The sequence below is a fragment of the Macaca nemestrina genome, chromosome 1 (genome assembly GCF_043159975.1).
Source record: "Macaca nemestrina isolate mMacNem1 chromosome 1, mMacNem.hap1, whole genome shotgun sequence".
NCBI lineage: Eukaryota > Metazoa > Chordata > Mammalia > Primates > Cercopithecidae > Macaca > Macaca nemestrina.
The window spans coordinates 2,179,715-2,293,557 of NC_092125.1; the positions used below are offsets into that span (position 1 = coordinate 2,179,715).

Genomic DNA, 113,843 nt, shown 5'->3' on the forward strand with positions numbered 1-113,843 from the left:
TTTCTCCCCACCAGCTCCTCGGAGCGGGAGAGACCCGAATTTTTGTAAATGATCCGCCCTTCCAGGCCCTGCTTCTCTTTCCTCCCTTTCCCTCCCACCTCCTTCTTTCACCGAGAGTTTGAAAATTCCCGCGGAGCCAGCGCTCGAGCGCGGAACCATCGCGAGAACTCTGGTCCCTGCAGCCGCGATCTCCGCCGGTTCTCCCCTCCCTCTCCGCCCTTTTCCTCCGCTCCCTCCCTTCCGGGGCGTGTGGAAGTCGGTCTGTCGGCCCGAGGTAATGCGCAGAGCGGCGCCGGCGCTGTTCGAGGCGACCAGGCAGCGTTGCAAGGGGAAGGACCCAGAACCGCGGCGGGAGCAGCGACTGCGTGTTAGCGGCTGAGCGGTCTGCAGAGGCCCACAGCCCGCGAAGGCACCCTCGGGGGCGTGTGGCTCTCAGGTGGCCGGGGCGGTCGCAGGCGGAGGCCGGCGCGCGGAGGAGCGGCTTCAGCCGGGCGGAGGGGTGTGAGCCCGGCCCGTGGCGGCCACGTCTCCCGGGAGATGCTGTGACGGACCCGCACGGGAGGAGCTCGCGCCTGGCCTGGCGACCCGGTGGACTCGGCCCGCGGCGGCGCGCTCACCCGCCCTGCTCAGGTAGGGGGAAGGGAGGGAGGGGGTTGGGCCCGCGCGGCGGAGGGCGGGTCGCTTGGCCTGGGCCCGCGGCGGCGGCGGCGGTGGGGCTTCTGCTCCGCGAGCGCCGGGCCTAGGCCGGGCGTGCGCGGGGCCAACGGATGGGGCTCGAGGGGGCGAGGGCTGGCGGTGGCGGGTACGGAAGGCTCGCGGGCGCCGGGCTTCGTTACATAACCTCGAACCGGAGGAGCGGCGGCACATGGCGGCGGAGCGGCGCTGGTGGGTTCGCGTCCTGCGCCGGCAGCCGGGTCCTTTCCCGACCCGGGAGGGCCGGGGCCGCGACCCTTTCCCACTGTCCTCCCACGCGATGCACTCGTTGGCGGGCCTTTCCCCGAGGGAAGTGGCCGGCGTGCTGAGCCTGTCCTGTGTTGGCGCGTGTTCCACATGCGCCTGGGCCTGGCCGCAGTGAGTAGTCCGGGCGGGGAGAAGTTGGACTCGGGGCCCAGACGTGAGGCTGCAGCTCACCCGATTGGTCAGATCAAGGAGAGTTAAAATAAAAGCACATCTTGGGGTCCTTATTAATTTGCCTTCCTTGTTCCCACCTGGGAAGCTGAGGGCGATTACTTTTGCCACTGGTTGCCTGTTTTGGTTTGGGTGTTTTGTTTGGAGAGATGGGTAGATTTTGTTCTCAAAGCTTACGAGGTTCACACTATCTGAGCAGAGTTTTGTGAGATGAGCGTTTATTTCCAAATGGTCAGTTGTAGAAATTTTTGGAAGAACTGGGTTCTTTGTAGAACAAAACGTAGATCCTTTGGGGAAATCCTAAACGATAGATTATTCTCAGATTACCCTAAAGAGCCTGTAGATTTTCACAACTGTCTTTACCTGGGCGCAGTGGCTCGTGTCTGTAATCCCAGCACCTTGGGAGGCCGAGACGGGAGGATCGCTTGAGCCCCGGAGTTTGAAACCAGCCTGAGCAACATGGCGAGACCCCCTTTTTTTTTTTTTTTTTAACTGTTTGTGTGTGTGTGTGTGTGAGCTTTCACTGAGAGAGTCCCTTCGGAGAGAAGAAATTAAGAGTGGTTTACTGATTTCGGAGGATTTGACCAGGGATGACAAGCCCAGTTAAGGTTAATACTTGAAGGGATGTTTTAAGTGTGCTAAGCGCTATGGGAAGTCTACATTGTCGCTTTCTCATCTTTCAGTAACATACTACCAAACTGTCACGAGTTTGCAAACAACAATAATTATCTTTAAAAAAATTTTAAAACACCATGTCAACCGGGCGTGGGTGGCGCCTTTAGTCGCGCGGCTACTCGGGAGGCTAAGGTAGGGGAACATTTGAGCTTCAGCCTCAAACCGAGATTTCCAGGATTACAGTGAGCTGGGGTCGCGCCGCTGCACTCCAGCCTGTGTGACACAGCGAGACCCTGTTGCTAAAAAAATAAAGAATAAAAATAAAAAAGATCGTTATACGTCAGTTTTGAGACTTTTTTTTTTATGCCTCTCCTTTTTCATAGGTACAGATACGTCTTAAGAGGACAGAACATTGTCTTTCACGCCTACCTTTAATATTTTCAGGGACTTCTCTTTCTTCCCAGAATGAAGTCTGACTTCCCTAAGTAAGCTCAAAGCCCTCTACAATAAGTGTATGCTACTATCTATCCTCATATATTCACAAATTTTATGCTTTTGCTATTCCGGAATCATCACCAATCCTGGGCCCATTCTGTGGAATGTTTCTTTGCTCATGTTTTTCATCCTGGAGTGCCATCTTTCCTTTTTTAAATTCTCAAATTTCAGGACCTCCTTCGAAATCCCATGTTTTCACTGTATTCTTTTTTTTTTTTGAGACGGAGTCTCACTCTGTAGCCCAAGCTGGAGTGCAGTGGCGCGAATTTGGCTCACTGCAACCTTCGCCTCCAGGGCTCAAGCAATTCTCGTGCCTCAGCCTGGTGAGTAGCTGGGACTACAGGAACTAGCCGCCACACCTGGCTAATTTTTTTGTATTTTAGTAGAGAGGAGGTTTCACCATGTTGCCCAGAGTGATCTCGAACTCCTGAGCTCAGGCGATCTGCCCACCTCGGCCAACCAAAGTGCTGGGATTACAGGCGTGAGCCACCGCACCCAGCCCACTGTACTCTTTTATTTCCCTTTATCCCACTTTTTTTACTGGGATCTCACAGCATATGCACCTCTATTGTGGCATTTATTCGTTGTGTCTGATATTCTGATAATTGACTATGTATCTCCTTTTCTAGATTGTAAACTCCTTAAAGTCAGGAAGTAGGTTATCTTCTTGCTCTTGCATTCCTTTACTAACACGGTGTTTTAAAAGTAGTTCGTGATTTAAAAATGTTTGAATTAAATTGGAAAGAAATTTCTGAAAGGCTTGAAGTTTCTGGGTCCACTGGTAGTTTACATTTAAATGACAATTCGTCTTTTTATTAGTCAAAAAGAAAAAAAGTAAAATTGCATACAAAGTGGTTTATGGAAATGCTTGCTTGGTACAGGTTGCAATATAATTGTTGAACTAGATTAGAGTTCCATTTTCTGTGGTGGAATTCAGTTACTGCAGGAATTTGTGTATTTCACACAGAAAACTGATTTATAGTATTCTGTTTTTAATATCTGGCCTAGTAATTTTAATAATTTTGTTTTGCTTAATACTGAACCAGTGTATACTTAAAAATAATTGGGCTCAATCTTGAGTTTTAAAAAATTGATTTTATTGTTTAACATGGCTATTCCTTGTCCCTGCTAATGTCCTAATATCCTGCTACACAGTATCCTGTTATCCTAATTTATTACATTTAGGACCTATTAGTCCAAAGGCACTGTGACCTTGTCGAATGCCCAGGAATAAGATTTGGTGATTTTTGCCTTTTAGGAATTCGTAGTGTAGTGGAGAAGACAGGCAAGCAGAAGTAATGAATTTTTTTTCTTTTTTTTTTTTTTGAGAGTGAGTCTCGCTCTGTCACCCAGGCTGGAGTGCAGTGGCGCGATGTCAGCTCACTGCCAGCTCTGCCTCCCTGGTTCACGCCATTCTCCTGCCTCAGCCTCCTGAGTAGCTGAGACTACAGGCGCCCGCCCGGCTAAATTATTTTCATATGTTTAGTAGTGACGGGGTTTCACCATGTTAGCCAGAATGGTCTCGATCTCCTGACCTCGTGATCTGCCAGCCTGGCCTCCCAAAGTGCTGGGATTACAGGCCTGAGCCACCGCGCCCTGCCGAACATTATTTTATTTAATTAATTAATTAATTTATTTTTCTGAGGCAGAGTCTTGCTCTGTGCCAGGCTGGAGTGCAGTGGCGCGATCTTGTCTTTTTGCAACCTCTGCCTCCCCGGTTCAGCGAATCTCCTGCCTCAGCCTCCCAAGTAGCTGGGACTATAGCCCGCGCTACCGCGCCCAGCTAATGTTTGTATGTTTAGTAGAGACGGGTTTCACCATGTTAGCCAGGATGGTCTTGGTCTCTTGACCTTGTGATCAGCCTGCCTCAGCCTTCCAAAGTACTGGGATTACAGGCTTGAGCTACCACACCTGGCCATGAAAAGCCGTGTTTTCATTCAAAGCCGGTAGAACATTCCTGCTCTGTCTATCTAGACTTTGGAAAGGAGTTGAAACTTTGTAAATTACTTTCTTTTTTTTTTTTTTTTTTTTGAGACGGAGTCTTGCTCTGTCACCCAGGCTGGAGTGCAGTGGCCGGATCTCAGCTCACTGCAAGCTCCGCCTCCCGGGTTCACAGCATTCTCCTGCCTCAGCCTCCCGAGTAGCTGGGACTACAGGCGCCCGCCACCTCACCGGGCTAGTTTTTTGTATTTTTTAGTAGAGACGGGGTTTCACCGTGTTAGCCAGGATGGTCTCGATCTCCTGACCTTGTGATCCGCCCGCCTCGGCCTCCCAAAGTGCTGGGATTACAGGCTTGAGCCACCGCGCCCGGCCGTAAATTACTTTCTATAGGTTGCGAATGCTGGCATGTCATAAAAGGCTGGGACTCTATTTAATTTTGTACAGTACTGAACGTAGATGTTTCATGTGTGTTTGTGTTTTCATATACCTTTGAGATATTCTTTCTACTATAGTTTTTTTTTTTTTAAGACAGTCTGGCTCTGTCGCTGAGGCTGGAGTGCAATGGCACCATCTCAGCTCACAGCAACCTCCACCTCCCGGGTTCAAGTGAATCCCATGCCTCAGCCTCCCAAGTAACCGGGGTTGCAAGCGTCTGCCACCATGACTGGCTGCTAAGTTTCATATGTTTAGTGGAGGCGGGGTTTCACCATGTTGGCCAGACTGGTCTCCAACGAACTCCTGACCTTAACCGATTCTCCCACCTTAGCCTCCCAAAGTGATGGGATGACAGGCGTGAGCCACAGTGCCTGGCCTATTTCTTTCTTTTTTTGAGACGGGAGTCTCGCTCTGTTGCCCAGGCTGGAGTGCAGTGGCAAGATCTCGGATCACTGCGAGCTCTGCCTCCTGGGTTCACGCCATTCTCCTGCCTCAGCCTCCCGAGTAGCTGGGACTACAGGTTCCCGCCACCACGCCCTGCTAATTTTGTTTCTGTATTTTTAGTAGAGACAGGGTTTCACCTTGTTATCTGGGATGATCTCAATCTCCTGACCTAGTGATCCGCCTGCCTCGGCCTCCCAGAGTGCTGGGATTACAGGCGTGAGCCACCGTGGCCCAGCCATGCAGTTGTTTTTGTTTGTTTTGAGACTTGTTTGTTTTGAGACGGGGTTTCACTCTTGTTGCCCAGGCTGGAGTGCAATGGTGCAGTCTCAGCTGACTGCAACCTCTGCCTCCCGGATTCAAGTGATTCCCCTGCCTCAGCCCTCTTAGTAGCTGGGATTACAGGCATGCGCCACCACACCTGGCCAATTTTTTGTATTTAGTAAAGACGGGATTTCACCCTGTTAGTGAGGCTGGTCTCGAACTCCTGACCTCAGGTGATCCACCCACCTCAGCCTCCCAAAGTGTTGGAGTGACAGATGTGAGCCACTGCGCCAGGCCCCTATTTCTAATAATACACTGTTTTGATGTTCTCTGTAGTGTGCTTAAATTGTAAAAGTCTTAAAACCAATTTTGCCCCATAGATTCAAAGGCTGTTAAATTTGGAAAACTTTGATTTATTAAACTTTTTTTGAACTCCTTTGTGCTGGGCACCATGATGAAGTCTGGAGAAATAAGTACTCCTCTTTTCTAGAAGCTTGGATATGAAAGGGAGGAAGACAGAATATAGTAAAGCACATTACATGTATTGTTAAGTGCTAGAACTTGGATTCAAAGTTTGAATTAGAAATATGTTAGGCTGTGTTGCTATAAAGGAATATGCGGGCCGGGCGTGGTGGCTCAAGCCTGTAATCCCAGCACTTTGGGAGGCCGAGGCGGGCGGATCACAAGGTCAGGAGATCGAGACCACAGTGAAACCCCGTCTCTACTAAAAATACAAAAAATTAGCCGGGCGCGGTGGCGGGCGCCTGTAGTCCTAGCTACTCAGGAGGCTGAGGCAGGAGAATGGCGTGAACCGAGGAGGCGGAGCTTGCAGTGAGCCGAGATCGCGCCACTGCACTCCAGCCTGGGCAACAGCGTGAGACTCCGTCTCAAAAAAAAAAAAAAGGAATATGCGAAACTGGATAATTTATGCAGAAAAGAGGTTTATTTTGCCTCATGGTTCTGCAGGCTGTGCAGGCATGACACCAACAGCTGCCTGCCTTCTGGTGAGGGTCTCAGGAAGCTTCCAATCATGTCGGAAGGCAAAAGGGAGAGCGGGATACTCACACGATGAGAGTGGGGAGTGAGGAGGTACCAGGCTTCTTGTTGTTGTTTTTTTTAAATACAGGGTCTCACTCTGTCGCCTAGGCTGGAATTCAGTGGTGCAGTTATGGCTTACTGCAACCTTGACCTCCCAGGCTCAAGCAATCCCAGTAGCTGGGACTGCAGGCATGCGCCACCACACCTGGCTAATTATTTTTTGTAGATACGAGATTTTGCCATGTGGTCCAGGCTGATGTCGAACTCCTGGGCTCAGTCAATCTGCCTGCCTCAACCTCCCAAAGTGCTGGGAGCCACCACGCGTGGCTTTAAACAGCCAGATCTCACGTGAATTCATTACTCTGGAGAGGGCACCAACCCATTCATGAGAGGTCTTCTCCCATGACTCAGACACCTCCTACCAGGCCCCACCTCCAACTTTCAGTATGAGATTGGGAGGGTACAAATATACAAACCACATTAGGTTTATTTTTTATATTTTTAGAAACAGAATCTTGCCCAGGCTGGAGTGCAGTGGCCTGATCATAGCTTACCGCAACCTCCAACTCCTGGTCTTAAGTGATCCTTCCACCTAAGCTTCGCAGAGTGCTGGGCGTACAGGCATGAGCCATCATGTCTGGCCACAGTTTAAATACTGTGGCTTTATTCTCTTTGAGCTAGTACTTCTATATCATCTTTGCATTCAAACAAAGTAACAAAACTCACCCAGCCTAAGAAATAGAACATTTACTGTATTTCATTTTCCAGAAAAATGCTTATTGTGTGTTATCCTTTGGACTTTGGATTTTGTGAAAATCTTTCCAAAATTCTATTGGGATGATTTTGATTGAAGTATAGGGATCATGGAACTTTTTTGCTTATTATTCATTAGCACTCCTTTGAATACACTTTAGAAAAAGCTACCGCGTGGAATTCTGAAGGTTTTGGTTCTGGTTGAATTACTTTGGTTTTAAGTTTAGTAGAAAAAATGTGTTAACTTCAGTTCATCATTAAACTGGTTTTATCAAGCTTTGTAAAAGGCTGTCAGAGGGGAAAACAACATAGTAACAATGTGATTCTGGCCTTTTTCTTTTGTTTGTCTAAAAATTTTTTGGTACCTACTTAGTAGGAGATGAATAGGATCAATTTGTATAAATATAACAGCAACTAAGGCTTGAGTATAGGACCCTCGTGAGGGTTTTGTATTGGAGGCTAATGGTCATAGCTTCCTGTTGATGCACACACCCTTTATATTAGGTTAGACTTTTGGATCTGTTTTGGATAATAAAAAGCAGACTTCTGCTTTTAATGACTTGGAAATCTCAAACATAACTTCCTAGGGTTTGTGACTTAATGGTGACATATGTGGTTAAGTTTTTTGAGGCAGTCTATCAAGTTTTTGTCTAGGAGATAGCATTTATAGCCTGAACAGAAAATGATAACTCATGTATTTTAATTTTTTGAGTGAATCTTTGAAATGTTTTTTTCACATAAATTTTTTGGGGGGAGGGGACTCATGGAGAGAATAAGAATGACAAGAAAGAACGTTAGGTTGATTTTTGCCTTGTTCCCATCCTAAGGCTACATAAATATCTTCTGTATTTTTAAAGTTGTATTTTTATTTTATATATATGTATATGTTTTAAGATTCTTTAAGTGATTATTGATTTTATAAGAAATCCAAGCCATACGGAAATGAGCAAATCACAAATTTGCATCACGCGAAAGTAAACGGCACTAATGCTTTGTGAATATTTCAGACATCTCTGTTTGAAGATAAACAGATGGAAGAATTCATAGTGACTGTTGTATGAAATGCTAATTTTTAGAAAAAGTTAATTTTATAAGATAACTGAAAGGAAAGGAATTGTTAAATTTATAATAGTTCTTTTAACATAAATACTTCGTTACAAACTTTTAAAAGCTAAACGTATCTGTTAGAAGTGGCTGTTATCCTGTTATTTTACCACAGGTTTCAGTTTGATAGTATTGATTCTCTTCTATGAGAATGACTTGGGCTGAGTGTTAGAACTGAATGTAGTCCTTTCTGCACTCAATAGATAGGCGGAGGAGTGCTGAGAAACGGTGATGACTTGTACCTCGGATCTCTCTTTTGCCTGATTTATATTCTACGCCTTTGGGCCTTCACCTTTCTCCCAAAAAAGCTGCACAGTTCCCTGAAACATGGGCCTCTGCTCAGGTCCCGTGGCATGGTATGTAATTAGGGACTTCCAGACCTGGAGTTTTCCTGGAGTCATCTAATTCCCCCTTCATTTCACTTCTCCCCACACATGCTAAAGGATGTTAGAATTCTCTGGATTTTGTGAACTCACCTTCTTTCTTCTGTACCTGCTTCTGTGTGCTACACACACACACACACACACACACACACACACACACACACACACTTCACTTGCTAGATATCAGGGGAGGAATGTAATGTATCACTTCTACTGCTTCACTCTACCAGTGTGTGAAGTCTTTGCTGTGATGAGTAACACATTATACCAGACGTGCTTATTGAATAGTCCACATGTCCCCTCTGAACTGAAATATCCAAATAGCTTTTTATCATCTGCTGAACTTTGTGATTCTGTGTCTAGATTATCTGTTTCATTGACCTATTTGTCCATTACTAGCCTATATCACATTGTTTCAGTTATTAAATTACTTATTTTTGTAGGGGACAGAGTCTCACTGTCACCTAGGCTGGAGTGCAGTGACACAATTTTGGCCCACTGCAACCCTTGACTTCTAGGTTCTCGTGCCTCAGCCTCCTGAGTAGCTGGGATTACAGACACATGTCACCATGCCTAGCTAGTTTTTGTATTTTTAGTAGAGATGGGGCTTCACCATGTTAGTCAGGCTGGTCTCGATCTCCCGACCTCAGGTGGTCCACCCACCTCAGCCTCCCAAAGTGGTGCTGGGATTACAGGCATGAGCCACTGTGCCCAGCCTTTTTTTTTTTTCTCTAACTATTTGATTAAATAAGTTCGTCTTCATTCTCCTTTGGTTGTATTTAATACTAGTATTTGGCTGTTAAGAATACTATTGATAGGCTGGTGTCTCACACCTGTAATCCCAGCACTTTGGGAGGCTGAAGCAGGAGGATTGCTTGAACCCAGGAGTTTGAGACCATCATGGGCAACATAGTGAGACCTCATCTCTACTTAAAAAAAAAAAAAAAAAAGGCCGGGCGCGGTGGCTCAAGCCTGTAATCCCAGCACTTTGGGAGGCCGAGATGGGCGGATCACGAGGTCAGGAGATCGAGACCATCCTGGCTAATATGGTGAAACCCCGTCTCTACTAAAAATACAAAAAAAACTAGCCGGGCGAGGTGGCGGGCGCCTGTAGTCCCAGCTACTCGGGAGGCTGAGGCAGGAGAATGGCGTAAACCCGGGAGGCGGAGCTTGCAGTGAGCTGAGATCCGGCCACTGCACTCCAGCCTGGGCGACAAAGCGAGACTCCGTCTCAAAAAAAAAAAAAAAAAAAGTTAGCCAGGCATGGTGGCACGTGCCTATAGTCCCAACTACTGGGGAGGCTGAGACGAGAGGCTTGCTAGAGCCCAGGAGATTAAGGCTGCATTGAGCTATGATAATGCCACTGCACTCCAGCCTGGGCGACAGAGTGAGACCCTGTCTCAAAACAAACAAAACCCAAAAAAACCGCAACACAATACTCGATATACAGTGTACATTCTTGCACATGTCCTTCCCCTTTTATTTGAGGCAGAGTCTCGCTCTGTCACCCACACTGGAGTGCAGTGCTGCAATCTCCGCTCACTGCAACCTCTGCCTCCTGGGTTGAAGCAATTCTCCTGTCTCAGCCTCCGGAGTAGCTGGGACTAGAGGCGCATACCACCATGCCCGACTGATTTTTGTGTTTTTAGTAGAGACGGCGTTTCACCATACTGGTTGGGCTAGTCTCGAATTCCTGACCTCAGGTGATCCACCTGCCTAGGCCTCCCAAAGTGCTGGGATTACAGACATAAGCCACTGTGCCCAGCCCTGTATTTGTTTTCAACATGGGTATGTAACAAAGTCTAAAATATATCAATATATCTTTATTCTCTCAGGCAGTAAGAAGACTCTGTATGGTTTATTTAAACCCCATGCAGCCATTATTATTGTTGTGTAGTCAGTGTTTAGATTTTTTTTCTGTATATGTACCAGTACTTTGACATCATCATTCTTGTTGCCTCTCAGACCTTCTATCTGATCTCTGTTCTACCTGAAGCCTTCTTGAATCCTTTAACATTTCTTTTAGGCAAACTTTTTTTTGTCTAAAAACGTATTTCCTATTTGTTAAGGATCCTTTCAGTAATATATAATTATGTTGGCAGTTAAACTTTGGATTAGACTTCTGAAGATATTCCAGAATTCTGATTTCCACTACTGTTGTTGAGTCATTTCTCTTTTTTTGTAGTGCGTGGGATTCATTGGCCTTCCTGACTCAGGGAACCGGTGTGTCTCTACAAATCTGGGAAATATATTGCTTCTTCCTATTAGCATTGTATTTTGGGGGGAGATTCTGATTAGGCGCATCTGAGATCTTTATATTGTCTGTAATTTAAAACTACTCTTCCCTTTGTGCTGCGTTCTGAGTAAGTTTTTGGGACTTTCTAGTTTACTTTTTTACTTACCCTTTGAGTTTGTTTTTGTTGAATATTAAGTAGGTACAAAATAATTTATTTGATGAGTGGGTGCAAAAGAATATAAGCTAGAGAAGATCACGGTACAGTGAATACCTGTATACTCAGCACCAAGTTCTAGAGAAAGAACATTACCACTACTTCAGAGTCCCTCATCTTCTTCCGCTTTCCCTCTCAAATCCACTGTGGATTCTCTGTTTATTTTTTCCTTGTTTTTTTCATAGTTTCATGTTTGCATCCTTAAGCAATATTTTGCTTAGTTCTGCATGTCTTTTTAACCTTATATAAATGTCATTTTGCATGTTTTTTTCTGCTGCTTTTATTTTTATTTTTATTATTTATTGTTTGTGTCAGAGTTTCACTCTTGTTGCCCAGGCTGGAGTACAATGGCATGATCTTGGCTCACTGCAACCTTCACCTCCCAAGCAATTCTCCTGCCTCAGCCTCCAGAGTAGCTGAGATTACAGGCATTCGCCACTACGCCCAGCTAATTTTTTTTTTTTTTTGGTATTAGTAGAGATGGGGTTTCACCATGTTGGCCAGGCTAGTCTTGAACTTCTAACCTGAGGTAATCCACCCGCGTTGGCCTCGTAAAGTACTGGGATTATAGGCGTGAGCCACCGTGCCTGCACTTTTATTGTTTGTTTGTTTATTTATTTTGAGACGGAGTCTCACTCTGTCACCCAGGCTGGAGTGCAGTGGCATGATCTTGGCTCACTGCAAGCTCCGCCTCCTGGGTTCATGCCATTCTCCTGCCTCAGCCTCCTGAGTAGCTGGGACTACAGGCACATGCCACCATGCCCGGCTGATTTTTTGTATTTTTAGTAGAGACAGAGTTTCACCTTGTTAGCCAGGATGGTCTTGATCTCCTGACCTCGTGATTCACCCGCCTCAGCCTCCCAAAGTGCTGGGATTACAGGCGTGAGCCACCGCACCCGGCCAGGTTAATAATGTATTCTGACATTCATTCATAATTGTTGCGTGTAGCTGTGATTGATTCTCATTGCTCCATTGAGTTTTAGTTTTTAATTTTTCATTTTTAGAAATTTTATTATTTTTTCAAATCTACTTGATTTTTCCTTTATCACATTTACAGTTACTTCTTATCAAGCTAAATCACTGATTTACACAAATATATTAGCCATTTACTTTCTTTTTTTTTTTTTTTTTTTTTTTGAGACGGAGTCTCGCTCTGTCTCCCAGGCTGGAGTGCAGTGGCGCGATCTCAGCTCACTGCAAGCTCCGCCTCCCGGGTTCCCGCCATTCTCCTGCCTCAGCCTCCCGAGTAGCTGGGACTACAGGCGCCCGCCACCGCGCCCGGCTAATTTTTTGTATTTTTAGTAGAGACGGGGTTTCACTGTGGTCTCGATCTCCTGACCTTGTGATCCGCCCGCCTCGGCCTCCCAAAGTGCTGGGATTACAGGCTTGAGCCACCGCGCCCGGCCTAGCCATTTACTTTCTAATCTCTGGTAATTTCAATATCTGAAGTTCTCAATAATCTGATTCTGCTGGCTGTTGATATCCTTGTGTGTTTTTTTTTTTTTTTTTGAGACGGAGTCTCGCTCTGTCACCCAGGCTGGAGTGCAGTGGCCGGATCTCAGCTCACTGCAAGCTCCGCCTCCCGGGTTCACGCCATTCTCCTGCCTCAGCCTCCCGAGTAGCTGGGACTACAGGCGCCGCCACCTCGCCCGGCTATGTTTTGTATTTTTTATATACAAAATAAAAAATACAGACCTCGTGATCCGCCCGTCTCGGCCTCCCAAAGTGCTGGGATTACAGGCTTGAGCCACCGCGCCCGGCCTGTGTGTTTTATTATTTGGACTGTGAGCTGCTTTTCTTTTTTCTTTCTTTTTTTTTTTGAGACAGAGTCTCACTCTGTCGTCAGGCTGGAGTGCAGTGGCACAATCTCGGCTCCCTGCAACCTCTGCCTCCTGGGTTCAAGCGATTCTCCTGCCTCAGCAGGATTCCTGAGTAGCTGGAATTACAAGTGTATGCCACCATGCCTGGCTGATTTATTTCCGTGTTTTTAGTAGAGACGGGTTTTCACCTTGTTGGCCAGGATGGTCTCTATCTCTTGACCTCATGATCCACCTGCCTCGGCCTCCCAAAGTGCTGGGATTACAGGCATGAGCCACCGCGCCCGTACCTGTGAGCTTATTTTCTTTCTTGCTTTAACTTTGAGAGTTCTTTGAGATTCCGGAGGGAGGGTGTGTGGTTGTTTCTGTGGATTGCTTGGAGCAGCCAACCTGAATATACTTGATAATAAAATCTTCTCTTGAGGATTTTTTTTTTTTTTTTTTTGAGATGGAGTCTTGCTCTGTCGCCGAGACTAGAGTGCAGTGAGGCTCACTACAACCTCCACCTCCTGGGTTCAAGTGATTCTCCTGCTTCAGCCTCCCGAGAAGCTGGGACTACAGGTGTGCGCCACCACGCCTGGCTAATTTTTTGTATTTTTAGTAGAGACAGGGTTTCACCGTGTTAGCCAGGATGATCTCGATCTCCTGACCTCATAATCTGCCCGCCTCAGCCTCCCAAAGTGCTGGGATTACAGGCGTGAGCCACCACTCCCGGCCTCTTGAGGATTTTCATATAACATAGCTTGAATTCTGGCCACACATTTGTATGAAAGAAAATGTCTTTCAGAGTAAGAGACTCAGAGCCATGGTCAATGTGGACAGCTTTATTACTTCCCATCCTGTACAATGGGGATTGTTCTTGCTCACCTTTAGGCTGATGTGGCCTAGTGGAGTTTAATGGGTTTGAGGGAGGCTCTTATTAGTTGTCTTTGCCCTAAACTTTATGTTTTGCCCCTGGATCTTAGAGTGCCCAGAATAAGATCAGGGTTCCCAGGAGTGGATTTGATAGCTAACCAACTCAGATGGCTAAAATCTTTCTGTATTTTAACTAGTATTTTTGGGTGTTTATAATAGGAATCTCATCTTCGAAATGAAAGACAATTTTATGCATATCTTTTTTCTGTCCAGCAAAAGATATGTACCAAACTTGATTTCTGGGGTTTCTGTGAATTTACACACTTTTCATGGACTTTCTCCCCCTTTATTGAAGAAGTAATTTTTCTTTTTCTTTTTTCTTTTTTTTTTTGAGAAAGAGTCTCGCTCTGTCACCCAGGCTGGAGTGCAGTGGTGCGATCTCCGTTCACTGCAAGCTCTGCCTCCTGGGTTCACGCCATTCTCCGGCCTCAGCCTCCCCAGCAGCTGGGATTACAGGCACCCACCACACACCCAGCTAGTTTTTTGTATTTTTAGTAGAGACGGGATTTCACCGTGTTAGCCAGATGGTCTCGAGCTCCTGACCTCATGATCCGCCCGCCTCAGCCTCCCAAAGTGCTGGGATTACAGGCATGAGCCACTGCGCCCGGCCTGAAGCAGTAATTTTTCTGAAAGACGCCAATCACTTTTTCTTTTTTCTGTGGGGAGGATGGTGGTGGTGAAGTGTTCTTTGCAAGGAGGTTAGACAGTGAGATGAATTGCACTGAACTAGTGTTTAAAGAATCTAAGGAATAATGTATATCCTTAATACATCTGGCTTAATGACTGTTTACTTTCCTAAAGGTGTTTGGGAAATATTTTCTTTTTTTGTTTGTTTGTTTTTGAGACGGAGTCTCGCTCTGTCGCCCAGGCTGGAGTGCAGTGGCGCAATCTCGGCTCACTGCAAGCTCTGCCTCCCGGTTTCCCGCCATTCTCCTTCCTCTGCCTCCCGAGTAGATGGGACTACAGGCGCCCGCCACCTCGCCCGGCTAGTTTTTTGTATTTTTAGTAGGGATGGCGTTTCACCGTGTTAGCCCGGATGGTCTCGATCTCCTGACCTCGTGATCTGCCTGCCTTGGCCTCCCAAAGTGCTGGGATTATAGGCGTGAGCCACCGCGCCCGGCCTGGGAAATATTTTCTTAGGAGACAGTAGAATACCTTGGTCCCAGATGCACGTTACTTGTTTTTGAGACTGGATTTTGCTCTGTTGCCCGTGCTGGAGTGAAGTGGCACAGTCCTAGCTCACCGGAGGCGGAGGGAAGTGGCACGGTCCTGGCTTGCCGGAGGCGGAGGGAAGTGGCACGGTCCTGGCTCGCCGGAGGCGGAGGGAAGTGGCACGGTCCTGGCTCGCCGGAGGCCTTGGACTTCTGGGGTCATCCTCCTGCCTCAGTCTCCCAAGTAGCTGGGACTTAAAGGCGTGAGCGTCCGCATCTGGCCAATATGTATTTTGTAACCAGATTTTAGTTTCTCTTTATTTTGTTGGTGGCTTTTACTGTTTTTCTTGGCTGGAGATAATCTAGTATATTGTTTACAAATGTGTCATAATAATGTTTTTTAAAAATATTTACAGTGGAAGTATGCGAGACTTAAGAGCTCAAGTGACTAGTGGTCTCCTGCCATTTCCAGAAGTGACTCTTCAAGCCCTTGGAGAAGACGAAATAACATTAGAATCTGTGCTTCGTGGAAAGTTTGCTGCAGGTAAACATAATGTTGCTGAACATTTACTAATACACTTGATTTGTAAGTTAAATAATAAGTATATGTTTTAGTTTCTTTATGTGGAAGAAATAAAAACAGAACCTAAGTGATCTTAAATATATAACATCTACAGTTACGTATATAACATTTCTAAGGTCTTTTTTTTTTTTTTTTTTTTTTTCTGAGACGGAGTCTCGCTCTGTCGCCCAGGCTGGAGTGCGGTGGCCGGATCTCGGCTCACTGCAAGCTCCGCCTCCCGGGTTTACGCCATTCTCCTGCCTCAGCCTCCCGAGTAGCTGGGACTACAGTCGCCCGCCACCTCGCCCGGCTAATTTTTTTGTATTTTTAGTAGAGACGGGGTTTCATTGTGTTAGCCAGGATGGTCTCAATCTATTGACCTCGTGATCCGCCCGTCTCGGCCTCCCAAAGTGCTGGGATTACAGGCTTGAGCCACCGCGCCCGGCCATTTCTAAGGTCTTGAACACGTTATCAGTGAACCTCTGATTGGGGAGTTACAGTTAATTTTTCCTTATTAAAAATTTCACGTGTTTTGTATCTTAGTATTATCTGTGTTTGGGAAGTAGAAGTAACATGCAACTAGTTTTTCTTTATAATTAGGGAGTTTTATTGGTGATGCGTTTGGATTAGAACTTGAACAGTGTCATGAGTAGAAAAATCTAGGGCCCTAGATGTTATAAAATTTTCAGAAAATCTTATTTTCTTATTTCACTAACCCTGAATAAGATCTTAATATGTAACTTAGATTGTGTAATACACCAGAGAACCGTACTGAAGAAGCCTTTCTCTTACAGATCTTGTTCTAATGAAAGCTATTGCAGAAGACTTTTCTGAAAATAAGCTTCATAGCCATCTTTCCAACAGGCAGACAGCAAAACATGTGTGTTAGTCATTTGTCTCTTTACAGTGCCATTCTCTTGAATGTTAAAAGGAGCAACAGTACTTTCTATATGCCAGGCATTGTATAATGACTTGATTGGAGTAGGTATAAAACTTTTCTAAGTAGCCGCTGTTCTGTGTAACTGAGAATGAAATGGTTTATTTGATCCCAGTTACACAGGTAAGTGGCAGAAAGGAGCCTGGAACCTTGGCATTCTCAGACCCCACTGTGCCATGCTACTTTCTTAAACTATGGCCTCCCTTAGCTATAAACTTACGTATCCAACTAATGTACTTGGATGCTTGATGGACATCTCAAATTTAGAAGTTATCATTCATCTGGTTGCTCAAGCAGAAATTCAGAGTCTGTACTTTATTCTTGTTTTACTCACCTCCCTGTGTCTAATTCATCAGCAAGCAAATCCAGTTAGTTCTACCTCCAAGTTGAATCTCCATTCAACCCACTTTTCTCTAGCTAGTCACCAAGCAGGTGTCATCTTCCACCCACTGCTGCTACTCTGTGCTTCTGCTTGTCCATTCTTTGCTTAGCAGCTGGAGTAACATTTAAAAACATGCATAAATCAGATAGTCACTGACTTGATTTAAATCAGATAGTCACCTGTGACTTTACCTTGCAGGCAGAGTAAAATCCAAACATGACTGACTAGTAGGTGGAGAAGAGGTTCTGATATTTCCTATTGTTATGCTAATTATGTCTTAATTTCTCAATTGGACTGTGAAGTCTTTAGGGGTAGAATAATGTGTTATATTTTATAACTGCCATAACTTCTAGTTTAAATTATTTAAGCTATAGTAGTTAAAGCATGAGTTTTGGAGTTAAATGGACTTGGGATCTCCCTCTGCCGGTGCTACTTTTTGACTTTGGGAAAGTTAAACTGTATTAAGGTTTAGCTGCGTTATGTCTGCATTGAGGTGTGATAAGGAATAAATGAGATATGTTCAAGCACATACCATGGTGGCTTTTACTGAATGACTACTATTGTTGTTGTTATTATTATTATTATTATTATTATTTGAGATGAAGTCTTGCTCTGTCGTGCAGGCTGGAGTGCAGTCGCACAATCTCGGCTTACTGCAAGCTCTGCCTCCCAGGTTCACGCCACTGAATGACTATTATTATTGCAATGATAGTTGCTTGATTATAAGTTTGAGGATCACTGTGTTGTATAAATGCTTAGATTTCAATGTGGAGATAATATGTCAAGTTTTATGTAATGAACATATATTTGTATGTAAATGAGCTAACCGTTATTGCATTTTTTGTGTATATACAACACTAAATTAAGCAATTTTTTTTTCTTCTAGGGAAAAATGGACTTGCTTGCTTGGCTTGTGGTCCACAACTTGAGGTAGTAAACTCTGTAACAGGAGAGCGATTGTCTGCTTACAGATTCAGTGGAGTCAATGAACAGCCTCCTGTAGTTTTAGCTGTGAAAGAATTCTCTTGGCAGAAGAGAACTGGATTATTAATAGGACTGGAAGAAACAGAAGGGAGTGTTCTCTGTCTTTATGACCTTGGAATATCAAAAGTAGTTAAAGCAGTTGTTCTTCCTGGAAGGGTAGGTACTGTTTAAGATACCCGGACATTCTCTTTATTATTTTTTTTTTTTTGAGACAGAGTCTTGCTCTGTCGCCCAGGCTGGGGTGCAGTGGCCGGATCTCAGCTCACTGCAAGCTCCGCATCCCGGGTTTAGACCATTCTCCTGCCTCAGCCTCCCGAGTAGCTGGGACTACAGGCGCCCGCCACCTCGCCCGGCTAGTTTTTTGTATTTTTTAGTAGAGACGGGGTTTCACCGTGTTAGCCAGGATGGTCTTGATCTCCTGACCTCGTGATCCGCCCGTCTCGGCCTCCCAAAGTGCTGGGATTACAGGCTTGAGCCACCGTGCCCGGCCCGGACATTCTCTTTCAAAACTGAACCCCTGCTGGTTATACAGGTGTGTTACTTTGTGAAATTTCATTGACCTGCAACATTACAATTTGTGTACTTCTATGTAAATGTGTTACCTTAGGTAAAGTGTTTAGAATAAAAATGAGGTTAAAGATGATGTTATTCAAGGAACTTAACACTTAAAATGTAACTTTCTTATTGGTTAAAACATTCCAGAGTAAAAATAGCAGTGATGTCTAATGTTCTGATACTCTTTTTTTGTGAAAAGTATCATCTAAATCTTGTTCTTTTTTTTTTTTTTTTTTTTTTTTGAGGCGGAGTCTTCACTCTGTCGCCCAGGCTGGAGTGCAGTGGCACCATCTCGGCTTACTGCAAGCTCCGCCTCCCAGGTTCGCGCCATTCTCCTGCCTCAGCCTCCCGAGTAGCTGGGACTACAGGCGCCCGCCACCGCGCCTGGCTAATTTTTTGTATTTTAGTAGAGACGGGGTTTCACCGTGTTACCCAGGATGGTCTTGATCTCCTGACCTCGTGATCCTCCCGCCTCGGCCTCCCAAAGTGCAGGGATTACAGGCGTGAGCCACCGCGCCCGGCCCTAAATCTTGTTCTTATCTCCAGTTGTCTTCTATGAGGACACTCAAAGTTTTTAAACATGTATTCATTACTATGCAATTTTTAAAATGTTTTTACCTTTTAAATTTGAGACTATAGTCTTGGATTGGAGCATTATGGAAAATATATGTTGGATTCCCAGAATGAATAAATTGAACTTGGTCTGTGCTTTTAGAGAGCTTATAGTCTAGTGGGAGAAGACAAATGAGTAAGACTAGCATAAATATAGTGAATGCGTTGATAAACTTAAGCACTCGGAATGCAGAGAATGGATAATTTCTAGTCAAAAGAGTTGGACATTTTAGATAAAGAGGCTGGCATGGAAAAATAATAGTACATGGAGCATTTGGGAAACTAGACTTGATTTAGAATGGCTGAGGGAGGGGTAACGGGGAGGAAGAATGGGGGCCAGAAACGGTGAGGATTTACATTGTGAATGGCCTTGTTTGTAATTAGGGGCTCCTTTGAAATCAACGGTGAAGTAAATTTTTTTTTTTTTTTTTGAGACAGTCTTGCTCTGTCACCAGGCTGGAGTGCAGTAGCACGATCTCGGCTCGCTGCATCCACCATGTCGCGGATTCAAGCCATTCTCCTGCCTCAGCCTCCTGAGTAGCTATGACTACAGGCATAGCTGGGACTACAGGCATGCGCCACCATGCCCAGCTAATTTTTGTATTTTTAGTAGAGACAGGGTTTCACTGTGTTGGCCAGGCTGGTCTCAGTCTCCTGACCTCATGATCCCCCTGCCTTAGGCTCCCAAAGTGCTGGGATTACAGGCGTGAGTCACCACGCTCGGCCAGTGGTGAAGGAATTTTAAGTAGAACCCTCATGTAAAAGACTTGCTTGGATTGGGTCAGAGAGGATATTGTGAGAATAGAAACAAGGAGACCGTTGCCATTCAGGTAAATAATGATGAGCTGAACCATGGAAATGACAATAGAGATGGAGAAGATGGGGCAGATTGAGAACACATACGGAAGGAAACATGGACCCTCATTGATCATTTGGATGAGGAATTGAGAAGAAACAATATTCCTGAACTGGTTGCTCAGTTGAATGGATGGTTGTTGTATGGAAGAGAGAATATAGAATAAGGAAAAGATGGGGGAGTTGCGATAGACACTTTGAAAAGTTCAACCTACTAGCTATTTTTTGAGTAGGGTGCAGTATACACTCCTAAATATGGTGGGTTTTTTTTTAAATTTTTATTTTTTTGAGACGGAGTCTCGCTCTGTCGCCCAGGCTGTCGTGCAGTGGCTGGATCTCAGCTCACTGCAAGCTCCGCCTCCCGGGTTTACGCCATTCTCCTGCCTCAGCCTCCCGAGTAGCTGGGACTTACAGGCGCCCGCCACCACGCCCGGGTAGTTTTTTGTATTTTTTGTATTTTTTAGTAGAGACGGGGTTTCACCATGGTAGCCAGGATGGTCTTGATCTCCTGACCTTGTGATCCGCCCGTCTCGGCCTCCCAAAGTGCTGGAATTACAGGCGTGAGCCACAGCACCCGGCAATATGTTTATTTTTAACTGTCTTCTAAAATTAAGGTAATATTATTAATCACTTCATATAGTATTTGTATGAGGAATGCAAACTTAGATTTTCTACTCCTCACTGAGGAATTGAATATGCTTTGGTATTTATAGACATTATTATAGTCATTAGAAAAGAAAAAATGATGAAGTTACAGCTTTCAGAATTAGAAACACTAAGTAATGTTTTGTATACTAATACAGAGAAAGAGCCAGGCTTTTGTCTGTAGTAAGTTACAGCCTGAAGAAAACTTTTAATCTTATTAACACATAAATCATTGATATCAGATATTTTCTTTTCTTACCAGAACATTCGTCAGTACAGGTTGAGAATCCCCTATCCGAAACGCCTGAGACAAGAAATGTTTTAGGTTTCAGGTTTTTGGATTTGGATGTTCAACCTGTATTAGCGTAGAAATCACCAAACATTTTATATATCATACCTAATTAATGTTTATGAATTAATAGGAAATTGAAGGAAAGCTAGGTATAAAATATGGATGACTAGTTACAGACATTTAAAATTTGACTCACGAGATGAAGGGGAAAAATATGACTCCATAAAATAGCTAAAGTATAGCTTTCTTTAAATAATAGCAATTCTTGTTAAGTGTCAGTGATCCAGTGACTGCTAGAACTTTATATGAAGTCCAGTAGAAGGAAGGCTAGACCTCTTCAGTCTTTAAGGTATGAAGAGGACTTAAAATACCTTTTTTTGTTTGTTTTATAAAGAGTAAGCAGTAAATTTTTCGAGAATAGTTAGTTTTTACTCTTAGAAGAGTCCATAGAATCCTAGAGTAGCTGTTTAAGAGCTTTAAAGTGAGAACAATTTAGGTTTGAGTTTTATGTGTAATGATTTTATGGCTTGAATAACTAGACTAACTTTCTAAGCCTTAGGTTATTTCATCTTTAAAGAGAAATAATCACACATAGTCTACTATCAAAGCATTGTCTTGAACATTAAATGAGCCAGTTCACACAATGCCTGGCATATAGTAAGCTCTCCGTAAACATCAATGTTAGTCCAACTGCGTGATTTTTTCTGTATTGAGTGATGGTGTAATTCCTAGTATATCTGAAGATTTCATTATTCAGGTCACAAGTATCAAATGCAGATTTACTCTATTTGATAATCTTAAATCTATTATAATTGATAACCTGCTTTAACTTAAGTGTATTGTGCTGTTAATTGTATTTTCTTACTTTGCAGAAGAAAAGCAAATCATGTATTATGTTTTCTAGGTGACAGCTATTGAACCTATAATTAATCATGGAGGAGCCAGTGCAAGCACTCAGCATCTACATCCAAGTCTGCGATGGCTTTTTGGAGTGGCAGCTGTGGTCACTGATGTTGGACAGATCCTTCTTATTGACCTATGTTTGGATGACTTGTCATGCAATCAAAATGAAGTTGAAGCGTCAGGTAATCAGTTCTTTACTTGAAACCAAAAATGGAGCACCTGGATATTCTGTTGCAATATTTTTTTAAATAGCCAAAATTTTTTATAGCAACTGGAGTAAAATAAAAGATATCTTCCTGTCTATTAAAAAAAAAAGGTATTTTAAAATCTTTTTTATTAGCTGGACCTGAGCACAGTGGATACTTCTTACATAAGATACTGTTTTGTTGATCAAGTGTTCATATGTTCTCAAGCAGGCCTTGAGAAAGGTAGTGATAATTGATTTTGTTTCCATGTACATATCTGAATAAGCTCTATTCTTAAGTAAATGCCGGAATAAGGGCTAAATGTAAGAAATCTTGAGCCTTATCAGCCAATATGAAATTATCCAGCAATGTACGATCTAACATAGTGTTTTTTTTGGGCATATTGTTTGTGTTTCTGTGGTAACACCAAGGTAGAAATAAAGTAATAGGAAATAACAGTAATTAAAAGTCTTTCTCACAAAATGACATCCTAAAATAGAAGTTAATTCTATTCAGAGTCAAAGAAAATGAAACAATTTCTTTCCTTTAAATGCTTGTATTTATAAAATTAATTTTTTTAAGTGCTTTCAGTTTTTGAAAATTATGAGACTCTAGTTTATGAAGAAAGGAAGAGCTAACGTTAAAATGTGTTTTTTTACTCTTAGTTTTTAGAAAGGGACTGTTTGACCCTTTTTAAAACATTTTGACTTTGGCTTTGTGAGGACATTCTTGATTTTTTTTTTTTTTTTTTTTTTTTTGAGACGCAGTCTCACTCTGTTGCCAGGCTGGAGTGCAGTGGCGTAATCCTGGCTCACTGCAGCCTCCGCCTCCCGGATTCAACCAATTCTCCTGCCTCAGCCTCCTGAGTAGCTAAGATTACAGGCAAGCTCCACCACGCCCGGCTAATTTTTGTATTTTTTTTTTTTAGTAGAGGTGGGGTTTCACCATATTGTCCAGGATGGTCTTCGATCTCTTGAGCTTATGATCCACCTGCCTTGGCCTCCCAAAGTGCTGGGATTGCAGGAGTGAGCCACCATGCCCAGCACATTGATTTTTAAAGCAAGCCTAGAATGTCAGTGTAGCTCTTTTCATTTATGGAGCAGCTCAGAAATAGATACAAACTATCAACATTTTATCTAATTTATAATGAACATAATAAAAATTGTCAGTGTATAAAAAAACTGATTAAGACTGCAAGTGGTGTGGAACTGGGATGGAGGTTGCAGTAAACTGAGATCACGAGATCACAGAGGTTGCACTAAACCGAGATTGCACCACTGCACTCCAGCCTGGGCGACAGAGCAAGACTCCATCTCAAAAAAAACAAAAGCAAAAAAACTGCAAGTGGTAAAAACTAAACTTAAGAAATGGAAGAGCCAAAATCATTGAACAAAATGTAAATATGCAAAATCAGACCTGAAAAAATTTGATTTGGCAGAAATAATGGTCATACACGCACTTTTAAAAATCTTCATAGAAGAGCCGGGCACAGTGGCTCATGCCTGGAATCCCAGCACTTTGGGAGGCAGAGGCAGGCAGATCACTTGAGGTCGGGAGTTTGAGACCAGCCTGACCAACATGGAGAAACCCCGTCCCTACTAAAAAATATAACATTAGCCGGGTGAGGTGGCGCATGCCTCTAATGCATGAGGCTGAGGCAGGAGAATCACTTGAACCTGGGAGGCGGAGGTTGCGGTGAGCCGAAATCGTGCCATTGCACTGCAGCCTGGGCAACAAGAGTGGAACTCTGTATCCAAAAAAAAAAAAAAAAAAACTTCACAGATAGAAGCTATACCTTAACATCTGGTATATGTGGCCGGGCGCAGTGGCTCACGCCTGTAATCCTAGCACTATGGAGGCCGAGACGGGCGGATCACGAGGTCAGGAGATCGAGACCATCCTGGCTAACCCGGTGAAACCCCGTCTCTACTAAAATACAAAAAAATTAGCTGGGCGAGGTGGCAGGCGCCTGTAGTCCCAGCTACTCGGGAGGCTGAGGCAGGAGAATGGCGTGAACCCGGGAGGCGGAGCTTGCAGTGAGCCGAGATGGCGCCACTCACTCCAGCCTGGGCCACAGAGCAAGACTCCGTCTCAAAAAAACAAAACAAAAACAAAAATTTGGTATGTATACAAACCTGATTGATTAATGAAATTTTTATGTAAAGTTTAAATGATAAGAATTGATTAGCAAAAACAATAACTAAAAATGAATTTACAGATTATCAGAAATGGTATGACTGCTCTTCATAGAAGATTGATCAAAGAAGTAGGCTTGATGGGCTTTTGTTTCAGAGTGTATTTTGTGGTTATAGGTATAAGGCTAGTTACAATGCTTATATTCATAATGAAAACTCCCTTCAAGTCAATATGGTAGCGTTAAAATATCCTTCATTTCAGAGGTCAGTAATCAGTAGGTGCACAAGGATAATTTTGTAACAAAAGTCTCTGGATTGTGATCAGAACCATTTCTCAATTTTGAAAATTAGGAAGCAGTTGGACTTTATAGCACAAAAAATTAAGCTTTAGGGTTTAATGCAAAATAAATTGTCTTGATTACAAAAGTAATTTATGATTACAGCTGTTCAGGCTTCACTGAAATACACCAAGATAGGAAATGGAGTTCCAGACATACAGCATAAATACTGTTCTGCACCTTCCCCAAACTTAACCAGTTTCTTATATATCTTTCCACATTGGAACCCATAGGGCCTACCCATTTCTTTTGTGAACTGTTTATTGTGGCAAAATCTAATCGCTTGTTTGAAAAAGACATCAGAAGCGGAAGTGATTTGGGGGTGGGGCCTGTTCTAGGACAGTATGATACAATTTTTCCTCTGTTATAACAATGAGAGAATCTGCTCTTGCACAGTGGTTATATTAATATATGAATCTGAGTTTTTTTCTTTTTTTATTGAAGATTTCGGACATTTTCAGGTAATTGGAAGAATTCCAGAGTTCCCATATTCCCATCACCCAAATTCAAGTGAAGTTTCAACATTTACTATACGTGTGTCAGTTTAGTTCATTCCCCTTTCCTCCCTTCCCTCTTTTCTTCTGTGTTAGTTTAAAGCACATAGGGATATTTTATTCCATCATCATAATGCCAGTAACACTTCTTTGGTATAGTCTGCTATCTAGTCTGTTATCAAATTGATGTGATTATCCAAAGCATCTTTTTACGTTTGGATTGTTTGGATTGGAATTCAAACACGGTCCACACATTAATTTCATTGGACAGTTAAGTCTCCAGTCTCCTTGAATGTACAGCAATCCTCTTTCTGCCCTCTCTGTTTTTATTTTTAGTGCCATTGACTTGCTGAAGTTCTCTGATAGAATGTTCCACATTTTGGAATTAACTGGTTTCATGTGGTATCATATTTTCGATTTTCTGCAAATGTAAATTAGCTCTGGTTACAGATTAAGGTTTAACATTTTGGCAAGGTACTTTGGAAGTGCTGAGTACTTCATATTGTATCACATGGGTAGACACATAGTGTCTAGTAGTTTCAATGTAGTGATCAGTGTATTCACGTGGTGACAGCATGATCCATCCTTTTTAAAGTCTCTCATCAACTTTAAACTAGTGGTTCTCAACGAGGGGTGCATTTTGTCCTCCAGGAGATGTTTGGCAATGTTAGAAGACATTTTTGATTGTTGCTGCTGGTGTTACTTGCTACTAGTAGTTAGAAACTAATGATGTGGCTTAGCATCCTACAGTGTACAGGACAGCCCTCTGCAGGGTAGCCCCTCTTATCTGTGAGGGATATGTTCCAAGACCCCCAGTGGATGCCGGAAACCACAGCTAGTATTGAACGCTGCCCACATGATTTTTTCCTTATTAAGTCAAGAACTTTGACCTTTTCATTTAAAGGAAGCACTTTACAGCCTCTCTTTGGCACATCTGAATTGGCAGTATGACTACTCTTGTGCTTTGAGGCCATTGTAAAGTCAAATAAGGGTTACTTGAACACAAGCACTACAATACTGTGACAGTTGATCTGATAACCAAGCTGGCTACTAAGGGTGGCGTATACAGTGTGGATACACCAGACAAAGGGATGATTTATGTCCCTTTGATGGTAGCACATTTCTTCATACCACTCAGAGAAGCATGCAATTTAAAACTTAGGAATTTGTTGTTGTTTTCTTTTTTTAGAGGCTGGAGTGGTGCAATCTCGGCTCACTGCAGCCTCCACCTCCTGGGTTCAAGTGATTCTTCTGCCTCAGCCTCCCAAGTAGCTTGGACTATGGGTGCATGCCACCACGCCCGGCTAATTTTTTTTTTTTTAAGTAGAGACGAGGTTTCATCATATTGGTCAGGCTGGTCTTGAACTCCTGACTTTGTGATCCACCCACCTCAGCCTCCCAAAGTGCTCGGATTACAGGCATGAGTCACCTCGCCCAGCTGAATTTTGTGTGTGTGTGTGTGTGTGTGTATATATATATATGGAATTATCTGTTTAATATTTTTGTACTTTGGTTTACCACAGGTAACTGAAATTGGACAGCAAAACTGCAAATAATGGGAGGGAATACTGTAATGCCAAAATTGTAAAACCTACTTTGAACTAATTGTTTCATTCATTAAGATTCTTTTTCTTTTTTTCTTTTGAGACGGAGTCTTGCTCTGTCATCCAGGCTGGAGTGCAGTGGCGCAATCTTGGCTCACTGCATGCTTCGCCTCCTGGGTTCATGCCATTCTTCTCCTGCCTCAGCCTCCCCAGCAGCTGGGACTACAGGCACCCACCACCACGCGCGGCACATTTTTTTGTATTTTTTTTTTTTTTTTTTTTTTTTTTAGTAGAGACGGAGTTTCACCGTGTTAGCCAGGTTGGTCTTGATTTCCTGATCTAGTGATCTGCCCTCCTCGGCCTCCTAAAGTGCTGGGATTACAGGCGTGAGCCACCACACCCGGCCTAAGATTCTTGGATATGTCATTTATTTCATTAAAGGCTGCAAAATGATGATTTTTACGTTCTGTCAATGTAAAGCATAATTTTCTCATTAATTAGGGGGTTTTGGTCACTCTGAAACACAATGTGTACAGAACAGGCAGGATAAATAGTATTTCTTTTTTTTTTTTTTTTTTTTTTTTTTTGAGACGGAGTCTCGCTCTGTCGCCCAGGCTGGAGTGCAGTGGCCAGATCTCAGCTCACTGCAAGCTCCGCCTCCCGGGTTCACGCCATTCTCCTGCCTCAGCCTCCCGAGTAGCTGGGACCACAGGCGCCGCCACCTCGCCCGGCTAATTTTTTGTGTTTTTAGTAGAGACGGGGTTTCGCCGTGTTAGCCAGGATGGTCTCGATCTCCTGACCTTGTGATCCGCCCGTCTCTGCCTCCCAAAGTGCTGGGATTACAGGCTTGAGCCACCGCGCCCGGCCAGTATTTCTTAAGTACTAATTTTCAGAGTAAGCAGGTGATACCCAGTTACTTCCAGTTGTTCAATCTAAGGTCTTTTGTAGGTGGGGAGGGTAGGCTTCCCTCTTGCCCCACGCCTCTTTTTTTTTTTTTTTTTTAATCCCTGTGAATTTTTCAGGTTTGGCATGTTTACTATATTTCATTAATTTTATTGTTTTTGATGCCCACAATGTCCTTTTGTTGTTAATGAGAGCCCCTTCATGTTGTCTGATACATTTCCTTTCACCTGTGATAGCTTCCTAGATTACTGGCATAAGATGTACCAGGCTCATTAAGTATTTTCTTCCCCCTGACCTGGAATCGGCCATTGCTCCAAGGAAGGTATTTAGATAGTAGTACTAAATTTCAATAAAGAAATAATCAGTTTTATTTATGATGGTTAACCCTAAAAAAAATTCTACCATAGATAATATTTGAGATGTACTGAGAGAATTTTTTAATATTATATAATCGAATGTATTTTTTAAATTATGGCATTTAAATAGATAAGGATGGTGATTTTCTAGTTTAACATACTTTTTTGTTATCACTAATCTTTTATTTTTTTTATTTTTTATTTTTATTTTTATTATTATTTTTTTTGAGACGGAGTCTCGCTCTGTCATCCAGGCTGGAGTGCAGTGGCCAGATCTCGGCTCACTGCAAGCTCCGCCTCCCGGGTTTACGCCATTCTCCTGCCTCAGCCTCCCGAGTAGCTGGGACTACAGGCGCCCTCCACCTCGCCCGGCTAGTTTTTTGTATTTTTTAGTAGAGACAGGGTTTCACTGTGTTAGCCAGGATGGTCTCAATCTCCTGACCTCGTAAGCCGCCCGTCTCGGCCTCCCAAAGTGCTGGGATTACAGGCTTGAGCCACCGTGCCCGAACCATATCACTAATCTTTTAATTTCAATTAACTTCATTTGCAGCTTGAATAATGGATGACACATTTGTTTTTCTAGTTTTTTAACTTCATTTGTCTAATTTGTGGTTTTAGATCTTGAAGTTCTAACTGGTATCCCAGCTGAAGTACCACACATTAGAGAAAGTGTGATGAGAGAAGGGCGCCATCTGTGTTTCCAGTTAGTAAGTCCAACAGGAACAGCCGTTTCAACTCTTAGCTACATAAACAGGACAAATCAGCTTGCTGTAGGTTTTTCCGATGGCTATCTAGCACTTTGGAACATGAAAAGCATGAAAAGAGAGTAAGTATAACTTTTTTCCCTTATCTGGTTACAGGTAGTTTCTTTTTGCATATAGCTTGTACTTAGTTGCTAATATTTAAAAATTAGCGTAGTGAGAAAAGGGTGGGTAGATTAATGACTGAATGAATGATTATGACTAATTTTTCATGGCATTAAATCAATGTAATACCATAAAGGGGTGACTTAGCACATGAATTTAGCTTGATTTTTTTTTTTTTTCAGTGTTTATTTAAAAGGCATTACAATCATTGTGTTTAACATGCTAGTAAAGCATGACTTTGTAACTTGACAGTGTTTTGGTCAACAACAGACCTTATATAAGAAAGGGGTCTCATAAAATTTTACTGTATTTTGATTGTACCTTTTTAATGTTTAGATGCATAAATGCTTACCATTGTGTTATAGTTGCCTGCAGTATTCCATACAGTAACATGCTGTACAGGTTAGTAGACTAAGAGCAACAGGCTGTACCACGTATCCTCGGTGGATAGTAGGCTATACCATCTAGGTTTGTGTTACTACACTGTATGATGTTCGCACAATGACTGAATCCCTGATGAGCATTTCTCAGAACAGATCCCCTTTACAGAACAGAAACATGACTGTGTGTGTATAGTATGAGTTCTTTCAGAAGTACCTTCCCAGTCATCATCTGTGTAAAGTCACAGCTGAATAAAGAATTCTCAGTTGAGAGGGGAAAAAAAGGATTTTTAAAAATCAAAGTTACAAAATACTTGTGTTTTAAATTTTTTCTGCTGTCAAAAAGTCCCAAAAATATAATTATATTGATACTTTGTAGCTAAGTTAATTTGTGTTAAGAGTTAAGTAGATGCTTGGCCGGGCGTGGTGGCTCAAGCCTGTAATCCCAGCACTTTGGGAGGCCGAGACGGGCGGATCACAAGGTCAGGAGATGGAGACCATCCTGGCTAACATGGTGAAACCCCGTCTCTACTAAAAATACAAAAAACTAGCCGGGCGAGGTGGTGGGCGCCTGTAGTCCCAGCTACTCAGGAGGCTGAGGCAGGAGAATGGCGGGAACCCGGGAGGCGGAGCTTGCAGTGAGCTGAGATCCGGCCACTGCACTCCAGCCTGGGCGACAGAGCGAGACTCCGTCTCAAAAAAAAAAAAAAAAAAGAGTTAAGTAGATGCCTATTTGGCCCTTAAGTTGTCGATTGATTTGTTTCTCCTTTTTTTTTTTTTTTTTTTTTTTTGAGACGGAGTCTCACGCTGTTGCCCAGGCTGGAGTGCAGTGGCGCGATCTCGGCTCACTGCAAGCTCCGCCTCCCGGGTTCCCGCCATTCTCCTGCCTCAGCCTCCTGAGTAGCTGGGACTACAGGCGCCCGCCACCGCGCCCGGCTAATTTTTTGTATTTTTAGTAGAGACGGGGTTTCACCGTGGTCTCGATCTCCTGACCTTGTGATCCGCCCGCCTCGGCCTCCCAAAGTGCTGGGATTACAGGCTTGAGCCACTGCGCCCGGCCTGTTTCTCCATTTTTCCCAAGGCATATTGATATATTTTATTGAGTAATTTATCTTATGGGAAGTGTATCTTAACTCTCTTTGCTGTTATCCTTTTATCAGCTCTTTTTTTTTTCCTTTTTTTTCTATTTTTTTCTTGAGGCGAGGTCTCACTCTGTGGCCCAGGTTGGAGTGCAGTGGCACGATCTTGGCTCACTGCAACCTCCACTTCCCAGGTTCAAGCGATTCTCTTGCCTCAGCCACCCGAGTAGCTGGGACTACAGGTGTGACCACTGCGCCCAGCTAGTTTTTGTATTTTTTTTTTTTATTTTTAAGAGATGGGTTTTCACCATGTTGGTCAGGCTGGTCTCGAACTCCCGACCTTGTGATCCACCTGCCTCGGTCTCCCAAAGTGCTGGGATTACAGGTGTGAGCTGCCGCACCCAGCCCCTGGTTTGTCAGCTCGTCTTTGAATTTGCTTCTCAAGAAATAACTGCAGTACCTCGCTTCTACAGTAGTGCCTTCTCTAACACTATCGTCTCTTGGGCAATTTTTGCTTTTTTGGCAGTTTATGGGAACTCTTCAGTTTCTAACTCATCTTCTGTTGTAGTAGTGGGGAAACTGACGCTAAACCCAAACAGCTGAAAAGTCTTGTGGCAGTATCTTGTGTCTTTGTAGGGCACCTTTTATGGCTAAGCGGTATGTAGGAGTATACATTGAATATGACTCTTAGGACCAGTTTACACAGACATGAATGCGTATGCTTGAGTAATTCTAACTCTCGTCAGTTCTACCTCTCAGGCATTGAATACGACTCTTAGGACCAGTTTACACACACGTAAATGCATCTGCTTGAGTAATTCTCACTCTTCCCAGTTCTGTCTGGGGGGGATGGGTGCCATGACCGTAGTCTTGATGTCTTGTGCCCTGTGTATTTTTGCAGATAAGATGACTTGGCCATGACCTACAGATCACTTATTCTGGGGGAATGTATGAACAGTGGTTGCCTAACCCAAATTCTTATATGATGTACCTTTTTCCTTTCTATAAAATAACTTAAAAATATGAAATATACTAATTTGTCTGTTTCAGATATTACATACAGTTGGAAAGTGGACGAGTTCCTGTGTATGCTGTCACTTTTCAAGAACCTGAGAATGATCCTCGGAATTGCTGTTATTTGTGGGCTGTTCAGTCTACACAAGACAGGTAGGTCTCATACAAACAGTTTTTTTGTTTGTTTTTTGAGACGGAGTCTTGTTCTGTTGCCCAGGCTGGAGTGTAGTGGCGCAATCTCGGCTCACTGCAACCTCTGCCTCATGGATTCATGCCATTCTCCTGCCTTAGCCTCGTAAGTAGCTGGGACTACAGGTGCCCGCCACCACGACTGGCTAATTTTTGTATTTTTAGTAGAAATGGGGTTTCACCGTGTTGGTCAGACTGATCTTGAGCTCCCGACCTTGTGATCTGCCTGCCTCAGCTTCCCAGAGTGCTGGGATTACAGGCGTGAGCCCCCATGCCTGGCCCGATACATACCGTCTTTAAAAATTAGTCAAAAATAGAACAGGTAGTCTATGTAGTTATGTAGTCTTTTTTAGTGAAGGCAACATAATTCTTTCAGTGAGTTAGTGAGTAGTAGTTGAAATTATTTTAAAACTTAAATGGTTGTTTCTACATGCTTGAATAATTCTGAGATAACAGTTAGAAGAAATTGTGCCAATGTATTTGAATGTTTTTCACAGATTAAGAGAGCCTTGGAACCTTCCAAGTACCCTGCTGTCTTGTTCTCAATCTCAGTACCCTGCTTTCTTACTCTTCAAATGTACTTGGAGGTTGAGAACAAGAGAGCTGGGTACTCAAGCAAAGGACTGAGGAGTGAAATAGTATGGTGTGAAGAACATTAGGAAGGTGTGGTGTGCCAGAAGCCAAATAAAAGAAATAAGAACTAGTAATAGGAATTATTAAGAGGGATCAACTAGTAGTAAGATTCAAACTCAGATGATGTGGCTCCGGAATCTGTGCTCTTAACACTTACTGCATGCTTCGTGCTTGAGTTCTTCACTACAGGGCTGATTTAGTATCTTCACTTTGTGTCTTGATTGTATAGGCCTTGTCTTCATGGTCCAGGGCAACATCCACATTAAAAAAAATTTTTTTCCCTACCCTTCCCCCAGCAGCCCTTTCTCCTTCCCACACCCCCCACTGTCCTTTGAACCTCTGCATTTTAAGTAAAAATAGCAAGATGGAGGAAGAGACCAGGATGAAGCCACAAAGGATATTTTGTTCATTAAGGAAGGTTCTCTGAGGTTACTATGGGGTAATTCTGTTTACATCGTGGCCACAACTCTACCACAGGGTACTGCACCTAGCTGCAAAGGAAGCTGGGAAATGTACAACTTTAGGCAACCCTGTGTTTAAGTAGAGTATACCCATTGAGGAAGGAATATTTGAGAAATAATATTGAGTAATCAGTCTTTGCCACATACGATATCTCCTACAGTATGCAATCAGCATCAGTTTAGTTGATTAGAATCAATAAATGTCAGTTATTGTTTCAAAGGACTACATTTTATGAAAATGACCAAATAAAACTAAATTCTTCCCAGTGATCTTAGTTTTGTCACATGCAGTCAACATTGCAAGCAAACTAAACTTACTTGGATAGTAGGAGATGTTTAATGTATTAATGTATTTAGTACGTCTTGGTTAATTTCTGTTTCAGTGAAGGGGATGTTTTGAGTTTGCATCTGCTGCAGCTGGCCTTTGGTAATAGAAAGTGTTTGGCATCAGGACAAATCTTATATGAGGTAAATGGTCATTGGACTATGGGTTTATATTCTTTTGTTGTTTTCTATTTTAAATATGCTGTCTTTGTTTTAAGATACTGAAAAGTGATTCTTTTTGTTTTTTTTTTTTTGAGATGGAATCTCACTCTGTTGCCCAGGCTGGAGTGCAGTGATGCGATCTTGGCTCACTGCAACCTCCACCGCCCGGATTCACGCAATTCTTTGCTTCAGCCTCCAGAGTAGCTGGGATTACAGGCGCCTGCCACCTCGCCTGGCTAATTTTTTTGTATTTTTAGTGGAGACGGGGTTTTACCATCTTGGCCAGGCTGGTCTTGAACTCCTGACCTCGTGATCCACCCGCCTCAACCTCCCAAAGTGCTGGGATTACAGGCGTAAGCCACCGTGCCTGGCTGTGAAAAGCGATTCTTATATGCAAATTAATATTGTATGCATAATATAGTAGAAGTAGTGTTAAATTAGAGATCTGTTTTATCTATTTACCAAGGTAGCATTCTTAACTTCTCATATATAATTTTCCTCTACAATGAGTATATTGGACTAGATTCAAGCTTGTGGCTTAATTGGTACACAGGAAAAATAATTCCACTTTGTTGCTCTAACGTATCAAGCATTAAGCCAAGGGGTGATTTTTATAAGAGGGTATATGCATCTAGACTTTTAGATGGTACCTATTTTTCAGCGGAATTCCTGAGGAAGTAGGAGGGGTGCTGCTAATAGCTATATTTTGTACACCTTCACATACCTGTCTCTAGAACCGACTTTTCTTAACCTAATGTTTGAGGGGTATAGAAATGGATTTCAGGGAATCCATAAAGTCCCTGAATTATGTGTTGCATTTTTATGGGGAAGTCTGATAGCCTTTTGTCAAGATTTTTTTTTTTTTTTTTTTTTTTTTTTTTTTTTGAGACGGAGTCTCGCTCTGTCGCCCAGCCCAGGCTGGAGTGCAGTGGCGCGATCTCGGCTCACTGCAAGCTCCGCCTCCCGGGTTCACGCCATTCTCCTGCCTCAGCCTCCCGAGTAGCTGGGACTACAGGCGCCCACAACCGCGCCCGGCTAATTTTTTGTATTTTTAATAGAGACGGGGTTTCACCATGGTCTCGATCTCCTGACCTTGTGATCCGCCCGCCTCGGCCTCCCAAAGTGCTGGGATTACAGGCGTGAGCCACCGCGCCCGGCCTGTCAAGATTCTTAAAGGTATCAATAAGCTAAAAGTCTAAGAACTCTTCTAGAGCAAGAATTTCTGTGAGAACACAGGTGTAGTATTGCTGGTCTGGGATGTGGGCATATATAATTTTGATGGTTATTCCACTTTACGTATCAGCCAGTAGTGCATGAGGGCTTCTGTGTTTGAGTAACAACTTTGGAAGACTTGTTGGTAATTATTTTTGAGAGAGTAAATCTCACTCTTTATTTGTTTTAAAGTATGTAAAATTTTAGAACCTTTTCCCATGATTGGTTCTCTTCAGTCTAAATTGTTTTCTTTGTATTGTGTGAACAATCTTTAAATTTGGAGAATATTTAATTTTAGAGTGACCTTTTGCCTAGAATCAGATTAATATTTACGTGTATTTTATGTTACAGAGGTTAGATTTGGAGAATATTTAATTTTAGAGTGACCTTTTGCCTAGAATCAGATTAATATTTGCATGTATTTTATGTTACAGGGGTTAGAATACTGTGAAGAAAGATACACCCTGGACCTGACAGGTGGCATGTTCCCTTTGAGGGGACAGACGAGTAATACCAAATTGTTGGGATGCCAGAGTATAGAGAAATTTCGATCTCATGGTGACAGGGAGGAAGGCATGAATGAAGGTTAGTTAAAGTACTTGAAAATATGTCATGTGAAGGCTGGATTTAAAATTTATGACAGGTATTGTTTCCCAGATTTCATACTCCTGGCAGTTAAGAAAATTAGAATGGTAATTATGGAATTTATTCAGTTCTATATGAGATACTAGATATATCTTGCTCTCCAGATTGCTATGTATAACTAAAAAATAAAATAGGTTAGGGTAATGAAGGACCCTTTTATTTTAATCTAGTTCTCAGAACGAACAGGTGATCCCTAGTCTGAACTAGTGTGACTAGTCTTTGAATGAAGTTTACCTGTGTATTTTTTGAGCCGTGTATGGTATACATGCCTTGGTTGTCTTGAATGTTTTCTGTTTCCTTAGTATCATCGCTTTTTCCTGGCAATTTTTTTTTTTTTTGCTTAACATTTCAGAGCCCTGTTTCTCCATCTGTAAGTGGGGTCATACAGTTAGACCTTTTGCAGTGGGTAGTTGTGAGGATTAAATCACACAGTGAATTTACCCAACCCAGAAATGCCCTTTTGGCTAGGGCCTGTATCTGTATTTCTGATCCAGTTTTCAGATCCAGTTAAACATGTGAAAAACAGAACTTGTCATGAGCTCACTTCTTTTTAAAACATTTATTTATTTATGTAGAGACAAGGTGTCACTCTGATGCCCATGCTGGTCCAGGCCAGAGTGTGGTGTCACGATCTTGGTTCACTGCAGCCTTGACCTTCTGGGCTCAAGCAGTTCTCTCACCTTGGTCTCCCAAGTAACTGGGACTACAGGCACACACCACAACGCTTGGCTAATTTTTGTATTTTTTATAGTGGCAGGGTGTTTTGTTGTTTTGTTTTGTTTTGTTTTGTTTTGTTTGAGACGGAGTCTCGCTCTGTCACCCAGGCTGGAGTGCAGTGGTGTGATCTCAGCTCACTGCAAGCTCTGCCTCCCGGGTTCATGCCATTCTCCTGCCTCAACCTTCTGAGTAGCTGGGGCTACAAGCACCGGCCACCAGGCCCGGCTAATTTTTTGTATGTTTAGTAGAGACGGGGTTTCACCATGTTAGCCAGGATGGTCTGCATCTCCTGACTTCATGATCCACCTGCCACGGCCTCCCAAAGTGCTGGGATTACAGGCGTGAGCCACCACACCCGGCCTGGTTTTTTTTGTTTTTTTTTTTTTTTTAGAGACAGGGTCTCACTGTCGCCCAGGCTGGAGAGCAGTCGCACAATCTCAGCTCACTGCAACTTCTGCTTCCCAGGTTCAAGTGATCCTCCCACCTCAGCCTCCTGAGTAACTGGGACTACAGGTGCATGCCACAATGCCCAGCTAATTTTTGTATTTTTTTTTGTAGAGATGAGGTTTTGCTGTGTTGCTTGGACTGGTCTCGAATTTCTGGGCTCAATTGATCTGCCCACCTTGGCCTTCCAAGGTGCTGGGATTACAAGCGTGAACCACTGCACCTGGCCATGCTCTCTCTTATTCCTCATTCTTTCTGTTTCCTTATAGTAGTGTTTCAGATTTTTACTTCCTTCTCCTCCTGTTGATGTCCCTTACTCTATTTCTGTCTTTCCATTCCACAGGCACCATCCAAGCACTTTTCTTTTTCCCCCTTTACCATGTAACTTGATAAGTCCCTCTCAACTAAGATTCATCATAATAAAGCCTTAATGCCCAAAGGCATCCATTTTAGGTAGTGAATTAACTTCTCTACTACTAGCTCTGTATCATTCTTGGGAAAGAGACTGTTCATTCAAATCATTTTCTACTTTGTGCCTCTAATACCTCAACGTTGCTCAAGTATTAACTGAAAACAAGCAAGGATATAACTTCCAATAAGTGAGTACTTTTTAATAAGGCCTTAAAATTGAGAAACAGTCAAAATGCAAGTGAATGAATCTGGTCTTACATACAAATGATATATATGCGTTTTAATGAATCAAGGGGAATATGAGTTAAACCTCTTAATAGGAGTTAAACCTCTTAAGATCTTGCCATAAGAAGATCTCGCTATAATTCTGTTGAGGTAATTTTACTTTGAGATTCTTTATTCTGTTTTTAAAAATTATCTTTTTTTTTTTCAGCTCTATCTCCTGACACTAGTGTTTCAGTCTTTACCTGGCAGGTGAATATATATGGACAGGGAAAGCCTTCTATATATTTGGGGCTTTTCGATATAAATCGTTGGTATCATGCACAAATGCCAGATTCGTTAAGGTATGATTCTTTCTCTTTTTTCTTTCTCTCTCCTTTCTCTTTGTGTTTGTATATGTAGCTGATTAATGACTTAGTAATGTTTTAAATTTTCTTTTAGGTCAGGAGAATACCTACATAATTGCTCTTATTTTGCACTGTGGTCTTTGGAGTCTGTTGTAAGTAGAACTTCTCCACATGGCATCTTGGATATATTAGTACATGAGAGAAGTTTAAATAGAGGAGTCCCTCCTTCATATCCACCTCCTGAGCAGTTTTTTAACCCAAGTACTTATAATTTTGGTATGTATTTCCTTAACATTACCTCTTAAGAAAAGTAATGCACAAAAGTATGTAAATGTCTGTGTTGTGTAGTTTATTCATTTGGTGTTATCCGTTTATATCTCACGGTTAGTTAACATATGGATAACTTAGGAAATTAATATATGCACACGAGAAATTTAGTATTTTTGTTTTATAAAGGAATTATGACTTATTTTGAACCTGCTAGGAAAGATATTAACTATTTCACATCTGCATTTTATAGTAGTTTTTATTTTTTTGCTGTGTTTCTCAGCTGTGCTCGGAGTTTTTTGAGTTTTGTTTTTTGCTTTTTTCTTGTTGTTTTGCTGTGTAATAGGTTTGTTATCTATTCTTAGGGTGAAAATACCTAGAAAAGTTTATTTAAAGATTTATTATATGTAATAATTTGATGCCTTGCAGTCTGTTATTTGGATAAATTTTGTTCTATTAATGCCATTTTAAATATATGTAAGTGGGTAATTTTTTAAATCTTTTTTATAGATGCCACTTGTTTGTTAAACTCAGGAGTTGTTCATTTAACTTGTACTGGCTTTCAGAAGGAGGTAGGTAACAATTAGTGATTTCTTAATTGAACCGAATCAGATCTTGGAATATAGTTGATTTATGGATTTAAGTTTGATTTAGTGTTAGTGATATTGACAGTTGTTTTGGCTTAAATGGTGGCTTCTGCTAGGTTTATGAGATTAGCAACTAGTAGTATCAGTTACCAATGACAACCTGCCAGAAGACGTATTGAATATTTTTAGCAACTAATGTATGTAGACGCTAGTTACTTGAACCTCAAGCTTTCTGTCTCCTCCGAAAGCTTATGAGGAAATGAAGTAATGCAAAGAAGGTACCTAGCACAGTGGTATAGTGCCTGGCACAGGGGAAAAAAAAGAATTTTGAAAAACACTTTTCTCTTTTTGAGACGGAGTTTCGCTCTTGTTGCACAGGCTGGAGTGCAGTGGCGCCATCTCGGCTCATTGCAACCTCTGCAACCCAGGTTCAAGCGATTCTCCTGCCTCCGCCACCTGAGTAGCTGGGATTACAGGTGCCCGCCAGCACGCTTGGCTAATATTTTGTATTTTTAGTGGAGATGGGGTTTCACCATGTTGGCCAGGCTGGTCTGAAACTCCTGACCTCAGGTGATCCGCCTGCCTCGGCCTCCCAAAGTGTTGGGATTATAAGCGTGAGCCACTGTGCCCGGCCTGAAAAATACTTTTCTAGGGGAGCATGATGTGGCATACCTTTTCATTGAGAATCGACCAGATGTGGATGGATGCCATATTTATACTTCATGTCAAATCTCTTTCACATTCGATAAAGAGGAATAGACTGCCAGAGTTTTTCTGTGTGTGTGTGTGTGTGAGTTTTGTCAAGATGTCACCAAACCTGTCAGCTTTAGAGAAGACAGCAGGGTTATACAGTTCATAAAAATATATAAGCTACCTTTTGCTTATATATATTTTGTATTATTCAAAACTGGCAAGCATTGGTTAAGCTTAAGAACCTATAAACTGTTTCTTGCAAGGAAATACAGTCTTTCATAATTTCCATTTGCTATCTTTAAATTTTACTTAAATTTTAAGTGTAATTTATTAATCTTAAATTTGATGATTCAAATTGAGTATTGATTGATGCCTTACTAATTTATCTGTTACAGACTTTGACTTTTTTAAAGAAATCAGGGCCATCACTCAATGAAGTCATTCCTGATGGTTATAATCGATGTCTTGTAGCTGGCCTTCTTTCCCCAAGATTTGTTGATATTCAGCCTTCCAGTTTAAGCCAAGTGAGATGATTTTTGACTCTTACTGTTTTCTTTCGGTTGGATCACGTTATTAGCTTTCTATTACAATAAAAATGTATTAGGTAATTTCTGCAAAAATAGGTGAAGTAGTGTAATACTGACTGTGGGTGATCAGCAGTTGTGGTCTTAGGTTTGGCTTAAAATTCCTACTCCTAATACCCAATAGGCCATAACTTGGCAGCAGGTTGACTTAGCTGTATAGAAGGATATAGGACAGGAAGCACCTCATGGCTGCATCAGGCCAAATGCAGTGGCATGGTTCACTGTAGCCTCAACCGCTTGTGCCTAATGGTTCACTGTAGCCTCAACCGCTTGTGCCTAATGGTTCACTGTAGCCTCAACCGCTTGTGCCTAATGGTTCACTGTAGCTTCAACCGCTTGTGCCTAATGGTTCACTGTAGCCTCAACCGCTTGTGCCTAATGGTTCACTGTAGCCTCAACCGCTTGTGCCTAATGGTTCACTGTAGCCTCAACCGCTTGTGCCTAAGCAAGCGATCTTCCCACCCCAGCCTCCCCAGGTAGCTAGGACTACAGACAGGCACCAGTATGCTTAGCCTTTTTTTTTTTTTTTTTTTTTTTTTTTTGGTAGAGACAGGGTCTGGCTATGTTGCCTAGCTGGTCTTGAATACCTGGCTTCAAATTATCCTCCCACCTTGGCATCCCAAAGTGCTGAAATTACAGGCATGAACCACCTTGCCCAGCCTGTAATAATGTATTTTTACCGTACCGTTTCTATGTTTAAATACACATACACTTCACATTATGTTACAGATGCTTACAGTATTCAGCACAGTAACATGCTGTACAGGTTTGTAGCTTAGGAGCAATATATATAGCCTTGATACGTGGTAGACTACACCATCTAACTTTGTGTAAGTACACTCTTAACCATGATTGCACAACAGCGAAACACACCTAACGAAACATTTAACAATGTATCCGCGTCATTAAGCAACACGTGGCTGTATGGAAAAATGCAATTCATTTTTTTATATTTATTTGATATCTACCTAACTTTCAAGGTATGCGACCATCAGCAAATAATAGACTTTTTTCGTTTGTTTGTTACTACCTTTTTCTTTTTTTGAGACAGCAGCTTGTTCTGTTGCCCGGATTGGAGTGCAGTGGCACGATCTTGGCTCACTGTAACCCTCCAACCTCCTGGGTTCAAGTGATTATCCTGCCTCAGCTTCCTGAGTAGCTGGAACTAGAGGCGTGCGCCTCCACACCCGGCTAATTTTTTATTTTTAGTAGAGACAAAGTTTCACCATGTTGGCCAGGCTGGTCTCGAACTCCTGACCTCAAGTGATCTGCCCGCCTCAGTCTCCCAAAGTGCCGGAATTACACTGTGAGCCACTGTGCCTGACCAGTTACTGACTTCTCTCATTGCAATGTGGTAGAACTTCTATAAACTATAGGACAATAATGTTAGTAGCAGACGTTTTTGTTTTGTCTCTGGTATTAATGTAAATGGCTTCAGTGAGTCTCCATTTAGAATCATGCCTTCTTGAGTTTTGTGGACCATTATCATGTAATTCCCTCTGTACCTATTTAACTTACATTCATGTGATTCCTTTTTGAACATCTTTTTTTTTTTTTTTTTTTGGAGACGGAGTCTTGCTCTGTCGCCCAGGCTGGAGTGCAGTGGCCAGATCTCAGCTCACTGCAAGCTCCGCCTCCTGGGTTTACGCCATTCTCCTGCCTCAGCCTCCCGAGTAGCTGGGACTACAGGCGCCCGCCACCTCGCCCGGCTAGTTTTTTGTTTTTTTTTTTTTTTTTAGTAGAGACGGGGTTTCACCGTGTTCGCCAGGATGGTCTCGATCTCCTGACCTCGTGATCCGCCCGTCTCGGCCTCCCAAAGTGCTGGGATTACAGGCTTGAGCCACCGCGCCCGGCCTTGAACATCTTTTAATTTGCTCCTGTAGTGAATGAAATCAATAGATTCCTCTGATATTAAACCAGACTCAGTGATTTTCAAAATATCAGCATTATTGAGATATTTCATATACCATGCAGTTCACATATTTCAAGTATACAGTTCAGTGATTTTAATTCACAGAATTCTGCAACTGTCATCACATTCCATTTTAGGACATTTTTATTACTTCTAAAGAAAGTTCTGTGCCCATTAACAGTCACTCTTTTTCCCTTACCTTCCTGCCTGCCCCATCTTGCCCAGCTTTATGTAACGACTAATCTACTTTCTGTGTAGATCAGCCTGTTCTAGACATTTCATATAAATGGGTCAAATAATATGTAATCTTTTGTGACTGTCTTCTTTCATTTAACATGTTTTCAAGGTTCATCTGTGTTATAGCAAGTGTCAGTACTTCATCCCCTTTTATATGGCTGTATAATATTCTGTTGTATGAGCATACAAATTATGACCATAATTTCTTTATCTACAATTAATGGGCATTTGGGTTGTTTCCACTTCATGGCTATTAATAGTGGTGCTGGGAACCTTCATGTGAAATTTTTGCTTGGGCGTGTATTTTTGTTTCTTTTTGGTATATACCTAGGTGTGGAATTGGAGGGTCATGTGGTAAGTCTATGTTTAGCATATTGAGAAGCTGCCAAACTGTTTTGCAAAGTGGCTGTTCCATTTTACATTCCCGCCAGCAGTATATGAGAGTTCCAGTTTTAACACATCCTTATCAATGCTTGTTACTGTCTTTTGATTATAGCCCTTCTTATGGGTCATAATGATTTTTTTAGCCTTAAAATTTTTAAATTCAGAACCAGAACTTGCCTGTGATCTCACACCCTCTTTCTTTCCTTTCTATAATGCATGGTTTAGGAAGAACAGTTAGAAGCTATATTGTCAGCAGCAATTCAGACTAGTTCCCTGGGACTTTTGACTGGTTATATCAAAAGATGGATAACAGAAGGTAAGATTCTGATTTTTAACAAGTAAAATGTTTGGTATTTTTAAAGTTAGCAATTCGCTATTTGTTGTATTTTTTTCTTATTTTTATTTTGATATAATGGTAGATCCACATGCAGTTGTTAAGATGCAATAGAGAGATCCTACCCCCTTTAGCACATTTGCCCGCAGTGCTATGATCTGACAAACCTTTAGTATAGTCAGCACAACCAGGATCCCTCACGTTGCCCTGTTATAGCCATACCCACCTTCCTTCTGCCTCATCCTTAACCCCTGGCAAGAATTTTGTCATTTTAAACATGTTCATAAATGGAATTATGCAGTATGTAACCTTTTGGGGTTACCTTTTTTACTCAGCAAAATTCTCTAGGAACTCATCCAAATTGTTGTGTGTATCACTGTTACTTTTCACACGCATACACACACACACCCCAAACACATGGTTCAGAACCATTTCTGAACACATCTGTTCAGAACCATTTGAGAATCGTTTTTTTTCTGAACCATTTGATGATAAGCCATCATGCTTTTTTAGCCCATAAATATTTTGGTATTGCTTCTTCTAAGAATAAGGATACTCATTTACAGAACCACTTTGTGATCATTAAAAAAATCAAGAAAATTAAGACTTTTATCAAATCTAGAGACCTTATTGAAATCCTAGTAATGTCCTTTATTTCAGTTTAGAGGGGAGAGAGGGTTCAGAATCATGCTTTGTATTTAGTTTTTTGGAAAGAGATCTGGAATACTTTGTAGTTGTTTTTATAATTTCCCTTAATCTTGTACATTTTGTCACTTTGTCTTTCAAAAAATTGACTTAAAAAAAAAAAAAAAAAAAGAAATGAGGCCTTATTTTATAGGCTGCATTTAAGTTTGTGCCTGCCATCTCTCCTCATGACTAAGTGACAGGTTTTAATTTTCGGTGGCAGTGCTACCCGACGTGATGTGCTCTGTGGTGTGATGCGCTAAAAGGTCCATTCTGCCTCCATTCAGTGTTGGGTGTTCACTCGGTTAGGGTGCTGTCTGCCGTGTTTTCCCACCAGCAATTTAGAATTCTGTGTGTAATTAATAATCTTTATTTTTTCCCTTTTGTATTTACAAATAAGAACAACCAAATTCTGCTACTAATTTGCGCTTTGTTCTTGAATGGACGTGGAATAAAGTGGTTCTCACAAAAGAGGAATTTGACAGACTATGTAAGTATTAGAAGTCTAGATGTAGGACAGAATTTGATATTAAAATACTAACCTTGGTTTATGTCTGAAGTACATAATTTTTAATCATTTTGAAGTTGTAAACTCTTATTTTGGTTGTTGTTTGAGACGGAGTCTCGCTCTGTCGCCCAGGCTGGAGTGCGGTGGCGCGATCTCGGCTCACTGCAAGCTCCGCCTCCCAGGTTCACGCCATTCTCCTGCCTCAGCCTCCCGAGTAGCTGGGACTACAGGCACCCGCCACCTCGCCTGCTAATTTTTTTGTAATTTTTAGTAGAGATGGGGTTTCACCATGTTAGCCAGGATAGTCTTGATTTCTTAACCTCATGACCCGCCCATCTTGGCCTCCCAAAGTGCTGGGATTATAGGCGTGAGCCACTGCGCCCAGCCTGAAGTTGTAAAGTTGTAAACTCTTAAAATTTGAAGATGTCCCAAAAGAAAATTATTTCTTTTTACATTAAAGTGATAAAAGTAATTTTTTTTTTTTTTGAGACATGATCTCACTTGTTGCCCAGGCAGTAGTATAGTGGTGAGTTCATGGCTCACTGCAGCCTTGACTTTTTGAGCCCAAGTAGTCGTCCTGCCTCAGCCTCCTGAGTAGCTTGGACCACAGGCACATGCTGCTTCACCCAGCTAATTGTTGTATTTTTTGTAGAGACATGGTCTCACTATATTGCCGAGGCCAGTCTTGAACTCCTGGCCTCAAGCGATCCTCCTGCCTGGGCCTTCCAAAGCATTGGTATTACAAGGCGTGAGCCATTCCATCCAGCCAAAAGTAATTTTTGATCAAGATTTTGCAGCAGGTCATTAAACTGGCAACATGCTGATATGCCTACAATAGGAGGTTTTAGGATTATAACTTGTCTTTTTGGTCTTAGGAGTTTAATTTACTAAATATACTGGTGATGGAGTAAGGGGAATGTGCTAGGTAATGCTCAGAAGTTTCTGTACTTACTTTCTATTTAACATATTGATAGAAATGATGAAGTTGAGTGGCAGGGTAAAAGTGCATCACCGTTGTCCTCCATGGACAGATGTCATTATTGTGGTGGCAAATCATTTTCCTTCTTGACAGTTTTGTTAGTCTCTTGTTCATTTTGATTGAGTCTTGGGGTATGTCATGACTATTAAAAACCTATCATGTCCAGTTAGGGCAAATACAAGGCTGAAAGTACTAGTAGTTAGAGATACAGCTGTACCGTAAGTGCAAGTAAAATTTAAGTTTATTTAGAGGTAAATGTTTTAGTCATTTCTCTTGTGTCATGATGAGTAAACAGATGGACTTTTGAAATGATTTGACTATAGATAGCTTTTCACAATGTAAGTTATTCTTAGTAGAGAATTTTTATACCAATCAAGTTTGTTAGGAAGACATGGAGCTTTCTAGTGTGTTTAGGCTATACTTATGAAACTGTTGTCATGAATTAATTTAAGTATTTCAGTAATCAGTGTGATTGAGGTCTGGAAGAACACTATCAGGTGTTTAGGATCAGAGTAAAAATGTCTTTTTTTTAAAAGAGAAAAATGTTTGTTAGACCTCATTATGTTTTGTAAAAAGAAACTCAATTCATAAATCGTGTGACTGCTTTGATTCTTTGAGGATAGCGCAGTGTTTGGGAGTTTAACGTGGTAGTTCAGCTGTTGCTGCTTTGAGCTTTATTACTGGTAGGTTGGGTTTTTTAAAAAATAAAAACCTCGGCCGGGCGCGGTGGCTCAAGCCTGTAATCCCAGCACTTTGGGAGGCCGAGACGGGAGGATCACAAGGTCAGGAGATCGAGACCATCCTGGCTAACACGATGAAACCCCGTCTCTACTAAAAAATACAAAAAAATAGCCGGGCGAGGTGGCAGGCGCCTATAGTCCCAGCTACTCGGGAGGCTGAGGCGGGAGAATGGCGTAAACCCAGGAGGTGGAGCTTGCAGTGAGCTGATATTCGGCCACTGCACTCCAGCCTGGGCAACAGAGCGAGACTCCGTCTCAAAAAATAAAAAATAAAAAAAATAAAAACCTCTAAGAATAATTAAAATACAAAGCATAGTAAGTGTTTTAAATGTATTAGAGATTAGGTGTGGTGGCTCAGGCCTGTAATCCCAGCACTTTAGGAGGCTAAGATGAGAGGGTTGCTTGAGGCCAGGAGTTCAAGACCAGCCTGAGCAATATAGCAAGACCCCTGTCTCTGCCAAAAAAAAAAAATTCTTTTTTTAATTAGCTGGGTATGGTGGCACATGCCTGTAGTCCCAGCTCCTTGGGAGCCTGAGCCTGGAGGAACACTTGAGCCCAGGAGTTTGAGAGTGCAGTGAGCTGTGATAATAGTACCATTGCACTCCCACCTAGGTGACAGAGTAAGACCCTATCTCAAAAAAAGTATTAGAAGTAAAGCAAATTAGGTCGGGCACAGTGGCTCATGCCTGTAATCTCAGGACTTTGGGAGACCGAGGCGGGTGGATCACCTGAGGTCCTGAGTTCAAGAGTTCGAGGCCAGCCTGGCCAACATGGTGAAACCTCGTCTCTACTAAAAATACAAAAATTAGCCGGGTGTGGTAGCACATGCCTGTAATCCCAGCTACCCAGGAGCCTGAGGCAGGAGAATTGCTTGAACCTGGGAGGGAGAGGTTGCAGTGAGCCGAGATTGAGATTGCACCACTGTACTCCAGCCTGGGTGACAGAGCGAGAGACGCAGTCTCAAAAAAAAAAAAAAAGCAAATTAGAATTTGATTTGATTTAAAGAAGGATTTTAGAATGAAGACAGTTGTTTTCTAGACCAATAACACATTAAATATTAATGTAACTAAATGGGTCGTTAAAGTAAATCCCTGTCTTTTGATGTGTACTGGTTGTGAGGATAAGCTCTAGATCTAGATGATTTGAGTTCATATTCTCATTCTTGGCTTTTGCTAGTTTTATATTGAAAGCACTTTTTAGGTTCCTTGGAAGTTTTGCCATGTCTAGCTTGTCTTTATAAATCTCATAATGAATAGAATAATTCTTTTGAGTGATAGCAGTTTGAGAAATTTTGCATTGTGATTCTAATTTATTTAGATTTACTGTATGGAAACTTATCTTGTATTTTATTCTTGACAGGTGTGCCATTATTTGATGGTTCGTGTCATTTCATGGATCCACAAACTATACAGTCTATCCAGCAATGTTATTTGCTTCTTAGCAATCTTAATATAGTCTTGAGCTGTTTTGCATCAGAAGCCCGAGAGATCACTGAGAGAGGTATCCTCTTTGTTTTATCAATTGATTGTTTTATTAAATTTTACTTTTTAGAGAAACGAATACATTTCTCATGTCTTAGATGGATCATTATGTAAAGAGAACATTATTTCTCCGTGCTAGGGTTTTTGTTTGTTTCTTTGTTTCAGTGAAAAGCTACAGAATGTTGTTAGACATGCTATGCCATAAGCCCATGCTTAAATAAGCTTGGGAAATTCTAAAGTTAATGATTATTAAGTTTAGTGTATTTGCAGTAAAGTTTCAAATTAAGTCATATGTATGTTTTTTATTCAAAGAAGTCATTATAATTTTTTTCTGTTTTGCAATTTCAAAACCAAAACAAGTCAATTTCATTTACAGGCCTGTTTTGAACAATCTATCTTAGTGATACTATACTAGTTTGTAATGTGTAAATTTGAGTTCTAGAATTAGCTAAATGAAAGTGTAGCTGAAGTGGAAGTGTATTTACCTAAAATGTCTATTTTAGGGAGTGACTTACTTATTTTAGCATTTTGGAGATTTGCTTGACATCATTTTGGACCAAAGTAAACTAGATACAAAGGTGAATTAGTTCAAGAGAGATACATATATCTTGAACAAATACATGTATGTAAAATATATATTTACATATATATGTAAATTACCAAGTGATTAAGTTTGAAAACTGTGGAGCATCTTGATTTTTTTTGTGAGTAAACAACTGATGTTAACTCTCTTTACAGGACTGATAGACTTAAGCAATAAGTTTGTGGTTTCCCACCTCATCTGTCAATACGCACAAGTGGTTCTTTGGTTCTCTCATTCTGGGCTTTTACCAGAAGGCATAGGTAAAATATTTGCTTACTCTATAAGTATTAATTAAAACATTCTGAATCTTTATAATTTTGTTATTGTATTCTAATGCTTTGGGTTTCTTTTCTTCCACCTCACTTAATTTTCTCCTTAATTTAATTTATGCTTACCTTCTTTTCTTACATTTTCCTTACTTTGTATCTTCATCCTGTGCCTGCCACACAGTGCTCATACATGTTTATTGGATTGAATAACATTTAGAAGGAAAACAAATTTGAGAAAACACAGCTCCTGAAAATGAGTTCAGCAGTATTACTAGCTGTTATTTAGATCCATAGAACTATAGTTTCTATAACTCAGTTTTCCCGTTTCCTGATAATGGTCCTTTTAATATGGTTACTAATATTTCTTCAATTAAATAACCCCTTTTATCTAGTAATTTATGCCAGTACCAAGAATTAGAGAATTCTTGGTATTTGACTTGTGCTATATTTGTTTAGAATATAACTTGTAAAACCTTCGCTTTCTTGCATTTCCAGGAAGCCGTTAGATTTTATTTAGAAGTGCCTCTGCCACTGTACATAATTGTTGATCTTATTTTTTCATAATCCTCTTAAATTTTGATTTGTAGTGAACATGTCTTGCTTTCAAATTATTATTTGTGCCTAAGGAGTAAAGTTATTTAGAACAGTTTCCGGGGTTTTAAGCCACCATCCATGTTGTTAGACTTTCACGACAGATCGTTTTCTCACTTGCGCATCTGTAAATAAAAAGATATGTAGTAATCTTTTATTACTTAAATATAACCACCCTGTGGGTTAACCAGGGGTTGCTGTAAATATTAAATTACAGTAAAATATTAATATGTATTGTTGAGATATTTTGGAAATATTACCAGCTTTTTTCCCAACTCTTAAAAATCTAGATGATTCTGTGCAGTTGTCAAGGTTATGCTACAACTACCCTGTAATTCAGAACTACTACACCAGTCGTCGCCAGAAGTTTGAGCGTTTATCAAGGTACTAGTAAAACAATTTTAGAAATTACATCTGTAAGAAAAGTTTCTCAGAACAGTGTTCGGCGTGTGACAAAGTGATTGAATGGGTAGAATTCTCAGTAAAGTGTCAGAATTTGCTATTACCATTACTATTTTATTTCTCTCTTTTTTAAAAAAAGAGTACACGAATGGCCTACTTAGTTCCTTTGAAATAAAGAAGCAAAGGTAATAGACAAAGAAAGAGTGGTGTTTAGAGTCTGGACCGCACTTCTGGAATTAGTCGTCTTCCTCAGGTTGCAATGACAAAATTACAAAGCATGTAACATTAGAGCAATGATTCACAAACGTTGATTCCAGGTTTCTTACACCCGAATCACCTGGGAATCAGTACTTTAAAATCTGTGCCAGCTACGCCGGGCGCGGTGGCTCAAGCCTGTAATCCCAGCACTTTGGGAGGCTGAGACGGGCGGATCACGAGGGCAGGAGATCGAGACCATCCTGGCTAACCTGGTGAAACCCCGTCTCTACTAAAAAGTACAAAAAACTAGCCGGGCGAGGTGGCGGGCGCCTGTAGTCCCAGCTACTCGGGAGGCTGAGGCAGGAGAATGGCGTAAACCCGGGAGGCGGAGCTTGCAGTGAGCTGAGATCCGGCCACTGCACTCCAGCCTGGGTGACAGAGCGAGACTCTGTCTCAAAAAAAAAAAAAAATCTGTGCCAGCTGTAATTCTGATGCATGGCAATTGTGGGAACGAGTGCTTTAGAATGACCAAGTTAGGAGAGTGAGCATTAGCTTGGAAGATTGATTAGGATATTTTACAATTCTAGATCTGTTATTTCCTAAGTGTATATCCTTGGCGCTTTGTTATGCTTTCTAATCCTATTTGTTATATAAGTTATGAAGTCAGTATAAAGCTAAATAAAATAATGTGTGCAGGGCATCTAGTGCAGTGCCTGACTCGTTGGACAACCTCAAAGAGTAGTAGGTGCTGCCGCTATTCACAATTAGAAAAGGAAATAAGGGAAAAAAAGAAGAGAAAAGAAGAGGAAACAGGGACAATATTTGCATGTCACATCATAGGCGCTCAGTAATAGATATTTGAGTAAAGGAATCACTGAGGATAAAAGACTAACCCAAGTGATGAAACAGAAACTTTAACTTTCTGTCTTTGAACTTCAGTATTTTCACTATGCTGGGCTTTATACTCTATGGTAGTTTGCTTAATATGGTGAAAAATAGAATGGTCACTGGCTAGATGGACCACCTGGGGACCTCACCTTGACTGACTGGCTTGCTGATGACTGAACTGGAGGCAACTTAAGGGCTTATCCGACTAACTCTCCTTGATGTCTGTAGTTCTCATCATGCTAACTGGGGTCCAATTCCCAATTCTCTTCTCTCTCTCTCTCTTTAGAGACAGGGTCTCTGTTGCCCAGGCTGCAGTGCAGTGGCATGTGTACAGCTCACTTTAAACTCCTGGGCTCAAACGATCCTCCCTCCGCATCCTCCTGAGTAGCTAGGACTACAGGTGCACACCACCATGCCCAGCTAGTTTTTGTACTTTCTTTAGAAATGGGGTCTTGCTTTGTAACCCAGGCTGGTCTCAAACTCCTGACCTCGAGTGATCCTCCTGCCTTGGCCTCCCAAATCACTGGGATTACAGGCGTAAGCCATCATGCCCAGACTCTTCTGTCTTTGATAGTTGGGATTGTTACTTTTAATATTTTGATGCTGGTTGCTTTGATATTAATTAACAGTGATATTAAATAAGTCTTAACTTTTCCCTGATTGCAGAGGGAAGTGGAACCCCGATTGCTTGATGATTGATGGACTGGTTTCTCAGTTAGGAGAGCGAATTGAGAAGTTGTGGAAACGAGATGAAGGAGGCACAGGAAAATATCCTCCTGCTAGTCTACATGTAGGTTTGCAGTAATGTGCTATCACTTAGAGTCTACAAAGCTGGGGAGGGAGGAGACATGCTTAGCTGCGTGTCTGGCACAGACTTGGGAAGACAAGAAGCATGAATGAATGAATGACCTTATAAGATCCACTGAAGGTTTTATCTCTTTGTTTTATAGGCAGTACTTGATATGTACCTATTAGACGGCGTTACTGAAGCAGCCAAACATTCTATCGTATCCTTTTAAGTTTTATCCAGTGTTTATGTATTATTAAAATTATAAAATTTCAAGAGTAGTAGAAACCTGACATATCTAATGTGATCTCAATTGCAAGGTTGAATTTTGGTTTTGTTTTTTTAAGGAGGTATTAAGCCAGGATCTGTTGTTTGGGCTCAGATGGCCTATGATTAACCTAAAACTATATGCACAATGTTGTTTTATATTTGTTTTTCTAGGTATAGGGTACTTGGGCTTTTATCAGATACTTAAATGTGTCCAAGACACTCAAAAAGTTAACAACAGTTGCTCTAAAATACTACTACCAAGTGGTCTCTCTCAGTGGCGTTAACCTCTGTGCTGGAAATGAATACATTATAAGTTAGTGTGATATTACCTTAGGTGTTATTTGAGTCCTGTAGTCTTTGTGATAATATTTTTGTGCTAATGTTAATTACTTAGTCTAAAAATGTGTAATTCCATTTATAATTTATAAGCTAGATGATGTCTGATTAAGCTGCCATCTTTTGCTGGATCACTAGAAATTTGCATATATCTTTGTTTCTTATTTACTGAGCTACTGACTTCATAAAAATTCACTTTATCTCCTTTGTGGTGCTGGTAATAAAATACTGAGAATGAATGGAGTTGGTGTGGGACCAGTTTTACCTACATTTACTAAAACTATCCTCTCATTGCTGACTCTCCATGACGGCTTTTAAACACTAAAAACGGGCCTTTCAGGTCTCTTTTAATGCTACATTTTGTTGCTACGTATTGTAAATATATATGTAGGAGGTTTTTGTTGTTGTATTTTATTGTCCTTAATCTGCTTTTTCAAAGACCATTTATTTGCTACTTGATATTATGTATTCCTTTCCCAGCAAAACGGACACTCCCATTGAATCTTTCCCAACTGTATTTGCCATTTCTTGGGGCCAAGTTAAACTTATTCAGGGTCTTTGGTTGATAGATCATAATGACTTTGAGGTAAGTCTATTCACTTACAGCTTAAACTTCCATGAATTACTAGAATTTTAGAAAATACACATAATTTAAATTGATATTAAAAGATATGATACAGTCTACTTCTTTTTTTTTTTTTTTTTTTTGAGACGGAGTCTCGCTCTGTCGCCCAGACTGGAGTGCAGTGGCCGGATCTCAGCTCACTGCAAGCTCCGCCTCCCGGGTTTACGCTATTCTCCCGCCTCAGCCTCCCGAGTAGCTGGGACTACAGGCGCCCGCCACCTCGCCCGGCTAGTTTTTTGTATTTTTTAGTAGAGACGGGGTTTCACCGTGTTAGCCAGGATGGTCTCGATCTCCTGCCCTCGTGATCCGCCCATCTCGGCCTCCCAAAGTGCTGGGATTACAGGCTTGAGCCACCGCGCCCGGCCTGATACAGTCTACTTCTAAAAATAGTTGAGGAAGGACTCAGTTTAATCAGTACCTTTACCAAGCACTATTTTAGAAGGCAAGAATATAAATGTAACAATTCAGAACCCAAGATTTCTTGCTGTTTAAAGAAGGACACTACTAAGTAATTATGATAGTGCAGATACAGTGATTGTTATATTAGAGATATGTTTGGGGTGTTGGGGGAACCATGGAAGGCAAGATTTGGCCTTGATGTGTGAAATTGGGGATGGGACGATCTTATAAATTAGTGTGATACAGTCTCAGAGGTGTCAGGTTTTTGATAAGGCTTTTATTCTTTAAAATACAGTTATCACTCAGTATCTGGGCGGAATTGGTTTCGGGATCCAGAAACATACCAAAATTCACAGAGGCTCGTGTCTCTTACATAAAATGGCATAGTGTTTGCATATACCTTATGCACATCCTCTTGTATACCATCGGCCCTCTCTGTCCATGGATTCCACATCCGTGGCTTCAAGCCACAGATCAGAAATACTCGGGAAAAAACTGGGTCTGTGCTGAATATGTACAGACATTTTTCTTGTCACTATTTCCTGGACATTACACTATAACAGTTATTTACGTGGTATTTACATTTCATTGGGTATTTTAAATCATCTGTAGATCACTTCTAGTATCTAATACAATGTAAATGCTGTGTGAATAGTTTATTCTGTATTGTTTTTATTTGTATTATGTTTTATCGTTATACTGTTATTTTTTATTCTTATTTATTTATTTTGAGATGGAGTCTCGCTCTGTCACCCAGGCTGAAGTGCAGTGGCGTGATCTTGGCTCACTGCAGCCTGTGCCTCCCGGGTTCAAGCGATTCTCCTGCCTCAGCCTCCCAAGTAGCTGGGAATACAGGTACACACCACCCTGCCTGGCTAATTTTTACATTTTTAGTAGAGATGAGGTTTCACCATGTTGACCACGCTGGTCTTGAACTCCTGACCTCAGCTGATCTGCCCACCTCAGCCTCCCACAGTGCTGGGAGTATAAGCATGCGCCACTGCACTTTTTAATTTTTTTTAAACTTACTTTTGTTTGTTTTAGAGACTGAATTTTGCCATGTTGCCCAGGCTGGTTTTGAACTCCTGAGCTGAAGCAGTCCGCTTGTCTCAGCCTCCCTCCCAAAGTGTGGAGATGGCAGGCATGAGCCACCGCGCCCAGCCTTATTTTTGCAAATGTTTTCTGTCTGCACTTAGTTCAGTCTACAGATATGGATCCTGTAGATACTGAGAGGCAAGTCTATATACCACAGATTAAAGTAGATTTTTTCAGCTTATATTTGAACGGTCTTACCTTGATTTTTGTGGTTTTTTAGTGTTAGGTTTAGCTGCTTTGTCTAAATGTATAGGATTATGTTTATATTTAACACTTTTCATGTTATTTCCAGAGTGGTTTGGATCTTTTGTTTCATCCAGCTACTGCGAAACCTTTGTCATGGCAACATTCAAAGATTATTCAGGCATTCATGAGTCAAGGCGAGCATAGACAGGCCCTCAGATATATTCAGACAATGAAGCCGACAGTGTCCAGTGGTAGCGATGTTATCCTTCACCTCACTGTTTTGCTTTTTAATAGGTAAGTACATCTTTTGAAAGTATAAACTCCTTATCATATCTGTTAATAAAATGGAATTGATGAAATAGATAATGGCAATACACAGTTGGCCCTTAAGTCAGTAAAGTCAGTCCTTTGTATTAGTGGGTTCTGCATCGATGCAGATTGAAAATACAGTATTCATGGGATGTAAAACCTGCATATGTGGAAGGTCAGCTTTTCATATACATAGGCTCTGCAGGACCAACTTTGAAACTTGAGTATGGGTAGATTTTGGTATCCTAGGGGATCCTGGAACCAGTCCCCCCACGGATACTGAGGGACAACTGTATAATATTTTACTTTGTTGCATTACTTATTGGTCTTTCAGTGTTAAGGAAAACATACAACACCTTTTATCTAGAATAAGATAAGTACCTTGAATAAAAGGAAGGGGTGCCAAATTGAGATTTACAGTTATATTTGTTGCTAATTGACAACATTGACAGTTGTCCTGCCTGGACAGCTGAGGGTTTAGTATGCTGAAAAGGAGTCAGGAATAGAGAGGAAGAATGAAGTGATACAGAGTTGCAGATTGAGAATTTGTATTCAGTAGTGGTACGCTGATATTTTTGTTAATATTGGTTGTTTGAGTATTGGAATTCTTTCTATTTGAATTTTGTCATTGCATTTGCCCTATTGCATCCTCATAGAAAGAAAATCTTAATTTAAGGAAGTGTCTGATTTCACGTCTTAATACTTCAACCAGATTTGAGCAAGTGATATCTTTGTTTCTTCTTTTTGCAGATTTTAATGTTCTCTAATCAGTGTATTTCCCATTTACATAATAATGATTATTACAGTCTCACCTACATAGTAACTGTGAGAAAGCTAAATGCCATGATTGGAAGTACAGTGGTGTGGTTATTGGGTTTTCTTATGAACTAAGCTGGAGACGTTGCTTGGAGCTGAAATTCCTTACTAGGCTTACTTTATACCACTTTTATTGGTTTTATTCAACCCTATTGATCGTTTTTATATTTTTAGAAATTACTTTACCTCACTGTGTTATATATGAACCAATTATCAATTCTGCGTCAGCACTCTGAAAGTTACATTTTATTGGTTCTCTTTGGTTAAATAGCATGTACTTCTAAGGATAAGAGGGTAAGATCTACAAATTTCAGGCAGAAGAAAAGTTTTGAAGTTTAATAATAGATTGATTAGACATAGAACCTTAACAGTAATGAATTAGCAAGTACTTGTTGAAATAATCTGGCTTAGCAAAAATGTTTAGATAGCTTAATAAATCTAGAATCAATACTGAAATTTTTTCTGAGATCAAAATTGTAGTTTCAAGAAGATTTACTGTAAGAACAATAATTTAAAGAAGCTAAATGTGATAACTTGAATAAATGGGTTAAGCATTATAGTACTGGGTTGGAAACCGGCATATAAATTTTCTTCATTTGCATATACCTCTCACTCTTTAGTGATGTTAAAGTGTTGATACTTATCACTAATACTTACATCAGAGGGGCAAGTGTTGGAACTTTGGAAGAAACATGTTTGGAAGTTTGCTGATTTTTTTCCTTCTTTTCATTCCAAGTGTCCTCCTTTAATTCATCCAGAGCATGTTTCTCTGATTTGCTGGGTTCTCATTTCCTTTACCTTTGCCATATAGTAAACAAACACTAATAAATAGTTTAATTTCTAAACCTTATTTCTCTTAAGTTGGAAAAAGTCTGTTATCGATTCCCCAGAAAACTAGCGCATTAAGGCTCCTATACATTAAATACAGAAATAAAAACAACCACTCAAAATTCTATTTGTGAGATAGCTTGTATTCAGATTTAAGAAATGTTTAAAAATAATTACTAGTCCTGTAAAATAGAGAATGACGTGAGTGTTGCTAAAAAGTCAGAGAACGCTGTTGGAAGTGCAGGTGATAGTTTTTATTGAAGCACCTTAGGAGAAAGCTGCTTAAATGTTTGAACTGATAATTTTGCAAAAGGCAGCCGTGTTTATTGCCCAGGAGATTATATAACAGCATACTTTACACTTCACTTTTATCAGAGAGAAGCAAATAACAAGAAAACAAGCTGATTTACAAGGATCAAGAAAACAAAGTTTCTGAGTATCTCCCGCGGTCATACATAATCACCTAATTTGTTCAAGTACCTACAACTCTAGTCCAGCAATGTTTAATCAATATGTCCTTGAACCATGGATAGAGGTTACAGTTGGGAAATTTGAACTAAAAGTCAAAGAAGTTAGGCTGCATCATGGTCTAACACTCAAATGATTTGATTGCATAAAGACAGTTGAAATGGCTGAAAAAGTTTTAATATTTAAACCATCAAACACTAACACTCTCCCCACACTCACCGTCCTGACGGTACACCCTCACTTCTGACCTGAGGAGGTTTTGCCCTGTTTTGAACTGTTTATTTATGTTAGTGATATTGTTTATTAATTTGCACCCTTACAAATAATGTTATTGAAACAGCCACTTATTGTAGCAAAGATGTTAAGAGCAAAATCTTTGGACTCAAATAGATTTGGATTTAAATCTAAACTATGCCACTTTCTGAAATAGGATCAAAAGCAGTTTAGTTATCCTCTCTGATTCTGAGTTTCCTCATTGAGAGCATCTTTGCATTTCTCTAAAACTTCATGCTGGTAGCTTTTCAGTTTTATGAGCTGTGTGTACGGACATACCATCACAACTGTGGCGTGGCTGTTTTACGTGCAAATTAACCATGATGCACTGTACAGTGACAGACTGATAAATAAAGACTATAGATAATTCAGCTACTAACACTGATTATTCAGTCTTAGGATTATAAATGTACAAGAAACCTGAAAAATCCTTTTGTATAGGCATAATTTTTCTTCTTTCTATGTTATGTGGGTTTATTTTGCTGTACTTTTTTTTTTTTTTGAGACGGAGTCTCGCTCTGTCGCCCAGGCTGGAGTGCAATGGCCAGATCTCAGCTCACTGCAAGCTCCGCCTCCCGGGTTCACGCCATTCTCCTGCCTCAGCCTCCCGAGTAGCTGGGACTACAGGTGCCCGCCACCTCGCCCGGCTAGTTTTTTGTATTTTTAGTAGAGACGGGGTTTCACCGTGTTAACCAGGATGGTCTCGATCTCCTGACCTCGTGATCCACCCATCTCGGCCTCCCAAAGTGCTGGGATTACAGGCTTGCGCCACCGCGCCCGGCATTTTTGCTGTACTTTTAACTCAGGTTGGGTGATTGTTTCATTTTCAGCTTTTTTTTTTTTTGGTAATACAAAAATATAAATCGAATGTCCTACATAGCACCTTAGCAGCATCCCACCATTTTAATAGATTATTCTGTTCTAAATATTTTTTTTTTTTTTTTTTTTTTTTTTTTGAGACGGAGTCTTGCTCTGTTGCCCAGGCTGGAGTGCAGTGGCGCGATCTCGGCTCACTGCAAGCTCCGCCTCCCGGGTTCCCGCCATTCTCCTGCCTCAGCCTCCCGAGTAGCTGGGACTACAGGCGCCCACAACCGCGCCCGGCTAATTTTTTGTATTTTTAGTAGAGACGGGGTTTCACCGTGGTCTCGATCTCCTGACCTTGTGATCCGCCCGCCTCGGCCTCCCAAAGTGCTGGGATTACAGGCGTGAGCCACCGCGCCCGGCTGTTCTAAATATTTTTAAATTTTCATTATGGTTATTTATTTTCCGTATGATTTAGAAGTTTTAATTTACAAATAATGAATTTAAAAAATTGTGTTGTTGGCTAATTATATTGTAATCATATAATGTGATCCATGTGGTACCTGACCTGTAAAATTTTGCTAAGACTTGCTCTGTTTAAAAGTAATAATAATAAAGGCCAGGCACAGTGGCTCATGCCTGTAATCTGGGCACGTTGGGAGGCTGAAGTAGGAGGATCACTTGAGCCCAGGAGTTCAGGACCAGGCTGGGCAACATAGGGAGACCCTGCTTCTTCTCCTTTTTTTTTTTTTTTTTTGAGACAGTCTTGCTCTGTTGCCCAGGCTGGGGTGCAGTGACACGATCTCGGCTCACTGCAACCTCTGCCTCCCAGATTCAAGCGATTCTCCTGCCTCAGCCTCCCGAGTAGCTGGGATTATAGGCGCCCGCCACCACGCCCAGCTAATTTTTGTATTTTTAGTAGAGACAGGGTTTCACCATGTTGGTCAGGCTGGTCTCCAACTCCTGACCTCAGGTGATCCGCCTGCCTCAGCCTCTCAAAGTGCTGGGATTACAGGTGTGAACCTCCTTGCCCAGCCAACCCTGCTTCAATTTAAAAAAATTTTTTGGGGTAAGACTTGATTTACCCACTGATAAGTACTCAATGTATTCTCCATTTAATAGGTGAAATGTTAAATATATTTGTCCCCATGATCAAGTTTGTTCGTTGCATGGTTTTAATCTTTCTGTGTCCTTAATAATTTTTTTTCCTGGTCTGGTTTGTGAGTTACTGAGTACGCGAAGTTGCTGACACTAATGGTGGATGTCTCAGTTCCTCACAGTATTGCCAGCTTTTTGTATTTTGAATTTTAGGTACATAAGAGTTTTAGTTTGTTCTTTTTAAAAATGACTTTTAAAATTATTATATGGTAACCTTCTTTATCATGAATAATTGTTAGTGTAGACACACAATCTTTTTTATTTATATCCTGTATGTGTCTTTCCCCAGTCTTTTTACTTTACTCTAGTCACGAGAAATCAGTGCTTGGTTGTTTACCTCTCTTGAATGTCTTTTTGTATTGTGGTCTCCACCGTGCATTTTATAATGCATGTTTATATTTCGTCTAGCACGTTTAGAGAGTTTGCCACAGGATGGGTTTTCAGTCTCTCTTTGCTGTATTGCTGAGAACCCCCATGCATTCCTTATTAAAATGACTTCTATATCTTTTACTGCCAACATGCTAGCCTAGCCTTTCATAAATTAATTTTCTTACTCTTCTTCCTAGCATCATTATTGTCTTCTGTAGGAAGAAAGAGAATAGTGAGGATTTGGAGACTTTGTTTTCAAACATTTGCTAAGTGTTGGCAATGAATTTCTTGAAGTTGAAAGTGTTTTCCTGCTATGGGGGAAACTGGGAAAGAACATAATCATTTGTCATTTGTTGTTAAAAATACTCTGTATACGATTATTAAATATTTGGTAAATCATAAAATAAGTTTCTTATTCCTGCTAGTATGTCTGAGCAACTGGGAGTAGATATCACAGTTTAAAGTGGAAATTTTTTTTTTTGAGTTGGAGTCTCGCTGTGTCCACCAGGCTGGATGGAGTGCAATGGCGCGATCTAGGCTCACTGTAACCTCCACCTCCTGTATTCAAGTGATTCTCCTGCCTCAGGCTCCTGAATAGCTGGGATTACAGGCATTGCCACCATGCCTGGCTAATTTTTGTATTTTTAGTAGAGACGGGGTTTCACCATGTTGGTCAGGCTGGCCTCCAACTCCTGACCTTATGATACGCCCACCACGGCCTCCCAAAGTGCTGAGATTACAGGCGTGAGCCACCATGCCCGGCTTAAAGTGGAAAATTTTAAAAATATATAATGCCTATGGGCTGGGGGAGAGACATATTATTTATTTTTGATGATAAGCTATTTACATGCTTCAGTGTTTTAAGAGGTAAGAACGATGACATAGTGAATTCCCAACTGCCTGTTTCCTCTTAGTACCCAGTACTGTGAATAACTTCTAGTGTATTCTTCCTAAGATCTTCTAAACAAATGTTAACAAATGCCTATATGTTCTCTCCCACTAAACCCTTTTAACAAATAAAAACAGTACACTGTATACCCTTCTGACTGTACACCCTTGTGCAATATACTTTTTTTCACTTTAGTTTGGTGCAAATTTTATAATTACATAAAGGATTTGCTTTTTAACTGTTGCATAGTAGTTCATTATTTGGATGGCTGTACCTTTATTTTTTTAATTAGTTCTCCCTTTTTTTTGGCGGGGTTGGGGGAAAAGAGTCTCACTTGTCACCCAGGCTGGAGTGTAGTGGAGCGGTTTCGGATCACTGCAACCTCCGCCTCCCGGGTTCAAGCCGATTCTCCTGCCTCAGCCTCCCAAGTAGCTGGGATTACAGGCATGCGCCATCATGCCTGACTAATGTTTGTATTTTTAATAGCGACAGGGTTTCGCCATGTTGGCCAGGCTGGTCTCGAACTCCTGACCTCAGGTGATCAATCCACCTATCTCAGTCTCCCAAAGTGCTGGGATTACAGTCTTGAGCTGCCACACCTTGCCCTAATTATTAATAGTTCTCTGTAATGAACATTTAGGTTGTTTCGACCTTTAGCCATTTTAAACAATGCTATGATGAATAACCACACATATTGCACATGTGCCAATTTATAGAATAAAATCCTAAGGTGAAAGGATGTTTGCCCTCGTAATTTTGGTAGTTTAATTTTGACAAGTAGGGCAAATTGCCCTCCATCAAGGTTATGCCAACTTAATCCTCCTCTCAATTACCATGTGCTATGTTTTTTATCAACACAGTGAACCAGGTATTTTTTGTCTCTTCATCTCATAGGTAAAAATGGTAGTTTTAGTATGTTTGGTCTCACTATAATAATAAAAGTATCTGTTTTTAAAAGAGCTATTTCTTTTGTGACCTGCCCATTAAAATCTTTGGCTTTTTTTCCTGTGTTGTTGGGATTTATCTTACTGATTTATAGCCGCTTTGTATACATTAGAGAAATCAACCTTGTTGTGAAATTTAATAATGAAATGTTCATTTTATTCTCTGTTTTTCTTTGTTCAAAAATGTTCTGCTTTTAAGGTTTCTAGATTTTGGTTTAGGGAAAAATGACCATATTTCTGTGCACATGGACACACAGATGAACACTCTTCTACACTCAAGTTATAATGATTCCACTGTCTAGTAAGAGAAGTACGAGGCAATTTCGGATGTAAATTTTTAGGGAGTACCTCTACACATTGTGCTTCTTGACTGTTGGCCTGTATAAGCCCTGTGGAATATGTGAAAATATTCTAGTCCCAGAACAACAAAATTAGCAGATGGCCCTGATCTGCCAAGAGTGGTACCGTTTGCTTCACCGAGTAACTCTGTGTTCACAGACAGTCTGGGGCGGTGCAGGCTTGCCATTTTTATTCTGCCTTGGAAGTCGTCAGCCTCTCCAAAAATTTTAACTGCCAGAGTGATCACTACCATTCTTAGTGTATATCTTCAGAACTTTTTCTTTTCTATTTAAATAAGTATGTAAACAGAAGTTTTATTGGTTAATTTTTAAAATTATCATTTTCATACTGTTTTTAACTTGCTTTTTAAAAAACTAATGATTTTCCAAGTTAATACATATTTTCCTCATATAGGGCTACATCATAATTCATTGTTTCACCATATATTCTTTTTTTTCTTGTTCTTCAAAAAGAGAATCTTGCTCTGTCTGCCAGGCCGGAGTGCAGTGGCATGATCATAGCTCACTGCAGCCATGACCTCCTAGGATCAGGCAATCCTCCCACTTCAGCCTCCTGAATAGCTGGGACGACAGGCACACACCACCACGCTGGGCCAATTTTTGTATTTTTTGTAGTTAGGGTCTCATCACATTGCCCAGGCTGGTCTTGAACTCCTAGGCTCAAGTGATCTGCCCGCCCTGGCCTCCCAAAGTGTTGGGATTACAGGCATGAGCCACTATGCCTGGCCCTCACTATATATTCTTATACTTAATCTTTATGCAATTTTTGCTGGTGTTTCTGTAGACTGTATTCTTTGCATTGGGATCATTGGGTCCTGACCTATATCTAATTATAATTTTTATAGATATGCTCAAGTGAACCTTCAAGACAATGCTGTTGGTGGGGTATGAGTTGAACACTGGCATTTAAACAAATAAATAATAATAAAAAAACCTCCCACCTGATTCTGGGAGACTTCTGTGTAAGAAACACTCCTTCATTTAAATGATCTTATTGCCCACCAAAGGACGTCTCAGCACCTCTGCATGGTATCTGAGACTGCCAAATTTAACCCAAGTTCTCCAATCTAATCTTGCTGCAAATCAACCAAAAAACATCTACTGCTAAGCTCTGCTCTCCCTTCCCCATGAACACAGTGTGCTTGATTCCACGTGTAGGTCTCTGTCTTTCCCACACTTCCCACTGAGTGTCACTGCTTTAAAAGCCTGACGTTCCTCTGTCACACCACACCAATCATTCAGCTCTATCCAGGCCACATTCGTTTTTTGTCTTCTTTGAAGCTTTGTGTACTTTGCGTTTTTATTATTTTATGTCTAAAAAGCAGCACAAAATTCTTTAAACATGTCATTTTACTGACATTATTAGCAAGATTCTTTATGCAATACTTAGTATTCAACAAATTTTTTAAAGTACTTTTAAATTATTTGTAAAGATACTTTACAAAGTATCTTTGAGATTCTACGTTTAGATTTCTTGTTTTGTACATTTAAATAAATTTTTCTAAAACTAAACTTTGATAAATATGCTTTCAGATGCATGGTTGAAGCCTGGAGTTTTTTGCGGCAACATTGCAATAGGTTGAATATAGAGGAGTTACTAAAGCACATGTATGAAGTCTGTCAGGAAATGGGCTTAATGGAAGATTTACTGAAGCTGCCGTTTACAGACACTGAGCAGGTAATTACTTACCCGTGTAAACTTGTCAGAAATTCAAGGTAAATTGGTAGTTGACAGTCTATTTTGTTCTTTTTAGGAATGTTTAGTGAATTTTTTACAGTCCAGTGCCAGTGTTCAGAATCATGAATTCCTTTTAGTGCACCATTTGCAGCGTGCCAATTATGTGCCTGCCTTGAAGCTGAACCAAACTCTGAAGATTAATGTTATGGTATGATTCAAGTTGTCTTATTATGGGGGATAAGAGAATAAGGAAAACTGGAGACTTTTTTGGTTTGTTATATAAGAGATTACAGTTTGGTAACCACTGTGCCTAGCATTACTTTGAATCCTCAGTTATCTCTGTAACAGAATTGGGAACACGGTATTACTACCTGATTCTTTTATGTGTGCCATTTGTGTTCTGATGTCTGCCTACAATAATGCCATTTCAGTCAGGGAAAACAAGAGGAAGATGTAGAGGCCAGCAGTAGGAGTTACATAGTACAAAGATCATTGTGTGGTAGAGGAGGACGTAGAGGCCAGCAGTAAGGGTCATATAGTACAAGATCATTGGACTTCGAGGGTCAGACTAATTCTTCATTCACTCTGTGTGCTTGGGACACACTCTCAGTCTTGGTTTTATCAACTATAAAATGATAACGTCTCCTTGTGAGGTGGTTTTGAGGATGCACAGAGATGTGTGTAAAGTAGAATGTTGCCTGACACGTATGGAGGCTTAATAACCATTGTTTTTATTAGTTGTGAAGAACAAAGGCTTGGTAGCAGAGATTTGGAATTTATTGATGGGTAAGGATTGATAAAACAATTAGATATGTGGATGAAGTTCTTGGTTTGGAAAAATGGATATGTAGGTAGGAGGAAGATATTTTTGGATATTCGTAGTTTTATTTTAAATGGTAGAATTTTATTTATTAAATATATTTTATTTTAAATATAGAATTATAGCACCTAACATTTTGAAGGTTAAATTTCTTATCAATTTTGATATTTAATAGAATGATCGTGATCCTCGTTTGCGGGAGAGATCACTGGCTCGAAATTCTATATTAGACCAGTATGGAAAAATCCTTCCTAGAGTCCATCGAAAATTAGCTGTTGAACGAGCTAAGCCTTATCATCTGTCAACATCATCAGTTTTTCGATTAGGTAAGAATTTCATTGAAGAATATCATAATCTATTGGATCAAAAACGATACTGAATAATTACTTTTCTGAAACCACCTTAAATTTAGCTACTTTCGCTAACACTCACAGGCATGCCTTGGAGATATTGCTGGTTTGGTTCCAGATCACTGCAATAAAGTGACTATCACGATAAAGCTAGTCTTCTCAATTTTTGGTTTCCCGTTGCATAATGTTTACACTATACTTTTAAGTGTGTGGTAGCATTATTCTTAAAACCAGTGTGCATACCTTAATTTTGAAATGCAATATTGCTAAAAAATGCTAACGATCATCTGAGCCTTCTGTGAGGTGTAATCCTTTTGCCAATAGAGGATCTTGTCTCAGTGTTGATGGCTGCTGACTGATCAGCATGGTGATTACTGAAGGTTGAGGTGGCTGTGACAGTTTCTTATGATGACACAGTGAAGTTTGCCATGTCAGTTTACTCTTCCTTTCACTAGAGTTTCTCGGTAGCATGTGATACTGTTTGATAGCATTTTAGCCATAGAACTTTCAGTTTACTCTTCCTTTCACTAGAGTTTCTCGGTAGCATGTGATACTGTTTGATAGCATTTTAGCCATAGAACTTTCAGAATGAGTCAGTCCTCTCAAACCTTGCCTCTGCCCTGTCATCTTAAGTTTATGTAATATTCTAAATGCCTGTTGAGTAACAAACTACTCTATAAGAAGGCAGGTTTTGGTCAATCGGACTTTTTATTATTTGGCTTCTAAGTAAGGAGGACAACACCGGGAGGATTCTCCAAAGCAGTGTCCAGCTGAGGGAGAGTGACAAGAGGGTTTTCTGGAGAGGGGAGAGGTTGTGTCGTTGTATGTGAAGGAGTGGTCCCGGTTGTGTACACTTAGTTATTATGTCAGTATATAGGTCTCTGTCATGGTAAGGAAGCTGTAGCACCTCCTGGGGTGGAGACTTCAGTATGGTGGTAAAGAAAGTTCATTCTGGTTTATCTATAATATAAGTTGTTGGCCTGTCAGGAGATGGTTTTAACAAAGTAGGTGACTAATATTTTACATAGGGTTTAGGAAGAAACCGGCTAAATAGCGGGAGGCTGTAAAAAGGCTGATAGTTGATTAAATTTCTGTAATCCTGGGAAACTCTCTGTTTACAAATTTTCTCCCTGGAGATACGTCACTCGTCATTCTTGAGGGCTGAGAGATGGAGGTCAGTTTTTTTTGTAACTTTTTAATGTTGATCAGGGATGCGTGTCTAGAGATGTTAAAGGAGTGAACATTTTTAGATGCTAAATTTAAATATATTTCAAGATCTCAGGATAGGTTGTAATGGCTGGTATTGTTGTAATAAGAGCAGCTATAGTTGAATTTTTTAAATTTGGAAGATACAGATTTTATTGAGAGGTTCAAGATGTAGGGATAAGTTCATGTTAAACAGGGTGAAGGGAAGGAATCCAAGGCAGCCTGGCAGTGGGGTATATATTTTTTTGGGTGGCCGTTTCATGGCCACCACGTCAGGTTGGTTAGAAAAATGAGCCACCACCCTTTTTAGTGGTCCTAGCATTTGGAAAGTGCTCCCCCAGCTAGCTATTTCCTGCCATTTATGGGACAGATAAGTCAAAAGGTTTAGCAGGTTAAGCAAGGCTACAGTGGGAGCAGCAGTCACTTTTTGTTTGCTTAGCATGTAGAAGAATACATGCCTCAGAGGGACATGTATTTGTCTGAAGATAAAGACATTTAATAGTATGTTATTTGGCTTTAGGTGTCGTCTTTATATAAGGGAGACAGAGGCCCACATCAAAGATAGTCTTAGTCTCTTTAGTCAGCTGAAATTTTATCATAAGTTGTTGGCATGTCTACTTGTATATACTAGAAACTGGAGTTTGGCACTCTTTGTCGTGAGTTTTATTTAGTGGGTTGTCTCTATTATTAAAAAATATTTTAAAATGCTAAATATTTTAAAATACTGTTTTCAATATTGAAATATGAATGGTGATTGTGTCAGGACAGTAGTGGGTTGTATTGAGGTGGCAGGTGGTAGTGTCAGAAGCAGCAGCCGGTACCTCCCTTTTGGGTCAGACTTACTACACTGACAATGTCACTTACTACACTGACAATGTCAGTGTAGTAAGTCTGTGTTGAAAGAATATCATAGTGCCTGTATATTTGACCTACAGTTGAATAGTTTAGTAGGACTTACACAGTAAGTAGTATTTACTATAGATGTGTTAGTCAAGGTGACATAAGGAACGTTTTTGTGGAGGGGATAACTGCAGGAAAGGGGAGCTTGCTCCAGTTTTGTGGGGTGAAAATGAAGTTTGAGGTCACCACAAATTGCATGGCTTGGACAAGCTAGGCTTGTGGGTGTCTATCGTATATTCAGTATTGGGACAGATTCTTTCCCTTTGCTGTGATGCAAGAGAAATCGACTAGTGTATTGTCTCTAGTATATTTAGTACTGGGACAGATTCTTTCCCTTTGCTATGATGCAGGAGAAATTAACTAATGTATTGTCTTTCCAGAGACCGTCAGTCACGGTAATAAAAGGGACTGAACGGTAGAGGGAGAAAGAGTTTATTTTTTATATGGTAATTTATCACCAGTTAAGATTTTTTTATTTTACAGAAGAGTAATGAGTATGGAGAGTTCTGTAAGGGGGAAAGTTTGAATATATCGAGTATGGCAAGGGCACATTTTACTTAATGTGTAATATTCCTTCCCCGGAAGTCAGAGACTGGCTTATAGGAATAAGTTGAACCTAGTAGAGCCTGATCTGAGGGCTCTGGTGCAGCATCACTCAGGAATGATGGTTTTTAGGGTCTGAGCCCCTGAATTTTAGGAGAAGAGTGAGTGGTTAATAGCACATGGTCCAAACAGAGTTTAGTTGGTCCGGAGGTGATTAGGATTTTTGAATCTTACGGTGAACCCGGTCTGTAGGTTAATATGGGTGAAGCTTAACCTCAGTGGGAACTAGTAGACTGTGGTTTCACATATTTTGAGAGTTTGTATGTTTTAAAATCGACAGCATGTTTTACTGCCCTCTCGGTCTCAACAGCAGCTCACGTTGAAGGTTCCATCATGCCAAGCAAGCTCTTCTATATAGTAATCGGAAAGGGCCAAGTCCCACTCCCTTTCAGCACCCGTGATAGTGTGATGGGAAGGAGCTTTAGTCAGTTTTTGAGTTCCCTGGCGTAGTTTGGCTAGCATGACCCTTATGGTGTTATTACTATGCTTGACCTTTTTAGATGACTGAGATTTCTTAAGTTGTGTGTAACCTCCTCTATTAAATTTCCAGGGCAGAGGACACCCCCTGAGTAACTTTGTAAATGAAGGCAGTTCTGTTGTCACTCTGGATTGGTCAGAGTAAACCAGAAACCCCAAGACGATGTCTTTGATTAAAACTCTGACAACCTCGTTTGTCTTTTTGTGTGTGACAAGGGAAGGCTTTTATTTAGCCAGTAAAGGTGTCTACACTAGTAGGTACCTGAAGTTTTCGGGTGCTGGGGCATCACTGTAAAGTCTTCTTGTCAGTCTTTTCCTGGCATGCCACCCCAGCTGACAGCTTAGGTTAGTGGAGGCACAAGGGAGCCCGATCTGGGTGTTATGTTGTACAAATTGGAGACACCTGTTAGATCCTTGATGTTTTATCTTTTAGATCAGGTATCTTTATTAACTAATTGCATAAGATTTGTTTTGTTTTTTACCATGATGTGATGATCTATGACCATATTTAGTTATAGACCACCCTAGGTTTTTGGGAATCTAGATTTTTTTTTCTTTTTTTTTGTCATTAATAGTTCATCCTTCTGAATCTAAATGTGGAAAATACCCTTCCCATTTGGCTTTAATTCCAGAGGTGAACACTTGTGGAGTAGGATGTCTGGGATCAGGGTCATTTTTAAAGTTCATATGTTTGGGTTGTCTTTTTAGTAGCTGTATCTTTAGGTTATTATTATTTTTAATAACCTCAAATTTTTATTTTTTATTTTTTTGGTGACCCTGGCAGTAGGCCACCGCTACCCTTTTAGGTAACTGTACTGCTGCCTCTAATAGCTGTAATATTTTTAATATGATTAACCTCCTTATTGTCTGCAGTCAGGAGGCCTCAAAAAAAAAATGCACTGTAGGCATGGATTACAGAGAAAGCATACTTAGAGTCTGTGGAGACGTGATGGCCTTAACCTGTCCTGAAGACAAGGCTCTATCTAGTCAGGGATTGTAGGCTGTTAGCCTCCTTAACTCCAGGTGAGGACAGCATTGTATGCTTTGTTTTTCTCGGCCCCTTTTTATGATGTTACTCTGATTTACAAACAAAGACTTTGTTAACTTCAGAGTTCTGAAAGGGTTTGTTTTTTATGTCCTTTTGACTAGAATACATTTTACCACCAGTGGTGGAGGATTTGTGTAGGGGCAGTTCCTGATTTTAGGTCCTTTTGAGGAGAATACGTTTTACCACCTGTGGTCGAGGATTTGTGTAGGGGCAGTTCCTGATTTTAGGTCCTTTTGAGGAGAATACGTTTTACCACCTGTGGTCGAGGATTTGTGTAGGGGCAGTTCCTGATTTTAGGTCCTTTTGAGGAGAATACGTTTTACCACCAGTGGTTGAGGATTTGTGTAGGGGCAGTTCCTGATTTTAGGTCCTTTTGAGGAGAATACATTTTACCACCAGTGGTCGAGGATTTGTGTAGGGGCAGTTCCTGATTTTAGGTCCTTTTGAGGAGAATACATTTTACCACCAGTGGTGGAGGATTTGTGTAGGGGCAGTTCCTGGGAGGTGGGCAGGAGCATGGCAGGGTTAAGCATCTGGCACACCTTGATGTGGCGGCCTCTGAGTTTAAGTTTCTATTGTAACATCCTCCCCTCAGTAAGCAAATGGTGTCTCTGTTTTTAGCACTCTGGATAACTGAAGACCTAGACCATTAATGTCTGACCCATGGTTTGTTTTTAAGCTTTTCTCATTACTAGGCAACTTGTAACCACTGTCCTAAGACATGGGGGCCATTTCGTGGCCACCATGTCAAGCTGGTTAGAAAAATGAGCCACCACCCCTTTTAGTGGTCCTCGCATTTGGGTGAGTGCCCCCCCCGCTAGCTATTTCCTGCCATTTATGGGACAGATAAGTCCAAAGGTTTAGCAAGTTCAGCAAGGCTACAGTGGGAGCAGCAGTCACTTTTTGTTTGCTTGGTTAGTTGTTTTTAGTTTTTTGAAGGCTCAGTTGTATTGTTTATCTCATTTAAAAGGGTCTGATTCCGGCTCTTGTAGCTTTTTATAAAAAGGCTTTGTTAAAATACCCAAATTGGGAATTTATATATGACAGAATCTGGCCATTTTCAAGAATTTTGGGTTCTGAGGAGGCGGTATTTGATACACAACCGTTCTCCTGTCCTGGGAAAGACACCGGGTCCCTGAGAAAGTAAATAGCCTCGGGCTTTTTTTTTTTTTTTCAAGGTTTTTTTTTTTTTTTTTTTTTTTTTTTTGAGACGGAGTCTCGCTCTGTCGCCCAGGCTGGAGTGCAGTGGCGCGATCTCGGCTCACTGCAAGCTCCGCCTCCCGGGTTCACGCCATTCTCCTGCCTCAGCCTCCCGAGTAGCTGGGACTACAAGCGCCCACAACCGCGCCCGGCTAATTTTTTGTACTTTTAGTAGAGACGGGGTTTCACCGTGGTCTCGATCTCCTGACCTTGTGATCCGCCCGCCTCGGCCTCCCAAAGTGCTAGGATTACAGGCGTGAGCCACCGCACCCGGCCTTTTTCAAGGTTTTATACCCTCTTTTAGCTAGAAAGTTTAGGGTATTTTTACCAGATTCCTCTTTAGAGGAGCTAGTAATTAAAATACCGCTTACGTATTATACTTTTCTCTTTTAAATGTGAAATTCCCGTAATCCCTGGAGACCCTCCATCTGTTTACACTTTATCATTTAAACACTGTAGATTCCATCTCAAGAATCCACTTGTTTGTCTATCTGTAAGAAGCAATTCCTCATTTATTCATGTTTTATCATGAGATTACAGCAATTTATCACATCTTTAGTCTGTTTTTGTTTTTTTTAAGAGACAAGGTCTTAGTCTGTCACAGACACTCTAGTACCGTGGCATGATCATAGCGCATTGTAGCCTTGACCTCCTGAGCTCAAGTGATCCTCCTGCCTCAGCTTTCCGAGTGGCTTAGACTACAGGTGTGTGCCACCATGCCTGGCTATTTTTTGTAGAGAGGGCCTCACTATGTCGCCCAGGCTGTTGTCAAACTCATGGCCTCAGGTGATCCTCCCACTTTGGCTTGCGAAAGTGCTGGGATTACAAGCATGAGCCATCATGCCTGGCCCAGGCTCTGCTTCTTTCTAGTTCTCTTGCTCTTTCCCCCATATCTGCGGTTGTTTTCTCCACTGAAGTCTTGAAGCCCTCAAAGTTATTCATGAAAGATGGAATCACCTTCTTCCAAACTCCTCTTATTGTACAGTTTGACTCCTCCCAGGAATTATGAATGTGCTGAATGGCATCTAGAATGGTGAATCCTTTGCAGAAGGTTTTCAAAAGACTTTGTTCAGATCTCTCAGAGGAATCACTCTGTGACAACTATAGCTTTATGAAATGTATTTCTAAATTATATCTTGAAAATCGAGATGACTCTGTGATCCAGGGTTACAGAATGGATGTTGGGTTTTCTTGCCTGCTAACAGCATTCGTCTCCCTGTACATCATCAGAGCTCCTGGGTGACCAGGTGCATTATCAGTGAGCAGTAATATTTGAAAAGACTTTTTTTTTTCTGAGTAGTTCTCAACAGTAGGCTTAAAATATTCGGTAAACCATGCTGTCAACAGATGTGTTTTCATCTAGGCTTTTTCCATGGATAGAAGGCAGGCATAGTAGATTTCCCATCATTCTTAAGGGCCTTGAGATTTTTGGAATGGTGATTGCTTTTAATTTAAAGTCATCGAGTACATTAACCCCTAACTGCAGAGTCACCCTGTCCTTTGAAGCCAGGCATTGACTTCCCATTCATGTGTTCACTGAAGTAGCACTTTTAATTTCCTTCAGGTTCTTTTTTGCATTTACAACTTGGCTAACTGGCATAAGAGGTACAGCTTTTGATTTAAAGTCATGGACATGCGACTCTTCCTTTCACATGAACACCTGAGGTCTTTGTAGGGTTATTTGTTGGCTTAATTTTTAGATACTGTCAGTCTCAGGGAATAAGGGAGGTCCTTGGGGAAAGGGAGAGACAAGGGGGAACAGCTAGTCAGTGGAGTAAGTACATGCTGTTGAAAAAATGGTGCCAGTAGACTTGCTGGACACAGGGTTGCCACAGACCTTCAATTTGTTTAAAACAAAACACATGGCCGGGCGCGGTGGCTCATGCCTGTAATCCCAGCACTTCGGGAGGCCGAGGCAGGTGGATCATGAGGTCAGGAGATTGAGACCATCCTAACTAACACGGTGAAGCCCCGTCTCTACTAAAAAATACAAAAAGTTAGCTGGGCATGGTAGCGGGCACCTGTAGTCCCAGCTATTCGTGTGGCTGAGGCAGGAGAATGGCGTGAACCCGGGAAACAGAGCTTGCAATGAGCCGAGATCGCACCACTGCACTCCAGCCTGGGCAAGAAGAGCGAGACTCTGTCTCAAAAACAAAAACAAACAAATAAAAAATACAAAAATTAGCAGGGCATGGTGGCGCATGCCTGTAGTCCCAGCTACTCAGGAGGCTGAGGCGGGAAAATCCCTTGAGCCTCGCAGGCAGAGGTTACAGTGAGCCAAGATCATGCCACTGCACTCCAGCCTGGGCGACAGAGCAAGACTCCGTCTCAAAAAAAAGAAAAAAAAAATTAGCCGAGCATGGTGGCTATGCGTGTAATCCCAGCTACTTGGGAAGCTGAGGCCAGAGAATCGCTTGAACCCAGGAGGCAGAGGTTGCAGGGAGCCGAGATCATGCCACTGCACTCCAGCTTGAGTGACAGCAAGACTGGTCTTAAAAAAACAAAAATTATATATATAATTTTTAGCTACTCTTACCACGTAATGTGTGGTTGTTTTTTGTAATCATTCTTTCATATGCTTTTATTAAAATCCTGTTTGTTAGAGATGCAGTTAATTCTAACATTCTTCATTTTACAGTTTCTAGACCCAAGCCATTATCAGCAGTTCCAAAGCAAGTTGTAACAGGAACTGTGTTGACAAGATCTGTTTTCATCAACAATGTGTTATCTAAAATTGGAGAAGTCTGGGCAAGCAAAGAACCTATAAGTAGCACCACACCTTACAATAGGTATGTTTTCTTACATGTTTCATGGTCACGCTGCTTATTAATCTTTACTGGACATCAGCATCCACTCTCATTGCCTAAGTTTATTAGTGTTAGTGTATGTAAAAAAGATAAACTCGCCGGGCGCGGTGGCTCACGCCTGTAATCCCAGCACTTTGGGAGGCCGAGGCGGGCGGATCACAAGGTCAGGAGATCGAGACCACGGTGAAACCCCGTTTCTACTAAAAATACAAAAAATTAGCCGGGCGCGGTGGCGGCGCCTGTAGTCCCAGCTACTCAGGAGGCTGAGGCAGGAGAATGGCGTGAACCCGGGAGGCGGAGCTTGCAGTGAGCCGAGATCGCGCCACTGCACTCCAGCCTGGGCGACAGAGCGAGACTCCGTCTCAAAAAAAAAAAAAAAAAGATAAACTCTGTTTCTTAGAAGAATTTTTAAAAACCTTTAAAAGTGAAATGTTCATTGTTATTTGTAAGCAATGCGGAAATGTACAAAGTAAAAAAAAATGAAAACCCTTTGTTCTCCCGTCTAATCCACTTGTTACCAGCGCTCCTTGTGATACATTAGAAGTTAAATCTTTATTTTTGTAGTTCAAAAATAGAAGAACCATCTCCTATAGTGTATTCGCTCCCAGCTCCAGAGCTGCCTGAGGCATTTTTTGGAACACCAATTTCAAAAGCATCACAAAAAATTTCTAGGTAAGAATTTATTAAATCATTCTTAGAGACACAATGTTAGTTGGTAATTACAATTATAATTTTTAATTATCTTTAACATTTTATAGACTATCTTAAATTATTAAATGAATATTTTAATGTTTGCTTTTTATTATACTTTGGGCAGCAGTAATTTTAGGAAATTTTACATCAGGTAGTGTACTTAAAACATTTGTTTAATAATTTCAGACTGCTTAGTGGACAGGAGTGAAGTTTGTCTCATGAGCAAACTATTAACTTACTTTCCTTGTTACCTCCTTGTTACTAGACCTCTAAATGAAGGTTGTTTTTATACTTAGTTACAAATTAATCTTGGGTAGCTCACTGAAGCTTTCTTCTGTTCAGCATTGCCTACTAAAATGTCTTGTGTTGCTTCAGATGCAGCACTTTTACATCTTACCTGTGGTGTTACAAAAATAGTTAACTTGAAGTTTTGTATCCAAGATGAAATTGTGATTGCAAGTATTTACTTACGAGCATTGGTTAGTTGAAAAGTGTTCATAATTTTCTACCACAGAGAACAGAGTATGTATCTTAATGTATTGATTATTCTTAATATGCCCAGGATCATTGCAAATTTTTTATTGTTTTATGGACAAAATTACATTGTTTAAAGTATTTATAATGATTATAGATAATCATTACAAGATTATCTGAATTCTTGATATTAAGAAAAAGATACTTGAGGTAAGATCATAGAAAGAACTGAGGCCAAAAGTATAGAGTGTAATAATAGACATATTTTAAAGGTTGAAAGGATTTTTAATGGCCTCAGGTCCTTAAAGAAGTGTTATGAGAATTTTTTTTTTTTTTTTTTTTTGAGACGGAGTCTCGCTCTGTCGCCCAGGCTGGAGTGCAGTGGCCTGATCTCAGCTCACTGCAAGCTCCGCCTCCCGGGTTCACGCCATTCTCCTGCCTCAGCCTCCCGAGTAGCTGGGACTACAGGCGCCGCCACCTCGCCTGGCTAGTTTTTTGTATTTTTAGTAGAGATGGGGTTTCACTGTGTTCACCAGGATGGTCTCGATCTCCTGACCTCGTGATCCACCCGTCTCGGCCTCCCAAAGTGCTGGGATTACAGGCTTGAGCCACCGCGCCCGGCCTTTTTTTTTTTTTTTTTGAGACGGAGTCTTGCTCTGTTGCCCAGCTGGAGTACAGTGGCCGGATCTCAGCTCACTGCCAGCTCCGCCTCCCAGGTTTACGCCATTCTCCTGCCTCAGCCTCCCAAGTAGCTGGGACTACAGGCGCCTGCCACCTCGCCCGGCTAGTTTTTTGTATTTTTTTAGTAGAGACAGGGTTTCACCGTGTTAGCCAGGATGGTCTCGATCTCCTGACCTCGTGATCCGCCCGTCTCGGCCTCCCAAAGTGCTAGGATTACAGGCTTGAGCCACCGCGCCCGGCCGTGTTATGAGAATTTTTTAAAGCCAGCATTAGCTCAGATGGAAGAGAGCCAATTGGGTTTTGAATATTTACCTTATGTGTTTTTCATACTGAGTTTGCATTACTGGGTAGACAGTATATCTTGCAATGAAATACAGCAAAATAGATAACATCCGTGGGTACATCATATAGTAAGGCTAAACTGCTAATTTATGAAATTGATATTTTTATGTGATATAGGATGCATTCTTTATATGGATTATAGTAAAAAATATATTAGCTCTAACAAGTAAAAAGTTACATAAATCAATTTTTTAAATACCACTGTAGATTTTTGTATATAACCTTGCAGATAGTAATGACATCAGAAAAGGTTAGTTCTGAAAGAATATTTGGTCTCAGGATTGAAGACCTGAGACCTAGTGCAATATTTCACATTTCATTTAGAAAATACCTTAAGGTTTTCCTTAGAAGCTTTAATGTTAAAATACTAAGTCTCGTTGATGCAGGAGTTTTGCTTTGACTTGGTAGGTTGCTTTTGTTGCACAGTCCTTGCTTTTGAGAAGCAGTCATTCATAAATAGGTACCTTAAGCATAAATATTAACACAATGCAAACATTTAACAATGTTCCTTTGGGATGGCTCAGTATAAAAGTGAACAAACTATTTTCCAAGTTTGAATTGAATCCAACTACAGAATTTAAATGCAAATGAGATAGAGAAAGAAGAGAATCTAGAAGAAAAGAAATGTCTAGCAGCCTGATTGGATATTCTTGGTTTGGTAGAAATCTAAAAGCTGTGTTTGATACAGAATAACAAGTGGGAAGACCTTTAAATATTTCCCCACTGTCACCTGTGTGGGTCTACCGCCCTGATAGATAGGATGACAAAGAGGGTCCTGCAACTACAAGTTTGTGTTTCTGGGCTCCACACCGCCCTGATAGATAGGATGACAAAGAGGGTCCTGCAACTACAAGTTTGTGTTTCTGGGCTCCAGAGCGCACACTGCTTTTCTGGTTATTCTCAGGTGAGCCACGTTGGCATTTGGGGGAAATAAAAAGGGATTGTTTTTACTGCTAGGAAATACAACCATAAGATAAACTGTTTATTAGGAAATCGAGAAAAGAGTGACCTGTGCAAATGGTCCACCAAAAATGACCACCTGAAAACTCGACTTTTGAGTTGAAATTTATCTGTATATTAAACTCTAAAACTTACTTGGATTATACATGCTCACCACAAGTAATCAGTGGGATCAGTTTTATCACTGGGACTAGGACATTACGGAAAACCTTGTAGTAGAGTCTTAACGTTGTACTTTGTCACCAAACTCACTGATTTGAAAAAGTTAACTTTTGGTTGTGGGGAGGGGCTGGTCAGTCTATATTGTAATCAGAACCATAAAGGCAAAATAAACCAGTTTTCATTATATGTATTACATGTAAGTGAATGGATATTTTGCATGTTAATGAATTGTAGTAAATGAATTGCCAGGGAAGCTTTGTCCTGTTTTTCTTAGTGTTTTAAATAATTGGCAGTTCATCTTCACTTGAAAATAGATGCTAGGCACATAGCGAGAGCTCAGTAAATATAGGTAAAGGGAAGGAGGACGACACAAACTCCTTTTAAAAATCAGTTGCTACATGCAATTCTTAATTCTGTTTTGCTATGAATAATTTTCTGACTTTTTGAATGCATGGTGGCACTTTGGATTACATTAATATACTTGACTGAATTTGTATTTGCATGTGGCTGTCATAGTTACCAGTGAATATAGAGGTCTGATTAAATGGGGTACTAAATTCTTTTGGTTTTTCAGTATAACTCAATAAATGCACATTCTGATTACAGACTGCTAGATCTGGTTGTTGAGCCTGTCCCCCAGCCTTCTCAGTGTTCGGAGCTTATTCAGCAATGCTCCGTGAAATCTCCTTTGTACCTAGTGTCCCGTTCACTGTCCTCAAGTTCACAATTAAAAGGATCACCTCAGGCTGTCTCCAGGACTTCAGAATTACATTTGCTTGAAACTCCTCTTGTAGTTAAGGTTAGTATTTATGCATCTAGCATTCACAATGAAACTGGATTGCTCTTATTTTTCAAGTAGCAAGGAGAAAAATAAGCAATTTATAACTGATACTTTTGGGGAGTGCTGGGAAATGCTTTAAGCATCTTTTTATATTTTCACATCTTCTAAAAACAGAGCTGATTAAATTTATCCCTTCCTGCTTAAAGTTAACAATTACATTTATTTTCTTAAATGTAATATAAGGTTCTGTGTGGTTATTGCAAATTTGCCTTTGTCATTTGTAATACTTTCAGGTTCTTGAGTTTGTTTTTATTTTTACATAAGCTCCATTTCTGATATCATTATGCTGTTATTTCTTCTATCAAATGCTATTTAGTTCTTCGGTTTATTTGTATTTATTTAAATTCTTTGACTCCTTTGACAAAACTGTTACTCCTTCCTACTTTGGTATCCCTCTTTAAATTGCCTTTTCCCATCTCATAAGTTATTAGCTGAGAAATCACAGCACTCAACTTGTGATATCTGCTAGTGGTGGTCTTTTTAAACCTTTCCATTTTAAAAGTTTTTTTTTTTTAACATACTATCTTCCTAGCCCCTTGACTAATGTTCTGGATTGAAACCCAGAAGCTTTCTTTCTCCCTCACCCCTCCCCGTTGTCCCTTGGTTCTCTGTTTGGATATCAAGCATTTATAGCGAAGCTAGGGAATCCTTATTTTTCAAGTTGAATAAAAGATACCTCAATTAATGCTCTTCCTAAAATAGTTATTAAGTTGAAAAGAAGATTAGGTTTCAATAAGTTAATATTCAGTATAGTATTTTTCTTCATTTGTCAAAAAAAAAAATCCACTTTGTATCCTCTGCAGCTAGGTTCAAATGAAATGAAATTGGAGTAATTTTATACTTGCTGCCAGAATAGTCTAGAAAAAAGAATTGTTATGATCTTGTAACATGTCTAACAGAATTTATTATAATCTAATGGGATTCAGTAATTTGTTTACTAGACCTTTAGAGGCTAAGTGAAGGAATTATCTCTACTAAATAAATTTACATGCTAATTTCAGATTATTTGTATTCATTATACTAAATCTTCAGAGGATTCTGATACATAATTTGGTTATTATTGGATTTGTGTGATGAAATTTTTTTTTCTGAAACATACTACAGTCTTACTGTAGTTTTCTGTAATAGATTTGTATAATTCTATAATGTTAAGTAATTTATCTTACTAATTGGCACTTTATTTTTTAGTTGAATTTAGGTTGGAAATAATGCTTTTAGAAAAATTATGGATGCAGTTTTATGTTTCGTAGACTTACATATAAAAAGCTCTGGAAGAATTTTGTATTTTCTTTGCAGAAATCCGGAATAAATATTTCTGTTGATACGTTAATGGAGATGAGAATATAACCACTATTGTGACTCAGTTGACCCAGTCTGTTTTTATATAACCACTTTTCATGGTGTAATTCCATTTGCTCTTTACCATAGAAAGCTAAAAGTTTGGCCATGTCAGTTACTACTTCTGGATTTTCTGAGTTCACTCCTCAGTCCATCCTGAGGTCTGCTCTTCGATCAACACCTTTAGCATCTCCCTCTCCATCACCTGGAAGGTCTCCTCAACGACTTAAAGAAACTAGAATTTCATTTGTGGAAGAAGATGTCAACCCAAAATGGATTCCTGGAGTAAGTTTGATAATAATTGGGAGAAAAGACATTTTTTAATAAGAATATATTAGCTCTGACAAGTAAAAAGTTACATAAATCAATTTTTTAAATACCACAATAGATTTTCGTATATAACCTTGTAGCTAGTAATGAAATCAGGAAAGGTTAGTTCTGAAAGAAACACTGGGGCCATTGGCTAAACCAAACACGTCATCTTACAGATAAATAGGGCTCAGAAGCACCAAGTTGGCTGTAGTCAACTAGATATATGGTGGTAGAATTGGGACTAGTTTTTAGTCCTTCCTAGTTTTTAGTCCTTCTTTTATGTTTGTTTTTACCTTATACTGTGTTGTTTCTAGCTGGTTGTATATTTAGGAGGGTGTGTCTTTAGATCCACTGTAGATTAATAGGAACCTTTCAGTGACTATTGGTCATCTAGCCTGTTCTGTGTTTTAGTCTTCTGAAAATACTGGTATATTACCAATTAGGGAAACATTAGCCACCATTAACTTTTATGTACCAGAAGAGAATGGATTTAGAATAAATGAATTTTTATTAAGGAGAAAGTTTGGATAAAAACAGCAAAGAAAGCGTGGGTATGACTGGGATGGGGGTAGCTTAGGACTAGACTTAACTGTGATATTTATTAATTTTTTTGTTTTCAAAATCTTACTTTACAGGCTGCAGATGATAGCAAATTAGAAGTATTTACTACGCCTAAAAAATGTACAGTTCCAGCAGAAACTGAATGGCTGAAGAGCAAAGATAGGACCACATCTTTTTTCCTGAACAGCCCTGAAAAGGAGCATCAAGAAATGGATGTGGGGTCACAAAGTTTAGAGAAACTGGATGTGAGCAAAGGAAACAGCAGTGTTTCAATCACATCCGATGAGACTACCTTAGAGTATCAGGATGCCCCATCACCGGAAGACCTTGAAGAGACTGTTTTCAGAGTCTGTAAGCCCAAAAGCTCTTCCACTGCACTAACTACTAATGTAACTGAACAAACTGAAAAGGATGGAGATAAAGATGCATTTGCGTCAGAAGTAACTCCTTCAGACCTGCAGAAACAAATGGGTAAGAACTCATTTCTGAATACTCCAAATTGTTATTAATGTCCCTCAATAAAGTTTATAATAGAATTTTTTCCACCATAAGAAAAGCATCATAGCCAGGCACTGTGACTAATGCTAGTAATCTCAGCACTTTGGGAGGCTGAGGTTGGAGGATTGCTTGAGCCCAGGAGTTCAGCACCAGCCTGTTCAACATAGCGAGGCCCTGTCTTTACAAAATAAAAATTTAAAAATTAGCCAGGCATGGTGGGAGTGTTCAGAAGTTTGAAACCTCAGTGAGCTGTGATTGCACCACTATACTTTAGCCTGCATGACAGAGCAAGACCCTGTCTCAAAAAGAAAGCGTCAGAGTTAAATATTATATGCTCACAGTGTTCTAGTTCCTAGACATAATGCACAGATCTTACTCTTTCGGCTTAAAAAGTGTGGCTTACCTTGCTTCATGAGTAGGTATGAGATTTCAGAGGAGAACTTAGGTGTTACATTTTTTATTTGGCCATGAAATTTAGAAAAGAATAATAGTATTTAAGGAAGGAAATGTAAGATGCCATTGTCTGACTTGAAAGTCCTTCCAGTAGTTATAAGAAATAACTTTACAGAACAAATTATTACAATTTTTATGTATTTATTTTTTGGAGACAGAGTCTCACTCTGTTGCCCAGGCTGGAGTGTAGTGGCGTGATCTGCAACCTCCCCTCCCCCGCAACTGGGTTCAAGCGATTCTCCTGCCTCAGCCTCCTGAGTAGCTGGGACTACAGTCACCCACCACCACACCCGGCTAATTTTTGTATTTTTAGTAGAGACGGGGTTTCACCATGTTGGCCAGGCTGGTCTTGAACTCCTGACCTTGTGATCCAGCTTCCTTGACCTCCCAGAGTGCTGGGATTATAGGTGTGAGCCACCGCGCCCTGCCAAATCGCAATTTTAAACTTATCCAGCAGTCTTACGTTTCTAGAATTCTATTCTACTCTCCGTCCTCACCTCCAAAATAATCACTGGATAATGAAAATAAATGTTCAGGCTGGGTACAGTGGTTCACGCCTGTAATACCAGCACTTTGGGAGCCCAGAAGTTCAAGACCGGCCTAGACAACAGAGGGAGACCCCATCTCTACAAAAATTTTAAAAAATTAGCTGGTCATGGTGGCCTGCACCTGTAGTCCCAGTTACTCGGGAGACCCCATCTCTACAAAAATTTTAAAAAATTAGCTGGGCATGGTAGCCTGCACCTGTAGTCCCAGTTACTCTGGACACTGAGAGGGGAGGATTGCTTGGACGCAGGAGGTTGAGGTTGAGGATGCAGTGAGCTGTGATTGCGCCATTGTACTCCAGCCCAGGCAACAGAATGAGACCCTGTCTCAAAAAGAAAAAAAAACTAGTTCAGTGGCTCATGAATTTATTATCTTCATATTCTTCTACCTATCAAAAAATGTTTTGAGTTCCTAATGTATGTATTCCTGTTAGCTCCTGTGTTTTTTCTGGGTGTTGAAGATCAAACAGGGAGTCAGGTAGAAATGGCACCTGCTCCCTTGTCACATAGAGTATGGTGGACTATATTGACAAACCCTTATAATCCAGTTTGGTTAACAAGAGGGCCAGGGGAACCCTAGTTAGGGGGAAAGACTTGACCTAGAATTGGTGGATCAGAAAACAGCCTATTTATATGTTTCTTACCCTACACACAGTTTTAACAAGGTTATTTAAAGGTAACTCCTAACTCTAAAGCTGTAAAACCACATACTTACATAAAAATCTGCATCTTAAGCAGTTTAAGATGAGAGTCCACTGAAGTTTGGACTATGACATCTTTACTTAGTAAGCATGGGCATTATTAATTGCTCTAAGAACTTTAGCGCCATGCCATAAATAGCATATGTCTAGAAGTTTACACTGCCTTATTTATATGAGGCAGAGTCTTGCTCTGTCACCCAGGCTGGAGTACAGTGGGGCTATTTCAGCTCACTGCAACCTCCGCCTCCCGGGTTTCAAATAATTCTTTTGCCTCAGCCTCCCAAGCAGCTGGATTACAGGCATGCGCCACTGCTCCTGGCCTACATTGCTCTTTAGATGTGCCTTGTTCTACTAACATGTTTAAATGGTAGCTATTAAAAGAATGTTCATAGCATTATCTTCACTGATTATTCTTACAATATGAGGCAGTCTCAAATAGAAATCTGTATTTTTTTTTGAGACGGAGTTTCGCTCTTGTTGCCCAAGCTTGAGTACAATGGTGCGATCTCGGCTCACCACAACCTCTGCTTCCCAGGTTCAAGTGATTCTCCTGCCTCAGCCTCCTGAGTAGCTGGGCTTACAGGCATGCGCACCCACACCTGACCAATTTTTGTATTAGTAGAGGTGGGTTTCACCACGTTGGTCAGGCTGGTCTCGAACTCCTGACCTCATGATCTGCCTGCCTCAGCCTCCCAAAGTGCTGGGATTACAGGCCTGAGCCACCGCGCCCGGCCAGAAATCTGTTTTGTTTTTGTGGTAGGTGGAGTTTCATAAAACACAAACTCTAGAGTGAAGCAAGCTAGTTTTGAATCCTAGCTCAGCTACTTACTGAGTACACTTCATGAGCTGGGATAGGCAGTATAACCTTAGGCTTCAGTTTTCTTACCTACTTTCTTGGATGTTGAGGATTAAGTGAGTTAATATATGTAAAACAGTTGCATTAGTGCCTGTTCAGCAAAAAGTAAAAAGCGAGAGGTTAAGGGGGGGGCTTTTGAGCTAGGTTCAGAGAATTCAAAGAAGAAAGTGTTGGCCGGACGCGGTGGCTCACGCCTGTAATCCCAGCACTTTGGGAGGCCCAGGCGGGCGGATCACGAGGTCAGGAGATCGAAACCATCCTGGCTAACACGGTGAAACCCCATCTCTACTAAAAATAAAAAAACTAGCAGGGCATGGTGGCAGGTGCCTGTAGTCCCAGCTACTCGGGAGGCTGCGGCAGGAGAATGGCGTGAACCCGGGAGGCGGAGCTTGCAGTGAGCCAAGATAGCTCCACTGCACTCCAGCCTGGGCAACAGAGCGAGGCTCCGTCTCAAAAAAAAAAAAAAGAAAGTGTTAGCAGTCTGATAATACAGCAGCAAACCTAAAAGAACAAAAAAGCAGACCCAACAACTTTTTAAAAAGCAATAATGCAAGACTATCAGTAATCACTAAATATTTAGCATAAATAATATTCTTATTTGTATGACTTATAGGCCATTTAGAAGATGCAGAAACAAAGGATCTCTTAGTTGCAGCAGAGGCATTTTCAGAATTGAATCACTTAAGCCCTGTTCAAGGAATTGAAGCTTCTCTTTGTGCACCATCAGTCTATGAAGGGTAAGTTGATGGAGAAAAATTCAAATACTTTTTAAAAGAAATTTAATGAAATCGTGAACCAGAAATAAAATATTCTGTGCATGTTAGATCTCACTTAGATCTTTAACGTCTCCATTTTGGTAATGGGTTTTTTGTTGTTGTTGTTGAGACGGAGTCTCGCTCTGTTGCCCAGGCTGGAGTGAGTGGCGCGATCTCAGCTGACTGCAAGCTCCGCCTCCTGGGTTCACGCCATTCTCCTGCCTCAGCCTCCGGATTAGCTGGGACTACAGGCACCCACCACCATGCCCGGCTAATTTTTTTTTTTTTTGTATTTTTTAGTAGAAACGGGATTTCATGTGTTAGCCAGGATGGTCGCAATATCCTGACCTCATGATCCGCCCGCCTCAGCCTCCCGAAGTGCTGGGATTACGGGCGAGAGCCACCGCGCCCGGCCTAATGTTGGCTGTTTTAAAAGAAATTTAGTTGTACAGTTGTATGTTATTTAGTAGTTACTATGAAATTTTGCAGTGCTGGCTGCTAGACATTTCGGAAATATACAGAGACATGATAAATTGAGGCAGAACTCTGGTGATTCTGTTTTTGTTGAAGACCAAAATTTCACTCACAGCTGTGCATACCTCTGTGCCCTCTGCTTTCCTGTGGTTTCAGGATGATCAGGCACAGGACTCTTCATAGGTAGACCAAAGTAGAACACAGGGGAGATGACAGACAGTTTTATTTCCTTCCATATGGTCAATACGTGACTCTTAAGTTTCTGTGTTTTCTTTGTTTTTTGGTTTTTGTTTGAGACGGAGTCTCGCTCTGTCACCCAGGCTGGAGTGCAGTGGTGGAATCTCAGCTCACTGCAAGCTCCGCCTCCTGGGTTTACGCCATTCTCCTGCCTCAGCCTCCCGAGTAGCTGGGACTACACGCGCCCGCCACCTCGCCCGGCTAGTTTTTTTTGTATTTTTTAATAGAGACGGGGTTTCACCGTGTTAGCCAGGATGGTCTCGATCTCCTGACCTTGTGATCCGCCCGTCTCGGCCTCCCAAAGTGCTGGGATTACAGGCGTGAGCCACCGCGCCCGGCCTAAGTTTGTGTTTTTTGAGGACTAGTTGAAACATTATATTCTCAAATAATTTTCATTGAGACTTTACTAGGTGACTTATTCAAAGTGTGGTCAAGCAGATTGTTGGGAGTGTCAGCTTATGTTCTGCAACAAGATAAACAGCTTGCCTTGGAATAGAAATCAGCGCACTGCTTCCTTTACGGAAAGTCAGCTGGACTGATGAGTATGATTAGTGAAGCAGTTGATTCGCTTTCTGGCAAGAGCTCCTTGTCTCATTGCCAGCCTGACACCGACTGCGCGTCAGCACTCTGAACACCGACCGCGCGTCAGCACTCTGAACACCGACCGCGCGTCAGCACTCTGAACACCGACCGCGCGTCAGCACTCTGAACACCGACCGCGCGTCAGCACTCTGAACACCGACCGCGCGTCAGCACTCTGAACACCGACCGCGCGTCAGCACTCTGAACTGACACCGACCGCGCGTCAGCACTCTGAACTGACACCGACCGCGCGTCAGCACTCTGAACTGACACCGACCGCGCGTCAGCACTCTGAACTGACACCGACCGCGCGTCAGCACTCTGAACTGACACCGACCGCGCGTCAGCACTCTGAACTGACACCGACCGCGCGTCAGCACTCTGAACTGACACCGACCGCGCGTCAGCACTCTGAACTGACACCGACCGCGCGTCAGCACTCTGAACTGACACCGGCCGCGCGTCAGCACTCTGAACTGACACCGGCCGCGCGTCAGCACTCTGAACTGACACCGGCCGCGCGTCAGCACTCTGAACTGACACCGGCCGCGCGTCAGCACTCTGAACTGACACCGGCCGCGCGTCAGCACTCTGAACTGACACCGGCCGCGCGTCAGCACTCTGAACTGACACCGGCCGCGCGTCAGCACTCTGAACTGACACCGGCCGCGCGTCAGCACTCTGAACTGACACCGGCCGCGCGTCAGCACTCTGAACTGACACCGGCCGCGCGTCAGCACTCTGAACTGACACCGGCCGCGCGTCAGCACTCTGAACTGACACCGGCCGCGCGTCAGCACTCTGAACTGACACCGGCCGCGCGTCAGCACTCTGAACTGACACCGGCCGCGCGTCAGCACTCTGAACTGACACCGGCCGCGCGTCAGCACTCTGAACTGACACCGGCCGCGCGTCAGCACTCTGAACTGACACCGGCCGCGCGTCAGCACTCTGAACTGACACCGGCCGCGCGTCAGCACTCTGAACTGACACCGGCCGCGCGTCAGCACTCTGAACTGACACCGGCCGCGCGTCAGCACTCTGAACTGACACCGGCCGCGCGTCAGCACTCTGAACTGACACCGGCCGCGCGTCAGCACTCTGAACTGACACCGGCCGCGCGTCAGCACTCTGAACTGACACCGGCCGCGCGTCAGCACTCTGAACTGACACCGGCCGCGCGTCAGCACTCTGAACTGACACCGGCCGCGCGTCAGCACTCTGAACTGACACCGGCCGCGCGTCAGCACTCTGAACTGACACCGGCCGCGCGTCAGCACTCTGAACTGACACCGGCCGCGCGTCAGCACTCTGAACTGACACCGGCCGCGCGTCAGCACTCTGAACTGACACCGGCCGCGCGTCAGCACTCTGAACTGACACCGGCCGCGCGTCAGCACTCTGAACTGACACCGGCCGCGCGTCAGCACTCTGAACTGACACCGGCCGCGCGTCAGCACTCTGAACTGACACCGGCCGCGCGTCAGCACTCTGAACTGACACCGGCCGCGCGTCAGCACTCTGAACTGACACCGGCCGCGCGTCAGCACTCTGAACTGACACCGGCCGCGCGTCAGCACTCTGAACTGACACCGGCCGCGCGTCAGCACTCTGAACTGACACCGGCCGCGCGTCAGCACTCTGAACACCGACCGCGCGTCAGCACTCTGAACACCGACCGCGCGTCAGCACTCTGAACTGACACCGGCCGCGCGTCAGCACTCTGAACTGACACCGGCCGCGCGTCAGCACTCTGAACAGCACGTCGTAGAGGATGCAAAAAAGGGGCGGCTTCAGTTATCGAGTGGGAGGAAGGGGGTGACTTCGAAAAATTAACCGGCACGAAGCATAACTCACAACGTTATAAATGGTTCATTACTTTATAAACAACGAACGGGACTTATGAGACCGCCTGTACGATTCAGTGTCATGATAGTTACCCCTCGTACCCTGAACTAAATCACATGCTTTACGCCTGAAAAGAGAAATGTAGGTTAGCTGGAATCTTTGCCAGGCCTGCATGGAAAAAGTAGGAGAAGCCAATATGAAAGGATTATCCAAATTATGTTTTTGTTGTAATGTTTTTTGAATTTTAATGAAAACTAGTGTTATTTATTGCAATGGCTTTGATGGATAATTGCAACAATTGCAAAGCAAAGAGCAGTCACGGCCGGGCGCGGTGGCTCACGCCTGTAATCCCAGCACTTTGGGAGGCCGAGACGGGCGGATCACGAGGTCAGGAAATCGAGACCATCCTGGCTAACACGGTGAAACCCCGTCTCTACTAAAAATACAAAAAACTAGCCGGGCGCGGTGGCGGCGCCTGTAGTCCCAGCTACTCGGGAGGCTGAGGCAGGAGAATGGCGGGAACCCGGGAGGCGGAGCTTGCAGTGAGCCGAGATCCGGCCACTGCACTCCAGCCTGGGTGACAGAGCGAGACTCCGTCTCAAAAAAAAAAAAAAACAGTCACATGAGAAGGAATCACATGAGAATTATCAGTGAGAACCCAGGTGTGTATTCACTATCTTGGCTAACTAGTTCCTTTTAAAATGTAAGCTTATTTGATATTTTGTGGTGATGTATCACTGTTACTTTACCTTTTTCTTGAATTTACTTTAAAATACTATTTGTCCTAATTTTTAAAATTAGCATGCTTTAATTGGGTTTTGAGAAAGGTCAGATTAGAATATTAAAGGAACACTGTCATCATATTCCAGGATTTATTTTCATCATATGGATTAATACAGGTTTCATTGGTCTCTTATTCTGAGTCATTTATCATAGTCTTTCCAGGTAGCATTAAAATATTGCCTTGCCTCTACTGAGTTCATAAAAAATATTCCATAATATTTGACAGACTTATTTGAAGACTGTGGCCACAGATTATTAAAAATTGGCTTAAATATAATGTATACTGACAGGCATTTTAAAATCATTTCATTTCTACTTTAAGGCCATGCCATTGTTGCCAGAAACATTAGAAAATGGGAAAACAAGTACAGCATTGTTTCTGAATTCACTTTTAAATTTTCTATGATTGTTCAGAATGAGCTTGAGTTGTAATGAATTCTCTGAACCTCAGTTTACATCACCAAAATGACAGGCTGGGCAGTGGGACTAAAGCGGGTTAAAGCAGATGGGATCTTCTTACACACTAAGGTATGTATTTCTTTTTCTAAAGGAAAATGTTCACCCAGAAGTCCAAGCTACCAGTGTTGGATGAAGGATTAACATCTGTTGAAACCTACACCTCTGCAATTAGAGCAAATGACAATAAATGTATGTATTATTTTGACTTTAGGATTATTCCATTTTTGTGTTTTGAGTGAAGAGTTTTCTATTCTTAGAACAAAATAATCTATTCTGTTGTTCAGATTTTTTCTTCCTCAGTTATTCCTCTCTCTGGTCAGCTTTCCTGGCATAGAAGTATTCTAAGATGTATAAGCTGTCAGACAGTGGGTTGCTTGTAAGGCATTCTGTGGCTCTAATATTGAAAGTCTTAGAATGATTTTTGTGGACATATTTTCCACAAAAAATATGAAAAAAGAACAAAATAAATTACTAGTCCACAGCCAAATGCATCCCTGCTGTTTGATCTTCTTGGACTCAGAAGAGTTTTTATTTTGTGTTTGTGATAACTTAAGGCCACGGTTGACTTTTCATTATTAGAAAATAGTCACAAATGACTGAATATGCTCCAGGAAAATTAACAAATATATGGAATTTTTTTTTTTTTTTAAACCCAGTGAACATTTTTGTGAAGGCCTATTCTCAGGCTCTACAGAGATGAGGAAGATAGGTTTTTAAGGAGCTTGCAGTTGGATTCAGGGGAAGCAGACACCTTGAATGTCTGTGCCCAGAATTGGTCTGATCATCTTGTATCTATTACCATTTAGTCCTCACAGCACTATACTGTGACATAGTTGTTACCTGACTCAGGAGCCCACGCTCTCAACTGTTACGGCTTTGTTCCTGGTACATTATGCATGGGGCTTAGGGAACGCTTCAGCAGGCTTGGTTTTGTCCCATGATTAAGGTAATACATGATTACAGAGTAATCCAGAGAGAATTGTCTAACATGTAAAGTAAAAAGCCCATCACCCATTTTAGGGGTCCATAATTAACTAAAGTGTCTTTCCTGAATTTCTGTTTTCTGTGCACATTTCCCCCGATATGTTGAAAGAGGAGACACGATGGTGCCTAAAGAGTGCAGGCGCCTGAACCCGAATGTTTGGGTTCCTAACCCAGTTCTGCACTCAGGGGCTTATACCTCTATTTTTTTGTTGGTAAAATTTTAAAAGTTTTAAATGGGAGTATTATTAATACCCATTTCATAGAGTTGTCAGGATTAAGCCACTTGCATGTAAAGTGTTTTGTGTAGCGCTTGGTACCTGAAGTTTAGTGAATGTTAGCTGTTAGAAATAATCATCAGTACATTTATTATTTAAGACATTTTTCTGTCAGGAATATAAATTAATCCTGTTGTTTTTAACAGCTCTAACAGTGTTCTGTAGTGAAGATGTTACGTGCTTATTTCTGAACATTTGGGCCAGTCACCATTTTGGGGTTCATTTTGCTGTTTCTGCAGTAAATATTCTTGTGTCTTTGCACATTACATTCTGTATCAGTGTTTCTTTTGGGTAGATTCCTAACCATGGACTTGTTGGGTCCAGAAGTGTGTACAGATTTTTTATTTTTATTTTTATTTTTTTGAGACGAGTCTCGCTCTGTCACCCAGGCTGGAGTGCAGTGGCGCGATCTCGGCTCACTGCAAGCTCCGCCTCCCGGGTTCCCGCTATTCTTCTGCCTCAGCCTCCCGAGTAGCTGGGACTACAGGTGCCCACCACCACACCGGGCTAATTTTTTTGTATTTTTAGTGGAGACGGGGTTTCACCATGTTTGCCAGGATGGTCTCGATCTCCTGACCTCGTGATCCACCTGCCTCGGCCTCCCAAAGTGCTGGGATTACAGGCGTGACCCACCACGCCTGGCCAGATTTTTAATATTTTATTGTTGTATCCAATAGTTTGTATACTACTTTTATGTATTTGATGAGAAGCCCGTAAAGTGGTTTTTTTCATCGTTGTCTTTTTGCCAAACAGGAAAACATTTTTCATTTTATTCACATGATAGGGATAACAGCCCCATTTTCCATTGAAAGTGTAGAAATATTTTTTCCTAGTTCATCTTTTATTTTTGTGCTTTATTGATTTGTTGTTGTTGTTAAGCACTAAAGGATTTTTAATTGTTATTTTCCCCCCTTGTAGTATTTTGTGTCATTCATAAACTTTACACCCAAATATTAATATCACCTATGATTGTTAATGACATATTAAACTTTAGCAAAGAGGAAGACGAAAGAAGGAATTTAAGTGAGCCCAAAAATTATTTTTTTTAAGTAGTAGAGTGTATTTGTACCCATTTGAATGCTTTCTGCCAAAAGAGATTCATTCTTTTTCCTAGTCATATCAAAGCCCAGATTGCATGTCTCTCATGTAATTCTATAATTACTCTACAGGGATAACTGGTTGTCTGGTAGTCACCTGGTAAATACAGTTTTCAGATTAATAAGGAACAAGCACCTGAACTTCCTCGAAGCAGTTGGTCATCATATTAAACGTTTCCTGATATCATTTATCAGTTACCAGTTTTAACTGTGAAATTTTTCTGTTTTATCTCTGTGGAAAGGTGTGTACTGTTTAAGAAGTTGCAGACTTTCTGTCATTGTGATAGTTTATTAATACACTATTCAAGTGCAGTGTAGCCTTTTCCTTTCTATTTGCTTCCTTAATTGTGTGTAGATTTATCAGTTTAAATGTAAAAATTCACCCATTTTTCTTTCAGCTGTGGCTGGTATCCTTGGTGATAGTGGAAACTCTTCGCTCACTGTCTCTGAAGGTCCTATTATCTCTGAGCGCAGGCTTAACCAGGAAGTAGTGTTGAACTTAAAAGAAGATGATGAAGTAGAAGTTGATGTACTAAAAGAAAGTGTTAACTTACCAGAAGAAAAGCTTCCAATTTCTGACAGCCCTCCTGATACTCAAGAAATTCATGTAAAAAAATTAATTTTTTACTTCTTTGTCAGTCTTTCAGTTTTGGTTTAGTTGTTTCAAGACAGTAGTTCAAACCTAACACGTTCATTTATTTGACTGCTATGTAAAAACTTATTTATAAAAATCTGGGTTCAAAAAATAAGTGTGTAAGTATTTTGTGGAATATAAAAACACGTCCTTTAAGAAATTGGCCTTCAAGGTGGGTGCTGTGGCAGTTGCCTATAGTCCCAGCTACTTGGGAGTTTGAGGAGGGAGGATCCTTGAGCCCAAGAGTTTGAGACCAGCCTGGGCAACATAACAAAATCCTGTCTCGGGGGGGAAAAAAAAAAAAAAGAAAGTGGTTTTCATGAAAGCCAAAAGGAAGTGTTAAGCCATGGTTTTATCAATTTAATTTTGCTGATCTGGTTCAAATGAAAGGTCTTTTTAGTCGTAAGATCATATATTTGAAAATACATGGATACAGTTAAACAGGATTTCCCCCTACCCCAGGCATCCTTGTGGGAGAATGATAGTCAGCTGGTTGGTACTGAACATCCGTACACTCGGAAAAGGACTTTTTGCTACTTAATATGACTTAGAGTTTTTAGAAAAAATTATGCCAAATCTTTTATTACCAGCAGACAACTTTTATATAATAAATTTTGAGATAAAAAACCAACTCTTCTAATTATTTATAGAAATTTGATTGTTTAGAATCTGGGAAGTTTCTTAACTCATAAAAATGTCATAGTTATCCATACTCATCTTAATGAGTATTCCCACTGCCATATAGATGAGTAAAGTTCCAATTCCTTTAGTTGGGAAGCTGATAAAAATTGTGGGGATGGTGTTAAAGCTGATAAAAATTGTGGGGATGGTGTTAAGTGGGAATCCTCATTTCTAGGTTATTTCCAATCTGTCATCTCACTGAATGTTTGGGGAGTGGGAAAATGTCATTGTCTAGGTGGGTGGTAATGTTCGACCTTCTTGGTCAGGAGATCTCTCTGTTACTTTCTGCCTCCTCCTTTTTCTCCCCTTCCCTTACCAAAAGGTAAATGCAAGGACCATTCCTTCTTCCACCAAACCCTTGCAGGAGAGGTACTGAACTTGAAAGCCTTAGGAATTTCATGGTTTATGCAGCCCCAGCAAAGGGAAGAGGATTGAGTCTAGCCCAAGGGAGCTTATGTAGGTGAATTGTTCTTCAACCTTATGGGGATCATGCTGTTTAGAAAAGTGTGGATAGTTAGGTAATTTGGGGAATATCATTAAAACGCAGTTTGGGGGTTGTTTTCTCCGGCTAACGTTTTTTCTTGGGTGAGAACAGAATAAGTTCTTAAATGTTCTCAGAACTGTTAGCATCGTAATTTTCAAGCTTTTGTTGACTGTCTTTTTAGCCAGGGAAATGTGGAATTTCTAGTTAAATTTCAGTCATAATCTCAAAATCTTTCTCTCTAGTTATTTTGACTGAGAGTCTGATTGCTTAAAGGGATAATTTTGTAAAGTAAACCCATAAGTATATGCCATATTAAATATAATTTATGTTTTAAAAGGCACACAGCCAAGGGTCATCAAAAGCCTGTATGCTTCAAGTTAAAACATGTATTACAATTCTTTAACCAGTCTCTTATCTTTAATTCATTTAGGTGATTGAACAGGAAAAGCTTGAAGCTCAAGATTCAGGAGAAGAGGCTAGGAATCTTTCATTTAATGAGTTATATCCCTCTGGAACACTTAAGCTTCAGTACAATTTTGATACTATTGACCAGCAGTTTTGTGACTTAGCTGATAATAAGGACACTGCAGAGTGTGACATTGCTGAAGTAGATGGGGAACTTTTTGTGGCTCAAAGTAACTTTACCTTGATATTGGAAGGTGAAGAAGGAGAAGTGGAGCCAGGCGATTTTGCATCATCTGATGTGTTACCTAAAGCAGCTAACACAGCAACTGAAGAAAAACTTGTATGCAGTGGGGAAAATGATAATCATGGACAAGTTGCAGATTTGCCATCTGCCATAACTAGTGACCAAAAGTCCCAAAAAGTAGAGACTTTACCATATGTGCCTGAACCTATTAAAGTAGCAATTGCAGAAAATTTACTAGATGTAATTAAAGACACAAGAAGTAAAGAAATTACTTCAGATACAATGGAACAGTCCATTCATGAAACGATACCTTTAGTGAGCCAAAACATAATGTGTCCCACTAAGTTAGTCAAATCTGCATGTAAGACTGCTCAGGAAACAAGCACAGTAACTCTGAATGTCAGCCAGGTTGACGTGGTTTCCTCCAAAACTCATACGAGAGGACAACGTATCCAAAACGTGAATGTCAAATCAACACAACAGGAAGCATCAGCAGATGTTGCTACTCCTAAGATGCCAGGGCAGTCAGTTAGGAAGAAAACTAGGAAGCCACAAGAAATTTCTGAAGCTTCTGAAAACACCTATTCTGATGTCAAAGGAATATCTGAGAACCAGCAAATATCTCAAAATCCTATTACGCCTAGGAGAGGAAGGAGAAAGAAAGAAGTTAATCAGGACATACTAGAAAATACCAGTTCTGGGGAACAAGAATTACAGATCACTACAGGTAGGGAATCAAAAAGATTAAAATCATCTCAGCTGTTGGAACCAGCAGTTGAAGAAACTATTAAAAAAGAAGTTACGGTTTCATCTGTTACAAAAAGGACTCCTAGAAGAATTAAAAGATCTGTAGAAAGTCAGGAAAGTGTTGAAATTATAAATGATCTAAAAGTTAGTAACGTAACAAGTCCTAGCCGAATGATCAGAAAATTAAGAAGTGCTAATTTAGATGCTTCTGAAAATACAGGAAATAAGCCAGATGATAAATCCAGCGATGAGCAGCTGCCTATTAAACGTATTAGACGGGTCAGAGGGAGAGAAGTTAGTCCATCAGATGTGAGGGAAGACTCCAACCTTGACTCATCTCAGTTGAGTCTTCAAGCAGAATTGGATATGTCTGCCATACCTAGAAAACGTGGTAGACCAAGAAAAATCCATCCATCTGAAGATGTAGGATCTAAGGCTGTTAAGGAAGAGGGAAGCCCCAAGAAGAAAGAAGCTCCCAGCATTAAAAGGAGATCTACAAGAAGTACCGCAGCTAAAAGTGAAAATACTGATGTTGGAAAACCAGCTTCAGGAAAATCCATTTTAGTGCCAAATAAGGAACTTTCGATGGTGATGAGCTCTAAGAAAAAACTTACAAAAAAGACTGAAAATCAAAGCCAAAAAGGTTCATTACAGTCAGTATCAGAAGAACGCTCAGATGAAATGACACATAAAGAAACAAATGACCGAGAAGAAAGACTGCTTGCCACAGCTTCCTTCACTAAATCATCCCGCAGCACCAGGACTCGGTCTAGCAAGGCCATCTTGTTGCCGGATCTTTCTGAACCAAACAGTGAGCCTTTATTTTCTCCAGTGTCAGAAGTTCCAAGGAAAGCAAAAGGTACTTTTCTTTCTCTGCAAAACAGTTTTTCATCTCACTCACTCTTCAGCTTAAAATTGGGTTAATTATTTGTCCTAAGAATGGTTTTATAGGGAATTTTTCCCCTTCCCCCTCAAACCAAAATTGATCTTTTAGTAGTAAAGTTTAAAGGTTTCATGTTTCAAAGTTTGAGTTCAGTTATTCAGTATGGTTAACATGACTTCAGTCCTGTAACTCAAGTAACATAGATTTGTTTTTTAGAATAGTATAATTTCTCTTCTGTGACTTTTATAAAAAAGTGACTTTTAATTTTAGTTTCTTCCAACATAGAGTCAGTATTTTTAATCTCCCAAGTACTGCTGCATTTGGCTCACACCCCACTGATATCCACAACCTGAAATTGTTTTGAAGGGAAACACTAGTAGCTTTTTATTAAGATACATAAATTATTTCAATCCATATTCACTGATGCCCACAAACTGGTGCATCTGCATGCCCTCATCTTCAGTGAGGCCATCCTTCATTGTCACTGGTGAGCTGAGGACTGTGGTTGGTTGGTCAGACCTTCTCAACAGGGGTGACCTCTCTCCCCAGAGGGAGCACGTACATGTGTTAAGTATACAAACAGATACACAATAGATCTGCAGTGATAAAATGTCCATGGGGGTGCTTTAAAACATGTCTAAAAAGCTAAGACACTGGTGTGACTGAAGAGATCCCATTAGAGTAACTCTCTGTAAAAGTGTTAATGGTTAGGTAAACAAAATACAGGGTTTGTGTTTTTTGTTTTGTTTTTTTGTTTTGAGGTAGAGTCTCGCTTTGTTGCCCAGGCTGGAGCGCAGTGGCATGATCTCAGCTTGCTGCAACCTCTGCTTCCTGGGTTCCAGCGATTCTCCTACCTCAGCCTGCCTAGTAGCTGGGATTACAGACCTGGCTAATTTTTTCTGTTTGTGGAGACAAACAGAAAAAATTTCTGTTTCTGTTTCTGCACCCGGCCATGTAGTTGATTGTTTAAGTTACAGTTTAATGTTTGAATTTCAGCAAAGCAGCTCAGGACCTTATAAATAAAGTAGATGACTTGGCCGGGTGCGGTGGCTCACGCCTGTAATCCCAGCACTTTGGGAGGCTGAGGCGGGTGGATCACGAGGTCAGGAGATCAAGACCATCCTGGCTAACATGGTAAAACCCTGTCTCTACTAAAAATATACAAAAAATTAGCCGGGCGTGGTGGCGGGCGCCTGTAGTCCCAGCTACTTGGGAGGCTGAGGCAGGAGAATGGTGTGAACCTGGGAGGCAGAGCTTGCAGTGAGCCGAGATTGTGCCACTGCACTCCAGCCGGGGTGACAGAGTGAGACACTGTCTCAAAAAATAAAAATAAAAAAGTAGATGACTTGTTGTACTTGATATAGTTTGAGCCCAGGAAAATGCCTCTCCCCATAACAATTGATCATTTGTCCTAAAAATGATTTGTGGCTATAGGGGATCCTCTTCTCCCCTCCTCACTCAGAAAATTTTTAATTCGATTTTGGTAGTATAACTTAATTTCTTCATGGTGTTAGAAAAGTGTGCATGGTTATACCTGTGTTTTGCATGAAGGAGAATGAAATGACAGAATGTGTGATATTTTAGTTACCTTTTAAAGTTCATTTTATTAAGATGTTATTAAAAAGTTAAAAAGAAAAAAAAGTTAAAATGAAAATCATTTGATTGGCAGGAAGTCGTTAACATATAACTTATACACTCCTCAGGACTTGGATAAATGTAGTAAACACCAACAGTGAGAGCTATTTTGTTAGAGCCTAGCAAACATCTCAGTAATTCTGATTTTTGTCATCTTTACATATTTTTCATTTCTGTACCTACTAATTTTAACTGTTTTCTGTTAAACTAAAAATACATGGCAGCAACATGGCAAAAAAAAAAAAAATCTCTACAAAAAGTACAAAAATTAGCCAGACGTGGTGGCATGGGCTTATGGTCCCAGCTACTTGGGAGGCTGAGGCAGGAGAATCACTTGAGCCTGAGAGTTTGAGGCTGCAGTGAGCCATGATCGTGTGCCACTGCACTCCAGCCTGGGCAACAGAGCAAGACCATGTCTCAAAACAAAAACAATACATGCCTACTTAGCAAAAACTAGAAAACAGAAGTAGATAATCCAGCCATCGAAAGAATCGCTATTCACATTTTCCTGTATCTCGTTCCAGATACGTATGTGTGGTTGGTTTTAAAAACCTACAGTTTATGTACATGCATACATTCTGCTTCTTTCTCCCTACTTATTTCGTGATCATTTTCAGTTCCTTTTTTTGTTGTTGTTGAGATGGAGTTTTGCTGTTGTTACCCAGGCTGGAGTGCAATGGCACGATCTTGGCTCACTGCAACCTCTGCCTCCTGGGTTCAAACAATTCTCCTGCCCCAGCCTCCCCAGTAGCTGGGATTACAGGTGCCTGCCACCATGCCCAGGTCATTTTTTTGTGTTTTTAGTAGAGATAGGGTTTCGCCATGTTGGCCATGCTAGTCTCAAACTCCTGACCTCAGATAATTCACCCACCTTGGCCTCCTAAAGTGCTGGGATTACAGGCATGAGCCACTCTGCCCAGCCTCCAGTTAATCTTAAATATTCTTCAAAATCCAACCAGCCTGGGCAACTTGGTGGGAACCCATCTCTACAAAAGAAAAATTTTTAATGATTTGGGCATGGTGGCTGGCACCTGTAGTCCCAGCTACTTGGGAGGCTGAGGTGTGAGGATGGCTTGAGCCCGGGAGGTTGAGGTTGCAGCGAGCCATCACACCACTGTGGTCCAGCCCAGGTGACAGACTGAGATCCTGTCACCTCCCCCCGCACCCCCCCCCCAAAAAAAAAATATATGTTTCAAAATCTTAAACGTAATTTTTTTTTTCATATTGGCATTTCATCTCACAAATATGCCACAGATTGTTTAAACCCTCTTCTGTTGGGTATCTGAATTACTTTCAGATTTTTTAATATTAGAAATAGGCACCTTCTAGAATGAGATGATGGGATTGGAGGAGATAAGAAACTTGGGATTGAGATCTCCTATTTCTGCCAGTTACTAGCTGGGTAGAAAATCATATAACCTTTCTGTGGCTTGTTTCCTCATCCTAGAATGAATGTGGTAGTGCGTACCTTACAGGGGTTCTTACGAGTACTCACTACTTTAGCAAAGCAATGACCACTCTGGGACATAGCTTCCTATCTTCCTCTGCCCTTTATACTGTTACCATACCTTGTCCCTTGTGCCTATTTATATTCTAAACTTCGTTTTACATAGGGATGGAGGTGCAGAGAAGACTGGGTGTAGGTCTACTATATGATTGGAAGGCTAGAGGTGGTCCTTTATTTTATTGAAACATAGTGAAGAAATTATCATAGAATTTTGTGTTTTACTAAATGAATATGAAACTTCACATTTCATACAGCAAATATTAAGAAGGGCTTGCTGTATACCTAAGGCCATGCTAGATACATGACGTTCATATATCATTTGATTCCCACTGCAACCCAGTGAAGTATAGGTACTTTTACTTCCTTCTATCCTCATTGAGGAACTTGAAGTTCATTGAGACTGAGCGTTCACATCACCCAGGGAATAAGCTGTGTTGTCCTGGAGCTACTAGTGCTGCTACTGGCTGGTAAGAGCCAATTGTTAAATATCCAAGAACTTGTAACCCAGCCATGGTTTGCACTGGCCACAGGAGGCACATTTATACCTTAGAAATCAGCACATGCTGTACATCAGCGCTCTCTGAATTCTCAGAGTCATTTACTCGCACACAGTTGGGTTTGGACCTAGGTCTTTTGAACTCCTTAATCCTCAAAACACAGATGGGTAAAGAATTGACACACACTCAAAGTCTCATCTGTGCTATAATAGAAGCATATGGAAAAAATGGTGGAGGCTATTTTTGCATGTGATAGTATATTTTTGTATTTCTTTATATATTCCTTTGAAATGGAGTAGGAAAGCTTGGTGAAGATTATGAAAAGTGAAAGAAATTGTCTTTTCAGGTAGTCTAAAAGAGAGTTGTAGAATGTATAATTTTCGTTATAAAAATGTAGTATTTTTGTTCATCTGTTTCTTGAAACCAAAAGAGAGACCACCAGTAGACCGTTGCCATTTCTGCCATTTACAAACTGGGAGCAGAGATTATTTCTGATATCAACTCTGTTATTTCTTTTTTTAAGAATCATATGCTTATATATACCTACTGTGTACCCACAAAAAATTTTTTTTAAAGAATCATATACTTTAAAAGCAGAATTTGATATCTGATAGAACTCTTGACTGTCCCAGTAGCTGAGATAACATTGAACTATAATTTTATTTCAAGGGTTTATAAATGAAATGGGATTTATATAACAAATGCGAACATGTGTAGGCACTTACCACTACCATGCCACACATTGTTCTACTTCTTTCATCCTCGGAACAATTTTGAGATCGATGCAATTATTAACCTTATTTTATAGAAACTGATGCACAGACAGCTTTAAGTTACTTGAAGGTGGGATTTACTCCGTCAGACTGATTAAACTGAACTGTGCTCCTCTGTAATTACATTGATGATTGCTTTTAATATGGGGGCCCTGTAGTTAAAAAAAAAAAAAAAAGGTCTGTGTGGTAAATGTTTTTAATTCCTTATTTTAAACCAATTGTTGTTTAAACCATTTTTATTTATCTATGGAATATCCTCCTGTTAGCTTTTAACTCTGTTACCCAGGCTGGAGTGCAGTGGCACAGTCGTGGCTCACTGTAGCCTCAACTTCCCAGACTCAAGCCTCCCAAGTAGCTGACCCCACAGGCGTGCACCACCACATGGGCTGATCTTTTTAGAACTTTTTTAGAGACAGGGCTCTCACTTCGTTGATCAGGCTGGTCTTGAACTCCTGGCCTTAAGCTGTCCTCCTGCCTCAGCCTCCCAAAGTGCTGGAATTACAGTGGTGAGCCACTGCACCTGGCACTTTCTCCTTTTGTGGACATGAACTTTTCTGTTTGACTGGAACAAGTAGTTCAAAATGAACTGGCTAGAGTTTCTCTTTTTTGATAATAAAAAACCTACTTTGTAAATAACGTGTCTGGAATAGCAGTAGTTACGGCACAGACTAGCTCAGGTTACATATAGGATTAATGCTTTCCCTCCCCAGAATGCTTGAGGAGCAGTAAGGATTAAAAGAAATAGACTAAACAAACAGTTCTGTACCTGCTTTCATGGCCTGTCTTTATATTGTAGCCCTTTTTAGTTTGAAGCATTAAATCGTCCCACACATTTGGCTTACCCAAATGATGCTGGGATTTTTCCTGTCATTTCTCTGCTAACATGGATAATTAGGTTACAATACTAATGGTTTCCAGGTTTGGGGATGTTTGCATCTTTCTAAAGTACATCATTTGTTCCAGGTTTTTATTGTAGTTATATATTTGCACACATATATAAAGATACAAATACAGTTTTTTCAACTTTTTTTAGCTAAAAAAATAGAGGTTCCTGCACAGTTGAAAGAATTAGTTTCGGATTTATCTTCTCAGTTTGTCATCTCACCTCCTACTTTGAGGAGCAGACAAAAAAACACATCCAATAAGAACAAGCTTGAAGATGAACTGGTAAGAAATGCATGATTTTATTTGTGTTTGTTAAAACGTACTTTTTTTTTTTTTTTTTTTAATGTTTTGTTTTAATTTTATTTAAATTTTAATGATTTTAAATTTTGTTTAAGTAAATGTCTTAAAGATAACAGTCATGTGTACTAAAAGCCAAAAATGGTCTTGTCTGCCCCTTTGGAGACCCTCCTTACCTTTAAGACACATTTGTGGTATGTTACCAATGATATTTTACTGGCAGTTCTAGTTTAAATTACCTGTTTGTGGAAAGGTTTTTAAATTCTAGTGTCCATCAGAATTACCTGGGTGTTTTTTAAAGAAATAGTTGAGGGGTTGAGTGCAAGTCCCTTATGTTTATAAATGTTAATTCATAAGCATTGATTGAATTGTCTGCCATGAGTCTGTTACTCTGTAAATTACACAAAATAATTCAGGCAAATTCCTTGTCTGTCAAGCACCTGCAGTTCAACTGAGATACACAGTTTCATTGAGATGAAAACAATTATTTCAAATCATTTATACTGAAATACTTTATAGACCAGGGTTAGAGGAGACAGGCATTCCTCCTGACAGAGTAAATGGCAGAGGCAAAGGCTCAGAGCATGGCAGTAGCAGGCAGATGAGGAGTGTTCATTGTGAATAGCCATGTGTATATTGCAGGTAGTTTCTATGAAAGATGAAATGTGGGTAGGAGAGAATAGTCTCTGGTTGTCTACTTAGAAACCGAGAGCCTGGATATGGACAAAGGGAGTGGGTACAGAAGGCAGTAGACAGTGGAAACATTCAAAAATAAAACTGATCATAACTTGGAGATGAGTTGAATTGTAGGAATAAAGAACAGGCCTACATGACTAAGATTTCTACTAAAAAGCATCAGAAAAGGAGTCAGTTTTGCACTGGCAAGTTTGAATTCATCAGCAGTGTTTGGCTATAGTATTCCTTGTCTCAGTATAGAAGTTTTAAAATTAGTTTCGTGTTTAGTACTTAACTTTTTAAAATGTTTAACCCATAGAAAGATGATGCACAATCAGTAGAAACTGTGGGAAAGCCAAAAGCGAAGCGAATCAGGACATCAAAAACAAAACAAGCAAGCAAGTATGACCTTCTGTTCTGTTCTTGATTGATTGATTGATTGAGACAGTCTCGCTCTGTCGCCAAGGCTGGAGTGCAGTGGTGTGATTTTGGCTCGCTGCAACCTCTGCCTCCCAGGTTCAGGGGATTCTCTTGCCTCAGCCTCCCAAGTGGCTGGGACTACAGGTGCTGCTGAAGGTGGATTTCTTTATTTCTTTTTATATATATATATATATATATTTTTTTTTTTTTTTTTTTTTTTTTTTTTTTGAGACGGAGTCTCGCTCTGTCACCCAGGCGGGAGTGCAGTGGCCGGATCTCAGCTCACTGCAAGCTCCGCCTCCCGGGTTCACGCCATTCTCCTGCCCCAGCCTCCCGAGTAGCTGGGACTACAGACGCCCGCCACCTCGTCCAACTAGTTTTTTGTATTTTTTAGTAGAGACTGGGTTTCACCGTGTTAGCCAGGATGGTCTCGATCTCCTGCCCTCGTGATCCGCCCGCCTCGGCCTCCCAAAGTGCTGGGATTACAGGCGTGAGCCACCGCGCCCGGCCGATTTCTTTATATATTAATAGCATGAAAGCCCAGTCCTTTTAAAAGGAGCATGGGAGGAATAAAAATAAAATAATAAAAGGAGGATGGTAGGGTGGGGGCAGTTTAGTTCCCAGTGGATCTTTCTGGTTTTTGCAGAAAAACAAAGTAGGGGAGGGAAGTGTGATGGTTTACCTCTTTGTTAGGAAAATTACTAAAAAATAATGATACATTTTAAAATCCTGCAATTATTTTACAAAAAGCAATAAAACTGCATCCATGGGAAAATTACTCCATTTCAGATATATTTGTTACACAGAATCTTGTTTATGCTGTGCTTAGTAGGCAGGGTTGAATTTAATAAAAGTACAAGTTGATGCATTTTATTTAAAAACTGATTTAATAACACTATGACTAATATCGCTATTTACATATATATATACTGGCGTATCTATTCGAGAAGCTCTTGTGTGTGAAATTCTGTGGATCTTTGCTAATTGCTGGTGTTTGATCGTTCACAGTTCTGATGGGCCTGCGGGGCTCTCATCCCCTGGGCTGACTACTGGTACTCGGCCCATCCTTGTAATCCAGCAGTATTTTTTCATACATTTGAAACATTTAGAGGAAAATTCAATAATTGAATAATTGTTTGTAAATATTCTAATCGAAAAGGAAAAATTCCCCTTAATGAAACCTTAACTCTGCTTCTGATTAGCTTATATGACTTAAAGCTTCACTTCAGTTCTCTTGAAACCATTACATCTTTTATAAAATGAAAGCACTAAGCAGTCCCTAAGGTTTCTCTCAACATGTTGGGAAGCCAGTTTTATTTTATAGCGTAATGTGTTTATTCTTACTTGATCATATCTTTTTTTTTTTTCCAGAAACACAGAAAAAGAAAGTGCTTGGTCACCTCCTCCCATAGAAATTCGGCTGATTTCCCCCTTGGCTAGCCCAGTTGACAGAGTCAAGAGCAAACCAAGAAAAACTACAGAAGTGACAGGAACAGGTCGTGGAAGGAGCAGAAAGAAACTATCTTCGTATCCAAAGCAAATTTTACGCAGAAAAATGCTGTAATTTCTTGGGAAGTTTTTAATGTACACCTATTTGTAAAGTCATCAGAATAGTGTGGATTATTAAATATCTAGTTTGGAAGAAAATAATTTATATAAATTATTGTAAATTTTTATGTAAACAGAAGGTCTTCAATAAGTAAGTAACTCCATATGGAGTGATTGTTTCAGTCCAGGCAATTTTTCTATTTTATATTAAGACTTCATACATTTATATAATATGTAAATATGGCTTCTTAATGGAATGTTAAATAAAATGTATACTTCACAGTTGTTTGTGTCTGTTGGTTTTTGAAAGGGAGGGGTATCTGTTTGGATAGTTTTATATGCTCATTGGTCTCATTTTCTCTATAATGAAAATATTAGACCAGTCTTAAAATGGGGATGATTGAACTATTGATATTTCTTTTTACAGTTACTATTTTATAATTTATGCACTTTGATTCTGTGATTCAGATTTCTAATCATAAAATTTTTTTTTTTTTTTTTTTTTTTGCTTTTGGCTGTTACTATGTTAAAATTGAATTATGGGCATGTAATTTTGCCATCTTTGTAGTTTCACAAATTTTGTGTAATCTACCTCAAATGAATAATCCAAGTATTGGTTAACTATATGTTGGCATCTCTTATTCAGCAAGCTTACAGACTCTTCAAAGTCTTAGTCAAAGACTAATCCAGGTTAGATTGACCGGTTCACTGCTCACTTGCAACCTTATCAAAGGGTTTCAAAGGGAAAGTAAAATAAACCTGTTTATGGATATGGAGTGCATCTTGTATGTGCCTAATATTGATAGGATGAGATGTCTGAACAAATTTTTATAATATTGCTGTGAAGGAGCTTGCTACCGAACCACAGAAATCCCTTAATATTCAGGTTTTAAAACTGGCAAATTCTCACAGAACCTCAGGCACAGATTATTAAGGTTGGGAGAGAGTGAGTAGATGTAGAAAAGGAAAGAAGCAGCACACGCCCTGTTCTCTACAGTACAACTGTGCAATTACGCAATGATACTTCGTGTAGGCTCTAACATTCATCAATAAGTGTTGTAAAATAATTTATAACAGGCAATTGATAGTGTGTAATGAATGGACTATTAATAATTGATCGCCTAGAAACGAACTGCTTTTGTGGGCTAAGCTTTTAATGTTTTAATGTGAAGCATAAGCAGTGTGCTCTCTGCATTTATTTTTCTACCAAATAATATGGATAATGAGAAACTGATGAAAATGCCTACGCCAAGTATGGACAGTGTGAAAGTAGCAGTGCGAGTGCGGCCTTTTAGTCAGGTTAGTGATGGATGTTACGCTGCCTTGTTGAAAACTTCACTGACTTTGATTTTACTACTTTTTTAATGATAGTTATCAAACTTGTATTTAAGCTGCTTGTCATTTATGGAATATTGAACTTATTTAAATGAACTTGTTGAATTAATTTAAAGATCTAAACATTATTCAGCAAACAGTTTTACTCCTTTGCGCAAGTAGCACAATAAATATGGATGAGATGTTTGTCAAGTTAATGCTTTTTTAAACCAACGCAATTTGGTGAATATAGATGTGTGATACCTGTTTTTAATAAATGTACTTTTTCCCCCTCTGTGAATGTAGATCATAAGCAAACAAATTGCCTGTTCTAAATGAACTTTATATATTTTAAATGAATGTATGTACTTATGTATAAATGTCTTTATATAGCTTGAATAAAAACACTGCTCATTAAAATGTGTTGCTACAGCATTTTAGGATAGCACATGAATGATATTCTCGGACCTTGTAGCAACTATGTATCTGATGATAACAGCACTGGTTAAACTAAGGTATTTAGTATCATAGTGAGGTAAACAATAGACTCAGATCAGGTATAGTTAATTCTGCCTGGATAGATATTGAAGGCTTCCTACATGTAGATAGAAGCATTTGAGAGGACTGTAAAGGCTTAGTAAAATGTCAGTAAAGACTTGCTCGACAAAACAATATGTAAAGGCCTGGTCCTGAATGGGCTGCAATGGAATGACCTTATATGAGGTCTTCCTGCTTTTACCATTATCAATATTACTTTGTACATCTTCGGTTGGAATCAGTTCTGTCTGACCTGTGCCTCTGCATTCATCTATATTGTGGAGAATAGTTCAACAGCTGGGCACAGCTGTGTAATTACGTAACCAGGTATATGTATAACTAGATAAGTGTAGCTGCTATTTAAGGCTTCGAAAGTAGCATGGTTTCTAAGGCAACTGATCAAAAAATACCCAAGAATGAATTTGTGACCAGTATATTAACTGCTTTGGCCCAAACAGACCTTCAGCAACGACACAAGTGGTTATTGCTGCTGTCATTTTCACTGACCTCTAATATTGCCAGGATGAGTAACTGCAAGTTTTAAACAGTAAATAAGGACTTGTAGGATTAGGCACTAAAACAGTCATGTATTTACAGAACCTTTAGGTTCCCTTTACAAAAAGATTGCATTTTATTCAGGTTCACCACCAAAGTTGACTAGCTTGGACTAGAATGGTCTAAGCAGGGAGTACAGAGGATGGATTCCGGAGACAGCTTGCAGGTGCAGTGCTTGCTCTGTAGCCACAGGGGCTGTGTTCTAAGGCCCCCAGTGGACTCCTGAAACCACAGGTGGAACCTAACCCTATATATACACTACATTTTTTCCCTGTACATACATACCTATGATAGTGTATAAATTAGTCACAGACTCTTGTACTTTGGGGCCATGATAAAAATAACAGGGGCATAAGTACTGCAGTGCCACCACGGTCATCTGGTAACCAAGATGGTTACTAAGCGACTCCACATGGATATGCTAGACAAGGATGATTCACGTCCAGGCAGGACAGTGGGATGGCATGAGATTTTCACACACTTCTTAGACTGGTGGCACAATTTAAAACATACAAGGTATTTCTGGAATTTTCCATTTCGTATTTTCAGATTCTGGTTGACTGCTGGTAACAAACCACAGAAAGTGAAACTGCAGACAAGGGGGGACTACCGTAGACAGAGATCATCCTGCCTAGACAACTGCAATACCTCCTACATGAACTTGCCACCCCCAATCCATTCTTTACGTAGCTGTAAGAGAAAACTACATGTAAAACTATCATGGAGCTCTCTGCTCAAAACCTTTCAGTTTATTGAAAATAAAGTTTTACAGTTTACGAGGCCTAGGTGACCTGGACACTGCCTAATTTTCTAACTCCATATCTAATGCTTATGTTCATTGTGGGATCAGAGAACCTAGTTTATGACACTTTCATTATAAGAAGCAATATATTGCTGGGTACAGTGGCTCACCTGTAATCCCAGCACTTTGGGAGGCCGAGTTCAAGACCAGCCTGGCCAACATGGTGAAACCCCATCTCTACTAAAAATACAAAAATTAGCCGGGTGTGGTCACGCACACCTGTAGTCCCAGCTACTTGGGAGGCTGAGACATGAGAATTATTTTAACCCGGGAGGCAGAGCCTGCAGTGAACCAAGATCACACCACTGTACTCCAGCCTGGGCGACAGAGTGAGACTCTGTTTCAAAAAAAAAAAAAAAAAAGGCAATATATTCTCAGACAGTATATTCTCTGGGCCTCAGTTTATCTGTAAAATGGGCTCGACACTTCCCAAGATTGCTATCGTAAGTAACAGAGGAAATACGTACGTATATCGCAGAGCACAGTGCCTGACAACTATTTCAGCTGCTACGTTTTTCACCATAATCTCTTTTAAACAACTTTGGGGTAATACAATTCAAAGTATACAATTCAATGGTTTTAAATATGTTCAGATACGTGCAACCATCACCACAGTCAATCTCAGAACATTTCCTCACCTAAGAATTTCTGTACCTTTTAGTTATCCTATTTCCCGTCCCTAAGCAACCACTAATGTCCCCTGCAGATTTCCCTTCCTGGGTGTTTCCTATGAGTAGAATCATATACAGTCTTTTGTGACTGACTTTCACACAGCGTGTTTTCAAGGTCCACCCATGTTGCAACCTATATCAAAATGTCATTCTCTATGGCTGGTGAATATTCAGGATTCTATTTTGTGGATACACACGGTTTTGTTCATCAGCAGGACACTTCAGTTGGTTCTGCCTTTTGCCTATTATTAATGACTGGTACACACATTTGTGTACAAGTTTTTGTGTGGGCATGCTTTCATTTCTCTTGGTTATATACCTAAGCATTGAATTGCTGAGCCATACGGTAGCTATGTTTAATCATTTGAGATATTCCCAGATTGTCCTCTAAAGCAGCTGTACCAACTTACATTCCCAACGGCGGTACATAAGGGTTCCAAATTGTTCACATCCCTGCCAACAACTGTTACCTGACTTTCCAATTACAGTCATCCTAGCTGAAATGAAGTGGCATATCGTGGCTATGATTTACATTTCTCTAGTGACTAATGGTATCAAGCATCTTTTTAGGGGTATTTATTTGTATATCTTCCTGGAGAAGTATCAATTCAGATTCTTTGCTCATTTTTTAAACTGGATTGTCTTTATTATTGAGCTGATCTTTATAGATTATGAATATGAATCCTTATCAGATACATGATTTGAAAATTTTCCTCCCATTCCGTGGATTGTATTTTTCACATTATCGGTGTTCTTTGAAGCAGAAACATTTTAAATGTTGGCAATTTTATTGCTTTGCTTTAGATGGCATATCCAAGAATCCTTTGTCCAATCCAAGGCCATGAAGATTTATTCCTGTTCTTCTAAGGCTTTTATAGTTTTAGCTCTTACATTTATGCTTTTAATTCGAGGTAATGTTGTATATAGTAAGAGATCAATTTTTTTTTTTATAAAGAAACAGTGTCCCTTTGTCACCCAGGCTGGAGGGCAGTGGTATGATCATAGCTCACTGTAACCTCAAATCCCAGGCTCAGGCACTCCCCGTACTTCAGCCTCCAAAATAGCTAGGGCTATAGGTATGTGCCACTGTGCCCAACATTTTTTTTTTTTTTTAAATAGAGATAGGGTCTCACTATGTTGCCAGGCTGGTCTCAAACTCCTAACCTCAAGTTATCCCCCTACCTCAGCCTCCCAAAGAGTTGAGATTACAGGCATGAGCCACTGCATCCAGCCAATTTCATTCTCACATAGCTATCCAGTTCTCCCAGTATCATTTCTTAAAAAGGCTCTTCTTTTCCCCATTGGATGGTTCTAGCAGCCTTGTTGAAAATCAGCTGACCATAGATGTCAGGGTTTATTTTTGGACTCAATTCTATTAATTTGTATGTCTGCCCTTGTCAGTACCACACTGCCTTCATTACTGTTGGTTGGTATTAAGTTGTGAAATCAGGGAGTGTAAATTCCACTTTTTTCTTCATTTTCAAGATTGTTTTAGCTACTATGGGTCCTTTGCAATCCATATGAATTTCTGAAGCAGCTCATCATGGCCAGGCATGGCAGCTCACACCTGTAATCCCAGCATTTTGGGAGGCCGAGATGGGTGGATCGCCTGAGATGAGGAGTTCGAGACCAGCCTGATCAACATGGTGAAACCCCATCTCTAAGAAAAATACAAAAATTAGCCAGGCATGATGGGGGGGCGCCTGTAATCCCAGCTACTCAGGAGGCTGGGGCAGGAGAATTGCCTGAACCCAGGAGGCAGAGGTTGCAGTGAGCTGAGACTGTGCCATTGCACTCCAGCCTGGGTGACAGTGAGACTCCGTCTCCAGAGGAAAAAAAAAAAAAATTAGCTCAGCATTTTCTACAAAGAAGTCGAGTGGGTTCTCACAGGGATTGCACTGGATCTGTATATTAGTTTGGTGAATTCTGCCTTCCAAATGACCGTAAGTCTTCTGATCCATGAACATAGGATGTTTTTCCAGTCTTCGGTTTCTTAGTTTCTTTCAATAAAGTCATATAGCTGGCGGGGACGGTGGCTCACGCCTGTCATCCCAGCACTTTGGAAGGCCGAGGCAGGCGGATCACGAGGTCAGGAGATCGAGACCATCCTGTCTAACACGGTGAAACCCCGTCTCTACTAAAAATACAAAAAACTAGCCGGGCGTGGTGGTGGTGCCTGTGTTCCCAGCTACTCAGGAGGCTGAGGCAGGAGAATGGCGTGAACCCGGGAGGCGGAGCTTGAAGTGAGCTGAGATCCGGCCACTGCACTCCAGCCTGGGCAGCAGAGCAAGATTCTCTCACAAAAAAAAAGAAAAAAGAAAAAAAAAAGAAAAAAAGTCATACAGCTTTCAGAGTGTGGTTTGTACTTCTTTCATTAAATGTATTCCTATTCTTTTATTATTTATTTATTTATTTTTGAGACAGTTTTTCACTCGTCACCCAGGCTGGAGTGCAGTGGCACAATCTTGGCTCACTGCAAACTCCGCCTCCCGGGTTCACGCCATTCTCCTGCCTCAGCCTCCCAAGTAGCTGGGATTACAGGCGCCCGCCACCACGTCCCGCTAATTTTTTGTATTTTTAGTAGAGACGGGGTTTCACCGTGTTAGCCAGGTTGGTCTCGATCTCCTGACCTCGTGATCCACCTGCCTCGGCCTCCCAAAGTGCTGGGATTACATGCTTCAGCCACCGCGCCTGGCCTTATATATATATTTTTTTTATTTTTGTGGGTCCCCATAAGAATGAATTCTATGTAACTGCCTCACAGTTAAAGGGAGGCAGAGCCACACGAGGAAGTACCAAGAACAGGCAAAAGAGAGGAGAGAGCAGGACTTACAGCGTTTGCCGTCGTTTCTGCAAGAAGCAATGGGCAAGGCAGAGGAGAAAAGTTTGACAAGGTTAGGATTGGATAGTATGAATAATTTTGGTGGGCTCTGACCTGTAAGAGTGGTATTTAGTTGGTTAGTACCTGGCCTTGAGGGTGATTTAAAGCAGGGGAAGTACTGGCTTGGTGTAGAGGAGTTAGACAGAGGAGGTAGTTGGGGATGTGGGTGTAGAGGAGTTAGACAGAGGAGGTAGTTGGGAATGTGGGTGTAGAGGAGTTAGACAGAGGAGGTAGTTGGGGATGTGGGTGTCGAGGAGTTAGACAGAGGAGGTAGTTGGGGATGTGGGTGTAGAGGAGTTAGACAGAGGAGGTAGTTGGGGATGTGGGTGTAGAGGAGTTAGACAGAGGAGGTAGTTGGGGATGTGGGTGTAGAGGATTTAGACAGAGGAGGTAGTTGGGGATGTGGGTGTAGAGGAGTTAGACAGAGGAGGTAGTTGGGGATGTGGGTGTAGAGGAGTTAGACAGAGGAGGTAGTTGGGGATGTGCGTGTAAAGGAGTTAGTTAGAGGAGGTAGTTGGGAATGTGGGTGTAGAGGAGTTGGACAGAGGAGGTAGTTGGGGATGTGGGTGTAGAGGAGTTAGAGGAAGTAGTTGGGGATGTGGGTGTAGAGGAGTTAGACACAGGAGGCAGTTGGGTACATGGGTGTATAAGAGTTAGAGGAGGTAGATGGGGATATGGACTTAGGTGTATAGCAGTCAGATAGTGGAGGTAGTTGGGGATGTGGGTGTATAGGAGTAAGATAGAGGTAGTTGGGGATTTGGTGTAGAGGAGTTAGACAGAGGAGGTTTGGGTTGTGGGTGTAGAGGAGTGAGACAGAGGAGGTAGTTGCGGATATGGACTTTGATTGGTGTGTAAGAGTTAGACATTGGAGGTAGTTGGGGATGTGGGTGTAGAGAAGTTAGACAGAGGAGGTAGTTGGGGATGTGAGTGTAGAGGAGTTTGACAGAGGAGGTAGTTGGGGATGTGGGTGTAGAGGAGTTACACAGAGGAGGTAGTTGGGGATGTGGGTGTAGAGGAGTTAGACAGAGGAGGTAGTTGTGGATGTGGGTGTAGAGGAGTTAGACAGAGGAGGTAGTTGGGGATGTGGGTGTAGAGGAGTTAGACAGAGTAGGTAGTTGGGGATGTGGGTGTAGAGGAGTTAGAGGAGGCAGTTGGGATGTGGGTGTATAGGAGTTAGACAGAGGTGGTAGTTGGGGGTGTGGGTGTAGAGGAGTTAGACAGAGGTGGTAGTTGGGGATATGGAATTTGATTGGTGTGTAGGAGTTAGATGGAGAAGGTAGTTGGGGATGTTGGTGTAGAGGAGTCAGACAGAGGAGGTAGTTGGGGATGTGGGTGTAGAGGAGTTAGACAGAGGAGGTAGTTGGAGATGAGGGTGTAGAGGAGTTAGAGGAGGTAGTTGGGGATGTGGGTGTAGAGGAGTTAGACAGAGGAGGTATTTGGGAATTTGGGTGTAAAGGAGTTAGATAGAGGAGTTAGCTGGGGATGTGAGTGTAAAGTAGTTAGACAGAGGAGGTAGTTGGGGATGTGGGTGTAGAGGAGTTAGACAGAGGAGGTAGTTGGGGATGAGGGTGTAGAGGAGTTAGACAGAGGAGGTAGTTGGGGATGTGGGTGTAGAGAAGTTAGACAGAGGAGGTAGTTGGAGATGAGGGTGTAGAGGAGTTAGAGGAGGTAGTTGGGGATGTGGGTGTAGAGGAGTTAGACAGAGGAGGTATTTGGGAATTTGGGTGTAAAGGAGTTAGATAGAGGAGTTAGCTGGGGATGTGAGTGTAAAGTAGTTAGACAGAGGAGGTAGTTGGGGATGTGGGTGTAGAGGAGTTAGACAGAGGAGGTAGTTGGGGATGAGGGTGTAGAGGAGTTAGAGGAGGTAGTTGGGGATGTGGGTGTAGAGGAGTTAGACAGAGGAGGTATTTGGGAATTTGGGTGTAAAGGAGTTAGATAGAGGAGTTAGCTGGGGATGTGAGTGTAAAGTAGTTCGACAGAGGAGGTAGTTGGGGATGTGGGTGTAGAGGAGATAGAGGAGGTAGTTGGGGATGTGGGTGTATAGGAGTTAGATAGAAGAGGTAGTTGGGGATGTGGGTGTAGAGGAGTTAGATAGAGGAGGTAGTTGGGGATGTGGGTGTAGAGGAGTTAGATAGAGGAGGTAGTTGGGGATGTGGGTGTAGAGGAGTTAGACAGAGGAGGTAGTTGGGGATATGGGTGTAGAGGAGTTAGAGGAGTTAGAGGAGGTAGTTGGGGATGTGGGTGTAGAGGAGTTAGACAGAGGAGGTAGTTGGGGATGTGGGTGTAGAGGAGTTACAGGAGGTAGTTGTGGATGTGGGTGTAGAGGAGTTAGACTGAGGAGGTAGTTGGGGATGTGGGTGTATAGGAGTTAGATAGAGGAGGTAGTTGGGGATGTGGGTGTACAGAAGTTAGACAGAGGAGGTAGTTGGGGATATGGACTTTGATTGGTGCATAGGAGTTAGATAGAGGAGGTAGTTGGGGATGAGGGTGTAGAGGAGTTAGACAGAGGAGGTAGTTGGGGATGTGGGTGTATAGGAGTTAGAGGAGGTAGATGGGGATATGGATTTTGGTGTATACCAGTTAGACAGAGGAGGTAGTTGGGGATGTGGGTGTAGAGGAGTTAGACAGAGGAGGTAGTTGGGGATATGGGTGTAGAGGAGTTAGAGGAGTTAGAGGAGGTAGTTGGGGATGTGGGTGTAGAGGAGTTAGACAGAGGAGGTAGTTGGGGATGTGGGTGTAGAGGAGTTACAGGAGGTAGTTGTGGATGTGGATGTAGAGGAGTTAGACTGAGGAGGTAGTTGGGGATGTGGGTGTATAGGAGTTAGATAGAGGAGGTAGTTGGGGATGTGGGTGTACAGAAGTTAGACAGAGGAGGTAGTTGGGGATATGGACTTTGATTGGTGCATAGGAGTTAGATAGAGGAGGTAGTTGGGGATGAGGGTGTAGAGGAGTTAGACAGAGGAGGTAGTTGGGGATGTGGGTGTATAGGAGTTAGAGGAGGTAGATGGGGATATGGATTTAGGTGTAGAGGAGTTTCATAGAGGAGGTAGTTTGGGATGTGGGTGTATAGGAGTTAGAGGAGGTAGATGGGGATATGGATTTTGGTGTATACCAGTTAGACAGAGGAGGTAGTTGGGGATGTGGGTGTAGAGGAGTTAGACAGAGGAGGTAGTTGGGGATGTGGGTGTATAGGAGTTAGAGGAGGCAGATGGGGATGTGGGCTTTGATTGGTGTATAGGAGTTAGACAGAGGAGGTAGATGGGGATATGGACTTTGGTGTATAGGAGTTAGACAGAGGAGGTAGTTGGGGATGTGGGTGTAGAGGAGTTAGACAGAGGAGGTAGTTGGGGATGTGGGTGTAGAGCAGTTAGACAGAGGAGGTAGTTGGGGATATGGGTGTATAGGGGTTAGGGGGTAGATGGGGATATGGACTTTGATTGGTGCATAGGAGTTAGATGGAGGAGGTAGTTGGGGATGTGGGTGAATAGGAGTTAGACAGAGGAGGTAGTTGGAGATGTGGGTGTACAGGAGTTAGACAGAGGAGGTAGTTGGGGATGTGGGTGTAGAGGAGTTAGACAGAGGAGGTAGTTGGGGATGTGGGTGTAGAGGAGTTAGACAGAGGAGGTAGTTGGGGATATGGGTGTATAGGGGTTAGAGGGGGTAGATGGGGATATGGACTTTGATTGGTGCAGAGGAGTTAGATGGAGGAGGTAGTTGGGGATGTGGGTGAATAGGAGTTAGACAGAGGAGGTAGTTGGAGATGTGGGTGTACAGGAGTTAGACAGAGGAGGTAGTTGGGGATATGGGTGTATAGGAGTTAGAGGAGGTAGATGGGGATATGGACTAAGGTGTATAGGAGTTAGATAGAGGAGGTAGTTGGGGAAGTGGGTGTAGAGGAGTTAGACAGAGGAGGTAGTTGGGGATGTGGGTGTAGAGGAGTTAGACAGAGGAGGTAGTTGGGGATATGGGTGTATAGGGGTTAGAGGGGGTAGATGGGGATATGGACTTTGATTGGTGCAGAGGAGTTAGATGGAGGAGGTAGTTGGGGATGTGGGTGAATAGGAGTTAGACAGAGGAGGTAGTTGGAGATGTGGGTGTACAGGAGTTAGACAGAGGAGGTAGTTGGGGATATGGGTGTATAGGAGTTAGAGGAGGTAGATGGGGATATGGACTAAGGTGTATAGGAGTTAGATAGAGAAGGTAGTTGGGGATGTGGGTGTATAGGAGTTAGATCAGGTAGTTGGGGATCTGGGTGTAGAGGAGTTAGACAGAGGAGGTAGTTGGGGATGTGGGTGTAGAGGAGTTAGACAGAGGAGGTAGTTGGGGATGTGGGTGTAGAGGAGTTAGACAGAGGAGGTAGTTGGGGATGTTGGCTTTGATTGGTGTGTAGGAGTTAAACAGAGGAGATGGTTGGGGATGTGGGCTTTGATTGGTTGGTTTGCACATGAAAGGCAAGTTGTTTGCCATCTCTAGGAATCTGATAGCCCTGGTGAGCTGCAGGATATCAAACCATCATGAAGGATAGATCTCCATAGGATGCCACAGTGAATAATGCTATGTTTTCCTGGGGAGATATAAGACATAGCGACTCATAATCATGACATAATCATGATTGGTAATGTGGGGAAGTAAATAAATGTCTCAAAGCTTCTATATGTATGTATGTATTTTTTTCATACATACACAGAAAATTTTAAAATACAATTAATACAGTAACTTCCATTGTTGAACCAACTTTGAAGCCCTAGGATAAATTCCATTTGGTCAAGTTCTGCAATTCTTTTTGTATGTTGCTGGATTTAGTTTCATAGTATTTTTTGAGTCTTTTTGCGTGTATATTCATAAGAGATAATGGTTTTTAATTTTGTTTTTTCTTTTTGTGATGGAGTGTCACTCTGTCGCCCAGGCTGGAGTGCAGTGGCGTGATGTCAGCTCACTGCAACCTCTGCCTCCTGGGTTCAAGCGATTCTCCTGCCTCAGCTTCTTGAGTAACTGGGATTACAGGCTTCCGCTACCACGCCCGGCTAATTTTTGTATTTGTAGTAGATACACGGTTTTACCATGTTGGTCAGGCTGGTCTCGAACTCCTGACCTCGTGATCTGCCTTCCTGAGCCTCCCAAAGTGCTGGGATTACAGGCATGAGCCACCGTGCCTGGCATGTATTTTTGTGTTTGTTTTTTGTTTTTTTGAGACGGAGTCTTGCTCTATGGCCCAGGCTGGAGTGCAGTGGCTCAATGTTGGCTCACTGCAAGCTCTGCCTCCCAGGTTCATGCCATTCTTCTGCCTCAGCCTCCCGAGTAACTGGGACTACAGGCGCCGCCACCACGTCCGGCTAATTTTTTTGTGTTTTTAGTAGAGACGGGGTTTCACCGGGTTAGCCAGGATGGTCTCGATCTCCTGACCTCGGGATCCGCCTGCCTTGGCCTCCCACAGTGCTGGGATTACAGGCGTGAGCCACCGCGCCCAGCCAGCATTTCTACTTCTATGTCTTCCCTTGTTCTAGGTCTATTTAGATTTTTTTCTTGAGTCAATTTCTGCTATTTCTGCCTTTGTAGGAATTTATTTCATCTAAGTTATCTAATTTGTTGGTGTTCAGTTGTTCAAAGTATTCCTTTATTATCCTTTCTTTAATCATAGTTTTCTTTCGTTCTGTGAATATGTTTATAATGACTACTTTAAAAGTCTTTTTCTGATGAGTCCTGCATCTGGTCACTCTGTTTTTGTTGCCTGTTTCTTCCCCAGTGTATGGATCATACTTTCCTGTTACTTTGCGTGCCTCCTAATTTTTCCTTAGAAACTGGACATTGTAGATGTATTGTAGCGGCTCTGGCTACTAGCTCTGCCTCTCCTCTGTGGCTTGTTCCTTTTAACTTTTATTTGCCAGTTTGTTTAGTGGCTGAATTGTTTTAGGAAAGTCTCTTATGTCCCCCAGCGCCCACCATTGTTCCTTAGGGAAGCACAGTTTTGGGTCCACCCCAGTCACACTGGGAGAACAATGGTTTTGGTAGGTCCCCCTTACTGTCTTTCCTTGCCCATGCCCAGCTGTAAACTTCACTCTTTGCTGTCTGATTATTGTTTTCAACAATGTCCTGGGGTATAAATTGCTTTACAAATGAATCCCATCAAATTCTTTCTTTGAAGGGAAGTTTCTAAAACCAGTGTTTGATACTTTTGACCTTCCAACTATCTTATTCTCCAGTTCGTCCCTGCCAGTTAGAGGGCGTACACTTTTACTTGTATGTGACTCTCTTCTCTGCTGTCTTTCATCCCAACTTCCACCACTCCCCAGGGCATCCTTAGGCTTGAACTTCCCCAATCTATTACAAATGAAGTCAGTTCCTTTAGGAAGAGATGTTAGGCACCAGGGGTTGTATGGCCTAATTATCGCCTCAGGCAAAATCTCTAAGCCAGGACTCTGGAAACAGATGTGTGAACAATAGTCAACTGCTCTTCACATGACATGCCTGCTCTAGGAGCAGAGTACTCCGTGGAGGTGGGGTCCTAGCCTAAGGTCCTCTCAGCTTGTCTCCCCTGGTGTTCAACCATCTCAGGACCCAGGGCAAAAGTAGTCAGTACTCCAGTAAGCTCAGCATGCTGCAACCAAAACAGAGCCTCCATTCCTCGAGTGGGAGCTGGGTGTGAAAGGGAGACCCCCAGTTAACCTGACACTTGACCTCACTAACAGGTAGAGAGAGGCAGAATGAGAAATGCTAATATCTCGATCTTCCTGGGAAGAAAGTCCTCCAGCTGGGATCTGGAGCAGAGACAGAACCCTGTGTTACTGGCTCCAGACGTCTGGAGTGGAGTCTCCACCTT

The 113,843-nt window shown here is 41.4% G+C and overlaps 1 protein-coding gene across 5 annotated transcripts; it reads left to right on the top strand.

Annotated features, from left to right (window-relative positions):
- The first annotated feature begins 232 nt into the window (after positions 1-232).
- Positions 233-100,551, top strand: LOC105474713 (AT-hook containing transcription factor 1). Of its 5 annotated transcripts, none has more exons than XM_011729540.3 (36): positions 233-630; positions 15,347-15,474; positions 17,698-17,951; positions 21,659-21,839; positions 28,231-28,438; positions 30,988-31,104; positions 32,618-32,702; positions 34,367-34,517; positions 36,583-36,715; positions 36,813-36,994; positions 37,496-37,557; positions 38,661-38,789; positions 41,608-41,698; positions 42,801-42,890; positions 45,987-46,127; positions 46,847-46,951; positions 47,842-47,935; positions 49,706-49,829; positions 49,990-50,046; positions 50,872-51,018; positions 52,844-53,031; positions 61,485-61,629; positions 61,706-61,837; positions 62,625-62,775; positions 70,872-71,022; positions 71,605-71,712; positions 74,959-75,151; positions 76,622-76,816; positions 77,479-77,875; positions 81,071-81,194; positions 85,687-85,784; positions 88,350-88,558; positions 90,181-92,005; positions 97,475-97,608; positions 98,618-98,700; positions 100,090-100,551. In XM_011729540.3, exons 2-36 carry the CDS (start codon positions 15,354-15,356, stop codon positions 100,280-100,282), a joined length of 6,798 nt encoding a protein of 2,265 aa, XP_011727842.2. In that variant the 5' UTR covers positions 233-630; positions 15,347-15,353; the 3' UTR covers positions 100,283-100,551. The 5 variants fall into 5 exon arrangements, with proteins under 5 accessions (XP_011727842.2, XP_011727840.2, XP_011727836.2 ...); XM_011729538.2 differs by lacking the exon at positions 233-630 and adding an exon at positions 787-885; XM_011729534.3 differs by lacking the exon at positions 233-630 and adding an exon at positions 834-1,071.
- Positions 100,552-113,843: the final 13,292 nt, after the last annotated feature.

Excerpts from the sequence above, each read along its gene's own strand:
- LOC105474713 (XM_011729534.3), top strand. The coding sequence starts at position 866 with ATGGCGGCGGAGCGGCGCTGGTGGGTTCGCGTCCTGCGCCGGCAGCCG. Across the intron at positions 28,439-30,987 it reads ATGAAAAGCATGAAAAGAGA|ATATTACATACAGTTGGAAA; the intron begins GTAAGTATAACT and ends TGTCTGTTTCAG. Across the intron at positions 34,518-36,582 it reads GGAGGAAGGCATGAATGAAG|CTCTATCTCCTGACACTAGT; the intron begins GTTAGTTAAAGT and ends TTTTTTTTTCAG.